The sequence below is a fragment of the Zea mays genome, chromosome 8, assembly GCF_902167145.1.
Source record: "Zea mays cultivar B73 chromosome 8, Zm-B73-REFERENCE-NAM-5.0, whole genome shotgun sequence".
Taxonomy (NCBI): Eukaryota; Viridiplantae; Streptophyta; class Magnoliopsida; order Poales; family Poaceae; genus Zea; species Zea mays.
In genome coordinates, this window is record NC_050103.1 from 33,103,403 (window position 1) to 33,247,581 (window position 144,179).

General features: G+C 47.8%; 1 pseudogene; it reads right to left on the bottom strand.

Annotated features, from left to right (window-relative positions):
- Positions 1-124,410: 124,410 nt before the first annotated feature.
- On the bottom strand, positions 124,411-126,344 carry LOC109941647 (uncharacterized; annotated as a pseudogene).
- Between the last annotated feature and the right edge of the window lie 17,835 nt (positions 126,345-144,179).

Here is a 144,179-nt window from a genome sequence, read left to right on the forward strand (position 1 = left end):
AATTAATTTTTAGTTTGTTCGAGGGTTAATAAAATAACAATTTAATTAGAACGAGTCTATAGTTTTAACTCGTGCTTTTATAAATATAAATGTTAATTAACTTGATTAATATCAGCTTCAATACTGTTAATTAATTATTTGTTTGTTATTGTTCGTGCGCGGCATCGTTTGTGTGTCATCGTGCTATTCGCGCCCATAGTAGCATTGACTCGCGCACTGTCGTGCACGTTGTTTCGCGTGCCGTCCGTGTGCTGTTTTGTATAGTGTCGCGTGTCGTCACACGTCGTGTGCGCGTATCTCGCGTGTCGATCACGTGTGTCGCGCGACATCTGCGCGTGATAATAAATTGTTTTCCACTTATAATCACTCACGTTAATAACGTTAATTCGTTAGGCCACATATTTTTAGATAATTAACTTAAGGTTTGGTCGACTAATATTTATTAGATTAATATTCAATTAGATTAAACGTGTAGCGTTCAACTTGCGCTTTTATAATAAACATTAACATGACAAATACTAACTTAACTACTTATTTATTTATTTGATATTTGTTTAGTATAAATGTGTCCTCTGTTTGGTATTTTCTCGTCTGTCGCGCGTGTTGTTCCGCACGTGGTGGCGTGCTGATTCGCGCTGGTCGCGCGCACTATTTTGGTGTCGTCAGCGTGCTATATCGCGTGTGTCCGCGCATCGTTTGCACGCTGTCGTGTTGTTTTGTGCGTCGTAAATTCGCCTCGCTTAGAATATCTCGCTTTAATTAAATTTCTGGTTTATCTGACAGCTGTTAGTATAGCAGGTTAATCAAAACTAAATATTAAATATAATTTATATTTGATAATATCGAATTAAAGGTTATAGTTATACTTGTTCAGCGTAAACGCGATATCTTCTCGACCATAGCTCCGACTGTCGCATTTCTCTTCGTCGTGTGACCATAGTAGCGTTCTCTATTTCGTATTGCATGTTTTTATTATGTTTTCTTTGTATGGTGTAATGTTCTTATGCATATATATGTTTGTTTTCTTGTGCTTGTTCGTCTTCGCTTCACGTTGCGATTAGATCGCGATTCGTTTCCGAGCTTCAAGGAATCAACGGTCAAGTGTTGGCGACCAAGTGATCTGGTTCTTCGAGTTCTACAAAGTTAAAGACTTTGAGCATCTGTTTGGTGAAGGCAAGTGTCCTCTGACCCATTATGTCCCATTCACTTATAATTCACTGTCCCGCATTACTTAATTGAAACCTAAGGATTGACTAGCTTTGTATTTACCTTGTCCTTGATTACCTTTTGGGTTATTATGGTTAGCTTCATGCTATTGCTTTACTTAATCAACGAACATGATGTGAATATTTATGATACGATGATGTTATCCCGATGATGATATTGTGATACTCTAGGGGGCTTGGGCCATTTTCCCTGAGTGCCTCTCCGTAAGGACCTGTTCGTGGAGTGACCACCCGGGATAACAGTGCAGCCATGAGAATGGAATGAGACGCCCTTAGCTGATTAATTAGATGAACCTAGGGTATAGTTGGCTTTGCCGGAGGGCCGTCAATGGGGGTCGGGGCGTAGTGCTCGCTCTGCCAAGGGGGGTGGAGAGGTTCATTCGATTTGGTTTTGTTAGTCACCCACCTTGGGGAGGTGTACTGCGTTTGTACAACTGGCGAAACCTAACGAGCAGCTATGCATTAGGGGAGTCTTTGTAAATACTACGTAGTGATACCCTGTCTGGCCACCTAGGTAGTGGTCAATGGGGATTAGCTCTTCCCGGGTAGAAAGGGAATCATGACTCGTGGGTAAAGTGTGCGACCTCTGCATAGGGTTAAAAACTGATATATCAGCCGTGCTCACGGTTATGAGCGGCCTTGGGATCCTCTTTGATTAGAGATACAAATGATTTGAGATACATTTGGTTCGATATACAATGGTTCTATTTATTATTTTGGTTTGATGATGATAATGATGTTCCTCGATGAGGAAATGATTCACGGGTTGGTTATATGATAAAACTTAGCTTCCACTAATAATAAATACCTGACCAACTAAAAGCAACTGCTTGAGCTTAACTCCACATAAAGCTAGTCCACCTCTGCCAAACAGGACATTTGCTGAGTACGTTGATGTGTACTCACCCTTGCTTTCACAAAACACAAGGTTGCCTTTGGTGCAATCTATGCTAAGGTAGAGAAGAAGGCATCGAGGCGGATCTCCAGGAGTTCTAGGACTTCGATGAGTTCGAGGATTAGGCTATCGACCTCCCCCAGTCAGCTGCCTGTGGTGGGTTTATTTACGTTGGCTACGTTTCTATTCTGTGTACTTTGATTATATTATGTAAATGACTCTAGTCTTTCATATTATTACTTACTCTATATTGTTATTCGAAGCATTGTGCTATGATGAGTCATTTATGTAATCGCTGTGTACGTGAATTTCTGATCCTGGCACGTACATGGTTCACATTCAGTTTACCTTCCAAAACTGGGTGTGACAGGACGACCCTAGGTGGGAGACACAGTCACGACTCGCCCGAAGCCAACCTCGGGCAGGAGACAATCATGACTCACCCGATGCCGACCTCGGGCGGGAGATGTAGTCATGAAAGTAGCAGTAATTGGAGTTGTTTTATGATATTGATAATGTTTGCCACACAGATTTTGCATAGCATAGTGATATTTGTCGTTCCATATCTATGTTTCATACAAATTTTTTACTCTCATCACAACGCACTAGTTCATACCTAGTCAACTTATACGAAGCTTTCAACTAGCATACTTGTGAGGTGTGGTCGTGAGCAGGCGTTGGTTGCATTTGCATTACTTAGCCTTCTGGGTTGGTCTATAAGACCAACTCCAACAGTTAACCCTCTGCATCCGTAAACACCATGTGTCTAGCAGTGGCCACAGTGTTTTCATTCTCCTCCTATTTCCAGCAGCAGCTCACGTTCCTCTCCGCATCGAGCGACAATTGGCTTGCGCACCACCAACGGAGGTGGACCGACAGCTGCCACAGAATTCACCGCCGCTGGGAGGAGCTAGAGCAGAGTACACACCCAACCTACTCCTCCCTGTCCACCATAGCCCCAACATCGCCGCCTTCTCCTACACCGACTTGGTTGCGTCGCCCTACTGCCAAGCACCACCCGTCCTAATAGTAGGCCCTCGAACACCTCCTCCCCTTTCGGGCATAGTTGATGGGCTGGTCGAGAGTGTGCCGGGCGGGGGACTAGATCTTGCTCCGGACGAGGCGTGCGTCGAAGCGGTGCACAGTGGCCAGGAGCGTGGGCAAGGATTTAGTACAGCGCATGGCGCTGCGAGGTGGCACGGCGTGGAGGCCGAGGAGGTGATGAAGTGGAAGGCGACGGACTTTGGACATGCGGCATGGCGGAGCGCGGAGAGGACACCGTTGAGGGAGCCCCATAGGTAGGTGGCATCCAACGTCATCGTGATGTGGATTGTTAGTGTGTTTGTGAAAGGGACATAGGGTTAACCTTTTGCTACAATTAATTTTGGTGGTTGAATGCCCAACACAAATAAATGGACTAACTAGTTTGCTCTAGAATACATGTTCTACAGGTGCATAAAGGTTCAACACAAACCAATAAATATTCAAGTTAGGGATCAAATACAAAGGAGCAAAGAAACTTGAGTGTGCTGTGGACTGGCGCACCGGACTCTCCGGTGTGCCACCGGATAGTGTCAGGTGCACCATGTCCGTACGAAGATGAACCAGCCATTATCGGGTTTCTTCAGGCGCGCTCCGCTATAATTCACCGGACTGTCCGGTGTGCAACCGGACTGTCCGATGAGTCAGCGGGCAACAACTATCTGCGCGCAATGGTTGACTGCAACAGTGCTGACAATGCAAACAGTGCGCGGTAGAAGTCAGAGCAGAAGTCAGAGGCGCACCGGACAGTGAACAGTGACTATCCGGTGTGGCACTGGACTATCCGGTGCCACATGAGGACAAAGCCTCCAACGGTCGACTGCTCCAATACCCTAACGGTTGGGTGACGTGGCGGCGCACCGGACTGTCCGGTGCGCCCATCGCCAGTAGCCTTCCCCAACGGCTTGTTGGTGGTTGAGGGCTGTAAATACCCCCCAACCACCACAACTCCAAGCATCCAAGTCTTCTGAGATTTTAATTCAATACAAGAGCTAGTGCATTCACTCCTAGACACAAATCAAAAGATCAAAGCCTCTCCAAGTCCCCAAAATCATTCCAACCACCTAGTGACTTGAGAGAGTGTTTGTTCATGTTCTTTGTGCTCTTGTTGCTTGGATCGCTTTCTTTCTTCCTCATTCTTGTTCCCAAGTGAATTATAATCAAAGCAAGAGACACCAATTGTGTGGTGGTCCTTGCGGGTTCTAAGTGACCCATTTGATTAAGGAGAAAGCTCACTCGGTCTAAGTGATCGTTTGAGAGAGGGAAAGGGTTGAAAGAGACCCGGTCTTTGTGACCACCTCATCGGGTACTAGGTTCTTTGGAACCGAACCTCGGTAAAACAAATCACCATGTTCATCCACTTGTTTTCCATTTGATTTGTTTTCCCCTCTCTCCTGGACTTTATTTAAGTGCTAACGCTAACCTCAGCTTCTAGTGTGTGCATAAGTTTATAAATTTCAGATTCCGCCTATTCACCCCCCTCTAGGCGACTTTCAATTGGTATCAGAGCCTGATACTTCATTAAGAGTCTAACAACTCGAAGTGATGTCGGGAGATCACGCTAAGAGGGAGATCATGACCGGCGACAAGCCCGCAAGCTCGGGGAGAACCCTCTCAAGGGAGTCCGGCCACAAGCACAAGGAGGAATCCTCTTCCTCCAACAAGACGCTTTGGAAGGGTGACAAGAAGAAGATGATGAAGAAAGTGGTCTACTACAAGACCGACTCTTCGTCGCCCTCCACGTCGTCAAGCTCCGACTCGACCGTCGCTTCTAAGCGCCATGAGCGCAAGAAGTATAGTAAGATGCCCCTATGCTATCCTCGTATTTTTAAGCGCGCTCCATTACTTTCCGTTCCCTTAGGCAAACCACCATATTTTGATGGTGAAGATTATTGTATGTGGAGTGATAAAATGAGGCATCACCTAACCTCACTCCACGAAAGCATATGGGATATTGTTGAGTTTGGAGCGCAGGTACCACAGATGGGGGATAAGGATTATGACTCGGACGAGGCCGCCCAAATACAATACTTTAACTCCCAAGCAACTTCTATACTCCTCGCCTCTCTATGTCGAGAGGAGTATAATAAGGTGCAAGGGTTGAAGACTGCTAAAGAAATTTGGGACGTACTCAAGACTGCGCGCGAAGGAGATGAGGTGACCAAGATCACCAAGCGCGAGACAATCGAGGGCGAACTTGGTCGATTCGTCCTCAACAAAGGAGAAGAGCCGCAAGCAATGTACAACCGGGTAAAGACCATGGTAAACCAAGTGCACAACCTCGGGAGCACCAAATGGGACGACCACGAAATGGTCAAGGTTATTCTTAGATCCCTTGTATTTCGTAATCCTACTCAAGTTCAATTAATACATGGGGATCCTAGATATAAACTTGGAGCAAGGCGCCACCTCCACACCCGAGGTGCAACCCGTCGCATTCAAAGCGACGGAAGAGAAGAAAGAGGAGTCTACACCAAGTAGGCTACCCATCGACGCCTCCAAGCTCGACAATGAGGAAATGGCGCTCATCATCAAGAGCTTTCGCCAAATCCTCAAGCATAGGAGGGGAAGGACTACAAACCCCGCTCCAAAAGGGTGTGCTACAAATGTGGTAAGCCCGGTCATTTTATTGCTAAATGTCCAATTTCAAGTGATAGTGACAGGGGCGACGACAAGAAGGGGAAGAAAAAGGAAAAGAAGAGGTACTACAAGAAGAAGGGCGGCGATGCCCACGTGTGTCGGGAATGGGACTCCGATGAGAGCTCCACCGACTCCTCCTCCGACGAGGACGCCGCCAACATTGCCATCAACAAGGGACTCCTCTTCCCCAATGTCGGCCACAAATGTTTCATGGCTAAGGACGGCAAGAAAAAGAAGGTACACTCTAGAGCCACCCCTAAATATACAATATCTAGTGATGAGGGTAGCTCTAGTGAAGACGAAGATGATTTACTTACTCTTTTTGCCGACCTTAACATGAAACAAAAGGAAAATTAAATGAATCAATAGAAGCTATTCATGATAAGGATGATATCTTAGAAATCCAAGAGGACTTCCTTATTAAAGAAAATAAAAAGCATGTTAAGGTGAAAAATGCTTATGCTCAGAAAGTAGAAAAATGTGAAAACTTGACTAAAGAGCTTAGCATTTATCATGATTCAATTACTAGCCTTAGAAATAAAAATGCTAGCTTAGTTTCTAAGATTAAAGATTTAAATGTTTGTAATGAATCAATTTCCAGTCTTAGAAATGAGAATGCTAGTTTGGTTTCTAAGGTTAAAAAATTGAATGTTTGCAATGATTCCATTTCCTGTCTTAGAGATGAAAATGCCATGTTAAAATCTAAGATAGATGAATTAAATGTTTGCAAACCCTCTACATCTACTGTTGAACATGTTTCCATTTGCACTAGATGTAGAGATATTAATGTTGAAGCTATCAATGATCACCTTGCTTTAATTAAACAACAAAATGATCATATAGCTCAATTAACTACTAAATCAATGAGCATAAAATTGAAAATGAAAATTTTAAATTTGCTAGAAGCATGCTCTATAATGGGAGATGCCCTGGCATTAAGGATGGCATTGGTTTCCAACAGGGAAGCAATGTCAAACTTAATGCCCCTAAGAGATTGTCCAACTTTGTGAAGGGCAAGGATCCCATGGTTCAGGATAATGAGGGTTACATTTTATATCGTGCTAATTATCTTGAGCACAAAATTAGGAAGATTCATGCTAGGAAACCTCATAATGTTTCTCACCATGCTTTTATGTATAAAAATGAGGCTTCTAGCTCTAGGCATACCACTCATATTAAATTGCCTAGAAAGAAAATTTCTGCTGCATCAAATGAGCAAGACATTTCATTTAAGACTTTTGATGCATCATATGTGCTTACTAACAAATCAGGCAAAGTAGTTGCCAAATATGTTGGGGCAAACACAAGAGTTCAAAGACTTGTGTTTGGGTACCCAAGGTGCTTGTTTCTAACGACAAAGGACCCAAGACTGTTTGGGTACCTAAGAACAAGGCCTAAATTGTTTTGCAGGTTTATGCATCTGGGGGTTCAAGTTGGACAATTGATAGCGGATGCACAAACCACATGACAGGGGAGAAGAGAATGTTCTCCTCCTATGAGAAAAACGAAGATCCCCAAAGAGTTATTACATTCGAGGATGGAAATCAAGGTTTGGTCAAAGAACTTGGTAAAATAGCTATATCACCTAACCATTCTATTTCCAATGTTTTTTTTGTAGATTCGTTAGATTACAATTTGCTTTCCGTTTCTCAATTATGCAAAATGGGCTACAAGTGTCTTTTTACAGATGTAGGTGTTACTGTCTTTAGAAGAAGTGATTATTCAATAGCATTTAAGAGAGTGTTAGAGGGTCAGCTATATTTGGTTGATTTTAATAAAAACACGGATGAACTCAACACTTGTTTTATTGCTAAGACTAATATGGGTTGGCTCTGGCATCGCCGACTAGCCCATGTTGGAATGAAGAATCTTCACAAACTTCTAAATGGAGAACACATTTTGGGACTAACAAATGTTCATTTTGAGAAAGACAGGGTTTGTAGTGCATGTCAAGCCGAAAAGCAAGTTGGCGCCCATCATCCACACAAGAACATCATGATGTCCGACATGCCTCTCGAGCTACTCCACATGGATTTATTCAGCCCGATCGCTTACATAAGCATCGGCGGGAGTAAGTATTGTCTTTAATTGTGGATGATTATTCTCGCTTCACTTGGGTATTCTTTTTGCAGATAAAATCACAAACCCAAGAGACCTTAAAGGGATTCTTAAGACGAGCTCAAAATGAGTTCGGATTAAGGATACAAAAGATTAGAAGCGATAATGAGACGGAGTTCAAGAACTCACAAATTGAAGGCTTTCTTGAGGAGGAGGGCATCAAGCATGAGTTCTCTTCTCCCTACACACCTCAACAAAATGGTGTAGTGGAGAGGAAGAATAGAACTCTACTGGACATGGCAAGGACCATGCTTGATGAGTACAAGACTCCGGACCGGTTTTGGGCCGAGGCAATTAACACCGCCTGCTACTCCATCAACCGGTTATATCTTCACCGAATCCTCAAGAAGACATCTTACGAACTTCTCACCGGTAAAAAGCCCAATGTTTCATATTTTAGAGTCTTTGGTAGCAAATGCTTTATTCTTATTAAAAGAGGTAGAAAATCTAAATTTGCTCCAAAGGCAGTAGAAGGATTTTTACTTGGTTATGGCTCAAACACAAGGGCATATAGAGTCTTCAACAAATCCACTGGATTAGTTGAGGTTTCTTGTGACATTGTGTTTGATGAGACTAATGGCTCCCAAGTGGAGCAAGTTAATCTTGATGAGCTAGATGATGAAGAGGCTACGTGCGTCGCGCTAAGGAACATGTCCATTGGGGATGTGTGTCCTAAGGAATCCGAAGAGCCCACTCAAGCACAAGGTCAACCGTCATCTTCCATGCAAGCATCTCCACCAACTTAAGATGAGGAACAGGCTCAAGATGATGAAGATCACGAGAATGAGCCACCTCAAGAGGTGGACAATGATCAAGGGGGAGATGAAGACAAGGAAGATGATCAAGAAATACAGAGTCAAAGACCGCCGCACCCAAGAGTCCACCAAGCAATTCAACGAGATCACCCTGTCAACTCCATCCTTGGTGATATTCATAAGGGGGTAACCACTAGATCTCGAGTTGCTCATTTCTGTAAACATTACTCTTTTGTGTCCTCTATTGAGCCATACAGGATTGAGGATGCGCTAAGAGATCCGGATTGGGTGCTGGCAATGCAAGAGGAGCTCAACAACTTCACGAGGAATGAGGTATGGCATTTAGTTCCATGTCCTAATAAAAATGTTGTAGGTACGAAATGGGTATTCCGCAACAAGCAAGATGAGCATGGTGTGGTGACAAGGAACAAAGCCCGACTTGTGGCCAAAGGTTATTCACAACTTGAAGGTTTGGATTTTGATGAAACTTATGAACCCGTAGCTAGACTTGAGTCAATTCATATATTACTTGCCTATGCTACTTACCATGGCTTTAAGCTTTATCAAATGGACGTGAAAAGTGCCTTCCTCAATGGACCAATCAAGGAAGAGGTCTATGTTGAGCAACCTCCCGGCTTTGAAGATAGTGAGTACCCTAACCATGTTTACAAACTATCAAAGGCGCTTTATGGGCTCAAGCAAGCCCCAAGAGCATGGTATGAATGTCTGAGAGACTTCCTTATCACTAATGGATTCAAAGTCAGAAAAGCCGATCCTAGTCTCTTTACTAAAACTGTTGCAAAAGATTTGTTTGTATGCCAAATTTATGTTGATGATATCATATTTGGGTCTACTAACAAATCTACTTGTGAAGAGTTTAGTAGGATCATGATACAAAAATTCGAGATGTCTATGATGGGGGAGTTGAAGTATTTCCTAGGATTTCAAATCAAACAACTTCAAGAGGGCACCTTCATCTGTCAAACAAAGTACATTCAAGACATACTTAAGAAGTTTGGGATAAAGGATGGCAAACCCATCAAGACACCCATGGGAACCAATGGGCATCTCGACCTCGACACGGGAGGTAAATCCATAGATCAAAAGGTATATCGGTCGACGATAGGATCTTTACTTTATTTATGTGCATATCGACCGGATATTATGCTTTCCGTATGCATGTGTGCAAGGTTCCAAGCCGATCCTAAGGAAGTTCAACTTAGGGCCATGAAGAGAATCATGAGATACTTAGTTTACACTCCTATGTTTGGGCTTTGGTACCCCAAGGGATCCACCTTCGATTTAATAGGTTATTCTGATGCCGATTGGGCAGGGTGTAAAATTGATAGGAATAGCACATCAAGGACTTGCCAGTTTCTAGGGAGATCTCTGGTGTCTTGGGCTTCAAAAAAAAACAAAACTCAGTAGCTCTTTCCATCGCCGAAGCCAAGTATATTGCCGTAGGTTATTGTTGTGCGCAATTACTTTGGATGAGACAAACCCTCAGGGACTATGGCTACAAATTGAGCAAAGTCCCTCACCTATGTGATAATGAGAGTGCTATCCGCATGACGGATAATCCCATTGAACACAACCACACTAAGCATATAGACATTTGGTATCACTTTCTGAGGGATCACCAACAAAGGGGGGATATCGAAATCGCTTATGTAAACACCAAGAATCAATTAGCCGATATCTTTACCAAGCCTTTAGATGAGAAAACCTTTAGCAAACTTAGGAATGAACTAAATATACTTGATTCTCGGAATTTTGAATGAAACATTGCACACATAGCTCATTTATATACCCTTGATCATATCTCTTTCATTTGGTACAAATGCATAATTCTTATGTGCCAAGGCTACGACTAATGTGTTTTCAAGTGTATTTCCATACTAAGTCGTAGATTGAAAGGGAAATGGAGTATTCAACGAAGACAAGGCTTCCACTCCACTCTAACGGTATCATTTATCCTTCGTTGCTACTCCGCTCACTCCAAATTGGTATAATCCTTCACTCTTATTTACTTGTACCAATGGGGAGACAATAAAAGGGCTCTCAAAGTCTCCGTTTTTGGCGATTAATGCCAATGGGGGAGAAGAGATTAAGCCCCAAAGAAAAAGGATCGCACCACCAATTCAAAAAATTTCAAAATGAAGATTATTTGGTTTTCACAAATATTGTTTTTCAATTGATATCTCAAATAAAGCTTTAACTGATATTTTTCATTGGTATCTATGTCATGACAACATATCAATTGGTATTCTTATCTTAAGAAAGCAAAATCTCAAGTGATATTGTTTTAAACTTCAATTGGTATCTTGTCATGACAATCTCTTCAATTGGGATGTTTATTTTCAATTGGTATGGTGATAAATTTTCCAATTGGTGTCTATTAAAACCCTCTTGAAAACCAAGAGGAGAATTTCATTCATGGGGAATTTTGCTTAGTCAAAGGAAAAATCATTTGAAACAGGGGGAGAAATTTCAAATCTTGAAAATGATTCTTGCAAATCTTATTAATATACCTTTGACTATTTGCAAAAAGACTTTGAAAAGATTTTCCAAAAGAATTTGCAAAAACAAAACAAGTGGTGCAAATGTGGTCCAAAATACTAAATAAAAGAAAGCAATCCATTCATATCTAGTGAAATTATAAATTGGTTTAATTGCAAGTAACCTATGCACTCACACTATGCAAACTAGTTCATTTCTGCACTTATATATTTGCTCTCGTTTGTGTTGGCATCAATCACCAAAAAGGGGGAGATTGAAAGATAAATAGGGTTAACCTTTTGCCACAATTAATTTTGGTGGTTGAATGCCCAACACAAATAAATGGACTAACTAGTTTTCTCTAGAATACATGTTCTACAGGTGCATAAAGGTTCAACACAAACCAATAAATATTCAAGTTAGGGATCAAATACAAAGAAGCAAAGAAACTTGAGTGTGTTGTGGACTGGCGCACCGGACTGTCCGGTGGCACCATGTTCGTACGAAGATGAACCAGCCACTCTCGGGTTTTTTCAGGCGCGCTCCGCTATAATTCACTGGACTGTTCGATGTGCCACCGGACTGTCCGGTGAGTCAGCGAGCAACGACTATCTGCGGGCAACGGTCGACTGCAATAGTGCTGACAGTGCAAACAGTGCGTGTCAGAAGTCAGAGCAGAAGTCAGAGGCGCACCAAACTGTCTGGTGCCGCATGAGGACAATGCCTCCAACGATCGACTGCTCCAAAACCCTAACGGTTGGGTGACATGGCGGCGCACCGGACAGTGTCCGGTGCGCCCATCGCCAACAGCCTTCCCCAACGGCTTGTTGGTGGTTGAGGGCTATAAATACCCCCCAACCACCACAACTCCAAGCATCCAAGTCTTCTGAGATTTTCATCCAATACAAGAGCTAGTGCATTCATTCCTAGACACAAATCAAAAGATCAAAGCCTCTCTAAGTCCCCAAAATCATTCCAACCACCTAGTGACTTGAGAGAGTGTTTGTTCGTGTTCTTTGTGCTCTTGTTGCTTGGATCACTTTCTTCCTTCCTTCCTCATTCTTGTTCCCAAGTGAATTATAATCAAAGCAAGAGACACCAATTGTGTGGTGATCCTTGCGGGGTCTAAGTGACCCGTTTGATTAAGGAGAAAGCTCACTCGGTCTAAGTGACCGTTTGAGAGAGGGAAAGGGTTGAAAGAGACCCGGTCTTTGTGACCACCTCAACGGGGACTAGGTTCTTTGGAACCAAACCTCGGTAAAACAAATCACCGTGTTCATCCGCTTGTTTTCCCCTCTCTCCCGGACTTTATTTAAGTGCTAACGCTAACCCCGGCTTCTAGTGTGTGCATAAGTTTATAAATTTCAGATTTCGCCTATTCACCCCCCTCTAGGCGACTTTTAGTTTGCATAGGCCACACCTTGCGAAACTTGGGAGCCTCTCGGAACTCCGGAAGCAAGCGCAATGTCGCATCGGCGTGGTGCGTGAGCACAGAGCAGAGTACACGATGGGGACGACCGACGAAGGATGCAACGCCGTTGATGTGGGAGCAGACGTTGACGTATTCCCTCCGGTCCTCCTTGAGCAGCAGGTGGGCTTAGAGGTGGAGCATCGTGATGAGACTAACTCCTACGGATTCGGCAATAGGTGGGGGAGGAAGAAGGTCGGGCCTCGGGGTGGTAGCGGATTCGGTGGGAGTGGACGAAAGTGAAGATTGAGGTGCGGAGATGAGAGAGAACTCATAGGCATACAGAGTGCCAGGGGTGGCTTCTATTTTGCACTGCATGATAGGGGGTCTGCTGGAGCTATGAATAGTTCATCGGGCCACGGAAAAGGGATACACATCGAGATAAGTAGGCTTCTCAGGTTGGTTGTAACCGAGGATATATTACATTAACTAAAGATATACTTTTACAGTAAATATAATTAGAGACACGCATATTGATATGTTTTTATATAAAGTTGGTCAAATATAAGAATATTTTAACTTGTATAGAACCTATAATTTCACTTTTCAGTAGTTCGTTGGTTTTTATTGTATATATGCATGTATATATATATATATATATATATATATATATATATATATATATATATATATATATATATATATATACACCTATACATGTACAGAGGACGTATCATCGCCAGAGGCTACAGTGTTCTTCCCCGCAGGTTATCATGTATTTCTTTGTTAGTAATTGCTTTGAAAAATTTAATAGACTGTTTGCAGCTCGGTAGTTATGTAGTACATTCGATTAAGACATCTGCTTACTATGAAAGTATGATAGCATTAGCACAAAACAACAGATTATGTTTCTATTCATTACACTAACGTTGCTCGATTATTGCTTCTTATTGGTATTATAACAGTTTCAAAAGTGAGAAAAGCTAAGGATAGTACGTGATCATGTCTATGCCAGACAAGACCAGTTGGCCTGAGTTGATTGGCAGGGAGATTAATGATGCAATTGAAGTAATAGAAGAACAACGGTCATATGTAACATTCTTTGAGTCACTAGATGTGAATTTGAACGAGACCCCGAGGCCTGCGAACCAACTCACACCCAGAACTATTCGTGTTGTTATCTACTTCAGTGTGGACCCAAACACTAATGAGGAAATCGTTGAAGAAACTCCATATATTCTCTAGGTTGCCTAGCAAAGGCCACCTTTATACCTTTTTATGCCTTGATATATGAAAGGCAAGCATCAATTGAATACTGCGAGTGTGATGTCTGCTCTTGCTTTCATGGTTGATTTCATACATTTAAGTGTCTGTGTTGAATCTATATTGAGTAGTGTCCTACTCAATATATTAAATTATAAACAAAGAGGTGTCTTGTGCTGACGAGTGATGTTTGTCCGGTGAAGTATTTATTAGTCCTTTACTTTTAGGCGCAATTATATTTGAGAAATTGGTGAGCAATACTTGACACACTTGTGGATGGTTCCCAATATTGGTGTCGAGCATTCAGATCATGGATTAATGCTGCAACAACTTTTGATCCGATCCTCCTAGGTACGAACATCATGTCTAGGACATGATAATTAAAAAATGAACGAGATGTATACAATATATATGAAGCACTAGTTATAACCATTACTTATGGGTGTCACTGGTTGCTTCTGTAGGGTCTATATTGTGGGCTAGAGGAGGTGAATAGTTTTTCCTAATACTTAATCGTGTTGGCTGACCGAAATAATTGTGGAATTAAACTTAACGGTCTAGCCACATCCGAGATACGACCACGAGCTGGCTAGAACTTGCGGCCACGACACCACATGCGCATGGTGTTACTAACCAAAGCGAGGCAGCCTAGGCCAATAGCGTGATGGCCATTGTACAAAACTATACCGACACTTCACCGGGGCACAAAGTTCATGCGGGAGTAGTCATGGCAACAAGCATGCAGTGTCTTTCGACACCCTAGGCCGGACTAGGTGGTGCACACGTGGCTTAGATAAGTGTTTGCAATTGTTGGTCCCCATATGCATATAGGTGACCCAATGCACATACACACTAGTGATGTCTGCAGTCTGCTCTAGAGACAGTGCCTTTGATATGATTTGGCTTCCAGTTCGAATAGCTTTTAATCCATCAGGACGCCTAGGAGACTGACAGGGAGAGACCGGCAACGCTGCCTCGACTACAAGGCGTAGTTTGTCTTCTAGCGGTTCCATAAGTTGTGCTTTTAATTGTCATCCTTATTTTCTTGGGCTCCTACCAATTTGCATGTTGACCGATGAGAGTGCAAAGTGCACTGTTGTCAAACACCAAGTCCACATGAAGAGACACCTCCGTGAGCCTGTGGATTCATAGGGTAGAGTGTACCTAAAGTTGCCCAAAATGAGCCCCATGTCATATTGGAACTACTCCGATGGCCTTGGCATGACACCCTACTGCCAGCGTCGTTTGTCATCAAAACGAACCAAGTCGAGTGCCCATGTCATAAACGTGATTTTTTGTCTCCCTCTTGATAGAGAACTAAATAAAGAAAGCCGAGCAAAATAAATAGTAGAATGACTATTAGCTTTTCTATTTGATTATTATATAAGGGTTCTATCTCGAGTACTCATGATCCGAGGAACCTATTTAGATTAGGATTCCTACTCCATATTGGTCTAGATGAAGTCTGGACAAAGAAAGTCTATATTGTCCAGTAGTTAGGGAGAGATTGACCTAAACAAATGAATGGACGAAAAATAGGCTGAAAGTTTGCCTCTTTATTATTAGCTATAGATTAAGGACTACTTTTTTTTATTTATGATCCGCTGTATAGTGCCTAGATACCTTTAAATTTTCATAATGAGTATTTGCCATACATAAATAATCAGGACTCCTCCTGCCCGGATGTGCGGATGTAGGTGTCACGTCCGGACGCCCTCGTCCACTTTCCGCAGGTCACAGGACGAACTTCCATGGATGCATGCACCTCTGCATGTGGCATGAAACGATGCATGACATACAAGTACTTCCATGGATGCATGCGCCTCTGCCTCGACCCGCCCACGTCCCACATTAGCTAGGCGGGCCTCACAACTCATGCATCTTTGACGATGGTTATCTGTCATAATAAAAGGACAAATATCAAGAAAAAGAGCATGGATATGATCACAAATAGATGTTTATAGTTTAAATTGACATGGAAGAGTGTTCTACCCTTTTTGTGTCCCCTAGTCCCTCCATTTTTAACGGGGTAGCCAAGATGAAGATGTCTAGTTGGATAAATCCCCCTTCATCTCTTACCTTGTCATCTCTCAACACCGTAGATAATAGTACTAAGAACAACAAACCCTAAGGCATACCTATTGGAATCATATGGTTGCTACTTGGAGAAGTAACTCATGTGGTACCTAGAACCAGTTGGCCAAGGAAATCTAAACTCATCTCAGCTACAACTTCAGTATCAACAAGAGTACCAGTACGGGAATCAAGCCCCACCACCAGGGAATTGAGCATTAACCGTTTAAGGAATAAGATTTGTAATGACCCTCTCTAGTAATAGTTGTTATGATTATAGCTATATTGGAGCAAGACTTTGATTCTCCAGTTGTTGAGCTTGAACAGAATATCCATAAAGAGCAGGTCCAAGGAAGTAAAACAAATGATCTAACGGTGATTGAAACATGACCTTAATAATAGTAACAATATAAAAAAGTCTTGCTTTAAACTTTCTTATATATTGTTGGGGGTCTGCTTCATCGCCGAAGGTCCTTTAAGAAGAAACACCTTTAGAAGATCAGCACAGAAGCAAATATAGCGCGAAGGTACACACCGAAGCTACCATCCAGGGAGCTTCAGCATAGCGACATGCCTTGAGACGAAGGACTGCATCGACTTAAAGAGGAAAAGACCAATCCGCCCATAGTAATTTGTGTCATGATTGTAACTAGTTGTATAGGACATAAATGTAATTTTGACCAGGCTGCGTCCCGTGCCTATAAATAGGTGAACAGTACCCCAATACTGTTCACGTTGGCTTGTATTCGCTCGTGCGTCACGCTTGGAATTTTACCTTCTATCAAGCCGAATGTATAAATGTAATTCAATATTGTTCTTATTCATTCATGATGATATAATAAAGATATATTAATGATGTCATATGATTACTCATGTTATTTCTCATGTTTCATATGCTTCTTCTTTCACTAACATTAAAATATACTATGATGATGAAGGTACGTCCTTCATGACCTTCGTCCGAAGATCGTTATATCCTAAGGGAAATAATGCTTCGAAGGACGAAGGGCATTAACCATTAACCTCTTTTTTTGTTGCCTTGTTCTTAATTCATAGCATTTGAGAACAAGTCCCCAATATATATATAACGGGAGCCCTGGGCTTCGGATATTAAAGAGAGCCCAGGTCGGGGAGGGGGTCTGGTCCACTCAGCCGTCAGCGCGTGGGTCTGATGGAGATGAGATAGAGGACATGTAGAACCGACGGCGTCATGACGGGGTGGATTAATGGAAAGGCGGGAATCATTTGGTAATTGGCAGAATTATAGGGATTAGATTTCGCATGCAAACGTGCGTAATCTGAAACGTGGGCGCGGAATTAATGGATCTTGCATGGCGTTTAATTGAGGCAGTTAAAGATGATATCAAATAAGATGATGAATGGTTTGGCATAAAAAAGGTACGCTATAAATGTTGCATATATAGTATATCTAGAATGGCGTAAAACATTGAGGCATTGTGCGTAAGAAGTTGTAATGTTGTTTTGTATTGAAGTTACACTCCTACAATATCGGTATGGTTACGGAAATTATGGAAATACCCTGGAAACATGGGTGCGGTTACTTGTTTAGAGTATCATCCGTGATTTCCTTGCATTCGAAAAAAATATCTGACTACTGGAGAACTAGTTGGCGATGGAGATGTCCGGCTCTGGACAATCGCCGGCGATGGTAGGAGATGGCGGTCATCTTGGTCCAAACACTGAGGGATTTGTTGATGGTAACTTAATGGTTACACCGCCTCCTGCTCTACGGGGGCCTGTAATCGACGCTTCAAGCATGGGGGATGAAGGTCATCAACGGATTCGACCGCCAATGTCCAACATTAGCTCCAGGGATATGGATACACCTCAAATACTGCATTCACATGTAAGTATACTTGTTTTTTTTATTAATAATTGATTAGATTGTTATGATCATATTCTGGGGTACAAACAACAATGTCAATGAATTGCAGAAAAAAACATTGATCCAAATATAGTGCCAACAGTAGGGGATGACTTTCAAGGATGTTGATGATGCATATAAATTCTATAAAAAGTATGCATATGAAGTTGGATTTCCATTGAAGAAATACAGAGAGAAGACATTCAGTAAGTGGATAAATTGTTCACGTGAAGGTAAAAGTGCACCAAAACCAAATGATACACCTAGGATGAGGAATAGGAATTCGGGGCGTACGCAATGTAAGGCTGGAATGAAATTTAAAAATATATGATGATGAAAAAAATGGTTGTAGCTACAAAAATTGAACTGGTGAATTTGGAGCATAACCATGAGTACATAACTGACGAAGCAGAGAAACAACATTTACGTTGCAACAAAAGTAGGGATGCTGAGTTCATAAATTTTGTTGATGCAATGCATGATAGCCGAGTGCCGCAGCATTGCATAGTTGATTTTATATCAGACATGCATGATGGCCCAGAGAACGTACCAGTAACTGCTCAAGATCTGAAAAACATGTAAGAAATCTTTTTATGTTGCCTATGTATATATTGAGTGCCATAAATATTACTATAGTAAATGTTTGGATAATCATTATTTGTGCATACAAATGTAGGAGGGCAGCAAGGAGACGAGAAAACTGCGCAAATAATGTAGCCAAACTTTTTTCTTTCTTTACGGAATGCAAGAAACATAATCCACAATTTTTTGTGATTTTCAGCTAGGCAATGATGGGAAAATAGTGAGTATTTTTTGGTCACACGCAAGTATGCAGGGGGAATATGCATATTATGGTGATGCTGTGACATTTGATACAACACACAAGACAAATATATATGATAAACCACTGGGCATGTTTATTGGAGCTAACAGCCATCTACAGTGTACAATGTTTGGATTTGTTTTGTTGGGAGATGAAACAGTTCAGACTTTTGAATGGGCTTTGAATTCATTCAAAACATTTATGGGATGCGAGGGTCTGAGAGTTATGCTAACAGGTATGTGGTATTTAAATTTGTTATGCAAAAAAGTCAAATAATTTATTGTGAAAGTAAAATAATAGTTTGTGAGCAATTGCAGATCAAGATCCTGCAATGCCAATTGCTCTGAGAACTGTATTTCCAAAAACAATTCACAGACTATGTTTATGGCATGTCCAGAAAAGATTTATGCCATTCTTAAATGAATTATATGCAACGTTTGCTGATAAGAATTTTAAAACAACATTCCAATCTATTATACATCATCCATTAACTCCTCATGAGTTTGAATGTTTGATACCCGGTTTGCAAAGAAGAGAAGTTGGAGGTTATTCTTTTTTTTTGTTTTTTTCTCATTCGGTTGATGCATTTTGGGGATTTGAAATTTGTGGAAAACATTCACCAGTAGGGCAGTAGAATTTCTTTGGTTAGGCGCTTGCAACGGGGTCGGGAGCGGTCGCGTGGGCGAGTTGGGCCACGAATCTTGATTCGGCCCACTAACCTCCCCTAACCCTAGCCGCCTTCCCCCTAACCCCCCTTCCTCTGTGCAGCCGCCCCCCATTCCCCTAACCTTTGGCCGCCCCCCCTCCCATCTCCTCCTCCCTCAAACCCTTGCAGCCACACCACCTAACCCTAGCCGCCCCCACCATCTCCTCCTCCCAAGGTGCCATTCCCTGCCGCTCGGATCTACGTCGCGTGGTGCAAATCTCCAATTGTTTTCGGTGGAGGGAAGAAGGGAGGAAGGAAAGGGGGAGAATCCAAGGTGATTTTTGTGTTTATCTCTTGTTCATTTGTGCTGCAATCCAATTGATTAGATGTTGAGTATGCGATTTGGTAGAAGGGCTGTCCAGAATTTTAGGGGGTGGACGAACAGCAGCAGTATTAGTGGTTTCGGGTAATTTTTCGTGGGAAATTAATGGGAATCAGTTTGGGAATCATGTAGAACTTTGGCATACCTTTCCAACGAGTATTTATGCGCTCAATTTAGAGTTATAAATTAAAAGATATCACCGTTTGAATCCGGGTATGTGGTTGTCCAGAAAAATAGATTTTCAGGTGGACGAACAGCAGCAGTATTAGCAGTTTCTGGGGATTTTTCGTGAGTAATTAGTGTTAATCAGTATGAGAATCATGTAGGGCTTTTTCTTACCTTTCCAACAAGTACTTATGCGCTCGATTCGGAATTATATTTTAAAAGTTATCGCTGTTTGAATCCGAGTATGTCGCTGCCCAAAAGAGAAAAAAACAGATTGCAGGGTTTATCTTGTGGACCGTTTTGGGGTAGTTAGACGTTGGAATTTAATCATAAATTGTATACAAAACTTATGGGGAATTTTATGTAGTTGTCTCTGGAGTTTTTGTTTGTCATCACTGCTTTCTTAATTTTAAAGTTAGGGAATTGTTAAGCAGCGCCGCTGCAGTTTGGTGGGTGTGGGGAGAATTGTTACCCGCGGCGGGGTTTGAGACTGCGCGTAGGTGCGGCGTTGTTTTTTAGGCTTATTATGTGAATTTGATGCACTAAGTTGGGTGTCAAAAATAGGTGGTGGACTTCCGGATCGTACCTAGGGATTTGCCCAAACTTCCGGTGAAGGCAAGTAAAACAGTGATGGTTATTCCGTCTGTCGAATGAAGAGTCTTATACTTGATTATGTTGTGCTATTGTGTTCGTATTCATATTTTTAATTGAGTACCATCATTTGAAGATATTCGTGTAGTATATGTCTAGCACATTTTATTTGGGAAGAACTCATGTTGTTGTCATGCATAATGCATTCATTATTCATTGCATGGAAGTTCGTCGTGATCTTATGGTCCGACCGTACCGGTACATTGAGCATCATATGTTGCCCGAGAAGGGGTATGATGCAGCTTCATATCCTCAGAGATATGAAGGCAGAAGTCATTACTGCATCTGTAGCCATGTGCATTCATAGGAGAGGTGTGGAATTTATTATGTGGATGTGGATAGTGTGGATTTTTACATTGTAATTCTTCTTGGCGTTAAGTAATTAGTTACTTGCTTACTTGCTGCAAATTATTATTCAAGAAGGAAGTTTTGAACTACGTGGTTGTTTAAGCACAATTGGTTTACATTGTCCAATTGTGGTTTGCTCTGTTTACTTGCTGAGATGTGTCATCTCACTCTTGCATTGTTTAATGCAGGCACCTGATTTCTGCTTTGGGAAAAGAGGGATGTAGCAGCACGGCCACTACACCTTTAATAAAGGAACCACTGCTTAATAATGTTGTTAATCAGGGAGGGTCAAGTCTAGGGAATTAATATGTTCAAGCTTTTCATGGTGGTTGAGCTGTTTTTGGGGTGGGCTGAGTTACCTATCCTTTTATTTGGTCATGAATGTGTTTCACCACTTTTGCATTTAGATTCTACTACGTGAATTATCTGTCTTTTATATCCTGTATGAACTCCATGTCCCCCTGTTATGCTTCTTTCAAGGGAGGTGCTGCCGGATTTTGCAATACTTTCTCTCTCTATTCCATTTCTTGTGTTGCATAAGTTTAGTGGGAAGGGTATTTGGTAACATCCAATGTGTGGGACCAGTGGGGGGTGTTACAGTTGGTATCACAGGAATAGGCTATAGGTCCTAGCAAGTGGAGTAATAATAAATTGACACACTGCATATGTAGGACGGGATTTCTGCTTTACTATTGATATGTTATGTTATTGTCTGTGCTAGTTTGACATTATGTGAAGAAATGTTATGCCAATCTTATTTACTTATTATTCTCACCCCTGTGGCTGTAGCTATGCTGCCTCGTAGGGCTCGGGTAGTCTGCATGTTCCTAGTGGGGACTCGATGAGTCCAGCGGCAATGTTAGCCGCGATGCAGGCCATGCAGCAGGAGTTGGCCATTCTGAGGCAAGCTATTCATGTTGCCCCTGCGGGTGCTGCTCAGGATGCTGGTGGTGGAGGAGTGCCCAGGGGCACTGTCCCTGCGGGTGCTGCTTCAGGTGGCGAGGCCGAGATGCCTCTTCCAGTTAGTGGTCTTTCTCTGATGCAGTGGATGGGCATGAAGTTGGATTCTTTTCATGGCAGTGGTACTCCGGTGGAGGCGGCAGATTGGCTGACTTACGTGGAGGTTAAGATGAATGTATTCGAGATTGTGTATGGAGATCGGGTTCGCTTTGGCACACAGCTGCTGAAGGGTGAGAGCACCTAGAGGGGGGTGAATAGGTGATCCCACTCCACGTTGTGGCGTCCCAACGGACGAGAGTTGCACTCAACTCCTCTCAAGTGATCCAATAATCAACTTGAATACCACGATGTTCTTCTTTACTTTACTCTTTTCCCGTTTGCAAGGAATCTCCACAACTTGGAGTCTCTCGCCCTTACAATAAGAATCAATATGAAGCACAAGAGTAAGAGAGGGAAGCAACACACTCAAATCCACAACAAATACGCACACACAAGATCAAGACTTGAGCTCAAGACAATATCTCGAGGTTCTCACTAGAACGGAGCTCAAATCACTAAGAATGTCGAACAAGTGCGCAAGAATGAAGTGTGAGTGATCTACAATGCTCAAGGAATGCTTGGTGTACTCCATGCGTCTAGGGGTCCCTTTTATAGCCCTAAGGCAGCTAGGAGCCGTTGAGAGCATTCCAGGAAGGCAATTCTTGCCTTCTGTCGCCTGGCGCACCGGACAGTCCGGTGCACCACCGGACACTGTCCGGTGCGGATCTCTTTCCTTATTTGGCGAAGCCGACCGTTGCAGATTCCGAGCCGTTAGCGCACCGGACACTGTCCGGTGCACACCGAACAGTCCGGTGCCCCTTCTGACTGTTGGCTCTTGCCACGCGTTGTGCGCGGATTATGCGGCCGACCGTTGGCCCGGTCGACTGTTGGCTCACCGGACAGTCCGGTGATTTATAGTCGTACGCCGCCGTCGAAGTCCCGAGAGCAACCAGTTCGTCAGAGTCAGCCTGGCGCACCCAGACCGAGCTGTCTTTGGCTGAACAAGCCATCTCTTTTCCAACTTGATTTCTCCTGTTTCCAGCACTTAGACACAAATCATTAGTCTCCAAAACACTGTACTAAGTCTTAGGAACATACCTTTTTACTTGATTTGCACTTTCTCCATAACTTTGCATAGATTAACATAAGTCCACTTGTGTTTGCACTCAATCACCAAAATACTTAGAAATGGCCCAAGGGCACATTTCCCTTTCAATCTCCCCCTTTTTGGTGATTTATGCCAACACAATAAAAAACAACTAAAGGAAGTGCAACATCAATACAAATTAGAACTCAAAATTGTTTTGGTTCAAATTTGGCATATATGGATCATTCTTTGCCACCACTTGGTTTGTTTTTGCAAATCAAACTCAATTTCCTATCTCTAAGTCAAACACACTTGTTGAAACATAAACAGAGATATTTCAAGAGAAATTGATCAAAGATTCAAAAACTCCCCCTTTTTCCCATAATCAAATATTCTCCCCACAAGAGATCAACTTTTGACAATAAGAGACAAACAAGAGTATTTTGACAAACAAAAACTCTAACTCTACTTTTTCAAAATTCTCAAGTGGTAGCTGATCCATTTCTTGCTTTGGCCTTATTTTCTCCCCCTTTGGCATCAAGCACCAAAACGGGATCAATTTTGTCCCTTTAACCCCATTGCCTTACCAAAATCTTCAACTAAGAGTAAAAAGGCAATAAGAGTACATAGATGAACTTGGAGTGAGTTACTCTCTCATCGGAGTGCAGTGGAAGTCTTGCATGGTCCAAGTCCACCTTTTTCCTTTCAAACCTCCTTTGAGACTAAATTAAGCAAACTCAAGCACACAGTTAGTCTCAAAGGGTCAAGTTGTAGCACATCTCCCCCTAAATATGTGCATCACTTGCAATTGGACTTGTGAGGTCCGGGGAGTGCATGTACAACTGGAGCACCATAAATAAACAACAAAATGCATTAAGGAACATGATCAAGGCATAAAACACATGTATGCTATAAATCAATCCAGGTTCCGCGAATCTAAGACATTTAGCTCACTACGCAGCCTACAAAAGGTCGACTCATTTAGAGGCTTGGTAAAGATATCGGCTAGCTGGTTCTCGGTGCTAACATAAAACACTTCGATATCCCCCTTTTGCTGGTGGTCTCTCAAAAAGTGATGCCGGATGTCAATGTGCTTTGTGCGGCTGTGTTCAACAGGATTATCCGCCATGCGGATAGCACTCTCATTATCACATAGGAGTGGGACTTCGCTCAGATTGTAGCCAAAGTCCCTGAGGGTTTGCCTCATCCAAAGTAGTTGCGCGCAACACTGTCCTGCGGCAACATACTCGGCCTCAGCGGTGGATAGGGCAATGGAAGTTTGTTTCTTAGAACTCCACGACACCAGGGACCTTCCTAAGAATTGGCACGTCCCCAATGTACTCTTTCTATCGACCTTACATCCAGCATAGTCGGAGTCTGAATATCCAATTAAGTCAAAGGTAGACCCCTTTGGATACCAGATCCCGAAGCAAGGCGTAGCGACTAAATATCTAAGAATCCGCTTCACGGCCACTAAGTGACACTCCCTTGGATCGGATTGAAATCTAGCACACATGCATACGCTAAGCATAATATCCGGTCTACTAGCACATAAATAAAGCAACGAACCTATCATGGAATGATATGCTTTTTGATCAACGGACTTACCTCCTTTGTTGAGGTCGGTGTGTCCGTCGGTTCCCATTGGAGTCTTTGCGGGCTTGACATCCTTCATCCCAAACCGCTTGATCAAGTCTTGCGTGTACTTTGTTTGGGAGATGAAGGTGCCATCCTTGAGTTGCTTCACTTGGAACCCAAGGAAGTAGTTCAACTCGCCCATCATCGACATCTCGAACTTTTGAGTCATCACCCTGCTAAACTCTTCACAAGACTTTTGGTTAGTAGAACCAAATATTATGTCATCGACATAAATTTGGCACACAAAAAGATCACCATCACAAGTCTTAGTAAAAAGAGTTGGATCGGCTTTCCCAACCTTGAAATCATTAGCAATTAAAAAGTCTCTAAGGCATTCATACCATGCTCTTGGGGCTTGCTTAAGTCCATAGAGCGCCTTAGAGAGCTTACACACGTGGTCGGGGTATCGTTCATCCTCGAAGCCAGGGGGTTGCTCCACGTACACCTCCTCCTTGATTGGCCCGTTGAGGAAAGCGCTCTTCACATCCATTTGGAACAACCTGAAAGAATGGTGAGTAGCATAGGCTAACAATATGCGAATTGACTCTAGCCTAGCTACAAGAGCGAAAGTCTCCTCAAAGTCCAAACCTGCGACTTGGGCATAACCTTTTGCCACAAGTCGTGCCTTGTTCCTTGTCACCACCTCGTGCTCGTCTTGTTTGTTGTAGAACACCCACTTGGTTCCCACAACATTTTGCTTGGGATGAGGTACCAGTGTCCAAACTTCATTTCTCTTGAAGTTGTTGAGCTCCTCTTGCATGGCCAACACCCAGTCTGGATCTAGCAAGGCCTCTTCTACCCTGAAAGGCTCAATAGAAGAGACAAAAGAATAATGCTCACAAAAATTAACTAGTCTAGAACGAGTAGTTACTCCCTTGCTTATGTCACCCAATATTTGGTCGACGGGATGATTCCTTTGAATCGTCGCTCGAACTTGGGTTGGAGGTGCCGGTTGTGCTTCTTCCTCCATTACATGATCATCTTGTGCACCCCCTTGATCACACGCCTCTTCTTGAGTTGGGGGATGCACGGTTGTTGAGGAAGAAGGTTGATCTTGCTCCTTTTGTTCCAGTGGCCTCACATCTCCAATCGCCATGGTACGTATTGCAGCCGTCGGAACATCTTCTTCATCTACCTCATCAAGATCAACAACTTGCTCTCTTGGAGAGCCATTAGTCTCATCAAATACAACGTCGCTAGAGACTTCAACCAAACCCGATGATTTGTTGAAGACCCTATACGCCTTTGTATTTGAGTCATAAACTAACAAAAACCCTTCTACAGCTTTGGGAGCAAACTTAGAATTCCTACCTTTCTTCACTAGAATGTAACATTTGCTCCCAAATACACGAAAGTAAGACACATTGGGTTTGTTACCGGTTAGAAGCTCATATGAAGTCTTATTGAGGAGGCAATGAAGATAGACCCGGTTTATGGCGTGGCAAGCCGTGCTCACGGCTTCCGTCCAAAATTGTTCGGGTGTCTTTAATTCACCAAGCATCGTCCTCGCCATGTCTAGTAGCGTCCTGTTCTTCCTTTCTACCACACCATTTTGCTGTGGTGTGTAGGGAGCGGAGAACTCGTGCTTGATTCCTTCCTCCTCAAGATACTCCTCCACTTGAAGGTTCTTGAACTCGGACCCATTGTCGCTCCTTATCTTCTTCACTTTGAGCTCAAACTCGTTTTGGGCTCTCCTTAGGAAGCGCTTGAGGGTCCCTTGGGTTTCAGATTTATCCTACAAAAAGAATACCCAAGTGAAGCAGGAAAAATCATCAACTATAACAAGACCATACTTACTTCCTCCTATACTTAGATAGGCGACGGGTCCGAAGAGGTCCATATGAAGTAACTCCAGGGGTCTTGATGTTGTCATCACATTTTTGGCATGATGAGAGCTTCCCACCTGTTTCCCTGCTTGACAAGCTGCACAAGGTCTATCATTTTCGAAAGTTACATTAGTTAGACCTATCACGTGTTCTCCCTTTAGAAGCTTGTCAAGGTTCTTCATCCCCACATGTGCTAAACGGCGATGCCACATCCAACCCATGCTAGTCTTAGCAATTAAGCATGCATCTAGACCGGCCTCCTCTTTTGCAAAATCAACTAAATAAAGTTTGTCGTCTAGTACACCCTTAAAAGCTAATGAACCATCACTTCTTCTAAAGACAGACACATCTACATTTGTGAATAAACAGTTATATCCCATATTACATAGTTGACTCATAGACAACAAGTTATATCCAAGCGACTCAACTAAGAACACATTAGAAATAGAGTGTTCGGATGAAATAGCAATTTTTCCTAACCCTTTCACCTTGCCTTGGTTCCCATCACCGAATATGATTGAATCTTGGGGATCCTTGTTCTTGACGTAGGAAGAGAACATCCTCTTTTCCCCCGTCATGTGGTTTGTGCATCCGCTTTCGATAATCCAGCTTGAGCCCCCGGATGCATAAACCTGCAAGGCAATTTAGGCTTAGGTCTTAGGTACCCAACTCTTGTTGGGTCCTACAAGGTTAGTACAAATAGCCTTAGGGACCCAAATGCAAGTTTTATCTCTCTTGCATTTTGCCCCTAATTTTCTAGCAACTATCTTCTTATCCTTTCTACATATAGCAAAGGAAGCATTTAAAGCATGATAGATTGTACAAGGTTCATTACTTGTTTTCCTAGGTACATGAGCATTTCTCCTAGGCACATGTTGAATGACATTTTTCCTAGCCAAACTTCTATCATACATCATAGAAGAACTTGAAGCAAACATTGCATTTGAATCATAAGCATGTGAAACAATATCATTGCAACTTCTATCATGATGAACATTCCTAGAATATTTCCTATCATGGTATATGAAAGCATGGTTCTTTTGAATACTATATGCCATAGGGGCCTTCCCTTTCTCCTTGATGGAGATGGGAGCCTTATGACTTGTCAAGTTCTTGGCTTCCCTCTTGAAGCCAAGCCCATCCTTAATTGAGGGGTGTCTACCAACCGTGTAGGCATCCCTTGCAAATTTTAGTTTATCAAAATCATTTTTGCTAGTCTTAAGTTGGGCATTAAGACTAGCCACTTCATCATTCAATTTAGAAATTGAAACTAGGTGTTCACTACAAGCATCAACATTAAAATCTTTACACCTATTGCAAATTGCAACATGTTCTACACAAGATGTTGATTTATTAGCTATTTCTAACTTAGCATTCAAATCATCATTTATGCTCTTTAGGCTAGAAATAGAGTCATGGCATGTAGACAATTCACAAGAAAGCATTTCATTCCTTTTAATTTCTAAAGCAAGGGATTTTTGTGCCTCTACAAACTTATCATGTTCTTCATACAAAAGATCCTCTTGCTTTTCTAATAACCTATTCTTATCATATAATGCATCAATTAATTCATTAATCTTATCAACCTTAGTTCTATCTAGGCCTTTGAATAAACATGAATAGTCTATTTCATCATCACTAGATTCTTCATCACTTGAGGAAGCGTAAGTACTAGTATTATGAGTGCTTACCTTCTTTTCCCTTGCCATAAGGCAGGTGTGATGCTCGTTGGGGAAGAGGGACGACTTGTTGAAGGCGGTGGCGGCGATTCCTTCGTTGTCGGAGTCGGACGACGAACAATCCGAGTTCCACTCCTTTCCAAGGTGTGCCTCGCCCTTAGCCTTCTTGTAAGCCTTCTTCTTTTCCCTCTTATTCCCTTGTTCCTAGTCACTATCATTATCGGGACAGTTAGCGATAAAATGACCAATCTTACCACATTTGAAGCATGAGTGCTTCCCCTTTGTCTTGGTCTTGTTGGGATGCTCCTTGCGACCCTTTAGCGCCATCTTGAAACGCTTTATGATGAGGGCCATCTCTTCCTCATTGAGTCCCGCCGCCTCAACTTGTGCCACCTTGCTAGGTAGCACTTCCTTGCTCCTCGTTGCTTTGAAAGCAACGGTTTGAGGCTCGTGGATTGGGTCGTTCAATGCATCGTCAACGTATCTTGCCTCCTTGATCATCATCCGCCCGCTTACAAACTTTCCAAGTATCTCCTCGGGCGTCATCTTGGTGTACCTAGGATTCTCACGAATATTGTTCACAAGATGTGGATCAAGGACAGTAAACGACCTTAGCATTAGGCGGACGACGTCGTGGTCCGTCCATCGCGTGCTTCCATAGCTCCTTATTTTGTTGACGAGGGTCTTGAGCCGGTTGTATGTTTGGGTTGGCTCCTCGCCCCTGATCATTGCGAATCTCCCAAGTTTGCCCTCCAATAACTCCATCTTGGTGAGCATGGTGACGTCATTTCCCTCATGAGAGATCTTGAGGGTGTCCCAAATCTTCTTGGCGTTATCCAAGCCGCTCACCTTATGGTATTCATCCCTGCACAAAGATGCTAGAAGAACAGTAGTAGCTTGTGCATTTTTATGAATCTGCTCATTGATAAATGTAGGACTATCAGTACTATCAAATTGCATTCCACTCTCTACTATCTCCCATATGCTTGGATGGAGAGAGAATAAGTGACTACACATTTTGTGACTCCAAAATCTGTAGTCCTCTCCATCAAAGTGAGGAGGTTTACCAAGTGGAATGGAGAGTAAATGAGCATTTGAATTTTGCGGAATACAAGAATAATCAAAAGAAAAGTTTGAATTGATCATTTTCTTTTTCTCGTAGTTGTCGTCGTCCTTTTGGGAAGAAGAGGACTCGTCGCTGTCGTCGTAGTAGACGATCTCCTTGATGCGCCTTGTTTTCTTCTTCTTCCCGTCTTTTCTTTTGTGGCTTGAGCCCGAGTCAGTAGGCTTGTCATCTTTTGGATCATTGACGAAGGACTCCTTCTCCTTATCATTGACCACCATCCCCTTGCCCCTAGGATCCATCTCTTCGGGCGATTAGTCCCTTTCTTGAAGAGAACGACTCTGATACCAATTGAGAGCACCTAGAGGGGGTGAATAGGTGATCCTACTCCACGTTGTGGCGTCCCAACGGACGAGAGTTGCACTCAACTCCTCTCAAGTGATCCAATGATCAACTTGAATACCACGATGTTCTTCTTTACTTTACTCTTTTCCCATTTGCAAGGAATCTCCACAACTTGGAGTCTCTCGCCCTTACAATAAGAATCAATATGAAGCACAAGAGTAAGGGAGGGAAGCAACACACTCAAATCCACAGCAAATACGCACACACAAGATCAAGACTTGAGCTCAAGACAATATCTCGAGGTTCTCATTAGAACGGAGCTCAAATCACTAAGAATGTCGAACAAGTGCACAAGAATGAAGTGTGAGTGATCTACAATGCTCAAGGAATGCTTGGTGTACTCCTCCATGCGCCTAGGGGCCCCTTTTATAGCCCCAAGGCAGCTAGGAGCCGTTGAGAGCATTCCAGGAAGGCAATTCTTGCCTTCTGTCGCCTGGCGCACCGGACAGTCCGGTGCACCACCGGACACTGTCCGGTGCGGATCTCTTTCCTTATTTGGCGAAGCCGACCATTGCAGATTCCGAGCCATTGGCGCACCGGACACTGTCCGGTGCACACCGGACAGTCCGGTGCCCCTTCTGACCGTTGGCTCTTGCCACGCGTCGCGCGCGGATTATGCGGTCGACCGTTGGCCCGGTCGACTATTGGCTCACCGGACAGTCCGGTGCACCACCGGACAGTCCGGTGATTTATAGCCGTACGCCGCCGTCGAAGTCCCGAGAGCAGCCAGTTCGTCAGAGTCAGCCTGGCGCACCGGACACTGTCCGGTGCACCACTAGACACTGTCCGGTGCACCCAGACCGAGCTGTCTTTGGCTGAACAAGCCATCTCTTTTCCAACTTGATTTCTCCTGTTTCCAGCACTTAGACACAAATCATTAGTCTCCAAAACACTGTACTAAGTCTTAGGAACATACCTTTTTACTTGATTTGCACTTTGTCCATAACTTTGCATAGATTAACATAAGTCCACTTGTGTTGGCACTCAATCACCAAAATACTTAGAAATGGCCCAAGGGCACATTTCCCTTTCAAAGGGAGAGGCTCAAATTTGGTGGAGAGGCGTGCAGGCAGCGCACTCCTCATCACCAGGAGTCCTGTCTTGGGATGTCTTCATCAGGCAGTTTGAAAGGAGATTCTACCCGGTCACCTTCCTGGAGAAAATGAAGATTGACTTGCAGTCCTACAAGCAGGAGAAGAAGTCTGTCACAGAGTATGAGGTGGGCTTCAACAAGATGGTCCGCTTTGTCCCTCATGTGGCTTATAATGAGATGGAGAAGGCGAGCCAGTTCCGTCAGGGTCTGAAGCCTTCTATCAGGCATGCACTGGGAGCCTTTCTGTTGGTGGACTTCCGTACTACAGTGGAGCAGGCACTGGGTGTGGAGATGCAACACCAGTATACCATGGAGTCGCAGAAGTCTTCAGGTGTTGATCAGCCTCATGGCCAGGACGCGAGGAGGGGCAACACAGGAGGTCCAGCCCACAAGTGGGGCAAGTCTCAGCATCAGCGCCACCATCCTTACCGTGGCAAATCTTCTGACCCGAGTACTTCAGGAGGAAGTACTCAGAGGTTTCGGGCTGTTTCTAAGCCCGGGCTGGGGCTGGTGTGTTTCCACTGTGGTGATGCGCATCGCCGTGCAGAGTGCCAGTGGAGTGGCAGGTGTTCTATCTGCAGTCAGGACCACAAGGATGTGGTGTGTAGGAGGAATCCTAATGGGAAGCTCAGATGGGAGCTGGTGACTTCCTCCTCTTCTCAGGGCACTATCAACATGATGTCAAGTGTTGAGCAGCAGTTTTCAGTTCCTCTTCCTCCGCAGCAGGTTTATGTGCCTGGGACTTCTCAGTTCGTGCCGATGCAAGGTTTTCCTCAGTATCTGGCCGTGCCTACTCCTTCACCGTCTACTCCTATGTCGTCTTAGTTTGGAGCTTCACGTCTGCCTCACCCGGCGGCTCAGTGGGGTTCTTCTGTTAATTTCACTCCGGGAGCTTGCTCTTATGTGGGTATTTCTGAAGCTTAAGTGCTACCCGCTGCGGATGGCAGAGAGCAAGGAGACGTGGTGACAGGTACGATTTCAGTTGATTCGTTTGCGGCCCATGCTCTTTTTGACTCTAGCGCTAGCTATTCGTTTGTTTCAGAGGATTTTGTGTCGTGGGCTGGTCTTTCGGTGCAGAGGTTGGGTCACCTAATTTTGGTTAGTTCTGCTAATGGCTCCATTAGTAGCTGTTCAGTTTGTCAGGGGTGTTCCATCATTCTTGCTGATGAGGTCTTTTCGGCCAATCTGGTGGTGATTTCCTTGGGGGCATTCGATGTTATCTTGGGTATGGATTGGTTATCCCAGTATCGCGCAGTTATATCCTGTTTTTGGAAGACAGTGTTATTGCAGGCGTCGTCGGGTAAGGAGGTGGTATTCTTGGGAAGTTCCCCAAAGTTCACGTTATCCTTGTTGGCGCAATTGCTTCCAGATCGCCGGTCAAGGAAGTCGGGGATCTTTTTCTCCATGGTGGTGGAGGGTGAGGCTGCCTTGCGGGTGCAGGACATCAGGGTGGTGTGTGACTTTGCTGACGTGTTTCTGGCAGAGCTTCCAGGCATTCCTCCGGAGCGCGATGCAGCTTTTGAGGTTAAGCTGATTCCGGGTACGCAGCCTATTCATAAGGCCCCGTATCGAATGGCCCCAAAGGAGCAGGTTGAATTAAAGCGGCAATTGGATGATCTGCTGGCTAAGGGTTTCATTAGGCCTAGCAGGTCTCCATGGGCTTCCCCAGTATTGTTTATTGAGAAGAAGGATAAAAGCAAGCGGTTGTGTGTGGATTATCGCGCTTTGAATAAATATTCGCTTCCCCGTATTGAGGTCCTCTTTGAACAGTTGAGGGGTGCACAGGTGTTCTCCAAAATTGATTTGAACTCGGGTTATCATCAATTGAGGATTCGTGAGGAGGATATTGAGAAGACCGCTTTTTGCACCAGGTATGGGCATTATGAGTTCATAGTCATGTCTTTTGGCTTAACTAATGCCCCTGTTGCTTTTATGGAAGCAATGAATAGGATGTTGCATGAATTCCTGGACGACTTTGTGGTCGTGTTCCTAGATGATATTCTGATTTATTCAAATACCGAGGCCGAGCATGAGCAGCATCTCCGTCTCGTTCTGGGTGCCCTAAGGAAGAATCAGTTCTATGGCAAGTTGAAGAAGTGTGCCTTTTGGCTGTCCGAAGTGGCTTTCCTGGGGCACGTGATTAATCAACAGGGCATTGCGGTTGATCCCAAGAATGTTGCGGCTGTGGTGGAGTGGAAGAGACCCTCTAGTGTCTCTGAAATCCGAAGTTTCTTGGGGCTCGCTGGATATTATCGGCGCTTCGTACCAAATTTTTCTAGCATTGCTAAGCCTCTGACTAGACTCTTGGAGAAGGGTGTTCTCTTCATCTGGTCCGGCGATTGCGAGGTCAGTTAGCAGACATTGAAGAGCAAGTTGGTGGACGCCCCTATCCTAGCTTTGCCTGAGAGCGGTTAGTGTTTCACAGTTTATACGGATGCTTCGCGTATTGGTCTTGGTTGTGTGTTGATGTAGGAAGGCAGAGTGATTGCTTATGGCTCAAGGCAGTTGAGGAAGCATGAGGGGAATTACCCAACTCATGATCTTGAATTGGCCATGGTGGTTTTTGCTCTAAAGTCGTGGAGGCATTATCTTTATGGCGAGGCTTGTGACATTTACACCGATCATAAAAGTCTCAAGTATATTTTTACTCAGAAGGAGCTGAATTTGAGGCAGCGTCGGTGACTTGAATTGATTAAAGATTATGATTTGTCCATTCATTATCACCCGGAGAAGGCTAATGTAGTGGCTGATGCCCTTAGCAGGTCCGGGGTTCCAAAAGTGGCCTTGCCGTTGATCGCTGATCTGGACCGTTTGGGGATCGCTTTGTGTTATGTCGGCAGCGTTAGCGAGGAGACTCAGATGCTTATTCAATCCTCCCTCATGGAGAGAGTGCGTGCGGCTCAGCAGCAGGATCGTCTATTGCAGGAAGCTCGAAAGAGGGTTGGTGATGGTAAACCATGGGAGTTCACCATTGATGAGAATGATTTGGTTCGTTTCAGGAGCCATCTTTGTGTGGCTCAGAATTCAGAGGTGAAGATGGATATCTTGAGAGAAGCTCATAAAATGCCTTACACCGTTCACCCTGGCGAAACCAAAATGTACCAAGATTTGAAGCAAAACTTCTGGTGGAAGCGTATGAAGGTTGACGTTTCCAAGTATGTGGCCGCCTGTGAAGTATGTCAACGCGTGAAGGCCGAGCATAAGCGGCCTGCAGGTTTACTGAAGCCATTAGAAATTCCAGAGTGGAAATGGGAGCATATCACCATGGATTTTGTGGTGGGTCTACCTCGTTCCCCTCGGGGCAGGGATGCTATATGGGTGGTAGTGGATCGCTTGACTAAGTCTGCACATTTTATTCCCATGAAGACCACAAATTCAGCTTCAGATTTGGTTCCCTTGTATATGAAGGAAGTAGTCACGCTTCACGGGGTACCTAAGTCCATTGTTTCTGATCGAGACTCCAAATTTGTATCCAAATTCTGGGAGAGTCTTCATAGTGCATTGGGCACCAAGCTTTCACTTAGTGTCGCTTTTCACCCTCAGACTGATGGTCTGTCAGAGCGAACGATCCAAACCTTGGAAGATATGTTGCGTGCTTGTGTTCTATCATGGAAGGGTAGCTGGGAGGATCATCTTGCATTGGCAGAGTTTGCTTATAACAACAGCTACTAGGCTAGCATCAAGATGGCACCATTTGAGGCTTTGTATGGCAGGTGGTGTATCTCCCCTCTGTGCTGGGAGACTTTGGGAGAGAGATCCCTGGTTGGTCCTGATTGGGTTCAGCAGACTTCTGAAAAAGGTTCGGGAAATTCGTCAGAATATTTTGGCAGCTCAGAGCCGTCAGAAGAGTTATGCTGATGTGAGGAGGTGGGATTTGGAATTTGCATTGGGTGACCAAGTCCTTCTCAGGGTATCACCTACTAAAGGAGTTGTTCGGTTCGGTGTCTCTGGAAAGCTCATCCCGAGGTACATTGGACCGTTCACTATCTTGGCCCGAGTGGGCAGCCTAGCTTATCGCTTGCTGCTGCCGGATTCCATGGCATGGGTACACCCGGTTTTTCATGTCTCTATGTTGAGGAAGTTCTTGCAGGATCCGGACCATCAGATTGAGATGAAACCAATTGCTGTGCAGCAGGATCTGACTTTGGAGTGTCGTCCGGTGCGTATATTGGAATTCTCGGAGCGTGTATTGAGGAAGAGATCAATTAAGTATGTCGAGGTCTTATCGACTAATCAGTCTGAGTGCGAGGCTACGTGGGAACTTGAGGACCTAATGCGACAGAAGTATCCTGAACTTTTCGTTGTGGGTAAGTGTTGTTGATTCTTTAATCTTTCCTTTTGTCGTTCCGATAGAAGCGTCAGAATTCGAGGTCAAATTCTTTTTAAGGGAGGTAGAGTGTGATACCCGGTTTGCAAAGAAGAGAAGTTGGAGGTTATTCTTTTTTTTTGTTTTTTCTCATTCGGTTGATGCATTTTGGGGATTTGGAATTTGTAGAAAACATTCACCAGTAGGGCAGTAGAATTTCTTTGGTTAGGCGCTTGCAACGGGGTCGGGAGCTGTCGCGTGGGCGAGTTGGGCCGCGAATCTTGATTCGGCCCACTAACCTCCCCTAACCCTAGCCGCCCTCCCCCCTAACCCCCCATTCCTTTGTGCAGCCACCCCCCCATTCCCCTAACCTTTGGACGCCGCCCCCCTCCCATCTCCTCCTCCCTCAAAACCTTGCAGCCACACCACCTAACCCTAGCCGCTCCCCATCTCCTCCTCCCAAGGTGCCATTCCCTGCCGCTCGGATCTACGTCGCGTGGTGCAAATCTCCAATTGTTTTCGGTGGAGGGAAGAAGGGGGAAGGAAAGGGGGAGAATCCAAGGTGATTTCTGTGTTTATCTCTTGTTCATTTGTGCTGCAATCCAATTGATTAGATGTTGCGTATGCGATTTGGTAGAAGGGCTGTCCAGAATTTTAGGGGGTGGACGAACAGCAGCAGTATTAGTGGTTTCAGGGCATTTTTCGTGGGAAATTAATGGGAATCAGTTTGGGAATCATGTAGAACTTTGGCATACCTTTCCAACGAGTATTTATGCGCTCAATTTAGAGTTATAAATTAAAAGATATCACCGTTTGAATCCGGGTATGTGGCTGTGCAGAAAAACAGATTTTCAGGTGGACGAACAGCAGCAGTATTAGCGGTTTCTGGGGATTTTTCGTGAGTAATTAGTGTTAATCAGTATGAGAATCATGTAGGGCTTTTTCTTACCTTTCCAACAAGTACTTATGCGCTCGATTCGGAATTATATTTTAAAAGTTATCGCTGTTTGAATCCGAGTATGTCGCTGCCCAGAAGAGAAAAAAACAGATTGCAGGGTTTATCTTGTGGACCGTTTTGGGTAGTTAGATGTTGGAATTTAATCATAAATTGTATACAAAACTTATGGGGAATTTTATATAGTTGTCTCTGGAGTTTTTGTTTGTCATCACTGCTGTCTTAATTTTAAAGTTATAGAATTGTTAAGCAGCGCCGCTGCAGTTTGGTGGGTGTGGGGAGAATTGTTACCCGCGGCGGGGTTTGAGACTGCGCGTAGGTGCGGCGTTGTTTTTGAGGCTTATTATGTGAATTTGTTGCACTAAGTTGGGTGTCAAAACAGGTGGTGGACTTCCGGATCGTACTTAGGGATTTGCCCAAACTTCCGGTGAAGGCAAGTAAAACAGTGATGGTTATTCCGTCTGTCGAATGAAGAGTCTTATACTTGATTATGTTGTGCTATTGTGTTCGTATTCATATTTTTAATTGAGTACCATCATTTGAAGATATTCGTGTTTTACTGATTACATATGTTGAGTTTGTGGTTTCATCATGTTACTCAAGTGGTTATTATGTGGAATGGGTGGAAGTATATGTCTAGCACATTTTATTTGGGAAGAACTCATGTTGTTGCATGCATAATGCATTCATTATTCATTGCATGGAAGTTCGTCGTGATCTTATGGTCCGACCGTACTGGTACATTGAGCATCATATGTTGCCCGAGAAGGGGTATGATGCAGCTTCATATCCTCAGAAATATGAAGGCAGAAGTCATTACTGCATCTGTAGCCATGTGCATTCATGGGAGAGGTGTGGAATTTATTATGTGGATGTGGATAGTGTGGATTTTTACATTGTGATTCTTCTTGGCGTTAAGTAATTAATTACTTGCTTACTAGCTGCAAATTATTATTCAAGAAGAAAGTTTTGAACTACGTGGTTATTTAAGCACAATTGGTTTACATTGTCCAATTGTGGTTTGCTCTGTTTACTTGCTGAGATGTGTCATCTCACTCTTGCATTGTTTAATGCAGGCACCTGATTTCTGCTTTGGGAAAAGAGGGATGTAGCAGCACGGCCACTACACCTTTAATAAAGGAACCACTGCTTAATAATGTTGTTAATCAGGGAGGGTCAAGTCTAGGGAATTAATATGTTCTAGCTTTTCATGGTGGTTGAGCTGTTTTTGGGGTGGGCTGAGTTACCTATCCTTTTATTTGGTCATGAATGTGTTTCACCACTTTTGCATTTAGATTCTACTACGTGAATTATCTGTCTTTTATATCCTGTATGAACTCCATGTCCCCCCTGTTATGCTTCTTTCAAGGGAGGTGCTGCCGGATTTTGCAATACTTTCTCTCTCTATTCCATTTCTTGTGTTGCATAAGTTTAGTGGGAAGGGTATTTGTTAACATCCAATATGTGGGACCAGTGGGGGGGTGTTACAGAATGTGCCTGGGAAATGATGCTAGAGGAATTCAATCTTCATGAAGATATGACTCTACGCAAATTATATGAAATAAGGAAAGAATGGATACCAGCATTTTTTAAAAATGATTTCTGTGGGGTAATGGTGTCTACACAACAAAGTGAGAGCATGAACAGATTAGTGAAGCAATCACATGTAGATGCGAACACCCCTCTGCATGAGTTCGCTAAACAGATGATGAAAATGTTGCATAGCAGGAAAATGAAAGAATCAAAGGAGGCATTGATGAGCAAGGTATGTCGTGTTTGTTTTCAATAATGTATGGCATACATGTTTATGTAAATACATTGTTTAATTATGTTATTAACGTCTTATAGGGACCAAGGACAACAGATACATTGTATAGGTTGGAAGTGAGAGTCTCTAGGGCATACACCAGAGCTGTTATGAATAGATTTGAGGAATCAATGAAATACGCCACTGCATACAGAATTTGAAGGACACAGACGGTTGTGATAAAGATTGGATCGTACAACATACAAAAAGAACTAATAAAATTGTGTGGGGACAACATCAATTCAAGATAACAGCGGACATAGAAGCTGGGGAGTATACATGCGAGTGCAAACAGTGGGAACATACAGGTTTGTACATATTGTGTTGATTAAAAGAATAAAATTGCATACTAAATAATTTGTTGATTGTAGTACAAATTAATGTGTATCATTAAAAAAATAATGATTGGTCTTCATGATTTCAGGTCTATTGTGTGTTCATCTTTTAAGAGCCTTCATGCATCTACAAGTTGAAAAGATACCTTCAAAGTATATATTGCAAAGGTACATTGTCTCATCAAGAAAATATGTACCGTTTGAAAGAATTGATAAGAGCTTCAGGGTAAAGGATGGAGTTACTAAATCATACAGACAGAAAATGTTGCTAATGAAAACAATGAAAGTTGTTCGCCAGGCGTGTATGTCAAAAGTAGGGTACGACAAGGCAATGGATGTGTTGGATGAGCTCGATGGCGTTCTATGCCGATTAGAGCCAGACATTGGATGTAATGAGTCATGTGATGTTAGTGATGATGAGGAAAACCAGGTAATAAGATTCAATTTTTTTAAATGTTATACTATTTGGAACATATGAGTATGTATGGTCACATATTATTTGTACCGGGAAGGAGAAATAAATAATAATAATGTTGGCGATGGAATGAAGATGACAATTCAATTACATGCCATAAAATAGTATGTAAAGGATAAATATATAATCTTGCATGAAGTATTGTATGTAATGAATATATAAAATCAAGTACTAAAAAATATTTTATTTTGTAGGATCATCATAACACCATGACTCGATGTGAACATGTGTTAACATTAATAACAGCTGGTAACTAGGTACATATTCAAAATTTAGTGTTCATTTGTATATAATGAAAATAGATGTTTATGCTGCATGGAAATGATGATGTATTTGGGTTGTGCTATATAGGTGGACAACATGAGAATTCCACCTGAGGTTGTTGATACAAGTTCTCCGTGTCACGTAGCACACGACCAAATGGAACAAATTGGTGCATCCTCAGATGCTAAGAAGGTCAGCATTGAGAATTGATTTTGTTGAGTGGTACAAAAATACTTTATGTAAATATGTGTATACTAATTAATAACTTTTTTATTATACAGAGGTTGAATTTTAATGTGGATGTTATAAATCTGAGTATGCCGGATCGTGCAAGGCCAAAAGGATGGACAATAAAAAATACAGAAGATAGGATTATGAAACTAGGTGCCAAAGGAGAAAAAAAAGAAGAATAGGAGATGCCAATTGTGTGGAATACCAGATGGACATAACAGCAGAACGTGTCTGTCTGTGGAAGAGAACAGGGCAAGACTAGCGAAACTGGCTAATCGAAAGAGAGGACGACCGGCTGGATCAAGACTAAACAATAAAACAACTGCTCCACAATGGAATGAAACCTCAACTGCTAAAAAACATCATATTGATGAAGAAGTAGAAAATGAATAAGCCGCTGAGCATATGGAATTGGGTGAATAATTTAAAGTGTGAATAAAGATAGGTTGATTTAGTATAAATTTGTAATAGCACAATGATCTATGTTTTGGTTGAGGAAATTAATATTTTGCATGACTGGGTTATATAATGTGTTGATATAATACTATAATATGTTGCGTAAAACTAGACCATTACACAAAATATGAAACTAATTATATGCAAAAAAATTGGCATGGAACGTTTAATAATCGGCCAATCTGGACAGGAATGGTATATAAACTCAATACACTTAACATAACTAAACAATTGGTATTTCATACTTCGGGTTTCACACTTCATCTAACCCAGATAGGTAGTAGCATAGACACTGAACACAGTTAGCATAATTAACATGGTAAATTTGTAAAAGGAACCTAATGTATATAACATAAGGAAGTATATATGTTGCATAAAACTTGAATCTTAAGGATAATATGATAATAGAAATACATGAAACATTGGACGGAAACGATTAACAATCTGACAATCTAGACATGTAAGGCATAGAAGTTCATCACAGATAGCATAACTAGGAATTCTGGTACCACTTTTGTTTTACACACTTGAAATAAATACTGATACGAAGTAGCATAAACACTGGACACAGCAAACATAAGTGTCATGGGGAGTATCATACAAATGAGCAACACTTAACATAAGTGCCTTAAGATGTAACATAAACAGTTTGGGGATCACAGAGGGAATCATGTTCAACTATGATATCTAAGTCTTGGCTTTCAAACAACGCCGTTTCCTTGGAACATACTTGAAAGGCATCAGTTCTGCAGGGAAGGGGTAAACCCTGTTGTTGCGATGAAAGGTCAGGTAATGCAGAACAAAAGCACGTTGGTCCAATGGTTCATCCTGAAATAGTCATAATAGTTGAATTAATGCTAAGAAGATGTATGAAGGAGTAATATATGCATGATCAAAACACTAATTTAGTAACATACCGGTACAACAAATTCTGATAAGTCGCCATTATCAAAATCGTAGCATCGGAAGAAGTTTGCGATAAAAAAACCACAATCATTTGACCCTGGTAACATGGTTGGACAATTGGGAAGAAGCCCAATCTTGTAGTTGCCAATCTTTGGTAAACTTGAATCTAGTCGAGCTTCATGTAACACAATGCTAAGTCTTCTCATTATTAATCTGGACCAAGGGATTTTCGTTCCATTTATCAACAATTGATCATTGTGGATTTGTTTCCAGGAAGTGCCTCTAAGCAATGGCCTATAAGGATTTGAATCTAAAATGTCTATTCGACGAAGTTGAAAGTTGATTGCATAAAGGATCCAGTGACTACGGCGTAGCATAGGAACATGATCTGTTAACATATATGTATAAGGTTATGAATGAACAATAATGTGTCTATGGAAAAATAAAGATAACGTAAAATATAACTTATGACCAAATGAATATTAAAATATTCTTACAAATAATACTGATTGGGGCTCACCAATTTAATTTGGTTCAGAACTTCATCTGGAGGAAGCGTCGGTTCTAGTTGTTCTTTAAGAACTGGGGCTGCGGATTTGTACTGTGTTGTTCGAACTCCTCGATATTCAAAACAGTTTGCACAAAAAATATATTGATTAGTATTATATATTTATACACTAAGGATTGAAATATGATACAAAGTTGAAGAGAAAAAAATACCCCAACATTGACATTTAGTATTAGTGTGTTGATTATGGTATCTGGATTGTATAATAAATCATCATCACGAATACAGTCGATAAATCCCTGCATGAAAAAGTTCTCAAGGCATTTATTAGGGTCAAACGATTGGACAACAAACAGGATAGAACCTCCATATCCTCCAAAATCAATGATAGACCTGGAAAAAAATTAAACTTGAATTACAAATCATCTAATTATACTTAATTGAAGTTTGAATAACGAATACATACATGCTCGGATCTAGTTGTCCTGAACAAATGAACTTAAATAGTTGGCGAGCACATTCTTCACGTAATACGTGGGGAGGTTCAGCAACTGCAGATTTAGAGGAAATATCCCTTGCAACAAGTTCAGTAGTTGCCTAATATATATATTTGTTAGTAATCAATGGCATAAATAATTATGCATTGTAGTGTACATATATAAAAATATAAGAATATGACACGACATGACTAACTTCTGTCAATGGGTTTCTGTCAAACTGTGGTGCACCAGATACGGGAGTATCATGTTTAACAGTATTTTGTCCTTCCTGAAAAACAATAAAATTATTAATATATACGAAATCAAACATAGGTTATAACTAATATTAACATAATATGATGAAGGAATAAATACTGACAATATTTATGGGTGGTGTTAATTCAGAAACAGCACGCTTGTCGGTTGTGGGAGCCTAGTGAATAAAATAAATAAAAACATGCATCTATATTATTGTTACTATCATAAATTGTAATTGAAAGTATAATAATTGGGAATAAAGTAAAATAAACATTTGATTTTGGAGTCTTGTCAAATATTGGGACATCCATAATTGAATCTTTTTCACAAATGTTTCCACTGACAACCTGTAATGGAAAATATGAAATTGGAGTAAATGATAACTTGTATGCTATATTTAATATATGATTAATATATGAAGTTTGTATGAAAAAACTTACCTGTTTTGATACTTTGTTATCATCAGTAGAAACATGTATTTCCTGATCGTGTTGCTGATGATCAGGGGTTCGAACAGGAGGAGTGGATACAAGAGCATTTGTTGGGGGCATTAAGGTAGTGGGTGGGATATCTACATTTGGACAATATAATAATAAATTAGTTGTTGCTGAAATGAACCTGAAATATAAATGTAGAGTAATAAAAATAATGGTTAAACATACATATTAGCACAAACTACATCAATATACTATCGGGGTGCATAAAATAAATGAGAGTTTTCAAAATAAAATCAACTGAAAGGTGTTGGTGATGTATTAGTGTAAATGAATGCATAAGTAATATATACTATGTTGCATAAAATAAAGTATTTGAAATTGCATACCTAAATATAACTTTAGTTTTAATTATCCATGAGCTTAATTAATTTAAAAAAATAAACATAACTATTAATACCTTCTTGCTGAGTATCACGCTGCGTGGCAGCCCTTAGAACTTCATCGATCATTTCACCAAAGGTTTCAGATAGTTCAATCTGCTTAGAAACAATCATCTGATGGCTCTGCTGAAGAGAATCACATTATTTATCCACCTCCTTGTCATGCGCATCAAACATTGATTCGAACATTGGTTGATGCTGGGAGGGCAAACATTTCAGCTTGTTGCCAATCAAATGCTTGATGCGTGGCACATATATGTTGAAAACATCAGAAACGGGCCGTTCTGGTGCAATGACATAACATGTTTCTGAACGGCTACGAAACTATATAAAGCCAAGTTACAACTGTTAGCAGTTATTGGAAATGTAACATCTGCATAATAGGACAAAAAATGTTTATGTCTAACCTCTGCATGACCGAATGGTTCACCAGTTTTACAGGGGGGACGTCTGTCACCCCTAGCCAAATCTCTTATGGTCTCATTATCAAAAAACTTAATGTGGGGAGTACCATATTTGTTATCAGGTGATGCAGGGTGATGTAAGTGATCAAGATAGTATATCTGAACAAAAAAGAATGCAAAAAAATATATATAATTAGTACAAAACAAATATTTGCATATCATATATATGCTTGGTAAACAAAGAATTACTTACTAGAACAATGAGTGAACATCCATATATTGTTGTTGTAATGTTTGTTTTGTTCCTTTTGTGCTAACAATAGGCAGCATCACACAAATCAGTATAAACTAGTTGACACCAGTCAATATCAGCCATCAGGGCCATGTTTGAAGTCATTAGTACCTCATTGTTCGTAATGCCCCATGAAGCAGATGGAAAAAGAAGTCGATTGAATAAAATCAGAGAAAAGCATCTGATTTATAACTCATCATCATTGCCAAGCACTATCTTGTCCTAAAGCTTGACAACATCAAACTCTTCTTTACCAATTTTGAGATCACGTCTCAGTTTTGCAGCAGCGTCCACTTCACCATACCAATCAGTAAACTCCCTGCCCCCTCCAGCACTTGGCAATCCCAAAATAAGACGAACCGTCTCTTTTGTTATCTTCAGTTCCTTGCCAGCCCCTGGGCGTATTGTCATGTCATGTGGATCCAACTTATCCATCAACCACCTTATGAGAGATCTGCTCTCTAAGGCATCAGTACGCAAATCAAATATACTGGAAAATCCCAACCTAGCAACTGCATCCCGCTGTTGATCGCTCACTATCCAAGTTGAGACAATAACATCATAAGGAATGCAACGGATATTCAATTTCTGAAAGCATAAATGAATATGCATTAATACACAATGTATATATTGTTATAACTAAGGATACTATATATACATACAAGTAATATATATATATATATATTGTTATAACTAAGGATACTATATATACATACAAGTAAAATAATAACATATATAAATGTAACATGGGGGTAATACAAAATTGATTATGCACCAAAATTAACACATAAACAAACAGAAATATATACATAGTACCTGGGATTTTCTAGGTGTCTTCTGTTTAGGAGAGCTTGTTTTTGTAATGATATTTGACTTGACATCTATATCAAACTTTGATCTGCTTGTCACAATCGGAACTTGTGGGGAAGGGACTTTTATCTTCTTTGCACGGGTTTTTTCTGAAGGGGAAGGTGAGGCTGATCTGAATTGGCGCTTCAAAGATGGAGCATCCATGAAATCATCATCGGACAATGTGGATGGAGCTTGATGAGGACATCCTCCACTATTACCCGTTGGCAAAGACGCAATTGGCCCAATTGGCCCAACTGTAGTCGAACGGCGACCGTGTGAGCCTCAGAATTATCCCACCTCGCTTAACTTGGGAGGAGGAAGCCACTTTAAAAGGGAGAGCCACCCTTCCCCCATTGGACGAGTCTTTTGGGGCGATTGGGACTTTCCTTGAGTTGGGTGTGCTTAATGAACTGTTGGGCTCCGAGCAACCATAATTTGTTGGGCCTCGGCCAACCCCACCAGGGCTGGGTGTATCATCTGGTATCAGAGCTAGGGCCCATTTTAAGAAGGTGGGAATGATGAGGACATCCTCCACTATTACCCGTTGGCAAAGACGCAATTGGCCCAATTGGCCCAATTGTAGTCGGACGGCGACCGTGTGAGCCTCAGAATTATCCCACCTCGCTTAACTTGGGAGGAGGAAGCCACTTTAAAAGGGAGAGCCACCCTTCCCCCATTGGACTAGTCTTTTGGGGCGATTGGGACTTTCCTTGAGTTGGGTGTGCTTAATGAACTGTTGGGCTCCGGGCAACCCTAATTTGTTGGGCCTCGGCCAACCCCACCAGGGCTGAGTGTATCAGAGCTGAAGGAGGATTTCTTTTTACACGACAAGCTAGTGCCTTTCTATGAACACGATGAACTCGTGCTGGTTGTGGATCAGTCTGCTGCTGGTTATGTGGATTATCAGCTTGATGTGCTGAGCTGCTGTAACACCCCCACTGATCCCACACAATGGATGTTACCAAATACCCTTCCCACTAAACTTATGCAACACAAGAAATGAAAAAAAGAGAGAAAATATTACAAAATCCGGCAGCACCTCCCTTTAAATCCCTTTAAAGAAGCATAACAAGGGGGGGACATAGAGTTCATACAAGATATAAAAGACAGATAATTCACGTAGTATAATCAAAATAAAAAAGTAGTAAAGCACATTCATGACCAATTAAAAAAATGGGTAACTCAGTCCACCCCAAAAAAATCAGCTCAACTACCATGAAAGGCTAGAACATAATAATTCCCTAGACTTGACCCTCCCTGATTAACAACATTATTAAGCAGTGGTTCCTTTATTAAAGGTGTAGTGGTCGTGCTGCTACATCCCTTCTTTCCCAAAGCAGAAATCAGGTGCCTGCATCAGACAATGCAAGAGTGAGATGACACATCTCAGCAAGTAAACAGAGCAAACAACAATTGGATAATGTAAACCAACCGTGCTTAAACAACCACGTAGTTCAAAACTTCCTTCTTGAATATTAATTTGCAGCAAGTAAGCAAGTAACTGATTACTTAATGCCAAGATGAATCACATTGTAAAGATCCACACTATCCACATCCACATAACAGATTCCACACCTCTCCCATGAATGCACATGGCTACAGATGCAGTAATGACTTCTGCCTTCATATCTCTAAGGATATGAAGCTGCATCATACCCATTCTCGGGCAACATATGATGCTCATTGTACCGGTACGGTCGGACCATAAGATCGCGACGAAACTTCAATGCAATGGATGATGAATGCATTATGCAAGTCAACAACATGAGTTCTTCCCAAATAAAATGTGCTAGACATATACTTCCACCCATTCCACATAATAAACCACATGGATAACATGATCAAACCACAAACTCAACATATGTAATCAATAAAACATGAATATCTTCCAACGATGGTACTCAATTAGAAATATGAATACAAACACAAATAGCACAAACATAATCATTGATTACATATGTTTGTGCTATTCATGGGAGATTATGTTTGTGCTATTTGTGTTTGTATTCATATTTCTAATTGAGTACCATCGTTGCAAGATATTCATGTTTTATTGATTACATATGTTGAGTTTGTGGTTTGATCATGTTATCCATGTGGTTTATTATGTGGAATGGGTGGAAGTATATGTCTAGCACATTTTATTTGGGAAGAACTCATGTTGTTGACTTGCATAATGCACTCATCATCCATTGCATTGAAGTTTCATCGCGATCTTATGGTCCGACCGTACCGGTACAATGAGCATCATATGTTGCCCGAGAAGGGGTATGATGCAGCTTCATATCCTTAGAGATATGAAGGCAGAAGTCATTACTGCATCTGTAGCCATGTGCATTTATGGGAGAGGTGTGGAATCTGTTATGTGGATGTGGATAGTGTGGATCTTTACAATGTGATTCATCTTGGCATTAAGTAATCAGTTACTTGCTTACTTGCTGCAAATTAATATTCAAGAAGGAAGTTTTGAACTACGTGGTTGTTTAAGCACGGTTGGTTTACATTGTCCAATTGTTGTTTGCTCTGTTTACTTGCTGAGATGTGTCATCTCACTCTTGCATTGTCTGATGCAGGCACCTGATTTCTGCTTTGGGAAAGAAGGGATGTAGCAGCACGGCCACTACACCTTTAATAAAGGAACCACTGCTTAATAATGTTGTTAATCAGGGAGGGTCAAGTCTAGGGAATTATTATGTTCTAGCCTTTCATGGTAGTTGAGCTGATTTTTTTGAGGTGGACTGAGTTACCCATTTTTTTAATTGGTCATGAATGTGCTTTACTACTTTTGCATTTTGATTATACAACATGAATTATCTGTCTTTTATATCCTGTATGAACTCTATGTTCCCCCCTTGTTATGCTTCTTTCAAGGGAGGTGCTGCCGGATTTTGCAATATTTTCTCTCTTTATTTCATTTCTTGTGTTGCATAAGTTTAGTGGGAAGGGTATTTGGTAACATCCATTGTGTGGGATCAGTGGGGGTGTTACAGTTGGTATCAGAGGAATAGGCTGTAGGTCCTAGCATGTGGAATAACAATAAATTGACACACTGCACATGTAGGATGGGTTTTCTGCTTTACTATTGATATGTTATGTTATTGTCTATGCTAGTTTGACATTATCTGAAGTGATGCTATGCCAGTCTTATTTACTTATTATTCTCACCCCTGTGGCAGCAACTATGCCGCCTCGTATGGCTCAGGGTAGTCCACAAGTTCCTAGTGGGGACTCGATGAGTTCGGCGGCAATGTTAGCCGCGATGCAAACCATGCAGCAGGAGTTGGTCATTCTGAGGCAAGCTATTCCTATTGCCCCTGAGGGTGCTGCTCAGGGTGCTGGTGGAGGTGGAGTGCCCGAGGGGCGCTGTCCCTGCGGGTGCTGCTCCAGGTGGCGAGGCTGAGGTGCCTCTTCCAGTCAGTGGTCTTTCTTTGATGTAGTGGATGGGCATGAAGCTGGATGCTTTTGATGGTAGTGGTACTCCGGTCGAGGTGGCAGATTGGCTAACTTACGTGGAGGATAAGATGAATGTCTTTGAGATTGTGTATGGTGATCGTGTTCGCTTTGGCACACAGCTGCTGAAGGGAGAGGCTCAAATTTGGTGGAGAGGCGTGCAGGCAGCGCACTCCTCCTCATTAGGAGTCCTGACTTAGGATGCCTTCATCAAGCAGTTTGAAAGGAGGTTCTACCCGGTCACCTTCCTGGAGAAAATGAAGATTGATTTGCAGTCTTTCAAGCAAGAGAAGAAGTCTGTCACAGAGTATGAAGTAGGCTTCAACAAGATGGTCCGCTTTGTCCCTCATGTGGCTTTTAATGAGATGGAGAAGGTGAGCCAGTTCCGTTAGGGCCTGAAACTTTCTATCAGGCATGCCTTGGGAGCCTTTCCGTTGGTGGACTTCCGTACTACAGTGGAGCAGGCACTAGGTGTGGAGATGCAGCATCAATATACCATGGAGTCGCAGAAGTCTTTGGGTGTTGATCAGCCTCGTGGCCAGGACGGGAGGAGGGGTAACACTGGAGGTCCAGCCCACAAGAGGGGCAAGTCTCAGCATCAGTGCCACCATCCTTACCGTGGCAAATCTTCTGACTCGGGTACTTCGGGAGGAAGTACTCAGAGGTTTCGGGCTGTTCCTAAGCCCAGGCTGGGGCTGGTGTGTTTCTGTTGTGGTGATGTGCATCGCCGTGCAGAGTGCCAGTGGAGTGGCAGGTGTTCGACCTGCAGTCAGGACCACAAGGATGTGGTGTGTAGGAGGAATCCTAATGGGAAGCTCAGATGGGAGCTGGTGACTTCCTCCTCTTCTCAGGGCACTATCAACATGATGTCAAGTGCTGAGCAGCAGTTTTCAGTTCCACTTCCTCCGCAGCAGTTTTATGTGCCTAGGACTTCTCATTTCATGCCAATGCAGGGTTTTCCTCAGTATCTGGCTACGCCTACTCCTGCACCGACTACTCCTATGCCGTCTCAGTTTGGAGCTCCGTGTCTGCCTCACCCGGCGGCTTAGTGGGGTTCTTATGTTAATTTCACTCTGGGAGCTTCCTCTTCTGCGGGTATTTCCGGGGCTTATGTGCTACCCGCTGCGGATGGCAGAGAGCAAGGAGACGTGGTGACAGGTACGATTTCAGTTGATTCGTTTGTGGCCCATGATCTTTTTGACTCTGGCGCTAGCTGATCGTTTGTTTCAGAGGATTTTGTGTCGCGGGCTGGTCTTTCTGTGCAGAGGTTGGGTAACCCAATTTTGGTTAGTTCTGCTAATGGCTCCATTAGTAGCTGTTCAGTTTGTCAGGGGTGTTCCGTCATTCTTGCTGATGAGGTCTTTTCGGCCAATCTGGTTGTGATTTTGTTGGCGTTTCGAGACCGGGGGGTCCCTCGGGCCGACGAGTGAGTGTCGCCGCGTGCCCCAGCCCAGATGGGTCAAGCGCGAGGGCGAGCGCGAAGGGGGGAGAAGCGAGGCGGCCGGAGACCAGCGTGAGAGAGGTGGGAATCCCGCGGCCTTCGTGTTCGTCCCGCGCCCAGGTCGGGTGCGCTTGCAGTAGGGGGTTACAAGCGTCCACGCGGGAGAGGGAAGCGAGCGGCCCCAAGAGAGCGCCTGTCTCGCCCTCTTCCCCGCGCGGCCAACCCTCTCTAAGAGGGCCCTGGTCCTTCCTTTTATAGGCGTAAGGAAAGGATCCAGGTGTACAATGGGGCTGTAGCAGAGTGCTACGTGTCTAGCGGGGGAGAGCTAGCGCCCTAAGTACATGCCGATGTGGCAGCCGGAGAGATTTTGGCACCCAGCTGGTGTGATGTCGTGGCCGTCGGAGGAGCGACGGAGCCTGGCGGAGGGACAGCTGTCGGAGCGGTTGGGTCCTTGCTGACGTCCTCTTGCTTCCGTAAGGGGGCTGAGAGCCGCCGTCGTCACAGAGCATGCGGGGTGCCATCATCGCCTATCTGGCGGAGCTAGCCAGATGGGACATCGTTCTTGTTCCCTGTGGCCCGAGTCAGCTCGGGGTAGGGTGATGATGGCGCCTCTTGTTGATGTGGCTAGCCTGCGCCCTAGGTTGGGCGATGTGGAGGCTCCTCCGAAGCCGAGGTCGAGTCTGTCTTCCATGGTCGAGGCCGAGTCCGAGCCCCTGGGTCGGGCGAGGCGGAGGTCGTCGGCAGAGGCCAGGGTGGAGTCCGAGCCCTGGGGTCAGGCGAAGCGGAGTTCGTCGTCTTCCGGGGCTTAGCCCGAGTCCGAGCCCTGGGTCGGGCGAAGTGGAGTTCGCCGTCTTCCGGGGCTTAGCCCGAGTCCGAGCCCTGGGTCGGGCGGAGCGGAGTTCGCCGTCTTCCGGGGCTTAGCCCGAGTCCGAGCCCTGGGTCGGGCGGAGCGGAGTTCGCCGTCTTTCGGGGCTTAGCCCGAGTCCGAGCCCTGGGTCGGGCGGAGCGGAGTTCGCCGTCTTCCGGGGCTTAGCCCGAGTCCGAGCTCTGGGTCGGGCGGAGCGGAGTTCGCTATGGTGCCTTTGGCAGGGCCTGACTGCCTGTCAGTCTCACTATGTCAGGTGACACTGCAGTCGGAGCGGCGCAGGAGGCGCTGTCCTTCTGTCAGGCCGGTTAGTGGGGCGGCGAAGTGACGACGGTCACTTCGGCTCTGCCGGGGGGCGCGCGTCAGGATAAAGGTGTCAGGCCACCTTTGTGTTAAATGCTCCTGCGATTTGGTCGGTCGGTGCGGCGATTTAGTCAGGGTTGCTTCTTAGCGAAGGCAGGGCCTCGGGCGAGCCGGAAATATGTTCGCCGTTGGAGGGGGGCCTCGGGCGAGACGGAAATCCTCCGGGGCTGGCTGCCCTTGTCCGAGGCTAGGCTCGGGCGTGGCGTGATCGAGTCGCTCGAATGGACTGATCCCTGACTTAATCGCACCCATCAGGCCTTAGCAGCTTTATGCTGATGGGGGTTACCAGCTGAGAATTAGGAGTCTTGAGGGTACCCCTAATTATGGTCCCCGACAGTAGCCCCCGAGCCTCGAAGGGAGTGTTAGCACTCGCTTGGAGGCTTTCGTCGCACTTTTTTTGCAAGGGGACCAGCCTTTCTCGGTTGCATTTTGTTCCGGTGGGTGTAGCCCCCGAGGCCTCGGAGGAGTGGTTTCACTCCTTCGAGGTCTTAATGCCTCGCGTAACGCTTCGGCTGGTCTGGTTGTTCCCTCATGCGAGCTGGCCATAGCCCGGGTGTACGGTCGGGTCCCAAGTTCTCGGGCTGGTATGTTGACGCTGTCAACGGTTCGGCCGGAGCCGGGTTTGCGAGAGCAGCCCCCGAGCCTCTGCACAGGGCGAGAGGGCGGTCAGGGACAGACTCGGCTTTTTTACATACGCCCCTGCGTCGCCTTTCCGCAAGGAGGGGGGAAAGCGCCATGTTGCCCTCGATGGGCGCCGAACATGGTGTCTCCGGTGAGCTGCAAGCGGGTAATCCGAGTGGACGTCCGTGCCCCGTTCGTTAGGGGTCGGCTAGGGGCCCAAAGGCACGCCCAAAAGTACCTGCGGGTGATCTGCCGGACCCGGTCCCCTGGCGACGGGGTCCGAGGGCTCGATGCCTCCCTCTGATGGGATTCCGTTACAAGATCGCTCCCGCTGGTCTCGGAAATGTCCTAGGGTACCTCGGGAGCGCAGCCCGAGCCTTGGTTATGTATCGAACGTACCCATGGTCATCCCTCGCTTGGCGTCTGAGGCGGCTGTGAACCCTTTGGGGGCCAGCCTTCGAACCCCTGATCAGTAATGGGCGCGGAGCCCGAGTAGCCTGAGGCGGCCGTGGAACCCTTCGGGGGGCCGGCCTTCGAACCTCTGACCTGTAGTGGGTGTAGGGCCCACGCGATCTGAGGCGGCTGTCGAACCCTTCGGGGGGCCAGCCTTCGAACCTCTGATCAGTAGGGAGGCTCGGAGCCTGGTTCCTTCACGGGGAAGGATCCTTTCCGGGGTATCCCCCTTTCCCGGTCCCTGTTGCAAGAGAGAGAAAGAGGAAAAAAGGAAAAGGATACGAAATCGAACGACGCGACGTACCTTTACTGACGCGGTCATTATGGCGAAGGCGAAGCGTCGCCCGCTTCTCCTGCCAGGGGCGCCGCCTGTCTCGCCGTGGAGTTAATGCGACGGGGCGAGTGGTTGGCGGGGCGGCCGTTGCGCGTGTGCGAGCCGTTCGAGGAACGGATCACGGGCGCGTTGTCTTCACGCCGTGAGAGGGGGTTCTCTCGCTGCCCCGGATGGGACGTGAGCTTGGTTGACGACGTGACCGCTGCTCCCGCCCGCCTGCCACCGTCATTACTGCCGGCCCATTTTTGGCCGCATTGACCACCGCGCCAGGCTGGCGCTGCTGGGTCGTGCGCTGGGTCGCCTCGAGTCGCGGTATTGGTTCCGCAATCGAGGAGGCGCGGTGGTGGCGCAAGTGGCGGTGCAGTTGCTTGCATGAAGCATCCGGCGCGCCGGTTGCGTGACGCGTGGGCCTGGGCCTCCTGACTGGGCGTGTTGGGAGTCGAAGAAGCGCGCCCACTTGGCGCGGTTGCATGCCGCCTGCATGGCTGCCCGCCCCTTTTGCCCGTTGGTCTGGGCAAAAGTGGAGGGTCACTTGTAACCGCTGGGCGGTCGTGCGCACCGCGCGCGGCGGTTTGGCTTCTTCTGCTCTGAGCCGGCTTGCATGACATGCGGGACCCAGCCCCCGCGCCGCAGGGGAGGGCCTTGGAGCGTGTCGGAGAAGACTCGGCCCGTGACGGCTGGGGACGCAGGCAGGGATAGTCGCCTTTAAAAGGAGGGTGACCCCCTTGGAAGTAGACCATGTTTTCGCGCTCCCTCATGCATCGCGTCTTTCCACCTTCCAAGCCCCCGGATGGGGGATACCCGCCGTCTTTCCGCCTCATCGTTGGAGAAACGCAACTCCATGGGAGTTGGTACTTTCAGCCATCGTTCGGCTTCAAGGATTTTCATCATGCAGCCCGGCTGCACCCCTCCGCCGGCGGTCACCCAAGATGGTGACCTCCAGTTTGATGGTGGGGGAAAGCGAGCCGGGCTGCGGCCTCTACCCCTCCCTCAGCCTCAAGGATTTTCATCACCAGGGCTGGGGAGGGGAGTGTGCCGAGTTGGGGTCGGCCCCTGCGTGGGCGGTGGCCCGCTCCTTCCCTCAGTGATCGGGGGGAAGGGCGGTTGTCGTCCGTGGCGCCGGCAGCTGCAGCGTGCCTGGCTCTCGGACCCGAGTGGCTTCGGAGCCGCTCCCGGCGCCGGCGTCTGCCACGGCAGCTGGAAGAGGTTCTTCCGCCGACGAGATAGCCAGGGTCGCCCACGGACCGACCTCCAACTCTACGGCCTTCTGCCCGTCCTTGCCTCACGAGTTTGGGCATGGGCGGGGGCCTCCTGGTAGCAGCGTCCGCCCTGAGGTCATCGCTGCCGCTGTTCGGCCCCCCGGAGCAGAAGTCGTCGTCGTCGCCGCTGCTGGAGCGGGCGACGGCGCGCCGTTCGTCGGTCTTCTGTTGCTCCGCAGGCCTCCCCCATCGAGCGGGGTTGTTCGTACCTGCGGAGGTGGAACCGGAATTCCGTTCGTAATGGCACTTTGAATGCTAGTGTTTTTGTTCATTGTGGCTGTCGAGGCCTGAACATGTATGTAATTTTGGCACGGAGCCGTGTTTTTTCCTCATTTTCGAGCACTGTTGGGACTATGCTTCGTCGCCGAAGGTCTTGTAGGAAGAAGCAGTTTTCGGCTGAAGCTGTTAGTATGAGATGACCGAAGGTTCCTCTTCATGAAGCTTCGAAATCTGCAAACCGACATAAAAGTAGAATGACCTTTCAGTCCGTAAATGTTTGAGTCACCGTTGTAATCCCTTATGAGGGATATGATCGTAATTCCTCACAGGCTACGCCCTGTGCCTATAAATATGTGAACAGTACCTCTGTACTGTTCACGCAATCTGGTAATCACTGGCACATTGCGCTGGAATTAGTGCTTTCTGCTAAGATGAAGGTATAAATGTACCTAAATGTTATGTTTCAATATTTAAATTCACATAATAAAATATATGTGTATATTGTTATTCCTTTTCGACATGTCTTTCCTTAATACCTTATATTTTACATTTTACTTCATATTGTTTCCCAAGTTTGACCACGAAAGTATGACTTTCGTGATATTTTGTTTATGGCCTTCGTCTGAAGCTCATTAAATCCTTGTGGAGATAATGCTTCCGCGGACGAAGGGCATTAATATTTAATATTTTATGTTGCCTTGTTCTTAATTCATAGCATTTGAGAACAAGTCACCAACATTGGCGCCCACCTCCGGTGAACTCACTTCCACTTTTTCGAGCTGATGGCTTCGTTCAACGATCGAGCTGGAGCTGCTTCGGCTCCGAAGCTGGTGCTCCCGATAATAGGTGGTTCGTGCTCAGAACCAGCCAACAAAAAGCAAAAGAAAGAGGCGCAGAGAAGGGTACAACATGTTGGAGTGCAGGGACCCTTCATCAAGTCAAGGTGGTCCCACATACCAATCACCTTCTCCCAGGAGGACCTTCAGCTCAAGGATTTTCCTCATAACGATGCTATGGTTATTTCTTGCGTTATCAAAGGGTTTCTGGTCCACAATGTCTTGGTTGATACAGGTAGTGCAGCTGATATCATATTTGCTAAGGCCTTCAGGCAAATGCAAGAGCCAGAAGATAAGATTCATGATGCTACACACCCTCTCTGCGGCTTCGGAGGAAGACAGATTGTTGCACTGGGCAAGATCACCATGCCAGTGACCTTCGGATTCATCAACAACACCAGAACTGAGCAAGTTGTGTTTGACATTGTTGACATGGAATACCCTTACAATGCAATTATTGGTCGTGGCACCCTCAATGCTTTCGAAGCAATTCTTCATCCTGCTTACCTCTGCATGAAGATACCTTCGGATCAAGGACCCATTGCTATTCACGGGAGTCAGGAAGCTGCCAGAAGGGCTGAGGGAAACTGGGCTGACTCAAAAGCGATCCATAACATAGATGGAGCTGAAGCTTGTGAACAGTACAAATTTAGAAGGGAGAAAGCAGCTTCAGCAGATCAGCCGAAGCCCATGCTCTTATGTGAGGACATAGCAGAGCAGAGGGTGCTGTTGGGCTCTCAATTATTCGAAGAACAGGAGAAAACCTTGATAAGGTTTTTGTTCAACAACAAAGATGTTTTTGCATGGTCAGCCAATGATCTTTGCGGGGTTAACAGGGATGTTATTGAACACTCGCTCAATGTTGACCCATCCTTCAGACCCAGAAAGCAGAGGCTTCGGAAAATGTCTGATGACAAGGCCGAAGGTGCTCGTAATGAAGTCAAAAGACTCCTCAGTGCAGGAGTTATCAGAGAAGTAAAGTACCCAGAATGGCTAGCTAATACTGTTATGGTAAAAAAGGCCAATGGCAAATGGCGAATGTGTATCGATTTTACAGATCTCAACAAGGCCTGTTCGAAGGACGAATTCCCTTTACCAAGGATAGACTCTTTAGTTGATGCAGCAGCTTCGTCAGAGCTTATGAGTCTTCTCGATTGTTATTCGGGCTATCATCAAATTTGGATGAAGAAGGAGGATGAGCCAAAGACCAGTTTCATAACCCCTAGTGGAACATATTGTTACCTTCGGATGCCTGAGGGGCTCAAGAATGCTGGAGGAAGTTTCAGCAGAATGAATGCGAAGGTTCTCCAGTCTCAAATAGGTAGAAATGTGCTAACTTATGTTGATGACATCATTGTAAAAAGCACGAAACAGGAAAATCACATTGCTGATTTGCAGGAGACCTTCGCCAGTTTCAGACAAGCTGGCCTAAAGTTGAATCCAGAAAAATGTGTCTTCGGAGTAAAGAAGGGGAAATTTCTTGGATGCTTGGTTTCAACAAAGGGAATTGAAGCTAATCCAAGTAAAATTGAAGCTATACTTCGTATGGAGCCACCAACTACAAAAAAGGGGGCCCAAAGATTGACAGGGAGGTTGGCATCTCTTAATAGATTTATATCCAGATCAGCAGAAAGAAATTTACCATTCTTCGAAGTCCTGAAATCAGCTGAAGTGTTTCAATGGGGACCAAGTCAACAAAAAGCCTTCGAGGAACTGAAGCAATATCTGATAGATTTAACAACATTAACTCCACCAACGCCAGGGGCTCCTTTGTTATTATATGTGGCAGCTTCGCACTCAGCGGTAAGTGCAGCGCTTGTTCAGGAGAAGCTTGATGGCCAAGTCAAGAAGCAGGTCCCAGTGTATTTTGTATCTGAAGTTCTTAGTATATCAAAGAAAAACTATACAGAATTGGAGAAGGTGTTATATGCTGTTTTGATGGCATCCAGGAAGCTTCGGCATTACTTTCAAGCATACAATATTGTTGTTCCTTCTTCGCAGCCGTTGAAGGATATTATGAGAAATAGAGAAGCTACTGTGCGGATTGGAAAATGGGCTGCAGAGCTCAATGAATTTTGCATTGATTATGTGCATAGATCTTCGATCCAGTCTCAAGCGTTGGCAGATTTTATCGCCGATTGGACGCCAGGGGCTCAGGATGAAGAAACAAATAAAGATGCCGAAGTATGGATAGTGTTTTGCGATGGGTCTTGGGGAACCTTCGGAGCAGGAGCAGCCGCTGTGTTGGTCTCACCATCCAAAGTTAAAACTTGTTATGCGGCAAGACTCGATTTTAGTTGTACAAACAATATTACTGAGTACGAAGCCTTGCTTTTGGGTCTTCGGAAGTTAAAAGCAATGGGTGTCAGAATGGCTATTCTTAAAACTGATTCCCAGGTTGTTTCGGGTCATATCGACAAGAGTTGCAAGGCTAAAGATCCGAAACTTGAAAAATATCTAGACACGGTCCGAAGAGTCGAAGCTTCCTTCGAAGGATTTTCTGTCAAAAATATCCCTCGAGGACAAAATGAGCATGCTGATTTGCTAGCTAAGTCAGCAGCACAGGGGCTGCCCTTACCTTCGGATGTGTTCTTCGAAACAATAAAAGCACCTTCAGTGGAACTTCTTGAAAGAGCAGTCCTCAATATATCTCCTGTTTATAGCGAAGATTGGAGAACTGAGATCATCTCTTACCTTCAGGGTAAATTCCTTTCAGATGACGAAACTTATAACAGGAGGATAGAGGCAAGAGCTCGTCCATATGTCATGATAGAAGGAGAGTTGTACAAGCATGGAGTTTGTGCTCCACTACTCAAGTGTTTATCCAGAACCGAAGGCATAGAATTGATGAAAGAAATACATGCAGGCCTGTGCGGATCTCACATTAGATCTAGGCCGTTACTTGGAAAAGTTTTCTGTCAAGGATTTTATTGGCCGAAGGCAGCTTCGGATGCAGCGGAATTAGTTCAAAAGTGCGAAGGTTGTCAGAAATGTGCAAGAGATCAAAAACAACCTTCGTCCTTAACCCAGCTCATACAACCCATCTGGCCATTGCAAAGGTGGGGCCTTGACTTGTTAGGCCCGTTACCACCGGCCCAAGGAAACTTAAGATATGTTGTAGTGGCTGTAGAATATTTTTCTAAATGGATTGAGGCAAAGCCTTTAGCCACAATAACTTCGGCCACCATTCAAAAGTTTTTCTGGCAGAATATTGTTTGTCGTTTCGGGGTACCAAAGGCCATCACTGTAGATAATGGAACACAGTTCGACTCCGAAGCTTTTAGAGATTTCTGTGATCAAATTGGTACGAAGATCCATTTTGCATCAGTCAAGCATCCGGAGTCAAACGGACTCGTTGAAAGAGCCAATGGCATTATAATGACAGGAATAATGAAGTTAATCTTCAATCAACCTAGGGGAAAGTGGCCAGATCAATTAATCAAAGTGGTATGGAGCCACAACACAACAATATCAAGGTCAACAGGCTTTACTCCATTCAAACTATTGTTTGGTGACGAAGCAATAACTCCGGGGGAAGCCAAAACCGGATCAATAAGAGTAGTAGCTTCGGCAGAGTCAGATTCTGAAGCTGTTTATTCTGTGGAAAAAGATACTATAGAAGGGAACAGGCTTCAAGCTGTGGAGAACATCAATAAATATCAAGCCGAAACAATCAAATGGCGTGATAGAAAGGTTCGGCTAAAGAATATTGAGCCAGGACATTTGGTGCTTCGGCGAGTGGCTAACCCAGATACAGTGGGAAAGTTGCAGTTGAAATGGGAGGGACCTTTTTTGGTAGTATCTTCGTCAAGACCCGGTTCATACAGATTGAAGGATATGGACGGCAACGACATTCCTAGATCTTGGAATGCGGATGAGCTTTGGCGATATTATGTGTAACTTGATGTAATTTTTTATGTTTTTTCTTTTTCATGGCACCCTTTTCCTTTCTGAAGGGGGAGAAAGGTTTTTAATGGGGCCATCATATGTAATTTCCTTTTTTAGTTCTATAAGAGCAAAATCCCCCAAGGAATGTAAATGTAAAAGCTGAGAACGCACCATCGAGTGCCAGAAAGTAAAAGGCGAAGAAGCTCCAAAGTCGTTCCTAAGGGAATGCAGAGTTTACAGCGAAAAGTTAACACTAATTCCGCCGAAAGTAAAAGGCGAAGAAGCTCCAAAGTCGTTCCTAAGGGAATGCAGAGCTTACAGCGAAAAGTCAACGCTGATTCCGCCGAAAGTAAAAGGCGAAGAAGCTCCAAAGTCGTTCCTAAGGGAATGCAGAGCTTACAGCGAAAAGTTAGCACTGATATGTGATTGTTTCTAAGGAAATAATGGCTGTGATTATGGCTTCGGATATGTGTTTGGACATTCATTTGCACATCACATTACATCATAGCATTTGCATTCATAAACATTCATCCAGGCATACATAGGATAACCATCATCATAGCATAAGTGGTTGCTTCGGCAAAAAGGAAAAAAGAGCTTCGGAAGAAAGGGAAATGTTGTTTTCTATGCTTCGCTGTGTACGAAAAGAAGGGAAGGTGTTTTTTCGCCTTCGGCTCAAAAAGATAATTTCGTCCACATCAAAGCACCTCTCATACATTAATGGAAGGATAAGAGCATATTACAAGGTATGAACAGAATTCATTAAAGACAAGTTTAGTTACATTTACAAAAAGTTATCTCAAAAGTTTCTTGAGTTTGTCTACAGTCTACTCCTATTTAATCTTCAAGGGACCTCAGCTTCGGCGTCATTCTCTTTAACCATCGGCTTCGGCTTCGTCATCCTATATGAATTAAGTTGTTGTAAGTCAAAATCGAGCTTGAAGGAAGAGGTAAGCACAAGGTATGATTTCTTACTGGTTCAAGATGACTCCGAGCTTCGTCTCCAGCCTTTTCTCGCCCGCCTTTTGTCCATATCATCTTTACAAATCTATTGGAAATGCTTCGGGCGAGATCAGGAATGTCATCTAGAATTGATGGTGATAAAGTGAAATTGGGCCTATTGACAATCTTTCCATGATCGCAGCCAGCTTTTAGGAAAGCTGCAGCAGAGCCCCGAGAGGCTACCCAGGCGCAGAAGTCACCGTGCCCGGCTATAACTTCGTCAAGCTCATCAATTTCACCCTCAATATGCTCGAAGGTCTTTGGTAAATCTTCAGCTGACGGGGTGAATTTTTCACTGCTAGCTCCGACTGAGTGGAAAATTTTTCTCAATCGTTGAATACATTTGTTGCTAAATTCCAAACATTTGTCTTGAAGGCCCGCCAGTAGTTTTTTCAAATCTGAATTTTGTTGAACTTCGGCTTCAAGCTTTGCATTAAATTCTTGCTTTTCTTGTTCAAACTGTTCAGATTGGCAGAGAAGCTTCGTGTTCAGTTCTGTTATTTTAGCTTCGGCTTCCGCCAATGTGGCGGAACTGCCCGAATTATTCCAACTTAAGTGCCCAAGCCCCGCCTTAGAGGCTAGACCACACTTAAATGGGAATAACCCGTCAATCCCTCGGATCTAGTCCGACACGGCCACTGACAGGATCAAGTACCACAATCTCACTCGAAGGTGAGTCACAGAGCAAATACAATAAAGCATAAAACCATACATGTCACAATGTTAAATTATTACATCACCATCATCATCATCGGAGTTTTTGCAAAAGTAACCATCATTGTTCGAAATGCAGCGGAATAAAACTAACAGCAATTAAATAGAGAGATGGGAAAGCCTGTCCCATCACTCCTCATGCTCCAAAGTCGTTCCTAAGGGAATGCAGAGTTTATACCGCCTAAGTAAAAGGCGAAGAAACTCCAAAGACGTTCCTAAGGGAATGCAGAGTTTATACCGTCTAAGTAAAAGACGAAGAAGCTCCAAAGACGTTCCTAAGGGAATGCAGAGCTTATACCGCCTAAGTAAAAGGCGAAGAAACTCCAAAGACGTTCCTAAGGGAATGCAGAGTTTATACCGTCTAAGTAAAAGACGAGGAAGCTCCAAAGTCGTTCCTAAGGGAATGCAGAGCTGATGTGTGGTTGATTCCAAGGAAATAATGGTTGAGTGTGGCTTCGGTTATATGCTTTGGACATTCATTCGCACATTACATCATAGCATTTGCATTCATAAGCATTCATTCATAGCATTTGTGTTCCTAAGTGGTTGCTTCGGCAAAAGGAAGAAGTGGTCTTTTATGTTCCGTTATGTACAAAAAAGAAAAAGCTTCGGCAAGAGGAAGAAGCGGTCTTTTATGTTTCGTCATGTACAAAAAAAAGAAAAGCTTTGGCAAAAAGAAGAAATGGTCTTTTATGCTTCGTTGTGTCCGAAAAGAAGGGAAGGTGTTTTTTCGCCTTCGGCTCAAAATACTGATTTCGTCCACATCAAAGCGTCTCAATAAAAGGGTAAGAATATATTACAAGGTATGAACAAAGTTCCTTGAGAATAGATTAATTGTATTTACAAAAAGTTGTTACAAATTCTCCTGAGTTTTTTCTAGTCTACTCCTATTAATCTTCGTCAGGTTTCTGCTTCGGCGGCATATCCTTTAAGTATCACCTTCAGCTTCGTCATCCTACATGAATCAAGGTATCCCGAGTAAAAATCAAGTGTGAAGGAGAAGGTAAGTACAAAGTATGATTTCTTACTGGTTCAAGATGACTTCGAGCTTCGTCCCCAGCCTTCTCTCGCCCGCCTTTTGTCCATATCATTTTTATGAATCTATTTGAGATGCTCCGGGCGAGGTCAGGAATGTCGTCGAGAATTGATGGAGACAGGGCGAAGTTGGGCCTGTTGACAATCTTTCCATGCTCGCAGCCAGCCTTCAGGAATGCTGCAGCAGTACCCCGAGAAGCTACCCAGGCACAGAAGTCACCATGCCCAGCTATAACTTCGTCAAGTTCTTCAATTTCAGCTTCGATATGATCGAAGGCTTTTGGTAAATCTTCATCCGAAGGGGTAAATTTCCCGCTGCTGGCTCCAACTGAGTAAAAGATCTTCTTTAGTTGTTGGATACAATTGTTGCTAAAATTCAAACATTTATCCTGAAGGCTTGTTAATGATTTCTTCAAATTTGAGTTGGCTTGGACTTCGGCTTCAAGTTTCGAATCAAGTTTTAGCTTCTCTTGTTCAAATTGTTTTGATTGGCAGAGAAGCTTCGAATTCAATTCTGCTACTTTGGCTTCAGTCTCTGCCAGCAAGCCTTCGGTTGATTGAAGTTCGAAGTCTTTCTTTTCAATAATAGCTGATTGTTCTTTTATCTTGCTCTCTAAATTTTCAATTATAGCTTCGTGCTTCTTATCTTCTAGATCTTGCTGCATCCTCAAAGCTTTGCTTAGAAGCATGCTCTGCAAATAAACAACCTTCGTTAAAGAATATTGCCATTATTAAAAAACAATAGAAGTTAGAGAGAAGGATGTTTACCTTGAAATTTGAATAAAATAAGCTGCCGACGATATGTTGTCGTCGGTAGCGACTGATGTCTGTCTCTAGTTTCGGAAAACCGATACTCTTTGATAGAGTACCGATGACCTTAGCCCCAGCTGAGTCCCGGATGCAGCCCAGTTTTTCATCATCAATGCCTCCAAATAGAAGAGCTCCTGGCTTGTATCCGCAAGATTTGGCGTATTCCTTAAGCTCTTCTTTTTCGGCCTTCGACAGTTTTTGCCCGACTAAATTTTGAAATGAGTAGGCTTCGTCGTCCGAAGTGTCTTCGGCTATTTCTTTCCCTTTCCCAGGCACTGTGGCCATGGTTTCTTCAGCAGTGGTGGCAGCTTCTTCTGCAGCCATGTCTGTTAAAATTTTGTTGATGTCTTCAATAGTAGATTCTAAGTTTACATCTTCGGCTGTAGCGGCTTCGGTAGCCGCGACCTCCGAAGGTGCGACTTCGACATTTTCTGTGCCCTCAACAGCTGGTGTTTTCTGAATTGACGCCCTCGGTGGCGTCTTGTCAATAACTTCTGTTACGGCAATAATTCTTTGCCTTTTCGCTTTGGCTATCTTCGTTTTTTCCGGCTCCGCCACCTTTTGAAAAAGCTTCGTCAGTCGAGGCCCTAATGGACTTAGCTTCGTGGGCATGGGTTCAGTCATTACCTTTAGAATTTCCTCCACGTCGCTAGTAGAAGGTGGTGTGGGGGTCCCCTCTTCTTCGGATAGTTTTCGCTTTGGAGTTGATATTTTTCTCTTGACAATTTTCTTCTTTTTTGGTGGTTGTTCTTCATCCTTGTTTAAAGCTTCGGCCGCTCTTTTTCTTCTCTGGCCCTCAGCACCCTTGTTCAGCTGCGCATAATCAGGATATTCGAAACCCAGTGCATCAAGCACTCGGTTCAGCCTTCGCTTCGGACGGGTGCCGAAGGCTGCTGTCATCAGTTGATCTTCTTTTTTCGAATAATTTCCAAGAATTTCATTACACATCACCTCAACTGTATCCAGCCACTCTTGGCAGGGCTTCTTAAAATATTTCTTGAATTTGAAGTGGTAAGGAAGCCGGACAAGATCCCCTTCCTTCTTCTCCCCCTTTAACTTTGGCATTTCCCATTTTTTCAGAGTAGGGAAGACTTTGAATGCTAAGAATTCTTGAACCAGATCCCTGGTACCAATATGCTCTGCAATGATTCTGAATTCATCCATTGCCCGTTGAGTTTGACCCTCTGGTGTCATGTTGCAGTGGGGTCGGGTTTCTCCGAAAGTTAGCTCGAGTGGACTTTGCACAAGCTTCTCCTTGTCCTCATCAACCTTGACATAGAACCATTCTGATTTCCAGCCTGTCGGCCATTTGCTTCGGTAGCTGATTACAGGAAACTTTGCGGTTTTCCGGTAGGCAAAATTGTAGCAACCGAAGTTTTCATGAAGCCCATCTTTTCTGGCCTTTGTTTGATAATGCAATTCATGAACTCGACAGAAACTGTCAGCAAAAGGCTCCACTGCTTGGCTTCGGAGGGCCCAAATATAAACGCTAAGCCTAACGATAGCGTTAGGAGTTAACTGGTGAAGGTAGATGCCAAACCTCTTCAATATCTCCGCAACAATCTCGTGAACAGGGAATCTTAGCCCAGCCTTTAAAAAGCTTTTGAAGATGACAACCTCGTCCTTCTCTGGCTTCGGGGTGGTCTCTTCTCCCCCGAAGCGAAGTAGCTTCTTCTGATCTTCACTGAAAAAACCTGCTTTCACCATCTTGGCGAGATCAACCTTTGAAACAGTCGATTTTCCGAAGTCTAGGTGGCTGGGTTTGCTGGGCATGGCAATACGGTAGTCATCTTCGGAGTCGGTTTCTTCAATGTTCCCTTCTCCTTCGGCAGCTGTCGGGTTTGCTTCGGCAGCAGGCATTTCTTCCGCAGTCACCAGTCCGGAGCGCTGCATCGCTTCGGAGATGGGCACAGTCTCCGAAGCTTCAGTTTCGTCCCCCTCACGCTCAACCCTAGCTGTAGAGCGAACTCTGGCCATTTAATTATGAACTTGTGAAACTTTGATACTTTTTTCTCCGAAGCAGGCTTCAAGATGGAGCTTCGTTCAAATCTGACAAACAAGCTTCGGTGATGGTTAAAAATTTTGGCAGCAAAACAGTGCAAATAGCAGTAAATGCTGTGGTAACTTCACACCTACTCGTCTGTTTATATAGTGCTGCAGGTAAGAAGGCGAAGCGGCAGGGTTTTTACACCAGGCGGGCAGTAACTTGTACTCGCTGCGCAGTGGACCGCAAAGACCAAACAGTGACTCTGCAAGGTGGGACCGACACGATCTCGGGAAATGGATCGTTTCTCGGCAACGAGCTCAGGGAAGGTGTTTTTTGGACCTTCGGCTTCCCGAAGCTTGAGAGGATTTTTTCACGGTTCAAGCTCGTTACGAAAAACGATCTAGCGCCGCGAAAGGGGCTACTGTTGGGCCCATGCTTCGTTGCGCCGAAGGTCTTGCGTGAAGAAGCAGCTTCGGCTGAAATCGTCCCCAGGAAATGGCCGAAGGTTCCTTTTTATAGAGCTTCGGCGTTGCAAACCGACATAAAGATAGAATGACCTTTTTATCCATAGAGGTCTAAGATAATGTTGTAAACTTTTGTAAAGGGCATAATTGTAATTCGTCACAGGCTGCGTCCTGTGTCTATAAATAGATGAACAGTACCCCCGTACTGTTCACACGAACTTGGCATTTGCTTTTGCGTCACGCTTGTACTTTTTATCTTCTCTCAGGACCGAAGGTACATTTGTAATTTGAAATCATTTCTATTTTTCCATGTTAATAAAATAGAAATGATTCTATGATGATGCTTATATTATATTTCATGCTTTATATGAATCCTTCGTCATTACTTGTTATGTTTACGAAGGTATGTCTCTTATGACCTTCGTCCGAAACTCATTATTTCCCGAAGGGACATAATGCTTCGAAGGACGAAGGACTTTAACACTTAACACTTTTTATGTTGCCTTGTTCTTAACTCTTAGCATTTGAGAACAAGTCCCCAACACTCCTCCTCAGCCGAGGCAGGGTCCCACTCGACAGTCCAACCCGGTGGCAAGGTGGACGGCCAAGTTATCCCAGCAACCATCTCCTCCAGAGAATCTGTAAAAATTATGCCACAAGCAAGGCTGAGTATACTAATACTCAGCTAGACTTACCCGGTGTGAGGAGTGTACTCCTCTACCTCTAGACATGCAGCTGTTTGGCTGTGGGGTTTGGTTGCCAAAAGCACTAGCTGAGTTTCTAAATCAAGATTTTAACTTAGTCAAAGTTAAGTGTGACTCTCTTAAGGCTAAAAGTGTACTATCTATTCATACAAAGTAGCAAACATTTTAGCAATCAACATCTTATATCATCTCCGCATCATTCCACTTGTTACTCAATGTAGCAGCATGGATCAAGCAGTCTCATTAGCTGCGAGAAGCAGACGATTCGAATCGAGTTTTTATCCTTGCAAGGTAAACCTAAACACACGACATGCAGGGGCACTCCGTCCCCACACACATCAACCGTCCCCATCGATTCCCCGTCAGCAGAGAGGGGCTCACCGCCTTGGCGTACAATGCCTCACTGACCCCGACTGGCCGTCGTGCAATGACCGCACTTGTACCCACCATAACCGGAATGGGAGACCTCGTCTTAGGTCGCGTGAGGAGGGCAATCTGCTGCCAGGTTCAATCAGGTACTAGGCTTACCGATTTACCATATTTCTCGGCATGTGCTTAGTACGTTCAAACGCTTGACTCACGGTACCACACCTTAATCCTTATTCAAATTTTATCCCGTAGACAACCAATCCCCATGGATTGTTGTCCACAACCACATCATTATGCTAAGAAAGTGGATACAATCAATTTCCTGACCTCACGCGAGTGCTAGAAAAATCACTCGTCTTCTACCGAGATCCTAATTAATAAAGCAACTACTCGACCTAGCATACTAGTATCCACCTCAAAGGGAATCCTGAGTTCATGCAACTAGGGTTTCAGTCAACTCCTACACTTAAGTGCACAATCAATCCTACAATCATTAAGTGAAGTAAAATAGCATAAATAACAGGTTATGCATAAAACCGGGGCTTGCCTTCCAAAGCAGTGGCTGGCAGGTCCTCTGGTGCAGACTCGGGTGCTGGATCTGGGGCTACCTCCTGAGCAGCTCCTTGCTCCGGCACGAGGATGTACTCTCCGTCAGCAAGATTATAGTCTATCGAGTGCAATGAACATGTATGTCATGATTATGCAGGATTTAATAATATTATGCGGAAGAGAACTAAGTTAAGAAGTAACTTAGGGTTTTCTTAGTCATGCGGGGATTCTAGTGGTATATATATAGATACATAGACTTATGACCCTTTAAGCTTAGGTTTTCTTTTAGGATAACATAGTGGATTGGTATTGCCTTGATACATTTTAGTGGACAGATTACAAAGGTTTTAGGATAACCTTAATTCACATTATTCTTTTTTTTTCTTTCCTTAATTCCCATTTAGGGTTTCTAGGGTAGGTTTGAACTACAACAGGGTTTTAATAATTTCCAAAAATTCTGTAAAAATTCCAGTGGGTTGCCCTTTGCTATTCTAACTTGTTTTAAGAAGTTGAGGCTTTAAGTACAAAGGCTAGGCTTTAAACAAAAATAAAAAGAGTTAGGCAAAGTGGGCCACTTTACACTACATCTCTTAGTTAGGGGTAGGTTCTGTCCTAAAGGTTATTTTTGCTGGCATCCCATAGTAATAATAGGTCTCTGTGCTAAAAATCACAGAAAACTAAGGGGTGGTTATTTAGTTATGATTTTCTTAAGTTTAATGTCAAAAAGGCTCTTTCTACTACATTATTATTTGAAAAATGTTAAACAGCAGATTTCATATTTTTCCTAAGTTCTCTCTAATAAAACAATAGTTATCCCAAGGGTGGGGGTGTTTTTACCTTGGGGTTATTTTTGTAGAGTTTTCCTAAGTTTTACTTGTTTTATCAAAACAAAAGGGATCCTACTTATTTTACACTAAAACAGGGTATGATATATTTTTCCAGTGAACTATATTGAACAAGTAACCTAACAAAAATAGAGGTACTCTCTGGTTCATTAATTAAATTACATTTTCTATTTTCCTTATCCTTAAGCATATTATAGAATAAGGGGTAAAACTAACTTAAATGGAGTAGACAGAGGGGTTTAACATTTTTACTTGGTCTAGTAGGTAGATATAAGCTTCTCAAAATTTTTCTAACCCTGGTCAAACAATATTCCTATTTTTCCTTCTAATATTGGGTTTTGAGTGGTTTTCTTATTTAATTCAAAACTTCAGAAAGAAATACAGAAGCCATGGGTTCTATTATTTTTATCTGATAGTTCATAAATTCCAGAATCTAGCAAAATTGGTTTGAACATTTTTGGATGATTATTCTTCAAGTTATGCATTTATTTAGCTATCTGTTATAACAAAAGAAAAGAAATTCAAAAATGGAAAAAGAAAACAGGTTTACGCTGAGGCCCCTGGGGTTTTTCCTTTTCTTTTTTCACAGAACAGCCCTTGGTCCACTATTGGCTTGGGTCACTGACATTGCGCAAAGCCCCCTGGACTTAACTAAAATCTAACCCGCGCTCCCTGACCGGCTTAAACAGTACCTGCGGCATAGATTACGGCGGTGGGGCTTACCGGCGGCAGTAGAGCTCCGGCGGGGTGGTCAGTGACGTCCGGGAGGTTGCGGCGGTCACGTCGATGTGCGGGTCGGTGTCGGAGGTGGTCGGAGCTACCCTGGCCACGAGCACAGGCGGCGGGGGTCGTCGGCGGCTCCTGCTCCGGCCAAACCACGGCGGTATAGTTCAATTAGGGTGCACGAGGAGCTTCACGGGATGACCTAGAGGCCATGCGCGCAAGGAATTGGAAAACGGTGCAGGGGCTTACCCGGTCCACGTGCGCCGGCGGGTTCTTGAACTCCGGTGAGCGCGATTGGGCTATTCCGGTGACGAGGGTCCCCGGGTCAAGCTTGAGCAAGTCTCACGGCCTCACCAGGAAGCTATCTGAGGGCTTGGATCGAACGGAGGAGGACGGGAGAGGGGCTGGCCACGGTGGTTGCTCTCGGGCGGCACTGGCGGGTCGCGGGGAGGTCGCCGGAGTTAAAGGCTGGCTCGGGCAAGTCCGGCGAGGTGCGGAGGAGGTAACGGGGAAGGCAGCCAAGCACTGGGGCGGGCTTTATAGCCGTGGCGCGTGCGTGGTCACGGGCGGCCGCGGACGCGCGGGGGTTCGCGCACGGGCATGCTCTGAGCGCGCCCCCGGATGCCAGCTCGCTCGAACACGTGGAAGCTTGCTTCTGCCATGGTTCAACGGCCGATTAGAGCGCCATAGCGTGCGTATCTTGGCAAAGTCACTGTGTACGGTCGCTTCTCTGCTCCAAATCCTATCTTTTCGCTGTGAGTTCCAAGTCGAGATATGGTCGGGGTAGGGAGATAGAGAGGGGAGAAGTTTGTTGTGTCAGCTAAGCCCGAACCGAGACAAAAGGGGTGTCAAGTCATGTCTAGCGCCCTAGGGTAGGTGTCATCTCTTTCCAGGGTGTTCTAGGGTTAATTTGGCGCCATTTTGTCAATTGGGTCGAAGGGTTTTGAAAAGGGGATTAAGGTGAACACGTGGAGTCTTTGTGCAAGGGTTAGTTTTTGTACTTAGGCAAAAACTGAATTCTCCCTTGTGCTGAATCTTAGGTGAACTGTTTAGGGCTTTTCTGAAAACTTTTTGGGGGTACTTCCTTACTATTAATTGTAGGTTATTAAGTATATTACAACTTTTCTATTTGGCCCAAACCATGATCATAATGTTTACATGATCTTTTGATCATGGCTTCAATTAGGGTTCCCATTGCCTATGGGGGTTTTGCTTTAGGGTTTTGGGAGATCCCCACTTAGATGTGCATGATAAGCTAGGGCATGACATCCAAGGTGGATTACACTTGCTTAGGACCTAGAATTCCAAGTTTGGTACACTTTGCCCAATTCAATCTTCATGTGATAATGGGTAAAAAAAAGAAAAGGGGGAACCCTGGGGTGGACACCCTGAGTAACACCTGGGGTGTTACAGCCCTCCCCCCTTAAAGGAATCTCGCCCCGAGATTTCAGGTAGAGCCCTTTGGAGGGATGCTTGAAGGTGTACTGGTGTTGCTTTCCCCTTTTTATACTTAAGTTTCTCTTATTTACTGCTCTTCGAATGTCATCCTCTTTGCAACTTCAGAAGGAAGCCCTTCTTAAGTTAAATCCACAACTTAGACTATCCTTGTTATCTAAGTTTTTCTTATAATTGGATTCAAAGGGCAGGTGGGGGGGGGGGGTTCTGGGGTTACGTACCGACTCCTTTGGGCAGAAAGTCGGGGAAGCGAGAGCGTAGAAAATCCTCAGTCTCCCATGTAGCTTCTTCTGCTGAATGGTGACTCCACTGAACCTTGTACGTTCTGACTGTCCTTGCCCGAGTTGATCTTTCCTTCTGATCTAATACCTTGACTGGGTACTCTCGGTAGGATAAGTCTGGCTCTATCTCAATGTCTGGTTCTGGCAGTACTTCAGTGGGTAGGCGAACACATTTCCGCAATTGAGATACATGGAACACATTGTGGACTGCTGACATGTGAGGTGGCAATTCCACTTGATAGGCTACGGTTCCACAAGCCTCCTTGATCTTGTAGGGTCCAATATAGCGAGGAGCTAACTTGCCCTTGATCCCGAATCTCTGAACACCCTTGGTGGGTGACACCTTAAGATAGACATGATCTCCCACTTCAAACTGTAGAGGCTTCCGCCTCTTATCATGATAGCTCTTTTGTCTGGCCTGAGCAGCTTCCAAGTTCTTGGTAATAACTCTGACTTTTGCCTCTGCCTCGAGTACCAAGTCTGGCCCAAAAATTTCCCTTTCTCCTGCTTGAGACCAATTCAGGGGGGTCCTACACCTTCTCCCATATAATGCCTCAAAAGGTGCCATCTTCAGACTGGATTGATAACTGTTATTGTAAGAAAACTCCGCCAAAGACAGACACTTATCCCAATCCTTCCCATAATGTAGTGCACATGCTCGCAACATGTCTTCCAAAATCTGATTCACCCTTTCTGTTTGGCCATCTGTTTGAGGGTGATATGCTGAGCTTCGGATGACATGGGTCCCAAGTGACTCTTGCAATTGCTCCCAAAATCGTGCCACAAATGGTGCTCCTCTGTCAGATATAATGGTCTTGGGAATACCATGCAACCTTACTATCTGATCAACATAAATTTCAGCGTACTTCTCTGCCCTGTGGGTTGTATGCACTGGCAAGAAATGAGCAGTCTTGGTCAACCTGTCCACGATAACCCAAATAGAATCATGGTGCCTGGAAGTATTGGGTAATCCCACTATGAAGTCCATGCAAATGTCCTCCCATTTCCAAGATGGTATGGGAAGGGGTTGCAAAGGGCCTGCTGCCTTCAAGTGACTAGCCTTTATCCTCTGGCAAGTATCACACTCGGATATGTACTTGGCAATTTCTCTTTTCATTCTAGTCCACCAATATAAAGATCTGAGGTCATGGTACATCTTGTTACTACCAGGGTGCATGGAGAATTGGGAAAGGTGAGCTTCATCCAGTATCTTCTTTCTGAGCTCAGGGTCCTTGGGAACAACCAATCGATCTCCAAACCATAGAATTCCCTTGCTGTCCTGTCGGAAACACTTGTATTTCTCTGCCTTTTGCTTGATCATATCCTTGATAACCTGAACACCCTTATCCTCAACCTGTGCCCTGACTATCTGTTCTTGCAATGTGGGCTCCACCGAGATATAGCTTAGGTCACCGGCAGAAACAACTTCCAAGTTCAATCTGCACAACTCATCACACAGGGTGGTCACTCCTACATCCATGTTCATACAATTGCACTGGGCTTTTCTGCTCAGGGCATCTGCCACAACATTGGCCTTACCTGGGTGGTAATGCACCTCCAAATCATAGTCCTTGATTAACTCCAACCATCTCCTTTGCCTCATGTTCAGATCTACCTGAGTGAAGATGTATTTGAGACTCTTGTGATCAGTATAGATGTTACAGTGAGCTCCCATCAAGTAGTGTCTCCATATCTTAAGAGCATGAACTACAACTGCCAATTCTAGATCATGTGTAGGGTAGTTCTGCTCATGGGGCCTGAGTGCCCGGGAAGCATAAGCAATCACTCTGTTCTCTTGCATCAAGACACATCCCAAACCAGTACCAGAAGCATCACAATAAACTTCAAATGGCTTGGTGTTGTCAGGTTGGGCCAGCACTGGGGCTGTTGTTAGATGCTGCCTCAAGGTAGGAAAGGCATCTTCACACTTTTGGCTCCACTCAAATTTGACTCCCTTCTTCAACAGTTCAGTCATTGGTTTGGCAATTCTGGAGAAATCTGGAATAAATCGCCGATAATACCCTGCCAATCCCAGAAAACTCTGAATCTGCTTCACTGTAGTCGAGGGTTTCCAATCCATTACCTCTTGTACCTTCTCAGGATCAACTGATATCCCATCTTGAGAAATTGTGTGACCCAAGAATTTGATCTCCTTCAGCCAAAACTCACATTTGGACAACTTAGCATAAAGATGATGATCGCGCAGTCGCTGAAGCACGATGTGCAGGTGCTCAGTATGTTCGTCTTCATTCTTGGAATAGACCAGAATATCATCAATGAAAACGACCACGAACTTATCCAATTCTGGCATAAACAATGAATTCATCAAGTACATAAAATAAGCCGGGGCATTGGTCAGCCCAAAAGACATCACCAGAAACTCATACAGTCCATATCTGGTAGAGAAAGCCGTCTTGGGAATATCGCTAGCACGGATCTTGATCTGATGGTATCCTGAGCGAAGGTCTATCTTGGAGAATACCTTGGCTCCTACCAACTGATCAAACAGAACATCAATGCGGGGCAGTGGGTATTTGTTCTTTATAGTCACCGCATTGAGAGGGCGGTAGTCAACACACATCCTCAAACTCTCATCCTTTTTCTTCACAAATAATGCTGGACATCCCCATGGTGAAGTGCTTGGACGAATAAACCCCTTGTCCAACAATTCTTGCAATTGTTTCTTCAATTCTGCCAATTCCGCGGGAGGCATCCTATAGGGTCTCTTGGAGATAGGAGCAGTCCCGGGTTGCAACTCAATTGCGAACTCAATGTCTCGGTCAGGTGGCATCCCTGGCAATTCATCTAGGAAAACATCTGGGTAGTCACGGACCACTGGGATCTTTTCTACCGGGGATTCTAACATAACAAAGGCACAAGATCGGGTACAACCCTGGTCGGGTAAATACAAACAGTCTCGCCATAAGCAGGGGAATGAATTTCAATGGCTCTGGCTGCAATGTCCAATACTGCCTGATGTCTGGTCAACCAGTCAGCTCCCAAAATAATATCCACGCTATCCAATCCTAAGATGAGAAGGGTGGTTCTAATCACCAGACTACCAAATTTTATAGGCACTTGCCTGTTGATTTGATAAGTGGCAACTCTGCCTCCTGGCGTTGAAATTGTAATGCCCCCATCGGTATGGTGGAAGGGCAACTGGCATTTGGCACTAAACTTGGCACTGATAAAACTATGTGAAGCACCGGAATCAAAAAGAACAATAGCGGGAAAATTTAAAACTGTAAAGATACCAGTCATGACGGGTGCTCCCTCTGGAATATCAGCCATGGTGGTGAAGTTCAGCCTGCCCTGCCTCACTTGCACCTTCTGCCTCTTGCCTTGGTTCTGATTGACATTCTGCCCCTGCCTCTGCTGGTTCCTGGGGCAATTCTTGGCATAATGCCCAGTGTTGCCACATGTGAAGCATCTGTTGTCATTTGCCTGGCGGTACTGCTGCTGCTGGTTATTCCTCTGAGCTGGAAACTGGTTGCGGTTGGGTGCCTGCTGCTGCTGCTGCTGAGGTCAGATTACCCATCGCCCTTGCTGCTGCTGGGGTCCCCTGCCCTGGGTGTCGGACACAATCCTGAAGCACTGTGGCTGAGCTGAGGGTCCTTCCACAGGGGTCTTCCTCTTCTTCTCTGCCTGTCTAGCTGTAATGCAGTCCTCTTGGGAGATAGCCATGTTGACCAACTCATTGTAGCTGTTGGCCCTGACGGTGTTGAGACGATCCCGGAGCTTAGTGCTGAGCCCCCTTCTGAATCTGTCCCTCTTCTTCTCATCGGTATCTGCATGATATCCCGCATACTGGCACAAGTCATTAAAGGCCTGGGCATACTGTAACACTATCCTGTTGCCCTGAGTGAGTGCCAAAAACTCATTGAGCTTCCTATCCATAATTCCGGCTGGTATATGGTGTCCTCTAAAAGCTGCCTTAAACTCCCTCCACTCCACCTCTCGGTCCTCTGGCTGCATAGCAAGAAAATGATCCCACCAAGTCCTTGCAGGTCCGCGAAGCTGCTGGGTGGCGAACCTGACTTTGGTGACCTCTGAGCAAACTCCATGGAGCAGTGGGAATTTGGATTCCACCACTCGCAGCCACACATCTGCGTCAAGTGGGTCCTCCGCCCTTGTGAACAATGGAGGCTGGGTGCTAAGGAATTCCTGGTAGGTGGCCGCCACGGGGTGACGTTGGTGGTCTCCACCACCATAATGCTGAGGTGGTGGCTGACGTTGAGCCAGCTGCCTCAGGATCTCATTCTGCTGAGCCATGAGCTCCTGCAGAGTGGGAGGTGGTGGCGGCGGTGGAGGAACGCGCTCATTTTGGCCACGACGCTGCCTCCCGGCCATCTGAAAAACCACATACATACTTAACACCACAGTTCCAATTTCAAGATTTTATCACGGGGAAAAAGTTAAAACAGCATGATAGACTCCGACTTCAACAAAAGGGATTTTAAGAGGCATAAATTCCTCCTTCCAAATCTAAACTGATAATAGCATCCATCAAACAAGCTCCCAAGAGAGTTTTAGCACGATTACATCAATTTGTTCCAAAATGACTCAACTCAATCTAGCCTAGTACCCCAAGGGTGCAAAAGCTAAGCTAGCTGCGAGGAGTCCGACTATCCAACTTCTAAGCCTATCCTGAACACCTAGTGAGCGAACGAAGCAACACTCGACTCGGGGGAAGGTGGTCTTCCCGAGCCAGCAGTGTCCACACTGGAGGCAGGCTCATCTCCGCCCTCAATGTCGACGTCCTCGTTTGCCTCTTGGTCCTGGATCTCCTGGTGATGCATGTCCAGGTGCTCGTTAGCCTCAGCAAGCTGCTGCTGAGTGTTAATGAGCTGATCCTCAAGAACCTCGATGGTGTTCTCCCTGGTGCCTACCAGCTCCTCCAACTCCTGAATATCAGTGGATAGCTGCTCCACCTGCAAGTCCTTTTCCACCATTTCTTGAGATAAATCAACCACGAGCTCCTCTCTGTTATCCAACGTGATCTTTGTTGCCTCCAGCAGTGCCATCAGATGGGACATTGCCTCACCGCGCATCACCTGCAGACGGTACAGAGCATTCATGCACCGTACTGTCAAGTGTGCAGTCTGACCTGGGTAGATGGCCCAGATGTCCTTGGCATGCTCCACCCGATCCTTCCACATTGGGTCGTCCTCCTTCTCAGCGGGGAACATGCCAATGGGGTGGGTAGCCAGCTCCAAGGGATGGAATCTGCAGAAGGTAGTCAATCCATGCAGAGCGATCGCCTCGATCGTGTCCTCTGCCCGGTACCCGAAAGACTCGGAGTCCAAGGAGCGCCATCCTGGCTGCAGGGGATGAGGCTCCAAGGTCATCCTCACCCTACAGCGAGGCACTCGGTGCTTCTCGAACTGCTGCACCGCGTACTGAGGGGGTGTCGTGTATCCGGCCCCCTGAAGTACTTCCCACAAAATGCGGGGAAAGCCCTCTCGTGCAAGTCCGTCAGTGTGGGTCAGTGCATTTCCGTCATCGGAGGATCCGTGGGAAGTCATCTGTGTACGGTTAAGCGTAAGTAAAAGAAAAAGAATTATAAAAAGAACAAGGAAAAGTAAAACTCAGCCTTTCTAGTTAAGTAAAAAGGCACTAGGGACCTAGTTGGTTGTTATCTCGTTTTTAAGTCCTTTACTCAGTTATCCATTGCTTAGTTATGAATGCATGCATGCTCGTCCTGAACGACCTCACAACAAGATAAAAGGAATAGGGAGGAACTCCCATCCTGTAAAAGTGGCCTGTAGGGCCTAGTTACTTAGCCACCTAGCTACCCTTCTATTACCCTAAGGCTTCACGTCCTAGGTCTATCCTGCTTGTCCTACTATATATCCAACCTTGTTTCTATCAAGTTTTATTTAGAAAATTGATGGTATTTACATTTTATTGATTCCTCTGTGGTGGTACAAGCTCCGATACCAGCTGTGGCGGAACTGCCCGAATTATTCCAACTTAAGTGCCCAAGCCCCGCCTTGGAGGCTAGACCACACTTAAATGGGAATAACCCGTCAATCCCTCGGATCTAGTCTGACACGGCCACTGACAGGATCAAGTACCACAATCTCACTCGAAGGTGAGTCACAGAGCAAATACAATAAAGCATAAAACCATACATGTCACAATGTTAAATTATTACATCACCATCATCATCATCGGAGTTTTTGCAAAAGTAACCATCATTGTTCGAAATGCAGCGGAATAAAACTAACGGCAATTAAACAGAGAGATGGGAAAGCCTGTCCCATCACTCCTCATGCTCCTCCTCAGCCGAGGCAGGGTCCCACTCGACAGTCCAACCCGGTGGCAAGGTGGACGGCCAAGTTATCCCAGCAACCATCTCCTCCAGAGAACCTGTAAAAATTATGCCACAAGCAAGGCTGAGTATACTAATACTCAGCTAGACTTACCCGGTGTGAGGAGTCTACTCCTCTACCTCTAGACATGCAGCTGTTTGGCTGTGGGGTTTGGTTGCCAAAAGCACTAGCTGAGTTTCTAAATCAAGATTTTAACTTAGTCAAAGTTAAGTGTGACTCTCTTAAGGCTAAAAGTGTACTATCTATTCATACAAAGTAGCAAACATTTTAGCAATCAACATCTTATATCATCTCCGCATCATTCCACTTGTTACTCAATGTAGCAGCATGGATCAAGCAGTCTCATTAGCTACGAGAAGCAGACGATTCGAATCGAGTTTTTATCTTTGCAAGGTAAACCTAAACACACGACATGCAGGGGCACTCCGTCCCCACACACATCAACCGTCCCCATCGATTCCCCGTCACCAGAGAGGGGCTCACCGCCTTGGCGTACGATGCCTCACTGACCCCGACTGGCCGTCGTGCAATGACCGCACTTGTACCCATCATAACCGGAATGGGAGACCTCGTCTCAGGTCGCGTGAGGAGGGCAATCTGCTGCCAGGTTCAATCAGGTACTAGGCTTACCGATTTACCATATTTCTCGGCATGTGCTTAGTACGTTCAAACGCTTGACTCACGGTACCACACCTTAATCCTTATTCAAATTTTATCCCGTAGACAACCAATCCCCATGGATTGTTGTCCACAACCACATCATTATGATAAGAAAGTGGATACAATCAATTTCCTGACCTCGCGCGAGTGCTAGAAAAATCACTCGTCTTCTACCGAGATCCTAATTAATAAAGCAACTACTCGACCTAGCATACTAGTATCCACCTCAAAGGGAATCCTGAGTTCATGCAACTAGGGTTTTAGTCAACTCCTACACTTAAGTGCACAATCATTCCTACAATCATTAAGTAAAGTAAAATAGCATAAATAACAGGTTATGCATAAAACCGGGGCTTGCCTTCCAAAGCAGTGGCTGGCAGGTCCTCTGGTGCAGACTCGGGTGCTGGATCTGGGGCTACCTCCTGAGCAGCTCCTTGCTCCGGCACGAGGATGTACTCTCCGTCAGCAAGATTACAGTCTATCGAGTGCAATGAACATGTATGTCATGATTATGCAGGATTTAATAATATTATGCGGAAGAGAACTAAGTTAAGAAGTAACTTAGGGTTTTCTTAGTCATGTGGGGATTCTAGTGGTATATATATAGATACATAGACTTATGACCCTTTAAGCTTAGGTTTTCTTTTAGGATAACATAGTGGATTGGTATTGCCTTGATACATTTTAGTGGACAGATTACAAAGGTTTTAGGATAACCTTAATTCACATTATTCTTTTTTTCCCTTTCCTTAATTCCCATTTAGGGTTTCTAGGGTAGGTTTGAACTACAACAGGGTTTTAATAATTTCCAAAAATTCTGTAAAAATTCCAGTGGGTTGCCCTTTGCTATTCTAACTTGTTTTAAGAAGTTGAGGCTTTAAGTACAAAGGCTAGGCTTTAAACAAAAATAACAAGAGTTAGGCAAAGTGGGCCACTTTACACTACATCTCTTAGTTAGGGGTAGGTTCTGTCCTAAAGGTTATTTTTGCTGGCATCCCATAGTAATAATAGGTCTCTGTGCTAAAAATCACAGAAAACTAAGGGGTGGTTATTTAGTTATGATTTTCTTAAGTTTAATGTCAAAAAGGCTCTTTCTACTACATTATTATTTGAAAAATGTTAAACAGCAGATTTCATATTTTTCCTAAGTTCTCTCTAATAAAACAATAGTTATCCCAAGGGTGGGGGTGTTTTTACCTTGGGGTTATTTTTGTAGAGTTTTCCTAAGTTTTACTTGTTTTATCAAAACAAAAGGGATCCTACTTATTTTACACTAAAACAGGGTATGATATATTTTTCCAGTGAACTATATTGAACAAGTAACCTAACAAAAATAGAGGTACTCTCTGGTTCATTAATTAAATTACATTTTCTATTTTCCTTATCCTTAAGCATATTACAGAATAAGGGGTAAAACTAACTTAAATGGAGTAGACAGAGGGGTTTAACATTTTTACTTGGTCTAGTAGGTAGATATAAGCTTCTCAAAATTTTTCTAACCCTGGTCAAACAATATTCCTATTTTTCCTTCTAATATTGGGTTTTGAGTGGTTTTCTTATTTAATTCAAAACTTCAGAAAGAAATACAGAAGCCATGGGTTCTATTATTTTTATCTGATAGTTCATAAATTCCAGAATCTAGCAAAATTGGTTTGAACATTTTTGGATGATTATTCTTCAAGTTATGCATTTATTTAGCTATCTGTTATAACAAAAGAAAAGAAATTCGAAAATGGAAAAAGAAAACAGGTTTACGCTGAGGCCCCTGGGGTTTTTCCTTTTCTTTTTTCACAGAACAGCCCTTGGTCCACTATTGGCTTGGGTCACTGACATTGCGCAAAGCCCCCTGGACTTAACTAAAATCTAACCCGCGCTCCCTGACCGGCTTAAACAGTACCCGCGGCATAGATTACGGCGGTGGGGCTTACCGGCGGCAGTAGAGCTCCGGCGGGGTGGTCAGTGACGTCCGGGAGGTTGCGGCGGTCACGTCGATGTGCGGGTCGGTGTCGGAGGTGGTCGGAGCTACCCTGGCCACGAGCACAGGCGGCGGGGGTCGTCGGCGGCTCCTGCTCCGGCCAAACCACGGCGGTATAGTTCAATTAGGGTGCACGAGGAGCTTCACGGGATGACCTAGAGGCCATGCGCGCAAGGAATTGGAAAACGGTGCATGGGCTTACCCGGTCCACGTGCGCCGGCGGGTTCTTGAACTCCGGTGAGCGCGATTGGGCTATTCCGGTGACGAGGGTCCCCGGGTCAAGCTTGAGCAAGTCTCACGGCCTCACCAGGAAGCTATCTGAGGGCTTGGATCGAACGGAGGAGGACGGGAGAGGGGCTGGCCATGGTGGTTGCTCTCGAGCGGCACTGGCGGGTCGCGGGGAGGTCGCCGGAGTTAAAGGCTGGCTCGGGCAAGTCCGGCGAGGTGCGGAGGAGGTAACCGGGAAGGCAGCCAAGCACTGGGGCGGGCTTTATAGCCGTGGCGCGTGCGTGGTCATGGGCGGCCGCGGACGCGCGGGGGTTCGCGCACGGGCGTGCTCTGAGCGCGCCCCCGGATGCCAGCTCGCGTCGAACACGTGGAAGCTTGCTTCTGCCATGGTTCAACGGCCGATTAGAGCGCCATAGCGTGCGTATCTTGGCAAAGTCACTGTGTACGGTCGCTTCTCTGCTCCAAATCCTATCTTTTCGCTGTGAGTTCCAAGTCGAGATATGGTCGGGGTAGCGAGATAGAGAGGGGAGAAGTTTGCTGTGTCAGCTAAGCCCGAACCGAGACAAAAGGGGTGTCAAGTCATGTCTAGCGCCCTAGGTTAGGTGTCATCTCTTTCCAGGGTGTTCTAGGGTTAATTTGACGCCATTTTGTCAATTGGGTCGAAGGGTTTTGAAAAGGGGATTAAGGTGAACACGTGGAGTCTTTGTGCAAGGGTTAGTTTTTGTACTTAGGCAAAAACTGAATTCTCCCTTGTGCTGAATCTTAGGTGAACTGTTTAGGGCTTTTCTGAAAACTTTTTGGGGGTACTTCCTTACTATTAATTGTAGGTTATTAAGTATATTACAACTTTTCTATTTGGCCCAAACCATGATCATAATGTTTACATGATCTTTTGATCATGGCTTCAATTAGGGTTCCCATTGCCTATGGGGGTTTTGCTTTAGGGTTTTGGGAGATCCCCACTTAGATGTGCATGATAAGCTAGGGCATGACATCCAAGGTGGATTACACTTGCTTAGGACCTAGAATTCCAAGTTTGGTACACTTTGCCCAATTCAATCTTCATGTGATAATGGGTAAAAAAAGAAAAGGGGGAACCCTGGGGTGGACACCCTGAGTAACACCTGGGGTGTTACAGCCAATAAGCCTTCAGTCGCTTGAAGCTCGAAGTTCTTCTTTTCAATAGTAGCTGATTGCTCTTTTATTTTGCCTTCTAAATTTTCAATTATAACTTCGTGTTTCTTGTCTTCCAGATCTTGCTGCATTTTCAAAGCTTTGCTCAACAGCATACTCTGCACGAAAACAACCTTCGTTAGACATGTCTTCATTATCCAAAACAATAAAAGTCAGGGGAAAAGTAGTTCACCTTGAAATTGGAATAAAATAAACTACCAACGATATGTTGTCGTCGGTAGCGGCTAATGTCCGTTTCTAGCTTCGGAAAACCGATACTCTTTGACAGAGTACCGATAACCTTAGCTCCAGTTTGATTCCGGATACAGTCTAATTTTTCATCATCAATACCTCCGAAGAGGAGTGCTCCTGGCTTATATCCGCAAGATTTGGCATACTCTTTAAGCTCTTCTATTTCGGTTTTTGACAATTTTTCTCCAACTAAATTTTGGAACATGAAGGCCTCGTCCTCTGAAGCTTCGTCAGCAATTTCCTTTTCTTTCCCCGACGCTGCGGCCACGACCTCTTCGGCGGCAGTAGTAGCTTCTTCTGTGGCCATGTCTAGCAGCATTTTGTCGATGTGTTCACTTGTGCTTTCCAAGTTCAAATCTTCAATTGAGGTAGCTTCGGCAGCTGCGACCTCCGAAGATGTGATTTCAATATTTGTCATTCCCTCAGCCGCTGGTATCTTCTGAGCTGAAGCTCTCGGTGGTGTCTTGTCAATGACCTCTGTCACACCGATGATTCTTTGTTTTTTTGCTTTAGTCGCTTTCTTCGTTTTTTCGGGCTCCTTTTCCTTCTAAAAAAACTTTGTCAGTTGAGGCCCCAATGGACTTAGCTTCGCAGGCAGGGATTCAGTCATTACCTTCAAAATTTCCTCCACGTCAGTGGCAGAGTGTGATGCGGGAGTTTCTTCTTCGTCGGATACTTTTTGCTTCGGAGAAGACGCTTTCCTCTTCTTCGGAATTTTCTTCTTTGATGGTTCTTTCTCATCTTCATTTAAGGCTTCGGTTATCCTTTTCCTTTTCCGGCCTCCGACACCTTTATTCAGATTTTCGTAGTCAGGGTATTCAAAACCCAAGGCGTCCAGCACTCGATTCAGTCTTCGCTTCGGACGGGTGCCGAAGGCCGCGGTCATCAACTGATCTTCTTTTTTGGAGTAATTGCCGAGTATTTCATTGCACATTACTTCAATTGTATCCAGCCAATCTTGGCAAGGTGTTTTAAAGTATTTCTTAAACTTGAAATAGTAAGGTAACCACACAAGTTCTCCTTTTTTCTCCCCCTCTAGCTTCGGCATTTCCCATTCTTTTAAACTAGGAAAAACCCTGAAAGCCAAAAACTCCTGAACCAGGTCTCTTGTACTGATATGCTCTGCAATAATTCTGAATTCATCCAACGCTTGTTGGGTTGGGCCTTCTGGTGTCATGTTGCAACGAGGTCGGGTTTCTCCGAAGATTAGTTCGAGCGGACTCTGCACAAGCTTCTCCTTGTCGTCATCAACCTTGACATAGAACCACTCCGACTTCCAACCTGCTGCCCATTTGCTTCGGTAGCTGATTACAGGAAATTTTGTGGATTTCCGATAAGCAAAATTATAGCAACCAAAGTTATCATGCAATCCATCTTTTCTAGCCTTCGTTTGATAGTGCAGCTCGTGAACTCGACAAAAGCTGTCCGCAAACGGCTCCACTGCCTGGCTTCGAAGGGCCCAGATATAAACACTAAGCCTAACGATAGAGTTAGGAGTCAACTGATGAAAATAGATACCAAACCTCTTCAATACCTCTGCGATAATCCCATGCAGGGGGAATCTTAATCCAGCCTTTAGAAAGCTCTTGAAAATGATAATTTCATCCTTCTCTGGCTTTGGGGTAGTTTCTTCCCCCCGAAGCGTAGTAGTTTCTTCTGACTTTCACTGAAAAAACCCGACTTTACCATCTTGGAGAGATCAGCCTTCGAAACAGTAGACTTTCCGAAGTCCAAGTGGCTGGGTTTACTTGGCATAGCAATACGATAATCATCTTCAGGATCAGTTTCCTCAATGTTTTCTTCTTCTGCTTCGGCAATTGTTTGTTCTGCTTGTTCTGCATCAGCACTGGGGATTTTTTCCGAAGTTACCAGCCCAGATCGTTGCATCACTTCAGAGATGGGAATAGTCTCCGAACCTTCAGCTTCGCCTCCCTCACGCTCAACCCTAGCGGTAGAGCGCACTCTGGCCATTTAATTCTGAATTTGTGGGAATTAAATACTTTTTCTTCCGAAGTTTTTTCTTCTGACGAAGCAGGCTTCAAGCTGGAACAGTGCAAATAGCAATGAATGATGTGGTAACTTCACACCTACTCGTCTGTTTATATAGTACTGCAGGTAAGAAGGCGAAGCGCCAGGATTTTTACACCAGGCGGACAGCCGCTTGCACTCGCTGTGCGGTGGACCGCAGAGACCAAACAGTAACTCTGCAAGGTGGGACCGCTACGCGCTGGGAAACTGAATCATTTCTCGTCAACGAGCTCAGGGAAGGTGTTTTTTGGACCTTCGGCTTCCTGAAGCTTAGGAGACTTTTTTCACGGATCAAGCTCGTTACGAAAAACGACCTAGCACCGCGAAAGGGGCTACTGTTGGGACTATGCTTCGTCGCCGAAGGTCTTGTAGGAAGAAGCAGTTTTCGGCTGAAGCTGTTAGTATGAGATGACCGAAGGTTCCTCTTCATGAAGCTTCGGAATCTGCAAACCGACATAAAAGTAGAATGACCTTTCAGTCCGTAAATGTTTGAGTCACCATTGTAATCCCTTATGAGGGATATGATCGTAATTCCTCACAGGCTACGCCCTGTGCCTATAAATATGTGAACAGTACCTCTGTACTGTTCACGCAATCTGGTAATCACTGGCACATTGCGCTGGAATTAGTGCTTTCTGCTAAGATGAAGGTATAAATGTACCTAAATGTTATGTTTCAATATTTAAATTCACATAATAAAATATATGTGTATATTGTTATTCCTTTTCGGCATGTCTTTCCTTAATACCTTATATTTTACATTTTACTTCATATTGTTTCCCAAGTTTGACCACGAAAGTATGACTTTCGTGATATTTTGTTTATGGCCTTCGTCCGAAGCTCATTAAATCCTTGTGGAGATAATGCTTCTGCGGACGAAGGGCATTAATATTTAATATTTTATGTTGCCTTGTTCTTAATTCATAGCATTTGAGAACAAGTCACCAACAAGCACTAAGACTCGCCTGTTGGTTGTCTGAACCGCTTCACCAAGCGTGAGTCGCCCCGTGTCAAGGTGACGAGTGAGGTATCCGTATCCCGGAGGCGTAGGAGTCCCTCGGCTCGGTCGGCCTTGTTGTCCGAGGTTCCTCAGGCTTAGTTAAAGGGGACCCCTTGGCCGCTCTTCGATGAGCCGAGGCCAGGGGTAGCGATATCAGCACGAACAGGGGCAGAGTTGGCTCAAAAATGAAACCTGGTTGGCCGGAGCCTAGCCGGGTCGTCCGTTAGCGGGACCGACGCCGGAGTTGACCAGCCGAGGCCTCGGGTCGGGATGGCGCCCTTGGAAGATGGTTGGCCGAGGCCCTGGGGCGACCGGCCGAGCCGCCTGCTCGGGCCGGATTCCCGGAGAAGGCCCTGGCAGCGATTGCCCAGGCGTGGCGATGACGTCGTCCTTTGGATTGGGAATCCTCAGACCGCGTCGCCGTCTGAGGCTAGGTCGGACCTTGCCGAAGGTGTCGCCGATGCCGAGGGTGCTGCTGCCCCCTTCCAGCGCCAAGACCCGAGCCTGCAGGATCAGATTGTCTTGTAGCGTGTGCCTTCTGCGGTCGCCGAGGCCAGAACACACCCTCGCTGTGTTGTAAAGTTGCGTCTCTTTTCCTCTTGTTTCGAGTATCTAGACCTTTTTGCCGGTAATAGGGATGTTTGTGCGAGCAAGAGTTGCTTCTCGCGGAAGGTGATGAGTGAGGTATCCGTATCCCGGAGGCGTAGGAGTCCCTCGGCTCGGTCGGCCTTGCCGCTTACGCGCACTTTTACCCGTCCATGAGGCTCTGTCACCGACTCGGTCGAGAAGGCTCGAAGGATCACTTCGGCAGAAGAACTTCCGGGCGTGAAGACTTGTTCGGTCCGTGGAATCACTTTATCCGAACGCGAGTTACTTATCGCAGAAGGTGATGAGTGAGGTATCCGTATCCCGGAGGCGTAGGAGTCCCTCGGCTCGGTCAGCCTTGGCTGCTTACGTGTACTCCGTCGTTTTCAGCATCCACTTTTCGAAGCAGTCAAAAAGCACGAAAGATATTCTGGCAGAAGAGATCTTTTTTCGAGGAAAATTGCAACGCAGAGGGGGTTCTCCCCCTTTTAGCCCCCGAGGGAGGGTCGGGCTTTGCCGAGGCGAGGCCGACCCTTCCTTGATGACTAAACTTTGCGTGGGTGTGAGGTATATGAACAACTCAAAAACATCTTAAGGGTAGAAGCGACGTAGCTGTTGGATGTTCCAAGCGTTGCCGTAGACCTTGCCCTGACTGTTGGCCGGCTTGTACGTTCCGAGCTTCAGAACTTTGGCGATGACGAATGGCCCCTCCCAGGGAGGCGTGAGCTTGTGCCTCCCTCGGGCATCGTGTCGCAGCCGAAGCACCAAGTCGCCCACCTAGAGGTCTCGGGGCCGGACCCCTCGGGCGTGGTAGCGTCGCAGGGACTGCTGGTACCGCGCCGAGTGTAGTAAGGCCTTGTCTCGAGCCTCTTCCAGCTGGTCCAGCGAGTCTTCTCGGCTAGCTTGGTTGCTTTGATCACTGTAGGCCCTCGTCCTCGGGGAGCCGTATTCCAGGTCTGTGGGCAAGACGGCCTCGGCCCCGTTGACTAGGAAGAACGGCGTGAAACCCGTTGCTCGGCTCGGTGTCGTCCTCAGGCTCCAGACCACCGAGGGGAGTTCCTTCATCCATCTCTTGCCGAACTTGTTGAGGTCGTTGTAAATCCGAGGCTTGAGCCCTTGTAGAATCATGTCGTTGGCACGCTCTACTTGCCCATTCGACATGGGATGAGCCACGGCGGCCCAGTCCACCTGGATGCGGTGATCCTCGCAGAAGTCCAGGAACTTTCTGCCGGTGATCTGGGTGCCGTTGTCGGTGATGATGGAGTTCGGGACCCCGAAGCGATGGATGATGTTGGTGAAGAACGCCACCGCCTGCTCGGACCTGATGTTGTTCAGAGGTCGGACCTCAATCCACTTGGAGAATTTGTCGATGGTGACCAGCAGGTGCGTGTAGCCCCCGGGCGCCTTCTGCAAAGGACCGACGAGGTCCAGACCCCACACAGCAAAAGGCCAGGTGATGGGTATCGTCTATAGAGCCTGAGCGGGCAGGTGGGTCTGCTTCGCATAGAATTGGCACCCTTCGCAGGTGCGGACAATTCTAGTGGCGTCAGCCACCGCCGTTGGCCAGTAGAAGCCTTGTCGGAAAGCATTCCCGACAAAGGCTCGAGGCGCTGCGTGATGGCCGCAAGCCCCCGAGTGTATCTCTCGCAGGAGTTCCTGACCTTCGGCGACGGAGATGCATCGCTAGAGGATGCCTGAAGGGCTGTGCTGGTAGAGCTCCTTCTCATCGCCCAGCAAGACGAACGACTTGGCGCGCCGCGCCACCCGCCGAGCCTCGGCTCGATCGAGGGGTAGCTCTCCTTGGCGGAGATATTGCAGGTACGGGGTCTGCCAGTTTCGATCAGGCGTGGCCCCGCTTCGCTCCTCCTCGATGCGCAGTGCCTCACCCTCGGAGGCCGAGGATACCTCGGGCTGAACCGAGGGTGCCTCGGGCTGAGCTGAGGGTGCCTCGGGCTGTGCCGAGGGTACCTCGGGCTGGACCGAGGATACCTCGGACTGGGCCGAGGGCGCCTTAGGTTCGGGCGTGTTGTCGATCTTGACGGAGGGTTGATGCAGGTCCCGGGAGAAGACGTCCGGGGGAACCGTTGTTCGCCCCGAGGCTATTTTAGCCAGCTCGTTCGCAGTCTCGTTGTAGCGCCGAGCGATGTGGTTAAGCTCGAGCCCGTAAAACTTGTCTTCCAGGCGCCGAACCTCATCGTAGTAGTCCTCCATCTTCGGGTCGCGGCAGTGGGAGTTCTTCATGACTTGGTCGATGACGAGCTGCGAGTCACCGCGGGCGTCAAGGCATCGGACCCCTAGCTCGATGGCGATCCGCAACCCGTTGACCAGAGCCTCATACTCAGCCACATTGTTGGACGCCGGGAAATGGAGGCGTAGCACATAGCGTAGGTGTTTCCCGAGGGGCGAGATGAAGAGTAGGCCCGCGCCGGCTCCCGTCTTCATCAGCGACCCGTCGAAAAACATGGTCCAGAGCTCCGGTTGGATCGGAGCCGTTGGTAGCTGGGTGTCGACCCATTCGGCTACGAAGTCCGCCAAGACGTGGGACTTGATGGCCTTCCGAGGGGCGAACGAGATTGTTTCGCCCATGATTTCCACCGCCCACTTTGCAATCCTCCCCGAGGCCTCTCGGCACTGGATGATCTCCCCCAGGGGGAAGGATGACACCACAGTTACCGGATGAGACTCGAAGTAGTGTCGCAACTTTCGCCGTGTCAGAATCACCGCATACAGCAGCTTCTGAACTTGTGGGTAGCGGATCTTGGTTTCGGATAGTACCTCGCTGACGAAGTAAACTGGCCTCTGAACAGGCAATGCATGCCCCTCTTCTTGCCTCTCGACCACAATCGCGGCGCTAACCACCTGAGTGGTCGCGGCGACGTAGACCAAGAGGGCTTCTCCGGCAGCTGGAGGCACCAAGATAGGCGCCTTTGTGAGGAGCGCCTTCAGGTTCCCGAGAGCTTCCTCAGCCTCAGGGGTCCAAGTGAAGCACTCGGCCTTCCTTAAGAGGCGGTACAGAGGCAGTCCTCTTTCGCCGAGGCGTGAGATGAAGCGGCTCAGAGCCGCGAGACATCCCATGACCCTCTGTACACCTTTTAAGTCCTTGATGGGCCCCATGATGGTGATGGCTGCGATCTTCTCCGGGTTGGCTTCGATGCCCCGTTCGGAGACGATGAACCCCAAGAGCATGCCTCGGGGCACCCCGAAGACACACTTCTCGGGATTGAGCTTGACGCCTTTCGCCTTGAGACATTGGAATGTCACTTCAAGGTCGGAAAGGAGGTCGGAAGCTTTCCTCGTCTTGACTATGATGTCATCGACGTAGGCCTCGACCGTGCGGCCAATGTGTTCGCCGAACACATGGTTCATGCACCGCTGATACGTCGCGCCCGCATTCCTCAAGCCGAACGGCATGGTGACATAGCAGTACATGCCGAAGGGCGTGATGAAAGAAGTCGCGAGCTGGTCGGACTCTTTCATCCTAATTTGATGATACCCTGAGTAGGCATCGAGGAAAGACAGGGTTTCGCACCCAGCAGTGGAATCCACGATTTGATCGATGCGAGGCAGAGGGTAGGGAACCTTCGGACATGCTTTGTTGAGACCAGTGTAGTCTACACACATCCGCCATTTCCCCCCTTTCTTTCTCACAAGCACGGGGTTGGCAAGCCATTCGGGATGGAATACCTCTTTGATGAACCCTGCTGCCATTAGCTTGTGGATCTCCTCGCCTATCACTCTGCGCTTCTCCTCGTCGAATCAGCGCAGAGGCTGCTTGACGGGTCGGGCTCCGGCCCGAATATCCAGCGAGTGCTCGGCGACATCCCTCGATATGCTGGGCATGTCCGAGGGACTCCATGCAAAGACGTCGGCGTTCGCTCGGAGAAAGTCGACGAGCACTGCTTCCTATTTGGGGTCGAGCCCGGAGCCGATCCGGATCTGCTTGGAGGTGTCGCCGCTGGGGTCGAGGGGGACGGTTTTGACCGTCTCCACTGGCTCGAAGTTGCCGGCATGACGCTTCACGTCTCGCACCTCTTTGGAGAGGCTCTCCAGGTCGGCGATGAGGGCCTCGGCGTACTCCACGCACTCCACATCACATTCGAACGCATGTTTGTACGTGGGGCCGATGGTGATGACCCCGTTGGGGCCCGGCATTTTGAGCTTCAGGTAGGTGTAGTTGGGGACGGCCATGAACTTCGCGTAGCATGGCCTTCCCAGTACCACATAGTAGGTTCCTCGGAACCCGACCACCTCGAACGTCAGAGTCTCCCTTCGGAAGTTGGAGGGCGTTCCGAAGCAGACAGGAAGGTCGAGTCGTCCGAGGGGCTGAACGCGCTTCCCGGGGATGATCCCGTGGAAGGGCGCAGCGCCTGCTCGGACGGAGGACGGATCGACGCGTAGGAGCCCAAGGGTCTCGGCATAGATGATGTTGAGGCTGCTGCCTCCATCCATAAGGACCTTGGTGAGCCTGACATCGCCGATGACGGGGTCGACGACGAGCGGGTATTTTCCCGGGCTCGGCACATGGTCGGGGTGGTCGGCTTGGTCGAAGGTGATGGGCTTGTCGGACCAGTCTAGATAGACTGGCGCCGCCACCTTCACCGAGCAGACCTCCCGGCGCTCTTGTTTGCGGTGCCGAGCCGAGGCATTCGCCGCTTGCCCACCGTAGATCATGAAGCAGTCGCGGACCTCGAGGAACTCTCCTGCCTGGTGATCTTCCTTCTTGTCGTCGTCGCGGGCCCTGCCACCCTCCGCGGGTGGCCCGGCCCTGTGGAAGTGGCGCCGAAGCATGACGCACTCCTCAAGGGTGTGCTTGACAGGCCCCTGATGATACGGGCATGGCTCCTTGAGCATCTTGTCGAAGAGGTTGGCACCTCCGGGGGGCTTCCGAGGGTTCTTGTACTCGGCGGCGGCGACAAGGTCCGCGTCGGCGGCGTCGCGTTTCGCTTGCGACTTCTTCTTGCCTTTCTTCTTGGCGCCGCGCTGAGTAGACGCCTCGGGAGCATCTTCCGATGGGCGGCCCTGGGCTGCTTGTCCTTTCAGAAGATAGCCTCGACCGCCTCCTGGCCAGAGGCGAACTTGGTGGCAATGTCCATCAGCTCGCTCGCCCTGGTGGGGGTCTTGCGACCCAACTTGCTCACCAGGTCGCGGCAGGTGGTGCCGGCAAGGAACGCGTCGATGACATCCGAATCGGTGATGTTGGGCAGCTCGGTGCGCTGCTTCGAAAATCGCTGGATGTAGTCCCGGAGAGACTCTCCCGGCTGCTGCCGGCAGCTTCGGAGATCCCAGGAATTCCCGGGGCGCACGTACGTGCCCTGGAAATTGCCGGCAAAAGCTTGGACTAGGTCGTCCCAGTTGGAGATCTGCCCCGGAGGCAGGTGCTCCAACCAGGCGCGAGCGGTGTCGGAGAGGAATAGGGGGAGGTTGCGGATGATGAGGTTGTCGTCGTCCGTTCCACCCAGTTGGCAGGCCAGACGGTAGTCCGCGAGCCACAGTTCCGGTCTCGTCTCCCCCCGAGTATTTTGTGATAGTAGTCGGGGGTCGGAACCGGGTCGGGAACGGTGCCCGTCGGATGGCCCGGCTGAAGGCCTGCAAACCGGGTGGCTCGGGCGAGGGACTCTGATCCTCCCCGCTATCGTAGCGTCCCCCACTCCTGGGGTGGTAGCCTCGGCGCACCCTCTCGTCGAGGTGGGCCCGACGGTCGCGATGATGGTGCTCGTTGCCGAGGCGGCCCGGGGCCGCAGGCGCGGTGTTGCGCGTGCGCCCGGTGTAGACCGAGGCTTCCCGCATGAATCGGGAAGTCACGGCGTGAGGTTCCGAGGGGTATCCCTGCCTTCGGGAGGCAGAGCTCTCGGCCCGTCGGACCGTGGTGCCTTCTAGGAGATTCTTGAGCTCCCCCTGGATTCGCCGACCCTCGGTGGTGGATGGCTCCGGCATCGCGCGGAGGAGCATCGCTGCTGCTGCCAGGTTCTGGCCGACGCCACTAGATGCGGGTGGCGGCCTGACCCTAGCGTCGTCGGCGATGCGGTGCTGGAAGCCCTGGGGCAGGTGACGTATTTCTCCGGCCGGGGGTTGGCCCGCCCATGCCTGCCCGGCGTCCCGGCGGATCGGCTCAAGCGCTCCTGCTCTCTCGTCGAGCCTGGCCTGCGCCCCGCGGATTTGCTCGAGCTGTGGGTCATGGCCCCCCGCCTGAACGGGGACCACAGCTAGCTCCCGTGGGATGTCAACGCGGGGCACCGGCCTAGGGAGATCACCATCCTCCGGCATACCGAGATGATTGCCTTCGGAGGGACCCCCTATATCGATGTGGAAACATTCGCGGCTCGGGCCGCAGTCCTCGTCGTCGAGGCTGCGGCTACCGTTGGAACAGTCGGAGAGGCAGAAGTCACATGCGACCATGAAGTCCCGCATGGCGCTGGGGTTGCCAAGTCCAGAGAAATCCCAACAGATGCTGGGGTCGTCGTCTTCCTCGGACCCAGAGGGCCCGTAGGTCGAGACGTTCGTCAACCGGTCCCAAGGCGACCGCATGCGAAACCCCAGAGGGTTTGGACTCGCCTCTACGAGAGCGTCCACCAATGTGAGGTCGCTAGGCGGGTTGAGGCTGAATCCAAATGACGTAAGATGGGAATCGGTCAGTACCTCTTGGTCGACGAGCGGCGACGAAGTCACGTCGGGGACTGACTGCACCGTCGTCTCAGGTACGAGGGTGACGTCCAGCAAGCCCTCCGCGAGCGCGCTGGCGTCGTCCGCTCGCTCGGAATTGGCGTGTCGCGGGGAGACGGCGCTCGTCTTCGTCTCAGGCGCGAAGTCGATACCCGGTGCGCCCCCCGTTGGGGTGCAGGCGCTGTCGACTCGCTCGACAGTCGATGAGGCGCTGCCTCCTGCTTGGCCTTGGTTGCCCTGCCTTCCCCTCCGCCGACGGGGAAGAAGGCAGGACGAGCTCGAAGATTGTTCTTCCGCCACGCGGGGAAGACGTCGTCGATTCCGCCGCCGGCGGGCGGGCTGTCGGCCGCCATTGCCGTTGTCGCGCGGCGGTGGAAGGAGTATCATGTCGTAGCTGCCGTCGAGGGACATGAACTCAAGACTCCCGAAACGGAGCACCGTCCCGGGTTGGAGAGGTTGCTGGAGACTGCCCATCTGGAGCTTGACGGGAAGCTGTTCGTCAACACGTAGCAGGCCCCTACCTGGCGCGCCAACTGTCGGCGTTTTGAGACTGGGGGGTCCCTCGGGCCGACGAGTGAGTGTCGCCGCGTGCCCCAGCCCAGATGGGTCGAGCGCGAGGGCGAGCGCGAAGGGGGGAGAAGCGAGGCGGCCGGAGACCGGCGTGAGAGAGGTGGGAATCTTGCGGCCTTCGTGTTCGTCCCGCGCCCAGGTCGGGTGCGCTTGCAGTAGGGGGTTACAAGCGTCCACGCGGGAGAGGGAAGCGAGCGGCCCCAAGAGAGCGCCTGTCTCGCCCTCGTCCCCGCGCGGCCAACCTTCTCTAAGAGGGCCCTGGTCCTTCCTTTTATAGGCGTAAGGAAAGGATCTAGTACAATGGGGGTGTAGCAGAGTGCTACGTGTCTAGCGGGGGAGAGCTAGCGCCCTAAGTACATGCCGATGTGGCAGCCGGAGAGATTTTGGCACCCAGCTGGTGTGATGTCGTGGCCGTCGGAGGAGCGACGGAGCCTGGCGGAGGGACAGCTGTCGGAGCGGTTGGGTCCTTGCTGACGTCCTCTTGCTTCCGTAAGGGGGCTGAGAGCCGCCGTCGTCACAGAGCATGCGGGGTGCCATCATCGCCTATCTAGCGGAGCTAGCCAGATGGGACATCGGTCTTGTTCCCTGCGGCCCGAGTCAGCTCGGGGTAGGGTGATGATGGCGCCTCTTGTTGACGTGGCTAGCCTGCGCCCTAGGTTGGGCGATGTGGAGGCTCCTCCGAAGCCGAGGTCGAGTCTGTCTTCCATGGTCGAGGCCGAGTCCGAGCCCCTGGGTCGGGCGAGGCGGAGGTTGTCGGCAGAGGCCAGGGCGGAGTCCGAGCCCTGGGGTCGGGCGAAGCGGAGTTCGTCGTCTTCCGGGGCTTAGCTCGAGTCCGAGCCCTGGGTCGGGCGGAGTGGAGTTCGCCGTCTTCCGGGGCTTAGCTCGAGTCCGAGCCCTGGGTCGGGCGGAGCGGAGTTTGCCGTCTTCCGGGGCTTAGCCCGAGTCCGAGCCCTAGGTCGGGCGGAGCGGAGTTCGCCGTCTTCCGGGGCTTAGCCCGAGTCCGAGCCCTGGGTCGGGCGGAGCGGAGTTCTCCGTCTTCCGGGGCTTAGCCCGAGTCCGTGCCCTGGGTCGGGCGGAGCGGAGTTCGCTATGGTGCCTTTGGCAGGGCCTGACTGCCTGTCAGTCTCACTCTGTCAGGTGACACTACAGTCGGAGCGGCGCAGGCGGCGCTGTCCTTCTGTCAGGCCGGTTAGTGGGGCGGCAAAGTGACGGCGGTCACTTCGGCTCTGCCGGGGGGCGCGCGTCAGGATAAAGGTGTCAGGCCACCTTTGCGTTAAATGCTCCTGCGATTTGGTCGGTCGGTGCGGCGATTTAGTCAGGGTTGCTTCTTAGCGAAGGCAGGGCCTCGGGCGAGCCGGAAATATGTTCGCCGTCGGAGGGGGGCCTCGGGCGAGACGGAAATCCTCCGGGGCCGGCTGCCCTTGTCCGAGGCTAGGCTCGGGCGTGGCGTGATCGAGTCGCTCGAATGGACTGATCCCTGACTTAATCGCACCCATCAAACCTTAGCAGCTTTATGCTGATGGGGGTTACCAGCTGAGAATTAGGAGTCTTGAGGGTACCCCTAATTATGGTCCCCGACAGATTTCCTTGGGGGCATTCGATGTTATCTTGAGTATGGATTGGTTATTCCAGTATCACGCAGTTATATCCTATTTTTGGAAGGCAGTGTTATTGCAGGCGCCGTCAGGTAGGGAGGTGGTATTCTTGGGAAGTTCCCCTAAGTTCACGTTATCCTTGTTGGCGCAATTGCTTCCGGATCGCCGGTCCAGGAAGTCGGGAATCTTTTTCTCCATGGTGGTGGAGGGTGAGGCTGCCTTGCGAGTGCAGGACATCCGGGTGGTGTGTGACTTTGCTGACATGTTTTCGGCAGAACTTCCAGGCATTCCTCCGGAGCGCGATGCAGCTTTTGAGATTAAGCTGATTCCGGGTACGCAGCCCATTCATAAGGCTCCGTATCGAATGGCCCCAAAGGAGCAGGTTGAATTGAAGCGGCAATTGGATGATTTGCTGGCTAAGGGTTTTATTAGGCCTAGTAGGTCTCCATGGGCTTCCCCAGTATTGTTTGTTGAGAAGAAGGATAAAAGCAAGCGGCTATGTGTGGATTATTGCGCTTTGAATCAAGTTACTATCAAGAATAAATATCCACTCCCCGTATAGATGTTCTCTTTGAACAGTTGAGGGGTGCCCAGGTGTTCTCCAAAATTGATTTGAACTCTGGTTATCATCAACTGAGGATTCGTGAGGAGGATATTGAGAAGACCGCTTTTTGCACCAGGTATGGGCATTATGAGTTCTTAGTCATGTCTTTTGGCTTAACTAATGCCCCTGCTGCTTTTATGGAAGCAATGAATAGGATGTTGCATGAGTTCTTGGACGACTTTATGGTCGTGTTCCTGGATGACATTATGATTTATTCTAAGACCGAGGCTGAGCATGAGCAGCATCTCCGTCTCGTTCTTGGTGCCCTAAGGGAGAATCAGTTCTATGGCAAGTTGAAGAAGTGTGCATTTTGGCTGTCCGAAGTGGCTTTCCTGGGGCATGTGATTAATCAGCAGGGAATTGCAGTTGGTCCCAAGAATGTTGCAGCTGTGGTGGAGTGGAAGAGACCCTCTAGTGTCTTTGAAATTCGAAGTTTCATGGGGCTCGCTGGATATTATCGGTGTTTCGTACCAAATTTTTCCAGCATTGCTAAGCCCTTGACTAGACTCTTGGAGAAGGGTGTTCTCTTCATCTGGTCTAGTGATTGTGAGGTCAGTTATCAGACATTAAAGAGCAAGTTGGTGGATGCCCCTATCCTAGCTTTGCCTAAGAGCGGTAAGCGTTTCACAGTTTATACGGATGCTTCGCGTATTGGTCTTGGTTGTGTGTTGATGCAGGATGGCAGAGTGATTGCTTATGGCTCAAGGCAGTTGAGGAAGCATGACGGGAATTACCCAACTCATGACCTTGAATTGGTCGCGGTGGTTTTTGCTCTAAAGTCGTGGAGGCATTATCTTTATGGCGAGGCTTGTGACATTTACACCTATCATAAAAGTCTCAAGTATATTTTTACTCAGAAGGGGCTGAATTTGAGGCAGCGTCGGTGGCTCGAATTGATTAAAGATTATGATTTGTTATTCATTATCACCCGGGGAAGGCAAATGTGGTGGCTGATGCCCTTAGCAGGTTTGGGGTTCCAAAAGTGGCCTTGCAGTTGATTACTGATCTAGACCGTTTGGGGATCGCCTTGTGCTATGTCGGCACCGCTAGTGAGGAGACTCGTATGTTTATTCAATCTTCCCTCATGGAGAGAGTGCGTGCGGCTCAGCAGCAGGATCATTTATTGCAGGAAGCTCGAAAGAGGGTTGGCGATGGTAAACCCCGAGAGTTCTCCATTGATGAGAATGATTTGGTTCGTTTTAGGGGTTGCCTTTGTGTGCCTCAGAAATCAGAGGTGAAGATGGATATATTGAGAGAAGCTCATAAAACGCCTTACACCGTTCACCCTGGCGAAACCAAGATGTACCGAGATCTGAAGCAAAACTTCTGGTGGAAGCGGATGAAGGTAGACGTTTCTAAGTATGTGGCCGCATGTGAAGTATGTCAGCGTGTGAAGGCCGAGCATAAGCGGCCTGCAGGTTTACTGAAGCCATTGGAAATTCCGGAGTGGAAATGGGAGCATATCACCATGGATTTTGTGGTGGGTTTACCCCGTTCTCCTCGGGGCAAAGATGCTATATGGGTGGTATTGGATCGCTTGACTAAGTCTGCGCATTTTATTCCCATGAAGACCACAAATTCAGCTTCACTTGTATATGAAGGAAGTAATCAGGCTTCATGGGGTACCTAACTCCATTGTTTCTGATCAAGACTCCAAATTTGTATCCAAATTCTGGGAGAGTCTTCACAGTGCATTGGGCACCAAGCTTTCTCTTAGTGTCGCTTTTCATCCTCAGACTGATGGTCAGTCGGAGCGAACGATCCAAACCTTGGAAGATATGTTGCGCGCTTGTGTTCTGTCTTGGAAGGGTAGCTGGGAAGATCATCTTGCATTGGCAAAGTTTGCTTATAACAACAGCTACCAGGCTAGCATCAAGATGGCACCATTTGAGGCTTTGTATGGCAGGCGGTGTGTCTCCCCTCTATGATGGGAGACCTTGGGAGAGAGATCCCTGGTTGGTCCTGATTGGGTACAACAGACTTCTGAAAAGGTTTGGGAAATTCGTCAGAATATTTTGGCCGCTCAGAGCCGTCAGAAGAGTTATGCTGATGTGAGGAGACAGGATTTGGAATTTGCAGTGGGTGACCAAGTCCTTCTCAGGGTATCACCCACTAAAGGAGTTGTTCGGTTCGGTGTCTCTGAAAAGCTTAGCCCGAGATATATTGGATCGTTCACTATCTTGGCCCGGGTGGGCAGCTTGGCTTATCGCTTGCAATTGCCGGATTCCATGGCAGAGGTACACCCGGTTTTTCATGTCTCTATGCTGAGGAAGTTCTTGCGAGATCCGGACCATCAGATTGAGATGGAACCAATTGCGGTGCAGCAGGATCTGACCTTGGAGTGTCGTTCGGTGCGTATCTTGGAATCCTCGGAGCGTGTTTTGAGAAAGAGATCAATTAAGTATGTCAAGGTCTTATGGACTAATCAGTCTGAGCGCGAGGCTATGTGGGAACTTGAGGAGCTGATGCGGCAGAAATATCCGGAACTTTTTGTTGTGGGTAAGTGTTGTTGATTCATTAATTTTTTCCCTTTTGTCGTTCCGATAGAAGCGTCAGAATTCGAGGTCGAATTCTTTTTAAGGGAGGTAGAGTGTGATACCCGGTTTGCAAAGAGGAGAAGTGGAGGTTATTCTTTTTGTTCTTTTTCCTCATTCGGGTGATGCGCTTTGGGAATTTGGAATTTGTGGAAAATAGTCACCTCTAAGACAGTAGAATTTCTTTGGTTAGTTGTTTGCGACGGGGTCGGGAGCTGTCACATGGGCGAGTTGGGCCTTGAACCTTGATCCGGCCCATTAGTCTCCCCTAACCCTAGCCGCCCCCCTTTCCCCTTGGGATTTTTGCAGCCGCCCCCTTCTCCTCCCCTTCCTCTTGGACGTCACCCCTCACCCCCCTCTCCCATCTTCTTTCTCCTCAAACCTTTGCAGCCCTCACCACCCAAAACTCTAGCCCCCCCGCCCCCCCATTTCTCTTCCCCCCCTCCAAGGTGCAGCCCTCCTGCGTGTTCTCCGTCGTGTGGCTGCGATCTCAATTGGAGTTTGGAGGGAGGAAGAAGGAAGGAGGAAGGGAAGAACCCAAGGTGAATTCATGTTTAACTTTTGTTGTTTTTGTGCTGCAATCAATTGGATTATGCGTTTATCTTTGCAAATCGGTAGAGGTGCTGTCCAGGAATTTTGTGAGTGGGTGGACAACAGTAGTTCTAGGGATTTCTGGGAATTTTCGTGGGTTAATTAGTGGGAATCAGTGGGATAATCATGTAGAGATTTGTCATACCTTTCCAACAAGTACTTATGCGCTCGATTCGGAGTTATAATTTAGGAGATATCATTGTTTGAATCCGGATATGTTGCTGTCCAAAAAAACAGATTTTCAGGTGGGTGAACAGCAGTAGTATTAGCAGTTTCTGGGAATTTTTTGTGGGTAATTAGTGATAACCAGTATGATAATCATGTAGGACTTTGTCTTATCTTTCCAATGAGTACTTATGCGCTTGATTTGGAATTATATTTTAAAATATATCGCTGTTCGAATCCGGGTATGTCGCTGTCCAAAAGAGAAAAAAACAGATTACAGGGTTTATTATGTGGACTGTTTTGGGCTAATTAGATGTTGGAATTTTATTATAAATTGTATACAAAACTTGTGGTGAATTTGATGTAGATGCCTCTGGAGTTTTTGGTTGTCACCACTGCTGTCATAATTTTAAAGTTATGAAATTATTAAGCAGTGCCGCTGCAGTTTGGTGGGTGCGGGGAGAATTGTTACACTAGGCGGGGTTTGAGATTTTGCGTAGGTGCGGCGTCGTTTATAAGGATTATTATGTGAAATTGGTGCACTAAGTTGTGTGTCAAAAACAGGTGGTGGACTTCTGGATCGTACTTAGGGATTTGCCCAAACTTCCAGTGAAGGCAAGTAAAACAGTGATGGTTATTCCGTCTATCGAATGAAGAGTCTTATACTTGATTATGTTTGTGCTATTTGTGTTTGTATTCATATTTCTAATTGAGTACCATCGTTGGAAGATATTCATGTTTTATTGATTACATATGTTGAGTTTGTGGTTTGATCATGTTATCCATGTGGTTTATTATGTGGAATGGGTGGAAGTATATGTCTAGCACATTTTATTTGGGAAGAACTCATGTTGTTGACTTGCATAATGCATTCATCATCCATTGCATTGAAGTTTCGTCGTGATCTTATGGTCCGACCGTACCGGTACAATGAGCATCATATGTTGCCCGAGAAGGGTATGATGCAGCTTCATATCCTTAGAGATATGAAGGCAGAAGTCATTACTGCATCTGTAGCCATGTGCATTCATGGGAGAGGTGTGGAATCTGTTATGTGGATGTGGATAGTGTGGATCTTTACAATGTGATTCATCTTGGCATTAAGTAATCAGTTACTTGCTTACTTGCTGAAAATTAATATTCAAGAAGAAAGTTTTGAACTACGTGGTTGTTTAAGCACGGTTGGTTTACATTGTCCAATTGTTGTTTGCTCTGTTTACTTGCTGAGATGTGTCATCTCACTCTTGCATTGTCTGATGCAGGCACCTGATTTCTGCTTTGGGAAAGAAGGGATGTAGCAGCATGACCACTACACCTTTAATAAAGAAACCACTGCTTAATAATGTTGTTAATCAGGGAGGGTCAAGTCTAGGGAATTATTATGTTCTAGCCTTTCATGGTAGTTGAGCTGATTTTTTTGGGGTGGACTGAGTTACCCATTTTTTTAATTGGTCATGAATGCGCTTTACTACTTTTGCATTTTGATTATACTACGTGAATTATCTGTCTTTTATATCCTGTATGAACTCTATGTTCCCCCCTTATTATGCTTCTTTCAAGGGAGGTGCTGCCGGATTTTGCAATATTTTCTCTCTTTATTTTATTTCTTGTGTTGCATAAGTTTAGTGGGAAGGGTATTTGGTAACATCCATTGTGTAGGATCAGTGGGGGTGTTACAGCTGCTAGATCGAGTTCGTCTTGAAATGTCAACGAAAAAAACCTCCTGACTTGACTCAATGGTTAGTCTTTTTGCATTAGTTGGAGGGCGATCAACAGATCTCATGGTTAAACACTGAATATATCTATTGAAAAAATATTGTTTTTAAATACAATGATTTATGCATGAATATATGCCAAGAAAAATCGAATTTTGACTATAACTATCTACAATGCATACTACATAATACTAAATGGAGTTACATAACTTAAACTACCTTTTCCATTTATATGACAACATTTAATGAACCATGGTTATATACAAACAAAAAGAGTAATTTAATATTTCATATAATTGTAACTGGTGCATGATAAAATAAGTGTCTATTTTGCATCAACTAACTATACAACATATTTTAATAACTGGTTCATAATAATATACACATTTAACTGATATGCAAACATGAATATTTATATAACTATTGCATAAATAATAGTATCTGTATGTATTTATATATAATACAATAGGTGTGTAAACTAATGATTCAAGTAGATAGAACAATGCAATTGTGCATAATATCTTGACCAATGTTCATAAACATCTGTACAAATGTGCATAAACAGTATTGACGATGTGCATATATATCAATATCAATAAGCATATACGTGTTACTAATATTATGTAAAAATTACTCTATGCAAACTCATGAATAAATACCTGAACCGGAGCCTTTGCCTAGGTCTTTGAATGCCGAGCGATACAGAGGATCTATAAGAAATGCAGATAATCTAAAATCATAGCTCCTGAAACAAAGAGAGATGCAATGAGCGATGCAAAATGAGTCGATTAGAGAAATGTGTAATCGGATACAAATCACACACAACTAAAAACTAAGGGAAACATTCAAACAGACTTCAAATCGACAAAAAAAACTTCAAGAATCGACGGAAACCTCGATGTATTCAAGTTGGATGGATTACCTGGAACTTCTCGGGAAAGAAATGACTGTTCAATCGGGCTCCAATGTTCGGAGATTGAAGGAGCGCAGCTGGATTGGAGCGGCGGAAATCGACTGGCAAGTCGCCTCGGCCGCAGGGGAAGTCGCCTCGGTTGCAGGAGTTACGGGGTTTCCAGGGGAAGTCGCCTCGGCCGTAGGTCACGGGGTTTCCTTCCTATTCGGCGGATGCAGAAGCTGTAATGCCGGACTCGCGCGGGTTTCTCTCTGTTGATTGCGCGAAGACGATTTTGGAAACCGGGATACGGGGGGGACGTGGGCTGGGCTGACGAAGACAGAGGGGTAACGGCGCCGTGACAGTGTAATTGTTGACCAGGTCTGGTTCAACCAATTGTGCATATTGACTAGCCTAGGCTTCCTCTATTATTGGAAGCCCAGGGCTCTTAATATATAAACTATATATATATTGTATATTAGGAGCCTTGGGCTTCCAATAACTAAAGGAAGCCCAGGCCAGACAGTGCAATCCGGTCGAGTCGGTCTAGGTCCAGACGTCTATAAAAGAAAATCCATAGTGCTAGGGATCAGTTTTTCACGCCCCATCTCGATTCATTAGCGACGGCGGTTGCTCGATAGCGCGCGCGGCGGTGGACCCCCGGCCAGTGGCTGCGGTGGCCGCGGCTCCCCGACCTCGACATGCGGTGGCGGCGGTTCCCAGGCCGGCGACGGCAGCCCCGATCCAGAGGGCGAGCGATGGCAGTGCCCTTGTGCGGTGGCGGCGGTTCCCAGGCCGGTGGCCGCAACTCCATTACCTCGATGCGCGGTGGCGGAGGTTCCTCGATCCGGAGTAGTGGCGGCGGTTCCCCGATCTAGAGGGTGAGCGACAGCGAGGCCCTTGTGCGGGCAAGCGGCGGCATCCCCGAAGCCCCGAGGAGGCGGCACTTCCAAGGTCGGCGAGCAAGTGTCACCCATCGATGTGCGAGTAGCGACGGCGACGCATGAGACGCGATGTTCGAGCGAGCGACATCACAGAAGGCGCGAGATGCGCGCAGCGATGATCACGCGTGACATCCTCTGATCCGGCGCAATTTTCTTTTCGATTATTCTGTTTTATGCCTACCACATGTATTATTTACACTAAAAACTGTATGATTTTATGCTTGAACACGGAGTTCGTATATCAGTTTACTGCATGCACATTAGAAAGGCAATTCCTTGATTTATGATGTTCGTAATTTGCGCGCATGCAACAGAAACTCCCACGATTTTACCATAATTTTTGAATCTGTATAAAAATAGAAACCCCATGCATGCGGCTACCATGTTTTTCGGATCTGTCATAAAAATAGGATCGTAATAACAACCTACTAGAGCTATCAACCTCTCATTGACTCGGTATTTACGCTTATAATTTAGGGATTTTATGCTCAAAACTTAAGGTTTTTACGCTCCACCCGGAGATGCGTCCACTAGTGAACAATATGCCAGATTTTTTATGCAGTGTAAGGAATTGCATAAATACCTACACCGTGTAGTATAATTTCAGTATACATCATAAACTAGTTCTAATGCGTTTAGCTGCATGGCTATTGGAGGGATCCTATATTTATGAAGGAAATAAAATATTAAATGTGATTTTTTGTTTCTTTGCATGCAATTCATTTCCTTTCATTGCATATTCTTTCCATCATAAATTCGTGTGCATGGAGCTGGTAACAGATTTTTACGCAGTATACCGAATTGCATAATTATCTACACAATGTATCATATTTAGTATCAGTATATATCATAAAATGGTCATTACGAGTCTAGCTGCATGGTTGTTGCAACGATTCTAAATTTATAGAGGAAATAAAGCATTTAAAATAAAAAAACTGCCACACATATCTTTCCTAAATTTACACGCATGCAAGGGAACTTGTTTGACTCATGCATGCATTTTGCCATAATTTTTGGATTTATATAACTGCATGCATGCGGCTGCCATGTTTTTCGAATCTGCTATAAAAATAGGATTGTAATAACAACCTACTAGAGCTATCAACCTCTCACATTGGTTCGGTATATACGCTTATAATTGAGGGATTTTATGCTCAAAACTTAAGGTTATTACGCTCCAACCCGGAGATGCGTCCACCAGTGAACAACATGCCAGATTTTTTACGCAGTGTAACGAATTGCATAAATACCTACACCATGCAGTATAATTTGTATCAGTATATATCATAAACTAGATCTAATGTGTTTAGCTGCAAGGCTGTTGGAGGGATCTTATATTTATGAAAAATAAATCATTAAATACGATTTTTTGTTTCTATGCGTGTAATTCATTTCCTTTCATTGCATATTATTTTCATCATAAATTCGTGTGCATGCAGTTGATAACATATTTTTACGCAGTATACCGAATTGCATAATTATCTACACATGATAGCATATTTAGTAGCAGTATATATCATAAAATGGTCCTTACGAGTCTAGCTGCATGGATGTTGTAGCGATCCTAAATTTATGAAGAAAATAAAGTATTTAAAAATAAAAACCGCCACACATATCTTTCCTAAATTTACGCGCATGCAAGGAAACGTGTTTGACTCATGCATGCATTTCCTTTTTTTGTGCGCACAGACGTGGGCGCGGGTGGTGCAACCGACAGACTGGTCCAGTCGATGCGCTGGGTTGAACCAGGTTGCAGGTGATCGGCTTGGACTTCCTTTAACTATTCGAAGCCTATGGCTCCCGTTATACCTGCCCTATATATATATAGTTTATGTATTTGAAGCCCTAGGCTCCCTTTAACTAAAGAGAGCCCTGACCACCAGACATTGTGGATATGCAAGCCCCACACGCGCACACACACAAATCCAGCCGTCGGATTGTTATCCCACCCACACCCAAAATCCTAATTGCTCTCCATCCCACATCCGTCGTCGCCGTTCCCCCGTATGCATCGCGGAACCCGCCCTCGCGATCTCCATGCACGCACTCGCCGTCGCCTCATCCTCCCATCCCCATTTGCATCATCTCCCCCTTGGAGGACTCAAGGAGTGGCACTGGATCCCTCCCTCCCCAACATCAAGAATGGTACCCGCCGACATGGCTGTGGGCGCGGCGGCTCCGCAACCTGGTACCCGCCGGCCGGCTGCTGTCGTCGGCTGCGGGCTCCCTCATCGTCGCGCTCGCATCCGCGTCGCTCGTCCTCGGTGACACCGGCGCAGCCTCCGCGTTCGTCGTATCCACGCCGCGGAAGCTGCAGGCGGACGAGCTCGCCATCGTGCGCCTCTTCCAGGAGAACACACCCCCCGTCGTCTACATCACCTCATGATCTCTCACTGGGATCCTATGGTGGGTTTCTTTTCTAGCTACCTCCTCTAATCTCTAGTCCAAATTTCCTCCTCCGCCATAAGGACGATGATGCAGGTTACGTCGTCAACGACGTCGATCTTGTGGCCAGGGGCAAGACGCGGATGTTTACATGCATTCTAATGTTTGTGTCTTCAATTTCATTCATCATTTTTATGTTTGTCGATCGAGCAAATTTGAGAACTCTGTGTGGTTGAATGGTGATGGATAATCGTATATATACAGATCATGCGAAAGGAGGACGAAAAACGCTCAGCACCTGTTTGTTGTTTTGTCCAAATAAATTTTTGATGCTGCATACAATGTGAGTTGCTACAAATCTATGCCTTCAGTTTGCATTCATGATTCAGAAATCGTTACTCATGACCACTGATGCAAAACAAACAAGTTCATGCAAACTCAATTGACTTTTTATACATGAGTTAGACCATTAAGGCTTGTAACACGAGTATCTTAATCCATCGTACTCTGTGATATATGCATTTAACCAATCTAAAAATAATAGTTTCTATAGGATGGAGGGAGTATGCATTTGCATGTCATCTCATATATTGAATATTTTGGATGCATTTGCGTATCAATCTAATATATGTCGATAATTATTTACATAGTCTTTCAATGCAATTTATGTAGATCGGAAGCTTTGTACATGCAGGCAATGAAATTTTAATTCAGTACAACAAAGATTGACCAATATTGTGATAGCGTGAACAAAGCCACTAGAAAATTGCACAAAAACAACTTGAACTCGTTGATACGTTTGTAGAGATGATTGACTACATGATGGCACCGAATGGGTTGGTGATCCCACAAACTCTCCAACCCAACGATTTACTCGTAATGCTACTATTCACCTACATTTTTTGGAGGTACAATATATTTTTTATTTCAAACACTCCATATAAACCTGCTACATGATCTAAATATTTTACAACCGGTGCACTGTGACGATTGATGACAACATAAAACCCGTGGTTGCATGTAGGGAGTAGGGAAGGCATTGTCGATCTCTTCTTGAAGTCAGCTGAGTATTTGGACTGTGCAGTTCATCATGTACTCATACATATACCACCTCAAAGACGCCTTATTAATTCTTTTTTATTGCATTAATTCAGAGCACTGAACATAGGAGTTCACTGTAGAAGTTCAGTGGTAACACGGATGATGACTACGTACTCTTTTATGAAAGCCTTGCCAAAAGAAGATGTCCTTCTCATAGTTGAGTACAAGAATAATTATCTCTTGTATCTTATTGTAAAATCTGAAACATTTGTTCTGTAGATGGTTAGATTGCATTTTATGCTATAATTACCTCAAATCACGTGTTGCCTTTTCACCAATTTATGACATATATTGATATGTTTTACTTTAATTTACGACATTTATTGATGTGTTTTGCGACAACCTCATGTGGGGCCACATTTGCCATTATGAAATAGATCGACGATTTACACTAAAATTCATACCCATTTACACTGTGTTGTTTTGGTTCATGTTTTACGTTTATATCCGACTGAGCCAGAACTTGCACATGATCGTACGCATGCGATTTTCACGCAGTAATTTAGGCCCCATTCGTCGTTACGAAATAGATCGATGATTTATGCTATTTTGGTTCACGTTTTACGCTTAAATCTACCCGAGTCAGAACCCGTGAACGATCGGACGCGCGAGATTTTCATGCCGTAATTTCCAGGCCCAGTTCGCCGTTACGAAATAGATATACGATTTACGCTGTTTTTTTATGTTTTACGCTAAAATCTATTTGAGTTAGAACCCGATCACGATGGGACGTGCGAGATTTTTACGTCGTAATTTTTGGACCACATTCGCCGTTTCGAAACAGATCTACGATTTACGCTAAAATTCGTAAACATTTACGTTGTTTTGGTTCATGTTTTACGCTAAAATCTATCCGAGTCAGAACCCGATCACGATGGGACGCGCAAGATTTTTACGCCGTAATTTTCGGGCCACATTCGCTGTTTTGAAACAGATCTACAATTTACGCTAAAATCTGTAATCATTTACACTGTTTTAGCTCACGGTTTACGCTGGAATTCGCTCGAGCCAGAACCAGAACCACATACTGCATGATTTATGCTATCAAGTACATGTCATTATGCAGTCATAAACGTTGTCCACAATGTTATATTCGTTCCACGTGATTCGGGCGTCAAAAGATTCCTTTATGCATGGTTTACGCATCTTTATCCATATATATATATATATATGCATTCGTATATTGCCTTACGCTTATCGTCCTGGATTCTTGGCTGTCGACTACATGGCTGACGCAAGCACGCGGGTGCTGGGCCGACCGCGTCCTGGCTAGGGCTTCCATTAGTAGGGGAAGCCCAGGGCTTCCCTATATATATATATATATATATACTAGGTTAGTGCCCGTGCATTGCAACGGGATCATATAATAGCTCGATAACTTATATATACAAATGTGTGTTATACTGTTATGAGATGGAGGACGACATCCACGAGCCGTCCGGGATGACGTTGAAGAGAAACTCGGGCCTGTGACGCACGAGCACTCTGAGTAGTGTAGTATACAAGATTTAACAAGACAATTTAAAGGCAAAAATTCAAGAATGATCTTTCATAGAACATCATAGTTTAGATATTCAAATCAATAAATATAAAATAAACATAAGCATAATTGTTTATTTAATCTATTTTTCCATAATAGGTTGAGGTACTCTTGTATATTTCTATAAATGTTAAATCGCGAGGGGAATGAAATGGGAATGGCGAACACACAAATGTGGAGAGGGCGACAGACGAAACCGCTGCCAGAGATCGACATCATCGGTTGGGAGAAGACTCTGAGCGTCCCTAGTGATGAGGGTGGGCCGCGGGCGGAGGTGGTTGCGGCTGGCAGAGTAAGGATTGCACATGATTGATTCAGAGCTTGAAGGTTACCGGGCGGCGGTCAGCTGTGGGCCCATGTGATCGGACGGTCCAAATTGACCGAAGGCAGAACGACAGAACCAGAGAGGCAGGCTACCCTTGCAGCCTTAATAAGTAGTAGAGAAAAACAGGTGCAGTCTTAGTGATATCCAGAGCAGCTCCATTCTTTAATCATATATCCATCAGAGAAATTATACAATGAGTCAGTGACATCATTTCTGCAGGAGTAATATTGCAAGATGCAAGAGTTTAAAACGAACACCACTACCTCATATTAATATGATAAGAGCATGCTGGAAAAATATATAAAGGTACATGAGTAGGAAGCTCGTTTCAATGAAGGATTTCCAATATTATGTATAACATCCCATTTGAAATTGCTAGAAGATATGTAAGTAATCTGAGCATAATATGAGAGGTAACAAATTTAATTTAATAATCAATGTGTTAATAGATGAGGCTCGTGCGTTGCAATGAGAACATATAATATCACAATAACTTATATACAAATGAGTGTTATACTACTATGAGATGGAGGACGACATCCACTAGCCATCCGGGATAGCATCGAAGCGAAACTCGGGTCGCGGTCGAGTGCGCTGGCCCTATGGCGTGAGGTCGCTCGTCTAGGTGCCGCATGAGGTGGAGGGGACAGTCTCGAGGAGGGAGCAATCTCCGAGGGCCAGTGGTGGAGTGGCGGCGCGCGGTCACCGAGCCGCTCGCCTTGCGGCAGCGGAGGGATCAGATATACACATGATGCAAAATTTAAAGTTAAATGAGTAGAGTTGAATGTTGTCCATGTATGTAAATTGAGAGTTGAGACCTTTGACTCCGATTGTAAATACACGAGTCCATACAGAAAGCAAAAGTGTCGACAACAATACGGCGTCACTTCGTCGCATGACACTATGACAGTAGGATCTGATTCCTCCGGCTAAGAGGAGGTACTCTGTATTGGACGGATCAGGCTCTGTTGAATCATGATCTTCAGGTTCAGAATAGCATGAATGAAGGTTTGCAAGGGGCTGCATTCTTTGATATGAAAAAGCAAATGCATACATCAAATGAAGGTAAAGCTAAGGTGAAATTCTGTAAAAAAATCTTGAAATGCCTCATGTAGCAACAAAATGATGGAATGGCCAAACAAGGAGTACCACCTAATACTTGCATAACTTGGTAATACACAGTGTTATTGATATACATAAATTGAATTGTCAGCAATCTTATGGAGCTTACATGTATCGAATGTCACTTGGTCAAAGGGGTACATTTAAAAAGGTGAGTCTCTCCTTAGTCCTTACCCTTTGGAGAGCCCAGTATCTCATGAGCTGTACACAACAGTATTTCATGAGTTGTACACAAATTGAAAATAAAAATATTGTACAAGGGTGCATTTCGTGGCATACAAAGTCACATTGATTCTAGAGCTCGTGGTTCTTGCATATATATCTTAACAAGATGATGGATCCATCAACTTCATGAATGTAGTTGTATACTTGGTTGGCTGTACCAATCACGAACTGACAGGTTCCCCTTGAATCAGCATGTAGTGTGACACTATAGTACTCAAGATGATCTGCTACGCTCATCCCATAGACCCACTTTTTCAAGAAAACACAAATAATATAAAAAACACATAGGAAATAAATGTCCAAAATAGATAGACTGATATGTACCTGCTATAGGTCGGGTCCTCACCAGAATCATCACATACAATCTCATTTCTGGCAACTACATTTCCATCTATGCTCTCATGAAGTCAAACCTAAAGATAAATAAATACAGAAGAAATGGATGGACGCTAATCTAGGAAAAGTGCACATTTCTATAAATTCTTTTCGACTATAATCAAATACATAGCTCTCTAGTGAAGTGTTGGTATGTCCATTCACTTAGGTAATAATAATACGGTGGTAATTGCGGCACAATGATGGGTCACATGGATTGTTCTTGGGACTTGTTCGCCAAGGCATACAGCAAAAGCAGGATTGCCTATCCGAGGCTGTCAAAAAGTCATATGCTCAACGTCCTAAGATCCAAATTTAACATGTAAAAATGTAGAGATATCAATAAAGCCAACCATCTGATATATTAACAATACATGCGATGGTATCACAAAACAAGTACATGTTATTTGTAGAGCATATATTGAAATTTGGTATAATAATCAAGTACATTAAAAATACTTACAAATAGACCAAGGGCACAAAATGAAGCTAGATCCCCTCCAATGGAGTGCCCCACAACATTTACAGGTAGATTTTCATATGTTTTTCTTGCCCATTTAATAGACTTTTGGATCTCATATAGCAGAGTTGTATTATCATATGCAGAATAAAACCTATGATGGACCTGCAACATTGGACAGACAAGCAACAGGCAAACACAAGTCTGGCACAGAAAAAATGATAATAAAGAGTGAAATATTCAAAGATGCATATATGCTATCCCAAACCATTCAGTTTTTCCAAGGGACTCCATGTCTGGCACAGAAAAAACTCCACAAGTGTTAATCTTTTGCCATCACTTAGAGCAACTATACATGTGAGAACGATTTTGTTTCCATGCTTAGCACATATCACCACCGTGAAATCTGCACATCACATCGTCTATTACCAGGATTGGCATTAGGACTAAAGAGTGAAATACTTGACAAATTGTTAGGCCTAAATGTGTTAAATTTTGTTATGAGTCCAGTCAAGGTTAGTAGCCAGTCTGCACATAGACAAAAACATGATCCCCATTCACCTCTACTGGGCAAAATAGTTATACTGACTCTGTCAAAAATTAAAATTTGTTTTACCTTTAAATGAATTAATACAATAATTAATGTATGTGTTTCATATATGTGTCTAGATTCATCATCGTCCTTTTGAATATAGACATAAAAAACAAGAGCTACAACGACTAATATTTTGGGACAGAGAGAGTATTTGTCTTGGTTTAGAAGAACTACGGATGGCAGACTCAAACTCTGAAGCAGTGAAGCCTCGAGGAGGGTGTTTATTGCTCTGTTATCCGGACCATTTTGAATGATAATACGATAGAATTGAGCCTTCCAATGTTCGGGGTTTCCTAACCACAATCGTGTACTACCTTACAATCCTCTCTAGAGCAAGGAGGGCCTCTCGGTACCAAAACATCCCATATAACTTTAGCTTTCAAGGCAAAAAAATATATTTTCCTTCATAAGATAAAATGATAGTAACATTACACAAAGAACTCACAAGGCAGAAGGAGCAACGATAATAGCATACGTGGCCCAATTTATTGTCTTATTTTTCTTTTATATTACTTTGTGTTGATCTTCTACTACTACTTTTGTGTGATATATCATGGCTTATCAACTCAAGGCAAGAAGCAAGGCAGAAGGAAATCAGTGCAGCCTAGCAGTAGCAGCTCTAATGTTTTAAAATATCATAAGTTAATGTCAAGGATATTAGCTTTGACATGCTTGAAGTTTTATAGACCAATATAAGATTATCAATCGTGAGCTTGTGATGAAGTTAGAAACTAATTTCACCTGATGCATTTGATTGTTGTCCTCAGCAGCAGGCTCACTACTTCCATCACCCATATCAAAAAGCCCAACAACCTGTACAAATAATGTTGCTTAGGAATTCAGACATATATAGAGGTCAAATAGAGGAATTTCAGACAATGAACAATTATCATCATCAATAGGCTAGAGTTCAAATTCTTAATATATGAACTTGACATATAATAGTGCCTCTAGCAGTGCCGCCTTAGTTTAAAATCAATAATATGGCATAGAGAGGAGTGGAAAGGAGAGGAGAGAAGAGAAGAGAGGAAATAAACAATATCTATTGCTTTCCATATAAACTCACAAAGTTATATATATTCCAATCCCATGGAGAGATGAGGGGAGGAGAGCTACAAAAACCAATCCTGTTCTGTTTCTCCTTTCAGGCCTAACCCTATGCAGTAGCATGTTCATCCAAGAAACCAACAACCTGTAACATATCCCTTATTATCCTACCCATTACAAACTTGTCATTAAAATTAAATTCAGCACTGACTAATATTATCTTGATCAATCTTCAAGGACATCGAGCTCGATTTTGCTATGCCACAGAGAATGGTGCATGTGGACCCTTCTTCCTTATATGCATCAGGTGGTCTAAAGTTGGCTTTAACATTTAGCCCACCTTACATTAGAGATTTGGACATCAAAAGAATGCTAAAACATTCTAAAGCTTTTAGATCTCTAAGTTTAGAATAGGGAGGCAAACATGCCCTAGAATATTATAGATCGCAGCTGCTGCTATCACCAAGTAACACACTAAGATATCGAAGACCGCAACTGCTGTTGTCACCGTTTAAGGTACAGGATTCAGTGGTGGTGCTTTTGCTTCTACCTTAACAACTAAGATCTCAATCCATCTTAATTTGTCCAACCGAACTCTGAATGAAAAAAGGAATCGCATTTCAGGAATGATTGACGAGTTAGCACAATGCAGGTTCAGAACCTTTGGTTATTTCCAAATAAAGACTTGCATGTATGGCTATAACAATTTATACTTTTAAAAATGGATACTTATTGAGACCTGATAACCACATTCAGCTAGCTTAGCAGGAGGGAGCATGCTAACTCATAATGCCTTGTAATTACTGAATACTGATGAACTAGCGGAGCCATACCTCATTGATATCCTCAAGTAGCTCTGACAAACAAATTAGGGGACATGACAAACAAATTAGGGGACACTACCACTGCGTATCTGCACAAGGGCCCAAGAGAGGTGGGGCCCGACCATAGGAATAGAGCTCTCAGCTCCCACATCGTGCACCAGTGAATGCGAGCAGCTGGTCTGGCCTTTCAGTAATCCGATCTGCATGCAGGGTGATCCAAGATTCACGTGGATAAGGATGAAATCAAGAGAGCGCTAGCTAGGATCACACGCCAATAGCACAAGGAAGGAAGGAATGAGCGAGCGAACCTTGAGGAAAACATCACCGACGGGCTTCTTTGTGTGGCTCTCCGTCGTTGGTCGCAACCCCCACCACCGCCCTCACTCGTCGCACATCTCGCTGTGGTCACGGTCGGGGCTGCCCTTCCGTCCGGTCGACCGGTCAAGCAGGACTTGAGGAGGTGGTAGCGGATTTATGGCGACGGATCGGGGTAGCGGGGCCGAGTGTGGGTTGTTGGCTTGTTGCGCCCGTGGGCGTGGCAGGCGGGGGGTGGGGGCGGGCGGAGGGATCATGAGCTAGAGGAGATATCATGGAGGGAGTGGGCAGTTTGGAGGGAGATCGTGGGGGATTCCTTTGCACGGGCGTCTGGGAGTGAGCGGGTGCTCCTGAGATGGCTGAGATCGACGATGAACAGGAGAGCACGGGACGGAGACGGCGCTAGCAGGAAGAGCTAGAGGGCGAGGGCTCGCTGGGCAGAGAAAGCAAGGGAGACTGACCCTAAAGCCAAGCTGGGTCAGGGTAAGAAGCGTGCGGCCTCTTGGCAGCTACTTGGGCCACACCAAAGAAACACAGCCCACGCGACCTATGTCGTCGTCACGGCTTGCACATTTTTATGACCATACCGGCCAGCCAACATAGCTTCTACCGGCTTATAAGCCTTCCTTCTTCAGAGAAAGCAATCATGGTCAAATGCTCCTGCCAGTGTCAAATTGAGGCAACTTTTTGCGTGAGCAGACGTGGGTCCGGTGTGTGCAAAACTAAGGCTGGCTTTCAAGTGGGCACCCGTAGTCTGCAATGTGGGCCCAACGTCCGGAGTGTGTGATGGCTTGCACGATAGGAATGGCTGAATGGGAATGGGGGATTTTGTCACATGGGACCGGAGTGCCCCAAGTCAGGAGTTGCTCGACGTCCCGCGTCACAGAATGTAATGGTTTGCCGGACAGCAGCGGTGGAGGAGCCATTATGGCTTAGTGTGGCATCAGCCATACCTTACTTTTAATAACTCTCATATCTTCTACTATAATAACAAAATAAGACGTGGTGTGGTGGATATGTTGTCTCTAATCTAGCAGCAGGTCTTGAGTTCGATTCACAATTCTTGCAAATTTCATTTTTTTGAGTGCCAGACAGGGATGAGGGAAAAACAGGAAATGAAAAAAGGCAGAACAGAAAATGGCAGGCTACCCTTACAACCTTAATAAGTAGTAGAGATATATATATATATATAAGCATCAATTGTATCATGTCGTACATGTAAGCATCAATTGAATAATGCGAGTGTCGGCGTTTCAACCCCGGGGGGTCCCTGGACCGATGAGTAAAATTGTCGCTGCGTGTCCCAGCCCAGATGGGTTGGCGCGAGATGGAACACAAGGGGCAAAACTGTGGCTCGTGTTATCCTGCGCCACCAGGGGGGATGCGCTTGCATTAAGGGTTACAAGCGTTCACGAGGGAGAGAGAGAGAGCTAGCCGGTTCGTCAGCTCGTCCTCCCGCACGACCCTCCGCATGGAGGCCCTGGACCTTCCTTTTATAGATGCAAGGAGAGGGTCCAGGTGTACAATGGGGGTGTAGCTATGCGCTAACGTGTCTGGCAGAGAGATGCCAGAGCCCTGTGTACATGCCAATGTGGCTGTCGGAGAGGTGCTAGAGCCCTGTGTACGCGGTGTCGTGGTCGTCGGAGGAGCGCTTGAGCCCTGTAGAAGCACAACTGTCGGGGCTGCTGGGACCTTGCTGACGTCTCCTTGCTTCCATAGGGGGCTCAGAACCACCGTCGTCATGGATGCACGCAGGGTGCCATCATTACTCGTTTACCGGGGCGAGCCAGATGGGACGCCGGTCTTGTTCCCTGTAGCCTGAGCTAGCTAGGGGTAGGGTAATGATGTATCCCCTGTGGCGCGGTCGGTCTGAGCCCAAGGTCGGGCGAGGCGGAGACTCCTCCTGAGGCCGAGGCCGGGGTCGGGTGAGGACACGATTCCTTCTGAGGTCGAGGTTGAGGCCGAGCCCTGGGGTCAGGCGAGGCGGAGACCATCTTCCGAGGCCGAGGTTGAGGCCGAGCCCTACGGTCGGGCGAGGTGGAGACCACCTTCTGAGGCCGAGGCGGGGGCCGAGCCCTAGGGTCGGGCGAGGCGGAGACCTCCTCCTGAAGCTGAGGCCCAAGGTCGGGCGAGGCGGAGCTTCCTGTTGCGCCTGAGGCTGAACTTAGCTATCGTTAGCCTCACCCTAGCGGGTGGCACAACAGTCGGAGTGGGACAGGCGGCGCTGTTTTCCTGTCAGGTCGGTCAGTGGAGGGGCGAAGTGACTGCGGTCACTTCGGCCCTGCCGACTGAGGAGCGTGTGTCAGGATAAGGTGTCAGGCGATCCTCGCATTGAATGCGCCTGCGATATGGTCGGTTGGTGAGGCGATTTGGCCAAGGTTGCTTCACTACGAAGCCTGCCCGAGCTGGCTTCGGGCGAGTCGAGGGTGCGCCCGTTGCTTGAGGAGGCCCTCGGGTGAGGCGTGAATTCGTCTAGGACTACTGTTCCTGCCCGAGGCTGGGCTCGGGCGAGGCAAGATCGCATCCCTTTAGTGGATGAAGCCTTGACCTGAATCGTGCCCATCAGTCTCTGCAGCTTGCGCTGATGGTGGTTACCAGCCGCGTTGAGGAGTGTTGGGGGTACCCCTAATTATGGTACCCGACAGTAGCCCCCGAGCCTCAAAGGGAGTGTTGGTACTCACTTGGAGGCTTTGTCACACTTTTTTGCAAGGGGACCGACCTTTCTCGGTTACACTTTGTTCCAGTGGGTGCGTGTGAGCGCACCCGCCGGGTGTAGCCCCCGAGGCCTCGGAGGAGTGGTTTGACTCCTCCGAGGTCTTAATGCCTTTCGTGATGCCTCGGCCGGTCTGATTGTTCCCTCATGCGATCTGATTGTAGCCCGGTTGCGTGGTCAGGTTCCGAGTTTTCAGGCTGGTTTGTTGATGCTGTCAACAGTTTGGTTGTAGCCGGGTTTGCGAGAGCAGCCCTCGAGCCTCTGCACGGAGCGAGAGGACGATTAAGGACTGTCTCAACTTTTATCATACGCCCCTTCGTCGCCTTTTCGCAAGGAGGAAGGGGGGGAAGCGCCATGTTGCCCTCGGAGGGCGCCGAACATGGTGTCTCCAGTGAGTTGCTAACAGGTGATCCGAGTGGACGCCCGTGCCCTGTTCGATAAGGGTCGGCTAGTGGCCAGAGGCGTGCTCCAAAAGTACCTGCAGGTGATTTGCTGGACCTGGTCCCGTTCGATAGGGTCCGAGGGCTCGATGCCTCCCTCTGATGGGATTCCGTTACAAAATCGCTCCTGCTGGTCTCGGAAATGTCCTAGGGTACCTCGGGAGCATAGCCCGAGCCTCGGCCATGTAACGGACGTACCCAGAGTCATCCCTCGCTCTGCGTGCTCTGAGGCGGTTGTCGAACCCTTCCGAGGGGCCAGCCTTCGAACCCCTGATCAGTAGTGGGCGTGGAGCCCGAGTGCTCTGAGGCGGCTGTCGAACCCTTCCGAGGGGCCAGCCTTCGAACCTCTAATCAGTAATGAGCCTGAAGCCCGAGTGCTCTGGGGCGACTATCGAACCCTTCCGAGGGGCCAGCCTTCGAACCCCTGATCAGTAGGAGGGTTCGGGGCCCGCTTCCTTCGCGGAGAAGGATCCCTTTCGAAATATCCCCTTTCCCGGTCCCTGTAGCAAGAGAGAGAAAGGGGAAGAGGAAAAGGATATGAATTTAAACGGTGTGGCGCACCTTTTTTGACGCGGTCATCACGGCGGAGGTGAAACGTCGCCCGCTTCGCCTGCCAAAGGTGTCGCTTGCCCTGCCACGGAGTTAATGCGACGGGACGGGTGGTTCGCGGGGCGGCCGCGTGCGCGGGCCATTCGAGGAACGGAACACGGGCGCGTCGTCTTCACGTCGTGGGAGAGGGTTCCCCTACTGCTCCAGGAGGGGATGTGAGCCTGCAGACGACTTGACCGCCGCTTCCGCTCGTCTGCTGCCGCCATTACTGTCGGTCCACTTTTGGCCATATCAACCGTCGCACCTCCTCCCGCGGCTGACTAACCCGTGATCCATGTGCTCGATTGGCACTGTTGGGCCATGCGCAGGGTCGCCTCGAGTCGCGACACTGGTTCCGCAGTCGAGAAGGCGCGGCTTTGGCGCAAGTGGCGTTGCAGTTTCTTGCACGTAGTAACCAGCATGCTGGTTACATGACGTGTGGGCCTGGGCCTCCATGCTGGATGCGTTGAAGCCAAGGGGGTGCGCCCTCGTGGTGCGGTTGCACGCCACCTGCATTGCGGTCCGCCCTTTCGACCGCTGGTTTCAGCGAGGATGGTGGAGTTCTTGTAACCGCGGGGTGGTTACACGCTCCGCGTGCGGCGGTTTGGCTCCTTCCGTTTCGAGTTAGCTTGCACGACGTGTGGGACCCAGCCCCCGTGTCGTAGGGGGAGGACCCTAGAGCACGTTGGTGAAGACTTTGTCCGTGACGCCTGAGGACACGAGTGGGGAGAGCCGCCTTTAAAAAGGGATCGACCCCCCGTGCGGTAGCCATGCCTTCGCACTCTCCTCATGCATCGCGCCCTTCCACCTTCCGAGCCCCCGGATGGGGAGCACCCGCGTTGCTTTCGTCTTGCTGTTGTTGGAGGAGCACGACCTCGCGGGGGTTGGTACCCTTCAGCCGTCGCTCGTCTTCAAGGATTTTCATCAGGCAGCCCGGCTGCATTCCCTCACCAATGGTCACGCAGAATGGTCACCACCGATTCGATGGTGGGGAGAAGCAAGCTGGGCTGCAACCTCTGCCCCGCCCTCAGCTTCAAGGATCTTCATCATCCTTGCTGTGGCGGGGGGCGAGCTGTGCCGGAGTTCTACCTCCTGCATGGGTCGGCGGGCCACCTCTTCCTTCAGCATTCAGAGGAGAGGGCGCTCACCGGCCTAGCGGAGGGGGCGGACTTCGACAACGCGGGGCCAGTCGGCCGCAAGTGTCGTCAGCTCCAGCATGCCTGGCTCGCTGGCTTAGCTGGCTCTAGCGCTGCTTCTGGTGCCACCTCCCACCGCTGAGGCGGAGCGTGGCTGTCCGCCCACCGTACGGGCGGCTGTTGCGCCGCGCGCACCAGGGGACCATCCAAGACGTCGCACGCGGCAAGGGCGACGTTCGTGTTCTTGGATTGTCCTGTCCTCGCTCCGGCACGACGCCTCCGCGCGGAGGTCGGTGCCTACCCATCCACGAGGACTTGAGTGGGGATCTGCTGGTGCAGGCTGGGGCGGCCGCCATTCGTTGGCGTAGCGCCGGCGCGCAGGTGGCCGCTGTCGTCGGTACTGAGGTGGTGGTCGCCAGAGGAGGTTTCTCCGCCGACGAGACCGTCGGCGCCACCCGCGGACAGACCTTCGGCTCTTTGGCTTTGACGGCTTGTCCTCTCCCCTCGTGTGGGGACGTGGGCGAGGGCCTTCCTACAGCAGCATTTGCCCTGAGGTCATCGCTGCTACTGTTTAGCCGCCTAAGGCGGAGGTCGTTGTCGCTGCTGCTGCAGTGGTCGGTGGCGAGCCACCCAGAGTTTGTTGTCCTGGAGGCCCTCCGATGTGGAGGTTGTTCATACCCACGGGAGTGGAACCGGAGTTCCGTTTGTAATGGCACCTTGAGTGCCGGTGTATGTTCATTGTGGCTGTCGGGGCCTGAACATCTGGGTATTTGGGCGTGAAGCCGTGTTTCTCCCTCATTTCGAGCACTGGGACTCGCCTGTCGACTAGCTGAACCGCTTAACCGAGTGTGAGTTGCTTTGCACGGAAGGTGACAAGTGAGGTATCCGTATCCCGGAGGTGTAGGAGTCCCTCGGCTCTGTCGGCCTTGCCACTCAAGGCTTCTCTTGCTCAGTTATAGAACCCTCGGCTGCTATGCGATGAGCCGGAGCCGGAGGCAGCGGTGTCAGCGCGGACAGAGGCGGAGTCGGCTCGAAAAGGGGCTTCGTTGGCCCAGGAGCAGGTGGCTTCCCAGGCTGAGGAGGTGCAGCGGCGGCGGCCGGAGCTTGGCTAGGTCGTCCGCTAGCGGGACCAACCCCGGAGTCATGCTGCCGAGGCCATGAGCTAGGCTGCTGTCCTCGGGGGATAGCTGGCTGAGGCTACAGAGCGGTCGGTCGAGGTGTCCGCTCGGGCCGGAACCCTTGCGGAGACCCTGGCTGCGATGGCCCAAGCGCGGTGCTGGCGTCCTCCTTCGAGGTGGAGATCCTTCCGCCCGTGTCGCCGTTCGAGGCCGGGCCAGATTCCATCGAAGGTGAAAACAACGCCGAGGGTGCTGCTGCTCCCTCTGTCGATGTCTGAACCTACAGGAACAGTTTGTCTGTAGTATGCGTATGTTTTTTGCGGCCGCCGAGGCCCAAACATCTTATTGTCGTGTTATAAAGCTGCGTTTCCTTTCCTCTTGTTTCGAGTATCAGGACTTGTTCGTCGGTAGTAGAATTGCTTGTCCGAGCGAGAGTTACTTTTCGCGAAAGGTGGTGAGTGAGGTATCCGTATCCCAGAGGCGTAGGAGTCCCTCGGCTCGGTCGGCCTTGCCGCTTACGTGTACTCTTACTCGTCCGCAGGATTCTGTTATCGATATAGTCGAGAAGGCACGAAAATCGTTCTGGCAGAAAAGTTTTCGAGCGTTAAGACTTGTTCGGCAGCAGAATCGCTTATCCGAGCGTGAGTTACTTATCGCGGAAGGTGATGAGCGAGGTATTCGTATCCCGGAGGCGTAGGAGTCACTCGGCTCGGTCGGCCTTACCGCTTACGTGTACTCCGTCGTTTTCAGGACCCCGCTATCGAAGCAATCAAAAAGCGCGAAAGATGTTCTGGCAGAAAGACTTTTTCCGAGGAAAATTTTGACGCAGAGGGGGTTCCCCCCTTCTAGCCCCCTAGGGAGGGTCGGGCTTTGCCGAGGCAAGGCTGTCCCTTCCTTGACGGTTTGACTTTATTTTTGTATGTATAGAAAACGAGGTATATGAACGACTTGAAAACATCTTAAGGGTAAAAGCGACGTAGCTGTCGGATGTTCCAAGCGTTGTTGTAGACCTCGCCCTGATCGTTGGCCAGCTTGTATGTTCTAGGCTTCAAAATCTTGGCGATGATGAACGGCCCTTCCTAGGGAGGAGTAAGCTTGTGGCGCCCTCAGGCTTCCTGGCGTAGCCGAAGTACCAAGTCTCCCACCTGGAAGTCTCAGGGCCGAACCCCTCGGGCGTGGTAGCGTCGTAGAGACTGCTGATACCGCGCCGAGTGTAGTAAGGCCATGTCCCGAGCCTCTTCCAGCTGGTCCAGTGAGTCTTCTCGGCTGGTCTGGTTGCTTCGGTCGTCGTACGCCTTTGTCCTCGGGGAACCGTATTCCAAGTCGGTGGGCAAGATAGCCTCGGCCCCATAGACTAGAAAGAACGGCGAGAAGCCCGTGGCTCGGCTTGACGTCGTCCTCAGACTCCAGACCACCGAGGGTAGTTCCTTCATCCATCGCTTGCCGAACTTGTTGAGGTCGTTGTAGATCCTTGGTTTAAGTCCCTGCAGAAGCATGCCGTTGGCACACTCTACCTGCCCATTCGTCATGGGGTGAGCTACGGCGGCCCAGTCCACGCGGATGTGGTGGTCCTCGCAGAAGTCCAGGAACTTCTTCCCAGTGAACTGGGTGCCATTGTCGGTGATGATGGAGTTCGGGACCCCAAAGCGATGGATGATGTTGGTGAAGAACGCCACCGCCTGCTCGGACCTGATGCTGGTTAGGGGTCGGACCTCGATCCACTTGGAGAATTTGTCGATGGTGACCAGCAGGTGCGTGAAGCCCCCGGGTGCCTTCTGCAAGGGACCGACGAGGTCCAGACCCCACACAGCAAACAGCCAGGTGATGGGTATCGTCTGCAGGGCCTGAGCGGGCAGGTGCGTCTGTTTTGCGTAGAATTGACACCCTTGGCAGGAGCGTACGATCCTAGTGACGTCGGCCACCGCGGTCGACCAGTAGAAGCCTTGTCGGAAGGTGTTCCCAACAAGGGCTCGAGGTGCTGCAAGCCCTCGAGTGTATCTCTTGCAATAGCTCATGTCCTTTGGTGACGGATATGCATCATTGGAGAATGCCCGAGGGGCTGCGGTGGTGGAGCTCCTTTTCATCACCTAGTAAGACGAACGACTTGGCGCGCCACACCAGTCGCTGAGCTTCGGCCTTGTCGAGGGGTAGCTCTCCTCGGTGGAGATATTGCAGGTACGGGGTCTGCCAGTTTCGATTAGGCGTGACCCCATTCAGTTCTCCCTCGACGCGCAGTGCCTCACCCTTAGCGGCCGAGGATACCTTGGGCTGGGCCGAGGCCTCCTCGGGCTGGGCCGAGGCCTCCTCGGGCTCGGGTGTGTCGTCGGTCTTGACGGAGGGTTGATGTATGTCTCTGGAGAAGACGTTCAGGGGAACCGTTGTCCGCCCCGAGGCTATTTTAGCCAGCTCATCTGCAGTCTCGTTGTACCTTCGAGCGGTGTGGTTGAGCTCGAGCCCATAGAACTTGTCTTCCAGGCGCCGAGCTTCATCGCAGTAGGCCTACATCTTCGGGTCGCAGCAGTGGGAGTTCTTCATGACTTGATCAATGACAAGCTGTGAGTCGCCACAAGCGTCGAGGCGCCGAACCCCTAGCTCGATGGCGATGCACAACCCGTTAACCAGAGCCTCGTACTCGGCCACGTTGTTTGATGCCGAGAAATGGAGGTGTAGCACGTAGCGGAGATGTTTCCCGAGGGGTGAGATGAAGAGCAGGCCCGCGCCGGCTCCTATTTTCATCAGCGACCCATTGAAGTACATGGTCCAGAGTTCCGGTTGGATCAAAGCTGTTGGTAGCTGGGTGTCGACCCATTCAGCCACGAAGTCCGCCAAGACTTGGGACTTGATGGCCTTTCGAGGAGCGAACGAGATTGTCTCGCCCATGATCTCCACCGCCCACTTTGCTATCCTACCCGAGGCCTCTCGGCACTGGATGATCTCCCCCAGAGGGAAGGATGACACCATAGTCATCGGATGAGACTCGAAGTAGTGTCGCAACTTTTGTCGCGTCAGAATTACTGCGTACAGTAGCTTCTGAATTTGCGGGTAGCGGATCTTGGTCTCGGATAGCACTTCACTAATAAAGTAGACCGACCTCTAGACGAGCAGTGCATGCCCTTCTTCTCGTCTCTCGAATATGATCGCGGCGCTGACCACCTGAGTGGTTGCGGCTATGTAGATCAAGAGGGCTTCTCCCGCAGCGGGGGGCACCAAGATGGGCGCGTTTGTAAGGAGAGCCTTTAAGTTTCCGAGGGCTTCCTTGGCCTCGGGGGTCCAAGTGAAGCGCTCGGTCTTCCTTAAGAGGCGGTACAAGGGTAGGCTTTTTTCGCCGAGGCGTGAGATGAAGCGGCTCAGGGCCGCAAGGCATCCCATGACCCTTTGTACCCCTTTCAAGTCTTTGATAGGCCCCATGTTGGTGATGGCTACGATTTTCTCCAGGTTGGCTTCGATGCCTCGCTTGGAGACAATGAACCCGAGGAGCATGCCCCGGGGGACCCCAAAGACACACTTCTCGGGATTGAGTTTCACGCCCTTCGCTCTCAGACACTTGAATGTCGTTTCAAGGTCAGAGAGAAGGTCGGAGGCTTTCCTCGTCTTGACTACAATGTCATCGACGTAAGCCTCGACCGTTCGGTCGATGTGCTCTCCGAACACGTGGTTCATGCACCTTTGGTATGTTGCACCTACATTCCTCAAACCAAATGGCATAGTAGTATAGTAGTACATGCCAAAAGGTGTGATGAAAGAAGTCGCGAGCTGGTCGGACTCTTTCATCTTGATTTGGTGATACCCTGAGTAGGCGTCGAGGAATGACAGGGTTTCGCACCCAGCAGTGGAATCCACAATTTGATCAATGCGAGGCAGAGGGTAGGGAACCTTCGGACATGCTTTGTTTAGACCAGTGTAGTCTACGCACATCCTCCATTTCCCACCTTTCTTTTTCACAAGCACAGGGTTGGCTAACCATTCAGGATGGAATACCTCTTTGATGAACCCTGCAGCCATCAGCTTGTGGATCTCCTCGCCTATGGCTCTACGCTTTTCTTCGTCGAAACGGCGCAGAGGCTGCTTCACGGGTCAGGCTCCAGCTCGGATATCCAGCGAGTGCTCGGCGACATCCCTCGGTATGCCGGGCATGTCCGAGGGACTCCACGCAAACACCTCGGCATTCGCGCGGAGAAAGTCGACGAGCACTGCTTCCTATTTGGGGTCGAGCTCGGAGCCGATCCGGACTTGCTTGCAGGCGTCGTTGCTGGGGTCGAGAGGGACGGACTTAACCGCCTCTGCTGGTTCGAAGTTGCCGGCGTGGCGCTTCACGTCAGGCACCTCCTTGGAGAGGCACTCTAGGTCGGCGATGAGGGCCTCGGACTCGGTGAGGGCCTCAGCGTACTCTAGGCACTCCACGTCGCATTCGTACACATGTCGGTACGTGGATCCAACGGTGATGACCCCGTTGGGGCCCGGCATCTTGAGCTTGAGGTAGGTGTAGTTGGGGACGGCCATGAACTTGGCGTAGCACGGTCTCCCCAGCACCGCATGGTAGGTTCCTCGGAACCCGACCACTTCGAACGTGAGGGTTTCCCTACGGAAGTTGGAGGGAGTCCTGAAGCAGACGGGCAGATCGAGTTGTCCAAGGGGCAGGACGCGCTTCCCGGGGATGATCCCGTGAAAGGGCACCGCACCCGCCCGGATCATGGACAGATCGATCTCCAAGAGCCCGAGGGTCTCGGCGTAGATGATGTTGAGGCTGCTGCCTCCATCCATGAGGACCTTGGTGAGCCTGGTGTTGCCGATGATGGGGTCGACAATGAGCGGGTACTTTCCTGGGCTCGGCACGTAGTCGGGGTGGTCACCCTGGTCGAAGGTGATGGGCTTGTCGGACCAGTCTAGGTAGACTGGTGCCGCCACCTTTACCGAGCAGACCTCCCGGCGCTCCTGCTTGCGGTGCCGAGCCGAGGCGTTTGCCACTTGCCCACCGTAGATCATGAAATAGCCGTGGACCTCGGGGAACTCCTCTGCCTTGTCGCCCTCCTTCTTGTCGTTGTCTTGGCCTTTGCCGCCTTCCGCCGGGGGCCTGGCCTTATGGAAGTAGCGCCAAAGCATGACGCATTCCTCAAGGGTGTGCTTGACGGGGCCCTGGTGATAGGGACACGACTCCTTGAGCATCTTGTCGAACAGGTTGACCCCTCCGGGAGGCTTTCGAGGGTTCCTGTGCTCGGCGGCAGCGACAAGATCTACGTCGGCGGCGTCGCGCTTTGCTTGCGACTTCTTCTTGGCCTTCTTCTTCGTGCCGCGCTGGGCGGACGCCTTGAGGACGTCTTCCTACTGGCGTCCCTGAGGCTGCTTGTCCTTCTGGAAGATGGCTTCGACTGAACTTGGTGGCGATGTCCATCAACTCGCTCGCCTTGGTGGGAATCTTGTGACCGAGCTTGCTCACCAGGTCACGGCAAGTGGTGTTGGCGAGGAACGCCCCGATGACATCCGAGTCGGTGATGTTGGGCAGCTTGGTGTGCTGCTTCGAAAACCGCCGGATGTAGTCTCGTAGGGATTCCCCTGGCTGTTGGCGGCAGCTTTGGAGATCCCAAGAGTTCCCAGGGCGCACGTATGTGCCCTGGAAGTTTCTAGCGAAGGCTTTGACCAGGTCGTCCTAGTTGGAGATCTGCGCAGGAGGCAGATGCTCAAGCCAGGCTCGGGCGGCGTCGGAGAGGAACAGGGGGAGGTTGCGGATGATGAGGTTGTCATCGTCCGTTCCACCCAGCTGGCAGGCCAGCCGATAATCCGCAAGCCACAGTTCCGGCCTCATTTCCCCCGAGTACTTAGTGATGGTAGTCGGGGCTCGGAACCGGGTCGGAACGGCGCCCGTCGTATGGCCCGGCTGAAGGCTTGCGGACCTGGTGGTTCGGGCGAGGGGCTCCGATCCTCCTCACTGTCGTAGCGTCCCCCACGCCTAGGGTGGTAGCCTCGGCGCACCTTCTCGTCGTGGCGGGCTCGACGGTCGTGGCGGTGGTGCTCGTTGCCGAGGCGACCAGGGGTCGCAGGCGTCGCGTCCCGCGTGCGCCCGGTGTGGACCGAGGCTTCCCGCATGAATCGGGAAGTCGTTGCGCGATGCTCCGGGGGGCACCCTTGCCTTCGAGAGGCAGAGCTTTCGGCCTGTCGGACCGCGGCATCCTCCAGGAGATTATTGAGTTCTCCTTGGATACGCCGCCCCTCAGTGGTGGATGGCTCCGGCATCGCTCGGAGCAGCATTGCCGCTGCAGCCAGATTCTGGCCGACCCCACTAGAAGTCGGGGGCAGCCTTGCCCTGGCATCGTCAGCGATACGGTGCTGGACGTCCCGGGCCTGATGACGCGCTTCTCCGGCGAGTGCTCGGCCTGCCCACTCCTGCTCGATGTTTTGCCGGAGCTGCATAAGTTGTCCTGCTTCCTCGTCGAGCTTGGCCTGCATCTCGCGGATTTGCTCGAGTTGTGTGTCCTGACCACCCGCAAGGACTGGGACCACAGCTAGCTCCCGCAGGATGTCAACGCGAGGCGCAGGCCCAGGGGGATCGTCATCCTCCGGCATACCAAGGTGGTTGCCTTCGTCGTGACCCCCTAGATCGACGTGGAAACATTCGCGACTTGGGCCACAACCCTCGTTGTCAAGGATGTGGCCATCATCGGAGGAATCGGAAAGGCAGTAGTCACATGCAGCCATGAAGTCTCGCATGGCACTGGGATTATTGAGCCCGGAGAAATCCCAACCAGAGTCGGGCTCGTCTTCTTCCTCAGAACCCGGGGGCCCGTAGGTCGAGACGGCCGTCATTCGGTCCCAGGTTGGCCACATATGGTACCCCGGAAGGTTAGGATATGCCTTTATGAAAGCGCTCACCGAAGCGGGGTCGCTTGGTGGATCGAAGCTGAATCTAAAAGGCACAGGGTGGAAAACGGACGGTACCTCTCGATCGATGGACGGTGACGAAGCCGCGTCGGGGACGGACTACACCGTTATCTTAGGTACAAGGCTAACGCCCAGCAAGTCCTCCGCGAGAGTGCTGGCATCATCTGTCCGCTTGGGGTTGGCACGTTGCGGGGAAACGACACTCGTCGTCGTCTCAGGCGCGAGGTCAACGCCCGACATGTCCCCCGCTGGGGTGCCGGCGTCGTCGACTCGCTCGACAGCCGACGAGATGTCGCCTCCTGCCTGGCCACGGTTGCCCCGCCTCCTCCTCCTGCAGCGAGGAAGGTGACGGGATAAACCCGGATGCTGTTCTTCCGCCACGGGGGGAAGACGTTGTCGAGTTCACCACCGCCGGGCGAGCTGACGGCCGTCGTTGTCACTGTCGCGCTGCGGAGGAAGGAGTACCATGTCGTAGCTGCCGTCGAGGGACATGAACTCGAGGCTCCCGAAGCGGAGCAGCGTCCCGGGCTGAAGACGTTGCTGGAGACTACCCATCTGGAGCTCAACGGGAAGTTGTTCGTCAACACGCAGCAGGCCCTACCTGGTGTGACAACTGTGGCAGAACCTCCCAAGTTATTGGGCCCACATGCACCTGTCCTTGTCCCAAAGACCTCAGACGACTATGCATGTGCACCAGATAACTTAACAGGATCTGTCCGATTGCCCCAAGGACATCGGATAAACCACTTACAACCAGAACCGCGGGATTAAGTAACACAAATCACACACACCAATAGTGTTGCAGCGGAAATCTTATTACCAAAGTTTACAAGTTACAAAAATTTTACATTAGTTTATCGAAGTGATTACAAAAGTATAAGTTTGAAATATATATGCTAGCTCAAGGGATCATCCTCAATAAGAAGTATAGAAGGGTTACTTAGGCTTATAAGAAGGCCGAGCCCACCGGCACTTAACACCATCAACAACAGCACAAAGTTAGAACCTGAAAAACAACAGGGAATAAAACCCTGAGTATGGAATTACACAGCAAGTCTTACCCGACTAAAGAAAAGACTCTCAAAGGTATGTTGGTTAAGGGAGTCAAGGTAAGGCTTCTCAATAATCAAAGACTCTGTTTTGCAGAAATGCTTACTAAAAGTGGATCCTTAAAAATCCAGTTTTATTTGTCAAGTTAAGTAAAATTACCTGCACTAGAGTTCTTTCTACCCTAGTTCAATCACTGGACCTGTACTAGCCAATTTCTTAACAAACCCATCATCTTTACTGGATTGCTACGTGTAAGTCAGTGACCAAGTCTTCATAACCACGAAGGTACGGCAATCCGAATCGATTATACTCAGCTGAGGATCTCCAATCACACGACATATGTAGCACTTAACCCTTGCATATGTCAACCCGCCACCGGGGTTCTTAAGACCAGATCAGGTTCACGCGAACCGAGAGCACAGATACACCACCGTCCAGCCTCTTGTCACGGAGGGTACACACTACTCTTGCCACCGCTCCAGGCCCATTCCGTGTTATCTTATTCTGGCCTTAGTCTGCCCGAGGCAAGGCTTACCCATGACGAGGCATGTGACCAGTTAAAGGGTCCCCGGTCAGCAGGCCTACATCGAGACGGTCCTTAATCGACTCAGACGGAGACACTACATCGAGACTCCTTTCTCGTTCAAGTCACCCGCCCGGTCTCAGCTTAATCATTTCAAACCCAAAGTTTGGTACCTGGCAGAGGTACATCTTTTCCGATGTTGAACCCATCAAGGCCTTGATGGATCCACCATCAAATTTTATTTTCGAAAACATCCCACCCACTTTTGCCACATCATCTTTTGTAAAAACAAAACATTTTGTTTTTCTAAAGCAAGGCTAAGCATCAAAATCTTTTGTAAAATGGGTGATCAAGGAAGGTAATCAAATTCAAGGAAGGTAATGCAGGAATTGTTTTATCAATCAACTTCTATCACCTAATGCATCAAGCAAGTGAGAAAGATTTTAAAAACATCAAGGAGGGTGGCAAATGCATCGGGGCTTGCCTGAGTAACACTAGGTTAGTGTTGTTAGACGACGTTCGCTTGACGAGCAGCCTTTGTCTTGGTACTTGATCGGGTTATCCATCTGCATCATCCTGCGGGTTAGCCCACGCTTGGGGTCGACTTGGCTCGTCTTCCGCATCACGCGATTATTTATCGTACCTCATGAGATGCACGATGCACATGTATGAGCACATGTATAACAAGTATAATATAGATAATCTACACTAAAAAGGATGAAACACTTAAAACCAAGCTTTAAGCACCATGGATATCACAGCAGGGCATCGACTACATCCATTAATCAAATTGACATAATAACACTGGAATATCTATTTTTATTCCTATCTTTTTATTAACTCTTTAAATTGTGTATCTTAATTACTTGATTTATCGATTTATCTAAATCGATCATCACAATATACACATGCTAAATTAATAACATTTATTGTGACCAATAATTCTATTTAATCTATTTATAGACTTAATTGACTGGAATACGAATTAACTTACCCTTATTAAATTCGACGTGAAATCACGAAATCGACGACGCCTTTCAGCTCAGCATTTCACCGAAAATAGGGTGAGTGCTGCGTCGAATCGCGCTACATCTTTATCCGCATCGAGAATTCTCCGGCCGCGTACCGATTGATTTTCTTCTGCGCCTAATCTTCTCAGAGCTTGGCGTAGACGAGGATGACGATCGACGACTTGTTCGAGCTGTTGTCGAGCACTTGGTGAATCTCACGCTGTTAGCTTCGTCTTCACCCGATTCTTGGGTTTTTTGGTGACTTGCGGACGACGAGATCGTGTTTAGAGCGAGCTGGCGAGGTGGGGGTTGAGCAAGGGATGACGGGTTCGACGACTCGATTGGGAATTAAAGCCGAGCGAGCTGAGAGGGCACACTGGCAGGCAGAAAACAGGACACGACTGCGTGCAGAGGAGAACTCGGCACGACGAGGGACAACTAAACGCGTCGCGCGCGACAAGGAAGCAGAAAACCACGACAAGGGTGCGCGACGCGCAGACAGGGCGAGCTGGGAACACCGACGAGCTGGGAGAGCTGCGCGCGACCTCGGCGTGCAGGGACGAGCTCGGCGAGGAAGCAGAGCGCTCACAACGGAGCAGGCCGTGCGCGGCAGTAGGCGCGGCTGCGGCAGCAAGGCGAGACCGTGACCACGAGTTCGGCAAACATGGGAGCCGTGCGCGGCAGGAGAGCTTCGACGGCGAGCTGGAACCCAAGGACGCGCGGTCGAATAGGGCCTCGGCGTAGAGGAATCCGGCTGGGCAGAGGAAATTCGAGCTGGAGCGAGCGCGCGCAGAAGCACGGCACCAGGAAACCCTGAGCAGGGGTCGCAGCCGGCGAGCTGAGGGCACGGCGGCGCGCAGGGAAATAGGACAGGGGCGCGCGGCATGGGAGCAGAGCGCCGAGAGGGAGAGAGAAGCAGAGAGGAAGCACGCGCAGGAGCTGCGCGGTCAGCCGAGCGGAATCCGAGCCAGAGAGCTCAGCTGCTATGGAAGGGAGCAACACGAGCTGGGGCAGAGGAGCAGGCCGCGCGGCGAGGAAGCTCCAGGGGCGCGCCCGCGCAGCAATGGAGAAAAGCAGGGCGCGAGCAATGGAGGAACTTGGGCGCGCCATGGCTGGGATGAAGACTTGGAGCAGCGGCCAGCACCGGAGAAGCCGAGCAGGGCGCGGCAGATGAGGAGGAAGGAGGAGCACCGAGCGGAACTCCGGCTGGGCGTCATGGGGGCGAGCTCGGCAGGGAGAGCTCCGGGCTGGGACTCGGCCGGCACCATGGGGACGAGTTCGGACGCGCGTGGGAGCTGGGAGGGAGGTCGCGCAGGAGCTGCGCGCGTCTGGGAACGGAGCTAGGCGGCCGGGTGGCAAGCTCCACAGCTGAGCAAAGGGAGAAGACGAGGGGAGAGATGAGACGCGCGCACAGATAAGAATGGAGCCGGGGCGGTGCTGAAAAAATCAGCAGGGTAGGGCGGCTAGGCGGCTGGAGATTAGAACGGTAGGATATTTTCTTTTTTTTATTATTTCTTTTTTTTAATAAAGAAGCACATATATTTTTGAACCGGGATTTCTAGCTATAACAAAAGAGTCGACGGTAATTGCGATAGTTGATTCGATTCAAAAATCTAATAAATTTATCTGTGGTCTAAGTATATGGTTCCACGGCCACGAATGATTTACCAGTGAATCGAGGCTCAATTATAGATCCTCGTACGCGATTTTACGATGGACGAGTGGGAACCGAATTGTTTAATAATTGGTTACATCCGAAGATTTGGATCCGGGCGAGAACAACAGACAGAAATAAACTGTTTTCTGCACTGATAATTTGTTTTACGTGATTCGACCGAAATTAGCCGAAACCAGATCTGCAATGTATACTCGATTTCGTCGCCAAAGCAGCGTGCGGACGGATAAATTGGTTCTTAACCTCCCGCACGAATTCGCGCGATACAGACTATTTTGCCCCGAACATTTTAGTCGTTGAGTTCAAATTAATTTGTTCGGGATAAAAATCGTCCAAGTGGTTCAGGCTTCCGAATTTGTATTCGCGCGAGCGACGAATTTTAAATAATCATCGGACGCACCGATCTTCGAAACAACTATGTTCCGAACATCACGCAAATTTTAGGAAGAGCCCGGATAGATAAAAATAAAAACGATGTCGCGCTCGCGACAAACGAAACAAATGCGATATTAAAATCACAATAGGCGAAGATGATTAAATTTAGCATCTGTTTCATCCACTGATATTACGTGCTTAAATACAAACTCATTGTCGAGCGGAATAAAACAACTGGGGTGTTACAGCCCTCCCCCCTTAAAAGAATCTCGTCCCGAGATTCGGAGCGAAAGACTTTTAAGAGTAGAGAAGCATGTAACCCATGTCCATATCAGCGATAATCATAAGACAATTATGAGCGAAGGCAAGTGTCTCAGGATGTTGTTTCTCTAGTGGACATGGCATGCATCGCCTTAGGCTAATTTTAGAGATGTCCAACAATAGATATGCTCTCTGCTAGAGGAACACATAAGGTTCCATGTGTGCAGTTTGCTTTTTCTGATGATACTGTACTATCTGAGTCTGTTGAGCAAGCGGCAGATACGCAATTTTACCCAAACAGAATTAGATGCAACCTCTTGGGTAAAACACATAGAAAGAGGTTTACCAACAAGTGGTCACAGTGAGTTCGTAGCACACAAGACGGATGTGGATGTCGAATACTGTCGCGGTTAACATGTGGTTAACCCGAGAATTCAAGTCCACAAAAGATGGTATAGATTCGAGAAAAGCACCCGCGGAGGGATCTGCAGATGCGGACTTTGCAACCAGTCTGTTTTATCAAGCACTAGGCATGGCTCGACATGATCACACACGCTGGAAAAGCACGCGTGAGGCGGTCGAGGCATGACTAGAGTGATGATTAGGTGGTTACTGGTCGACTTAATCTCGATTCTTGAAAGTACTTTCTTAGAATGGTTTGAACCAAAGTGAGTTTAGATAACTCGATAAAACGATCTCTAAACTCAACCTTTGTTCATTGGGTAATTACAAGTTAGTAAAACCAACTTGTTGAACTATTTTTGACATTGAGCAAGTCCTCTCAATACCATCGGTAAGCCAAGGGTTGAGAGTTCACATTTGCTAGCAAAATTCATGCATTTGGGTAGAAATCCATTTGGTCATGTGGTTCATCCGTTCCTTCATGCGAGATGAACGGACTGGGTTCGGAAATACATGGATTAAATAGGAGAGCGAATGAACAAACTCCTGCATCACAACAGCAGGGAAAGTCAATCTCCAATTTGAGCTAATCAGTTGTTTCTCAACACTAAAAAGCTCCAAGGCTTCACCTTTACACAAAGGATATAAAGGGAACTTTTATGAGTAGTCACTACCAAGATCAAAAGAAATAAGACCACACATGAAAGTGGTATGCCCTTTTGATCCAACAGAGATGGTTGATGTTGCTTGATCACTTGGCAAACAACATAGAAATTGTTTCAAGGGAAATGTTTACGGAAGATCACACATTAGTGTAGTGCCACAATGGATCATGTCGGGGACCATAATTAGGGGTACCCTCAAGGCTCCTAATTCTCAGCTGGTAACCACCATCAGCACAAAGCTGCAAAGGCCTGATGGGTGCGATTAAGTCAGGGATTGGTCCATTCGAGGGACTCGATCACGCCTCGCCCGAGCCTAGCCTCGGACAAGGGCAGCCGACCCCGGAGGATCTCCGTCTCGCCCGAGGCCCCCCTCCAGCGACGAACATACTTCCGGCTCGCCCGAGGCCCTGTCTTCACCAAGAAGCAACCTTGACCAAATCGTCACGCCAACCGACCAGATCGCAGGAGCATTTAATGCAAAGGTGGCCTGACACCTTTATCCTGACACGCGTCCTCCAGTCGACAGAGCCGAAGTGACCGCAGTCACTTTGCCGCTTGTCGGGGACCATAATTAGGGGTACCCTCAAGGCTCCTAATTCTCAGCTGGTAACCCCCATCAGCACAGAGCTGCAAAGGCCTGATGGGTGCGATTAAGTCAGGGATCAGTCCATTCGAGGGACTCGATCACGCCTCGCCCGAGCCTAGCCTCGGACAAGGGCAGCCGACCCCGGAGGGTTTCCGTCTCGCCCGAGGCCCCCCTCCAACGGCGAACATATTTCCGGCTTGCCCGAGGCCCTGTCCTCGCCAAGAAGCAACCCTGACCAAATCGCCGCACCGACCGACCAAATCGCAGGAGCATTTAATGCAAAGGTGTCCTGACACCTTTATCCTGACGCGCGCCCCCCAGCCGGCAGAGCCGAAGTGACCGCCGTCACTTCGCCGCTCCACTGACCGGTCTGACAGAAGGACAGCGCCGCCTGCGCCACTCCAACTGCGATGCCACTTGACAGAGTGAGACTGACAGGCAGTTAGGCCCTGCCGAAGGCACCATAGGAAGCTCCGCTCCGCACGACCCAGGGCTCGGACTCGGGCTAAGTCCCGGAAGACGGCAAACTCCGCTCCGCCCGACCCAGGGCTCGGACTCGGGCTAAGTCCCGGAAGACGGCGAACTCCGCTCTGCCTGACCCAGGGCTCGGACTTGGGTTCAGCCCCAGAAGACGGCGAACTCCGCTCCGCCCGACCCAGGGCTCGGACTTGGGCTCAGCCCTAGAAGACGGCGAACTCCGCTCCGCCCGACCCAGGGCTCGGACTCGGGCTCAGCCCCAGAAGACGACAAACTCTGCTCCGCCCGACCCAGGGCTCGGACTTGGGCTCATCCCTAGAAGACGACGAACTCCGCCTCGCCCGACCCAGGGGCTCGGACTCGACCTCGGCCACAGAAGACAGACTCGACCTCGGCTTCGGAGGAGCTTCCACATCGCCCAACCTAGGGCGCAGACCAGCCACGTCAACAGGAGGCGCCATCATCACCCTACCCCGAGCTGGCTCGGGCCATAGGGAACAAGACCGGCGTCCCATCTGGCTCGCTCCGCCAGATAGGCAATGATGGCGCCCCGCATACTCTATGACGACGGCGGCTCTCAGCCCCCTTACGGAAGCAAGAGGACGTCGGCAAGGACTCAACCGCTCCGACAGCCGTCCCTCTGCCAGGCTCCATCGCTCCTCCGACGGCCACGACATCACACCAGCTGGGTGCCAAAATCTCTCCGGCTGCCACAACGGCATGTACTTAGGGCGCTAGCTCTCCTCCGCTAGACACGTAGCACTCTGCTACACCCCCCATTGTACACCTGGATCCTCTCCTTACGCCTATAAAAGGAAGGACCAGGGCCCTCTTAGAGAGGGTTGGTCGCGCGGGGATGAGGACGAGACAGGCGCTCGCTTGAAGCCGCTCGCTCCCTCTCCCGCGTGGACGCTTGTAACCCCCTACTGCAAGCGCACCCGACCTAGGCGCGGGACGAACACGAAGGCCGCGGGATTCCCACCTCTCTCACGCCGGTTTCCGGCCGCCTCGCTTTTCCCCCCTTCGCGCTCGCCCTCGCGCTCGACCCATCTGGGCTGGGGCACGCGGCGACATTCACTCGTCGGCTCAGGGACCCCTCGGTCTCAGAACGCCGACAGTTGGCGCGCCAGGTAGGGGCCTGCTGCGTGTTGACGAACAGCTTCCCGTCAAGCTCCAGATGGGCAGTCTCCAGCAACCTCTCCAACCCGGGACGGTGCTCCGTTTCGGGAGTCTTGAGTTCATGTCCCTCGACGGCAGCTACGACATGATACTCCTTCCACCGCCGCACGACAACTACAATGGCGGCCGACAGCCCGCCCCCCGGTGGCGGAATCGACGACGTCTTCCTCGCGTGGTGGAAGAACAACCTTCAAGCTCATCCTGCCCTCTTCCCCGCCGACGGAGGGGAAGGCAGGGCAACCAAGGCCAAGCAGGAGGCAGCGCCTCGTCGGCTGTCAAGCAAGTCGACAGCACCGGCACCCCAACGGGGGGCGCACCGGGTATCGACTTCGCGCTTGAGACGAAGACGAGCGCCGTCTCCCCGCGACATGCCAATCTCGAGCAAGCGGACAACGCCAGCACGCTCGCGAAAAGCTTGCCGGACGTCACCCTCGTACCTGAGACGACGGTGCAGTCAGTCCCCGGCGTGACTTTATCGCCGCTCGTCGACCAAGAGGTACCGACCGATTCCCATCCCACGTCATTTGGATTCAGCCTCAACCCGCCTAGCAACTTCGCTTTGGCGGGCGCTCTCATAGAGGCAAGTCCAAACCCTCTGGGGTTTCGTGTGCGGTCACCTTGGGACCGGCTGACGGACGTCTCGACCTACGGGCCCTCCAGGTCTGAGGAAGACGACGAGCCTAGCTTCTGTTGGGATTTCTCTAGACTTGGCAACCCCAGTGCCATGCGGGACTTCATGACCGCATGTGACTACTGCCTCTCTGACTGTTCCGACGGTAGCCGTAGCCTCGGCGACGAGGACTGCGGCCCAAGTCGCGAATGCTTCCACGTCGATCTAGGGGGTCCCTCCGAAGGCAACCATCTCGGCATGCCGGAGGACGGTGATCTCCCTAGGCTGGTGCCTCGCGTTGACATCCCACGGGAGCTAGCTGTGGTCCCCGTTCAGGCGGGGGCTCATGACCCACAGCTCGAGCAAATCCGCGGTGTGCAGGCCAGGCTCGACGAGGGAGCAGGAGCGCTTGAGCCGATCCGCCGGGACGTCGGGCAGGCATGGGCGGGCCAACCCCCGGCTGGAGAAATACGTCATCTACCCCAGGGCTTCTAGCACCGCGTCGCCGACGACGTCAGGGTCAGGCCACCACCCGCATCTAGTGGGGTCGGCCAGAACCTGGCTGCAGCAGCGATGCTTCTTCGCGCGATGCCGGAGCCATCAACCACCGAGGGGCGGCGAATCCAGGAGGAGCTCAAGAATCTCCTGGAAGGCGCCGCGGTCCGACGGGCCGAGAGCTCTGCCTCCCGAAGGCAGGGGTACCCCTCGGAACCTCATGCCGCGACTTCCCGATTCATGCGGGAAGCCTCGGTCTACACCGGGTGCACGCGCAACACCGCGCCTGCGGCCCCGGGTCGCCTCGGCAACGAGCACCATCACCGCGACCGTCGGGCTCACCTCGACGAGAGGGTGCGCCGAGGCTACCACCCCAGGCGTGGGGGACGCTACGACAGCAGGGAGGATCGGAGTCCCTCGCCCGAACCACCCGGTCTGCAGGCCTTCAGCCGGGCCATCCGACGGGCGCCGTTCCCGACCCGGTTCCGACCCCCGACTACTATCGCAAAGTACTCGGGGGAAACGAGACCAGAACTGTGGCTCGCGGACTACCGTCTGGCCTGCCAACTGGGTGGAACGAACGATGACAACCTCATCATCCGCAACCTCCCCCTGTTCCTCTCCGACACCGCTCGCGCCTGGTTGGAGCACCTGCCTCTGGGCAGATCTCCAACTGGGACGACCTAGTCCAAGCTTTCGCCAGCAATTTCCAGGGCACGTACGTGCGCCCCGGGAATTCCTGGGACCTCCAAAGCTGCCGGCAGCAGCCTGGAGAGTCTCTCCGGGACTACATCCGGCGATTCTCGAAGCAGCGCACCGAGCTGCCCAACATCACCGACTCGGATGTCATCGGCGCGTTCCTCGCCGGCACCACCTGCCGCGACCTGGTGAGCAAGCTGGGTCGCAAGACCCCCACTATAACACCCCTGGTGTTACTATAACTAAAACTTGAGCATGGCATCATAAGCATTGGCATTGCATATGTTTGATACACCTATAATGCATTCACTAGGCAAAAATTTCAAACAAGTTGTATTGTTTAAGTGTTTTGCAAATAGGACCCTAGATAGGGAATTTAACCCTAAATAGGGATTAAAGGGGTAAAACCTAATCCAAGTTGAGAAAACCTAAAAGCTTTAGGGTAAAAGTCATAAAATGACCCCAAAAACAAAGTTGAATCATATTTATACCCCTGGAATCCCAGAAACCCTAATTGGAACCCTGGAAAACCCTAAAACTAAACCCTAGGGGCTTATGTGCAAAATTAGTCCATTTTGGGACTAAAGTGCAAAAACCAAGTCAAATAAGTATTTTAAGTCATTTGGTTCACAAATATGTGGACTTGAAAGCCAAACCCTAAGTTTTGGACTCATTTGCAAAAAGGACCCCAATTTTGGTTCCTATGCTAAGTCTGAAATCAGGGTTATAGACCCAACTTTGGGGCTGTGTAGCTTTCAAAAGAGTGAGAATTCATATTAGGTCACCACATCAAAATTGTAGCCCAATTATAGGAGAACAACTTTGCTTAAGAGTGTAAGCACAGTTGTTAAGAAAATATTGGAGATAATCAGGTCTGAAGTTAAGCTGTCTGGCTGTTATGGTCTGAATTTTCAGACTAGTAGTGAACTAACCTCGACTTCAAGCTAAGTTTTGAGCATGATCCAGTGGAAATCTGCCTATGGTTGCCATAGCAAGTTTATAGTGGGTATCATACTCTACAAGTTTGCTGCATGGATTAACTCATGTTACCACATGCATTTGGGAGAAAATCATGCTCCAATTTGATCTGTCAGTCAAGCTTTCCACTGAATCCGGTGCACTGTTCATCGGTTTTCAGTAAAATCGCGCGGTGGATAAGGGTTGGCTCGCCGGCGATAAGGATGTCGTCGTGGCTCGGGTAAGACGTCGGCGGCCACGGCAAAAGTTACCGGCGACGTGTCAAAGTGTCACTGAGGTGGCGAGCCCCGGTTAATCGGCGGCCGCCGTGCCATCACCGTGGTCCTGTCGAAGCTAGGCTCACCGCCGTTGATAAAGCCGCTCGCCGCCGTCGTGCCATCTCTGTGCCCGCCGCGTGTCCGAGCCTTTCCACGGCACCGCCGTGATTCCCTACTGTCGTCCCATCATCGCCGATGAGCCCGCCACGGCTTGGAACACGTATTCACCGCGCCAGACTTCTTCCTCATCTCTGGCCGCCAGCACAACCTGCTTGAATTAACCGTCGCCGCTGTCGCTCCCTATAAATTGAGCCCCCCACCAGTTCCGTAAAGTCATAAGCTAACCAGCCACCTCGAATTAGCCCCGACCGTTCACTGAGGTCGGCGAATTCGGAGTTCCCCCAAATCGATCTCCGCCACCGTAAAACCCACCTCACCGCGGCCAGACCATTCCGGTAAGGCTCTGCGCCTCTCAACTATTGTTCTAGCAGCTATGTAGGCCCGTAAAGCTCACCGTAGCATCCGCTTGACCAATTTGGGCCTGGATAATTGAGAACATAAGATCGACGCCGCGGTTTCCGCCGTGCTCGTGGACCGGTCGTTCTCGGGGTGTTCAGGTCCAATTGATGTATGTTCCGAGGCTGTCGTAGGTCAGTAATGCCTCCCCGGTAGTTGGCCGTAGCCGCCGTCGCCAGCCATGGCCGGTACGAACCACGTCGGAGACGATCTGCGTGCGCGCCGTGGTCAGGGGCATTCGCGGGGAAGAAATAGAAGGGGGAGGGCCTTTCTGTGATTTGTCAGCGACACATCAAAACAGTGAGAGAACCCGTTCGCAGATAGTGAAAACCCCGAGGCCTTTCTTGTAAAGTTGCCAGCGCGGGCGCGCGCAAGCGCTTTCTCCCTCCGAGCTGGGCTACTGGGCTGAAATCAGCCCAGTACTATTCATCTGTTTCCTTTTTCTTTTATTTCCAGAGCCAAATCAATTATAAAAAATGTAGAAAAATGGTAAAATTGTGAAATCAATTTTCCTTGGCTGGTTATTTTCCCTAGAATTTAATAAAAATAAGTTTGTGATTTTTAGTGGAAGTAAGAAATTTTAGGGTATTTAAAGTGGTTAAAAGTATTAGTTATGGATTTTTAGAAAATAATAGGTAAGTCCAAAAATGCCCAAACTTTTTATGGGAACTTAAAGAAATATTTAGAAGCCTTGGGTAGAGTTTGAATTGATTTGGACCATGTTTGATAATTAAAACCCCAAACCACCCCCTGCCCTATGAACTCCTTTACCGACTCCGGAAACCCTAAGTTCCCGGAGTTCCGTGAAGGAAAGTTGTATTCAAGACATAGATAATAAGTTTATATTATCTTTGCATCCTCATGAGCATCCCATGGCATCCATTCTTATACCTATGTATGGTTATGATTAGAACGTGAAGAAGAAATAGAAGTCGCCGAAGACAGGACACCACCACCTTCGGATTCTCAAGCAGGCAACTGCTTCTACTTCGATATTTGTGGATCCGAACCCGACTCACCTGTGAACGAAGGCAAGCCCCGGTGCATTTGCCACCTTCCTTGATGTTTTTTAAAATCTTTCTCACTTGATTGCTGCATGAGGTGATAGGAGTTGCTTGATAAAACAATTCTTGCATTACCTTCCTTGATCTTGATTACCCTCCTTGAAATCCTATTTTTACAAAAAGGTTTTACTATGCTTAGTATTGCTCTAGAAAAACAAAAGGATTTGTTTTACAAAAGATGATTGGCAAAGTGGGAGGGTTGTTTTCAAAAATAAAACTTGATGGTGAATCCATCATGGCCATGATGGATTCAACATCGGAAAAGATGTACCTCTGCCAGGTACCAAGTTTTGGGTTAAAAAGATTAAGCTGAGACCGGGCGGGTGACTTGCACGAGAAAGGAGTCTCGGTGTAGTGTCTCCGTCTGAGTCGATTAAGGACCTTGTCGATGTAGGCTTGATGATCGAGGACCCTTTAACTGGTCACATGCCTCGTCATGGGTAAGCCTTGCCTCGGGCAGACTAAGGCCAGAATAAGATAACACGAAATGGGCGTGGAGCGGTGGCGAGAGTAGCGTGTACCCTCCGTGGCAAGAGGCTGGACGGTGGTGTATCTGTGCTCTCGGTTTGCGTGAACCTGATCTGGTCTTAAGAACCCCGGTGGCGGGTTGACATATGCAAGGGTTAAGTGCTACATATGTCGTGTGATTGGAGATCCTCAGCTGAGTATAATCGATTCGGATCGCCGTACCTTCGCGGTTATGAAGACTTGGTCACTGCCCTACACGTAGCATTCCACTAAAGATGATGGGCTTTTGTTAAGAAATTGGCTAGTGCAGGACCAATGATTGAACTAGGGTAGAAAGAACTCTATTGCAGATAATTTTACTTAACTTGACAAATACAATTGGATTTTTAAGGATCCACTTTAGTAAGCATTTCTGCAAAACAGAGTCTTTGATTATTGAAAAGCCTTACCTTGACTCCCATATAACCAGCATACCCTTGAGAGTCTTTTCTTTAGTCGGGTAAGACTTGCTGAGTAATTCCATACTCAGGGTTTATCCCTTCGTTGTTTTTAGGTGAGGAAGTAGCAGATTTCTGCTGCTTCTGTGCCAAGGTGGTTCCCAAAGAAGAAAAACAAGACTGAAGTGCGGGAGGACTCGGTCCTCCACATAAGATCTTTTGCTTATAACTTATCGGGAGGAGTCTGTGCCTCCCTTGGTTTGTATAATATTACTACTCAGCACTCGCCTTTTTAGTTTTGGTCTGTAATAAAATAACTTAAGCTTGCTTTTAAAATAAATGTAATTTATGTAATCGCTTCCGCATTTCTTTATCTCTGATGTTCTGTAATGTCTGCAAGACGGGTGAAACGTTCCTGGTAAGGTAAGGAAAGATACCGAACTTGTCAAGTGACTTAGGAACATCTACAGGGTGTCTGATGTCTGTTAGACAAGGACAACTGTAGGTGGGCCTAATTACTTGGGAGGTTCCGTCACAGCTGGTATCGGAGCATAGCCCTTCTTTGCAGATATTATGAGGCATCTTCAAAAGGATTTTCAAAAGTCTTACCTAAAAAAACTCTTTTCTCTTCTTACCTAAGTATTCTGAAGAGTCTATCTTAAAGACCAGATAGGAAGAGTGCAATGTATAGAAGGTTGAATCGACTAAGGTTGATTCTGTACTTACACATGCATCATGCTAAGAATTATGCTAATAACATTTTCCCCCTTAGAAAGATGCCGCCACGCACAAGGCTAACGACACGTAAGTCAATGGGACCAATTGGAGTGCCTCGGCATCAACTGGCCCCCCGACATGAAAGCAGCAACAGTGGGAGTAATGACCCCATCGGAGATCTTGAAGCCCGAGTGAGTCGACTTCAAGCGGCGCTTCAACACAGGACCAATGCTTGGGTCGTAGACGGAGATAGAATCAATGAACTAAGAAGGGACATCCGTCACCTGCAGGATCAGCTTGCTGATCGAGACTTAGCACTTGACTGGGCAGTACAGTCTCGTTTGGTGGCATGTGCTAAGGAAGCAAGGGCTCAGGCCCGAATTAAAGAACTTAGCTCAATTGTCGACAACCTGCAGGTCTACTGCAATATGTTGCATGAGGAAGTCAATGTACTATACTCACAATTACACTCTAGTGTGCCTGCACACCCTGCTGAGGCGGAAGCCGGACCCTCTCACGTTGCGGGACGCGCGCTGGGTGGGGAGTTAGACCTTTTTGAGCCCCCTCCTTCCTTGAGGTTGGTTGACGTCTGGACTCCCACACCTGACGATGAGGCCGCCAAGAGTAATGGAAAGCAGGACTAATGGTGTAATAGAAGTAGAGTAGTGTATTGTAGGGTGTACTGTTGTATAATAGGTTGAACTTTTGTATAATGGGTAATGTATCCTGTTATGTAATATCGAGTCTGTATCATTACTTTTTATAGTAATGTAAAATGGAAGGTTTCTCTGGCATATTAGGTTTACCTCAAATGTTCTTTGCCACAGATGCCGACCAGGACTCGAGGACAGGACGCAGCCGGAACTTCTGGGGGAAGGGATGTTACCCCAAACCCACCTCCGGTTCCTCCCACATTAGCCGAGGCGATTGCCGCCTTGGTGAATGCCACCGCAGACAATACCCGCTTCCTTAGGGAAATGGCGGGTCAGCAGCAATTCCAGCAGCAGGCAGGAAGGGGTTATCAGCAAGGCCCCCGCGAAACTACTTATTTGGACTTCTCTGAAACCCGTCCACCCCTATTCGTCAAAGCTGAAGATCCACTAGAAGCCGATGAGTGGATACGGGTTATTGAACAAAAGTTTGGTCTTCTCCGCTGCTCAGAAACGCAGAAGCCGTTATTCGTAGCACAACAACTACGTGGTCCTGCCAGTACCTGGTGGGGAAATTTTGTGGCTATTCAACCTGTCAACCATCAAGTCACCTGGGAAGAGTTTAAAGCAGCCTTCCGTGAGCACTACATACCCGAAGGAGTGCTGCATATGAAACAAGAGGAATTTATGAAGTTAAAACAAGGAGGAGATACCGTCAATCAGTATCTCAACAAGTTTAATCACCTGTCGCAGTATGCCATCGACCAGGTGAATACTGATTTAAAGAAAAAGAACTGCTTCATGAGAGAACTAAATGATCGCCTATAGAGGAAAATGGCTGCTTGTATTGACTTAACGTATGGAAAGGCTATCAGCACAGCCTTATCTGTTGAAGCAAAATACGCAAGTTCTGGGAAAAACAAGGGATTCGGTGGTGAGAGGCCTAATCAGGGTCAGGCGAAGAAGCAACGGTTTGTGATCCGGCCTTCAAACCAAAATCGCACTTTTTCTCGTCCACCCTCATTCCCTTTCAAACAGCCAATCATTATTCGCCCCAACAATACCCCCACTACTCCAAATCAGTCGGGTGCCCCAGGCACTCGATTCCCTGCCTTGCCTAGTTCTTCAACTAGGTGTTTTAATTGTGGCAAGTCGGGACATTTCATCAAAGACTGCCCATATCCTAAGCAAAATCAATCAAATGCTCCGCAAGGATCTGGGAGACCAGCTCAGTCCAAAGGAAATACTGTGGGGAAGAATACAAAGAAGACGGGGCGTGTATATTACACCCAAGTGGCCACTACACCGGAAGGAGAGCCGGTGATGATGGGTACGTTTCCCGTGGCCAGTCACCCTGCAATTATTCTTTTTGATTCTGGTGCTTCGCATACATTCATTAGCAAGAAATTTGTGGAGCAACATCACATTACATGCCATGAATCAAAAGAGGGATTTAAAATTCATTCACCTGGGGGACACATTTTTACTAGAGAAGTGGCCTATGAAGTGCCAGTAACAATGGCCGGATGGAACTTTCTTGCTAACATGATTGTTCTGAAAGGCTAGGATATAGATGTAATTTTGGGTATGAATTGGTTAACCCAACACAAGGCAATTCTCAACACTGAACTCAGAACCGTCAGGTTGAGCTATAATCAAGTAGATATTCTTTTGTCTCTCCCCGTAACCAATCCAGCCAAAGCTTCTGGTAGAGTATATGAAGCCATTATACCGGAGATCAAGAACATTCCGGTAGTATGTGAGTTTCCAGATGTATTTCCGGAAGATTTGCCTGGACTGCCCCCGGAAAGAGATGTAGAATTCGTAATTGAGCTAAAGCCCGGTACGGCTCCCATCTCCCGAAGATCGTACCGTATGCCCCCTAATGAGTTGGCGGAATTGAAGATTCAATTACAAGATCTACTGAATAAGGGATTCATCCGGCCAAGCTCGTCCCCTGGGGTTGTCCCGCCATTTTTGTTAAGAAGAAGGATCAAACCTTGCGAATGTGCGTGGATTATCGACCCCTGAATGAGGTCACCATCAAGAATAAGTACCCTCTTCCAAGGATCGACATCTTATTTGATCAACTGACTGGGGCGAGGGTATTTTCCAAAATTGATCTCAGGTCGGGCTATCATCAAATCCGTATTCGGCCCGAGGATATACCGAAGACCGCGTTTACTACGCGGTACGGATTGTTTGAATACCTGGTAATGTCTTTCGGGCTCACAAATGCTCCTGCCCACTTCACCTATTTGATGAACTCGGTGTTCATGCCCGAGTTAGACAAGTTCGTGGTAGTCTTCATCGACGATATCTTGATATATTCTAAAAATGAAGAGGACCATGCTCAGCATCTACGGATTGTATTGACGCGCCTGAGGGAACATCAGCTATATGCCAAGTTCAGCAAGTGCGCGTTCTGGCTGAAGGAAATTCAATTTTTGGGGCACGTGTTATCGGCTAAAGGAATTGCGGTAGATCCTAGCAAGGTCAAAGATATTCTGGAGTGGAAACCCCCAACCACTGTTCACCAAGTCCGGAGTTTTCTTGGACTAGCTGGGTATTATCGCAGATTCATACCAGATTTTTCTAAGCTTGTGAAGCCAATCACAAGTTTATTGAAGAATGACATTAAGTTCAATTGGTCTTCTAAGTGTAATGAAGCCTTTGAGCAATTGAAGACATTATTAACCACTGCTCCGGTATTGGCTCAACCGGACATCACTAAGCCTTTTGATGTATATTGTGATGCATCTGGCAGTGGGCTCGGCTGTGTACTGATGCAAGAGGGCCGAGTAATTGCGTATGCTTCAAGGCAGTTGCGCCGACATGAGGAGCATTACCCAACTCATGATCTGGAGCTAGCTGCTGTGGTTCATGCCCTGAAGATTTGGCGTCACTATCTGCTGGGAAATATCTGTCACATATATACAGATCATAAAAGTTTGAAGTACATCTTCACCTAGTCAGAATTAAATATGAGGCAAAGACGATGGCTTGAGCTTATTAAAGGCTATGAACTGGAGAACCATTATCACCCAGGCAAAGCCAATGTGGTGGCAGATGCACTGAGCCGTAAGGTTGCCTATCATTGTCTTACAATGAAGACCTCTGACAACACTTTGTGTCAAGAGATGGAAAAACTAAACCTGGGGATAATCCAACAAGGGACTCTGAATCAGCTAAAGCTTGAGTCAATCATTTTGCAAAGGATAATTGATGCTCAAAAAGATAATCTGGGTATGAAGCACATACGAGAGAAGATAAGGGCTGGAGTAGCCAAATGTTTCAAGGAAGACAATCAAGGTGTGATATGGTTTAAAAACCGCATAGTAGTGCCAAAGAACGAAGAACTCCGCCAGCAAATTCTTGATGAAGCACATCTTAGTCGTTATTCTATTCATCCCGGAAGCACTAAGATGTACCAAGATTTAAAGCAACATTACTGGTGGACAAAGATGAAGATCAAAATTGCACGCTATGTGGCTAGGTGTGACACTTGCAGACGTGTCAAGGCCATACACATGAAAACTGCTGGTCCATTGCAGTCGCTACCAATACCAACATGGAAATGGGAAGACATCTGTCGGCGTTTCGAGACCGGGGGGTCCCTAAGCCGACGAGTGAGTGTGCCGCGTGCCCCAGCCCAGATGGGTCGAGCGCGTGGGCGAGCGCGAAGGGGGGAAGCGAGGTGGCCGGAGACGGGCGTGAGAGAGGTGGAAATCCCGTGGCCTTCGTGTTCGTCCCGCGCCCAGGTCGGGTGCGCTTGCAGTAGGGGGTTACAAGCGTCCACGCGGGTGAGGGAAGCGAGCGGCCCCAAGAGAGCGCATGTCCCGTCCTCGTCCCCGCGCGGCCAACCTTCTCTAAGAGGGCCCTGGTCCTTCCTTTTATAGGCGTAAGGAGAGGATCCAGGTGTACAATGGGGGTGTAGCAGAGTGCTACGTGTCTAGCGAGGGGAGAGCTAGCGCCCTAAGTACATGCCAATGTGGCAGCCGGAGAGATCTTGGCACCCTGCTGGTGTGATGTCGTGGCTGTCGGAGGAGCAACAGAGCCTGGCGGAGGGACAGTTGTCGGAGCGGTTGGGTCCTTGCTGACGTCCCCCTGCTTCCGTAAGAGAGCTGAGAGCCGCCGTCGTCACAGGGCTTGCGGGGCGCCATCATTGCCTATCTGGCGGAGCTAGCCAGATGGGACACCGGTCTTGTTCTCTGCGGCCCGAGTCAGCTCGGTGTAGGGTGATGATGGCGCTTCCGGTTGACGTGGCGGGCCTGTGCCATAGGTCGGGCGACGTGGAGGCTCCTCCGAAGCCGAGGTCGAGTCTGTCTTGCATGGCCGAGGCCGAGCCCGAGCTCCTGGGTCGGGCGAGGCAGAGGTCGTCCGGCAGAGGCCAGGGCGGAGTCCGAGCCCTGGGGTCGGGCGAAGCGGAGTTCGTCGTCTTCTGGGGCTGAGCCCGAGTCCGAGCGCTGGGTCGGGCGGAGCGGAGTTCGCCGTCTTCCGGGGCTTAGCCCGAGTCCGAGCCCTGGGTCGGGCGGAGCGGAGTTCGCCGTCTTCCGGGGCTTAGCCCGAGTCCGAGCCCTGGGTCGGGCGGAGCGGAGTTCGCCGTCTTCCGGGGCTTAGCCCGAGTCCGAGCCCTGGGTCGGGCGGAGCGGAGTTCGCCGTCTTCCGGGGCTTAGCCCGAGTCCGAGCCCTGGGTCGGGCGGAGCGGAGTTCGCCGTCTTCCGGGGCTTAGCCCGAGACCGAGCCCTGGGTCGGGCGGAGCGGAGTTCGCTGTCTTCCGGGGCTTAGCCCGAGTCCGAGCCCTGGGTCGGGCGGAGCGAAGTTTCCTATGGCGCCTTTGGCAGGGCCTGACTGCCTGTCAGTCTCACTCTGTCAAGTGGCACTGCAGTCGGGGTGGCGCAGGCGGCGCTGTCCTTCTGTCAGACCGGTCAGTGGAGCGGTGAAGTGACGGCGGTCACTTCGGCTCTGTCGGGGGGCGCGCGTCAGGATAAAGGTGTCAGGCCACCTTTGCGTTAAATGCTCCTGCGACTCGGTCGGTCGGCGCGGCGATTTAGTCAGGGTTGCTTCTTAGCGAAGGCAAGGCCTCGGGCGAGCCGGAGATGTGTCCGCCGTTAAAGGGGGGGCCTCGGGCGAGACGGAAATCCCTCGGGGTCGGCTGCCCTTGTCCGAGGCTAGGCTCGGGCGAGGCGTGATCGAGTCGCTCGTATGGACCGATCCCTGACTTAATCGCACCCATCAGGCCTCTGCAGCTTTATGCTGATGGGGTTTACCAGCTGAGAATTAGGCGTCTTGAGGGTACCCCTAATTATGGTCCCCGACAGTAGCCCCTGAGCCTCGAAGGGAGTGTTAGCACTCGCTTGGAGGCTTTCGTCGCACTTTTTTGCAAGGGGACCAGCCTTTCTCGGTTGCATTTTGTTCCGGTGGGTGCGCGCGAGCGCACCCGCCGGGTGTAGCCCCCGAGGCCTCGGAGGAGTGGTTTCACTCCCCCGAGGTTTTAATGCCTTGCGTAATGCTTCGGCTAGTCTGGTTGTTCCCTCATGCGAACTGGCCGTAGCCCGGGTGCACGGTCGGGGCCCAAGCTCTCGGGCTGGTATGTTGACGCTATCAACGGTTCGGCCGAAGCCGGGTTTGCGAGAGCAGCCCCCGAGCCTCCGCACAGGGCGAGAGGGCGATCAGGGACAGACTCGGCTTTTTTACATACGCCCCTACGTCGCCTTTCCGCAAGGAGGAGGGGGGGAGAGCGCCATGTTACCCTCGATGGGCACCGAACATGGTGTCTCCGGTGAGCTGCAAGCGGGTAATCCGAGTGGACGTCCGTGCCCCGTTCGTTGGGGGTCGGCTAGGGGCCCAGTGGCACGCCCAAAAGTACCTACGGGTGATCTGCCGGACCCGGTCCCCTGGCGACGGGGTCCGAGGGCTCAATGCCTCCCTCCGATGGGATTCCGTTACAAGATCGCTCCCGCTGGTCTCAGAAATGTCCTAGGGTACCTCGGGAGCGCAGCCCGAGCCTTGGTTATGTATCGAACGTACCCCTGGTCATCCCTCGCTCGGCGTCTGAGGCGACTGTGAACCCTTCGGGGGCCAGCCTTCGAACCCCTGATCAGTAATGGGCGCGGAGCCCGAGTAGCCTGAGGCGGCCGTGGAGCCCTTCGGGGGGCCGGCCTTCGAACCTCTGACCAGTAGTGGGTGTAGGGCCCACGCGATCTGAGGCGACTGTTGAACCCCTCGGAGGGCCAGCCTTCGAACCTCTGATCAGTAGGGGGGCTCGGAGCCCGGTTCCTTCACAGGGAAGGATCCTTTTTGGGGTATCCCCCTTTCCCGGTCCCTGTTGCAAGAGATAGAGAAAGAGGAAAAAAGGAAAAGGATACGAAATCGAACGACGTGGCGTACCTTTTTTGGCGCGGTTATTACGGCGAAGGCGAAGTGTCGCCCGCTTCTCCTGCCAGAAGCGTCGCCTGTCCCGCCGCGGAGTTAATGCGACGGGGCGAGTGGTTGGCAGGGCGGCCGTTGCGCGTGCGCGAGCCGTTCGAGGAACGGATCACGTACGCCCTGTCTTCACGCCGTGAGAGGGGGGTTCTCTTGCTGCCCCTGGATGGGACGTGAGTCTGGCCGACGACGTGACCGCTGCTCCCGCCCGCCTGCCACCGTCATTACTGTCGGCCCACTTTTGGCTGCATTGACCGTCGCGCCAGGCTGGCGCTGCTGGGTCGTGCGCTG